We start from the raw sequence: 144,179 nt of genomic DNA, 5'->3' as shown, positions 1-144,179 counted from the left end.
TGAACAAACAAAACACGGAACCGCCTTTTTAAAGAGAGGGAAAGCGACGCAGACGATGGAATATAACCGTTATTATTTTCATAATCAAACAGTCCTTCCAAGATCGGTTATAACAATGCGTGTTTGTACTGAAGTAAGGGGCAATCTCATGATTTCTCTTTGCTTCCCCCCCCCCACACCCCATATGAATGGAAGAGGGGGAGGAGGCTGAATGTATGGCAATGCTGACAAATTAAATAAAATTCCGCTATAGTGCGTACGTGAAGAATTCCTGCATTAATCAATCGCGTTGGGTTGCTGTGTGTTTTGTTTGTTTTTAAAAGAAGCTGGATTTTTAAGACACCTTTTAGGACTACAACCGTTTATTTTATGTTTATTTTATTAGGTCGTTTTTTGCGCTTTGCTTTCCGCTTGGGTTGGTGCACGCAAGCTGAATTCGCAAGCAACCCGGGAGGAGCCACGCAAAGAAAGGGGGAGGGCGAAAGAGTGTGTGGGGTGGGGTGGCGTAGGGTGGGGAATGAACTCGAGGCGGATTCTAGTCACGTCTTTGCTAACTGACAACGAGGAGACTGGCCAGAAAGAAAGAGAGCGAGAGAGACCCAATTTCTTTTTGAATCTTGGTAATTGGGTACTTTTACACGCAGATCACGCTGTTGGGGGAACTTAAAAAAAAAACAAGCTAGATAGATGAGCGTCTTGAATCTAAGGTGCATATTTCTGCCTCTTCGCTTATTCTTTGGTTTCATTTTTCCACCCACCAGAAGTTATCTAACATGATTGTATGTGTATTGCTTGATAAACACAGATATTATATATATATATATATATATATATATATATATATATATATATGTGGCAATTAAACTGCTGAGTGTGACTATTTGGTTCCCCTCTTTCCAGCAGCCCTTCAACTTCTTCTTGATTCACTTCTGTACACCCTATTTTATGAGAAGATAGACAGAGTCTGAAGATGTAGGAAAGAGCTCCCTCTCTGTTAGGAATCATTCTGTGAGGGGAATTATTTAAACATGAAGCATTTACAGGAAGGACAATGAAGCAGGCAAATGTCTCTTGGTTTAATACATATTTGAAAAAACAGAAAGGCAAAATAAAACCATTGCAATTCCACTGTTGTCTTGCATATAAATCCTATATTTCCCTATATACTTCCAGTCCCAGAAGCAGCTTTCCCCCCCAAAAAAATTGGCTTTCCTTAGACATGATTAACCAAATGGCAGAAAATAATAGTAAACAATGCAGTAGAACCAGGAAGACATCATTTTTAATTGAAAGTTTTATTACCAAACTAGTTTGTATAAAAATGGTTATACATGACTTTTGTAAGTTTGTAATAAAACAGCATGAAAAGGCAGTGGTAAAAACTTTTTCTCTTTTTCTTCAAAAGGCAGCAGCTTATAAAATAAATAGCTACCATTTTGCGTTTGGACAATAGCTGCATAAACTTTGTTCACTTTGAACATTGTTTAATAACATTATTAATACATTAGCAAAGTTTTCTATAAAAAAGTAAGACACGTTGGTGCTAAAGTAGATCTGGAGGCATTTCCAAGTCCTTTACAAAACCACATAACAAAAACATGGCAGTTGTAAGGTTATGTTGACTACGCATCTAGATATGAAGAGGTAATAAGCATTACATATTTTTAAAAAAGTTATCAAGATATACACATTTTAAACCATTTGTACAAAAAGTCTATAAATTTCTGTCTCTTATATACAAAAATAGCTTAATATATTCCCACAATTGGTTAGGATTGATACAAATAGATTTTTTATATATATATTTATTTATATATATAATAAAAAGTTCACATGAAAAAACAAATTGGAAGCATTTTATGATAGGAAAGTGGACAAAGTGGGAGAGGGAGACACTTCAGAGGATTCTTTGAATACAGCATAGTTTTGATTTTCAAAATCTCCACAAGTATTAGGCAACCAGAGCTGCAATCCTTTTCACACTTACTTAAAAGTAAGTCCCACTAAATTCAGTAAGTGTGCATAGGATCATTCTGTGTATGGAACCCTAAAATCACTTATAGGGAATAAGTTGGTGCTGAACACAGTGGGACTTACTTCTGAGTAAACCTGCTTGGGATTGTGCTGCAATTTGGGACCATAAAGCAGTGAACAAACCAGACTTTCAAAAGGGGGAATACTGTATTTATTTCAAGAAGAAGGGAAGCTCATTGCTCAGTTGAAGATTTATATAGAATAGGCAGTGTTGCTTTAACTTCGAGGGTAGAGAACAGGCCTACAGAAGCTCCATCACATCATGGATCCCCTCTTGCTTCTATGGTGCAGCAGCCTGATCTCATATGCATTTACTCGGAAGTAAGTCCCACTGTGTTCAATGAGGCTTGCTCCCATATAAGTGTGCACAGGGTTGAAACCATAGGCTGTGAACCTATGCACACTTATTTGGGAATTGTAAATCCCACTAAACTCAACGGGCTTTATTTTCATCCATAGGACTGGGCTGCATGACTCTTTGAACCGCCTGGAGTGCAAAGGCAGAATCTGGGAGTGCTTCACTGTTTTCTTGGAGAGGATGTCCGACTCCTTCTGTGCTTCACTGTCTTTACTTTCTTTCCTTTCCATAATGGGAAGGAAAAGGAGCAATAAGATGCAACCATTTTTTTCAACAAGTCCTGTACAACCAGAGAGAGAGAGAGAGAGAGAGAGAGAGGTCAGTGTCAAGGCTTAATTCAAGTGAAAGGGGGCAACATCCAGGGACAGCTATTCAGCACTATTCCCTTAACTGCTCATTGCTCAGTGAAGCAAACCCAGTTGTACAGCCAGGCCCACAATTCAGTTAAGACTGCAATCTATGCACACTTACTTGGAATTAGCCCCACTGAACTCAAGGGGGAGGGCTGCTTTTGAGCAGATATGGCAGGATTGTCCTGTAGCCTGAATTATTTGGATTTAGGATATTTTCAAGTGAATTGTTCAGGACTGTGATGTAACTCCCAGTGATTTCAATGGAAACTGTTCACAGTAAGCTTCTATCATAAGCATATACAGCCCAATTGTGTGCATGTTTTCTCAGAAAAAAAGTTCCACTATATTCAATGGGTCTGATTCCTGGGAAAGTGTGCACAAAACTACAGCCATAGGCTGCAATCCTAAACACACTTACCAGGGAGTAAACCTCACTAAACATGGAGGGACTTTTGCATAAACATGCATTTCCCTGCTTTGCATGTCTTGCAGAATTTATTATGTTTATGCCTTTCTTCTGTGGTACACCTCAAGAAGATTCCCAGGTAATCTCTCTTCTAGAAACTGACCAGACCCAGGATGCAAGTGACCTCACACAGCCGGTGTGTTTATGAATACTGTTAATAAACACCTGTTAATTTTAGAATTGGCTTCTAGGATACTAAGCACAGTTGGAAATAAGTCCCAGATTTGAATTTTGTTTGATAAGGCTGTGAGTCCTCTCAACTGGAAGTTCTGTCAAAATCAGTGGAATTTCATTCCAGGTATATGAACTGGCTTATGTGGTTGTGCTGGCATATGGTTCATAACATTAGTCATAGCTTTTTAGTGTTCTGCTTTTGGTAGTGTTGCTGGTTTAGATATCTAAGTGTGGGTGGGTGTAAATGGGAAATAACTAAAATACATAAAATACTTTTCAGAGCAATGTGGAGCTGGCTACCACATTGATTCCAGTCTACAAGCTACCTACTCCAGACTAGTTTCACTGAGGTCCCCATTGAAAGCTATAAACCATTCTATACCCACCCCCAGGCCTACTGCATATTATGTGTTTTGTTGACTGCAAAAGGCCCAACCTTGTCAGTCAGGTTGTACAACACACAAACTACTTAGGCCAGTGCTGGCTTATTGATGCATCCACTAAAGTTGCTCAGGATACTCCAGAAGGACTTCTGGGGTCCTTGATGGTTTGCAGCAGCTCCACAATCAAGGCTAGTAGTTGCACTTTCCCCAACTGTCACACAGAAACCAAAGCAATCCACGCTTAGAGCAAGAGAGCTAATTTTCACAAGGTCCCTGGATTGCAACCCAGGAGTTCAGTCCATATCCATACCAATCAAAGTGGAGATGGGCCATTGATTTCATTCAGAGTTTTCAACTGACCTCATCCTGTAAGTACCTGCAACTGTATTTGCACATGTTCCCCACCCACCCCACCAATTTTTGATGGTCAACTCCTCTGGACAGGGATTTTTCTTTCTTTGTATTAGAAATGCCACTCTTCAGAACACCACGTACAACTCGCGGCGCTATCTAGGTAAGGAAATTACATGCGCTGCCCCTCTTCCTCTCCATCTCCAAAATGTTCGCCAACGGAGCCCCCACGATCCCACCTCCACCCACCCACCCACCCACCCCGTGCCCAGCATCCCCACCCAAGAAGCTCAGCCAAACCCACCTGCTGCCAAGCCAAAGCCAAGAGGGGCCACCCAGGCCGCCCCCCTCTCAGAACCAGTTGGTGAAGTCCAGCAGCTCCTGCTCTTCGGGGCTGAGGGGATCGTAGGACCCTTCGTCCGAGGAATAGGAAGAGACAGGCGAGCCTGCCATGGAGTTCATGTCGTTGGGGTAATTGGGGGAGATGGTGGGCGAGAGGACGCCGGCCTGGAAGGCGGCGCTGACGGCGTCGTGTTCGTCCAGCAGCTGCTGCAGGGCTCGGATGTACTCGACGGCCGAGCGCAGCGTCTCCACCTTGCTCATCTTCTTGTTGGCGGCGCCGTTGGGGACGTGTTCGCGCAGCGTGGCGAAGCCCAGGTTCACGAGCTTGACGCGGTTCCTCTCGCGCTCGTTCCGCCGCGCCACCGCCGCCGGCTGCTGCTGAGGGAGGCTGTAGCCGAAGCCGCTGAAGTTGAGGCGCCTCTTGCAGCGCATCAACTCCGGCGACGACGAGCGCTGCCGCTTGACTTGGTGCTGGTGGTGGTGGTGATGCTGCTGCTGCTGCTGCTGGTGGTGCTTCGGCGCAGCCGCAACAGGCGCTTTGGCGGCCCCTGGAGAGGACTGGCTCTGTTGGCTGCCCGCCGCCGCCGCCGCCGGGCTCAGTTGCTGCGGCGGCTGCTGCTGCTGCGCGCTCTGGGAGGCGGCCACTGCTGCCGCTGCCGCCGCCGCCGCCGCGAAGAAGCAGGCGGGCTGCAGGAACGGCGGGGGAGGCGGCGGCTGGCTGGCGCTGCTGTCCATCTTAGCGGGGCTGCCGCTGGCCATTGGGCAGCCGCACGGAGGAGGAAAAAGGCGCGCGGCGGGGCTCGCGGACTTTGCTGGCCTTCGGCGTGGGGAGGGGAAGAGGGAAGGAAGACAGAAGAAGGAGGAAAAGAAGGAGAGGGGGAAGAAGGGAAAGGGGAGGGGAAGCTTGCGGAGGTAGAGCGCGAGAGAGCTCAGATGGCACCGCTTGCTTTTCCCTCCTCCCCTTTCTTTGGAATCAAGGGAGGCTCGTGGCGCTCGCGTGTGCGCAGCCTGCTTCGCCAAACCCCTTTTGCCAAAAACGCTCCAGAGATTGTGTCTCTTATAAGGGACGGCCGGAGCTCCGCTTGCTGCCCCCACCTCTTTTCACACACTCCCCCCCCCCTCTCGCCCACACGCGCGCCCTCGCGCCGCCGCCTTCCACCACCGCCGCGTCTCCTCACACACTCTGCACCTTGCGCCTTCCACACTCCCCGGCTTTGCAGTGAGTGGCCGCGAGCCGAGGAGTGCTGCCGCCTTTTCATGACGGGGGGCGGGGTGGGGATGGATGGAGAAGAGGAAAGCACAACACACATGCAAGCAGGCGCGCGCACATCAAACCCCCCCCCCGACCGGGAGAACCCCCGCACAACACGCGCTAGACCGGGCTCCGCCTCTGCTTCCCCACTGCCCGCTCCCCTCCTTAGGTTTGTTGTTGCAAGCGCGTGCGCCCGGCGCGTGCCGTTGGCCCAGCCACTGAATAAACAATTGGGCTGGGCCACCGCATGGGGATAAGGAAGGAGGGGGCCCAGACAGGACAGCGAGCGCTGATTGGCTGAGTTCAGGAGTAGGCGGTTACGGTTGTGGCGCGGGAGGGGGGGAGGGGGCGTTGTGAAAGGGTGAAGGGAAAAGATACGGAATCATCCCCAGACACCAAAGAGGAGAACGAGGGGGACGAAGGAGTCGAGCCCAAAGGGAGGGAGTTTGCGCAGAGCCTATTGCGTTGCTTCCCCTCAGGGAAGGAGCTGCACTTTCTGTGTGGCCGCAAACTGGGCGGAGGGAAATGGCGGGACATGAGGGCGAGCGGGCGAGAGAGGACCACGGCGTGATTTGGCGGGGAAGCCAAAGCGCAGAGGCAGAGCACGCGAAATGGAGGGTGGGTTGGTGGACGGAGCGGCCGTCTGGAGAGCTGCAAAGTTCCAAGGGAGGGGACGCCCCCGCGAAAACAAACAAACAAACACCGGAGTCCCTCGTGAAGAGAAGACCGTTTACACACGCGAGACTGCTCCATATACTTCGGAGTTGATGTTGTGGTCATTTATGGTTGTTTCTTTGCTTCTTTTCTTTTTGACGGTCTACAGTTCGACCATAAAAGCAGCACTGGCAAAGGAGAATGATTCAAACGGCCCTCTTCTGCTGCTTTACAACTTTCGAGCGACGCCTCGCTCCCCACTGAGAGGAAGAAAAGAGCCACAAACCGAGCTTTCGTGCAGTGTAATCCTTTGCATGGTTTACTCGGAAGTAATCCCACTGTGTTCAGGAGGATTGCTCCAGTGGAGGCTAGTGGCTCAGATATCAGCGGGGTGCTGAATCCACTCCGGGTTTCAGTCAAAACCAGGCAGAACGCTTAAGAAGCTGTCCCTACCTTGGATAGCTCCTTTAGAATTCTTCCTGGTTTGACTGAAACCCGGAGTGGATTCAGCACCCCGCTGATATCGGAGCGACCTGCGTCTAGTGGATAGCTCCCAGTTCAATATGTATAGGATTGCAGCCCTTAGCATCACATGACACGCTATTTGGAAGTTTACATGCACTAATGCAAGACTCGGTTGCGAACGAACTCAGGATGACATTTGTAGCTGAAAAGTATTTTCACAAACACCAAAGGGAAACGTTAATCCTATTCCCCACCATCACTCATTCTACAGATAATGCTTCTCCATCATTTACTTTCTTTCTCCTTGCCTCATCACACACCCCAACAATAAAGTGGTTTGGGGCAGGGGGTAATCTTATTTTAAGTGGACACAAACATTTTTCTTTTCCTGAATAACCTTGATTGCTGATTGGCTGAATTATCTTGGGGAACATTTAGATGAACATAAGAAGAGCCATACTGGATCAGACCAAGGGTCCATCTAGTCCAGCATTCTGTTCACAGTGGACAACCAGCTGCCTGGTAGGACATAAGTGCACTACCACTCTCCCACTCATGTTCAAACTGCCTCTTATACCAGAGGTAGCATATAGCCATCAGGATTAGTAGCCATTGATAGCCAGGAATTTGTCTAACCCCTATTAAAGCAATCCCAGTTGATGGTCGTCATTCCATCTTGTGGCAACAAATTCCATACATTAACTATGTGCTATGTGAAGAAGTACTTCCTTTTCTCTCTCCTGAACCTCCCACCAGTCAGCTTCATGGGATGAACCCGGGTTCTAGTACTATTATGAGAGAGGGAGGAAAACGTCTCCCTATCTACTTTCTCCACACCATAATTTTGCACACCTCTCGCATGTCTCCCCTCCCCTCCCACAGTGCCAACCAGCTGTCAACCAGGGACCTACAAGCAGGACATAGAGCAACAGCACCCTCCCACCCATGTTCCCCAGCAACTGGTTTATATAGGCTTATTGTCTCTGATACTGGAGGTAGCATCAGGACGAGTAGCCATTGATAACCTTCTCCTGGAATTTTTTGAACCCTTTTTAAAGCCATCCAAATTGGTGGCCTTCACTACATCTTGTGGTAGTGAATTCCATAATTTAACTATACACTGTGTAAAGAAGTCCTTCCTTTTATCTGTCCTGAATCTCCCACCAATCAGCTTCATGGGATGACCCTCCAGTTCTAATGATATGGGAGAGGGAGAAAAACGTGTCCCTTTCCCATTACGAGAGGGTACATGACAGTATTTAAGGTACATGCCAGGCCACTTTAACCATTTCACATTATACATTAAAGCTGTGGCTAGATCCATAGCTTGGACGTGTGAAAGGCCCAGTACAAATCAAGATCTCGAGGTGGCACTTCCTTACCATGTCAGTGCAGTAATTGTCTGTGCTGATGAGCTTACTTAGCCCATAAGAACTGCCTTGCTGGATCAGTCAGAGTGCCCATATAGCCCAGTATTCTGCATCGAAGGGTGAGCAGCCAGATGTCCCTGGGACGCTCATAAGTAGAACATGAAGCTAATGACCTTCCCTGATGCTTTGTCCTCAGCATCTGATACTCAGAGCCTTCAAATGTGGATGTTCCGTTTAGCTATATTGGCTCCATTAATTTTTCTAATCCTATATAACAATAGCAAACTCATTCTCCGAGCATAGATTCTTATGTGGTCAAAATGGCACTATCCACACACAAGTGGGAGGAATCCATAGGATTGGAGGAACCTCAAGGTTTGAAGAAGCACAAAGACAACTTTAGGGTGGGGGAGTCCTAAGGAGAATGGGACTCCAAAACAGCCCAATGAGGACTGAGCATGCTTATTGGTTATGGAATGCTAGCTGACATGATGGTGGGGCATGGAAAATGAGAGGGGAGGAGAATGGAACAGCATTTCCTAGAAGAGGGGCTGGTTGGAACCCCGAACAGGATGACTCCACACTGCAACATTTTGTTGCAGGTTCCTTGTGTCCTTTTTAAAAGCCATCTAAGGTTACCCACACCACCACATCACTCCTAGAAGTGAATTCCATAAGTCAGTTATACATTCTGTGAAGAAGTCGTCCTTGTTTCACTAAACCTGTTGGCAATGAATCTGACTACATGCTAATATATGCAACAAATCCTGCCCTGGCACCTCCTTCTTCTCTCCCCCCACCCCCGAAAAAGAAGCCCACCACTTCTCTGCTCCAAATCACACATGCACCTGCTGCTCTGTGCCTTCAAGGTTCTAACTCCCAGGAGTTCACTTCAGAGTGAACAGGGGTGGGGGTGGAATTAATGGGTGACAAGACAGTTATCTCAGCAGTGGGCCCTGCCACAACTTTGGGAACCTAGCAGTTGCCCAAAATGCCAAGAGCTGATGCCCTGCTCCATTGCTTTTGACAAGTTTTGTTACCTGAGAGTTTCGTGTACCTTTAATTGTTTGATTGATGAGTATAATGTTTTAACGTCTACAGACTTCAAAGTGGCCTACATAAACACAAACCATAACCACATGAAATATATAAAGAAATATGCAGAATATATTGTATCTACATATCCATAAGATGGAAGGCTGAACTACACAGAGAAGGCTTGCATAAACAGATGTGTCTTCAACAAAATAAAAAAAATAAAAAAATGGTGCAGATTGAAATTTGGGATTGAATGGCTCTATAGGAGAGAAGGTAACCAAGGCCTAAACTACACCAAGCAGGATATTGCACTATGAACGTAGTATATAAAAGGTGGGAGCCACACCAAGCAGTGTATAGCATCATAAAAGCAGTATATTTATTTATTTATTTCTTTATTTATTATTTTATTACATTTATATACCGCCCCCCAGCCGAAGCTCTCTGGGCGGTTTACAACAATTAAAAATGGTATATGGTATGTGTCAATGGGCCCCAACAGTTGTCATGCCACTATAAAGCAGTAGTGTGGCTCCTGCCTTTTATATACCACTTTCATACCGCTTTCAGAGAGCAATATCCGGATTGGTGTAGATTAGGCCCAGGTCTCAAGTTGTTAAGGGTTTTATATACTAGCAGCAAAACCTTAAATCTGGCCCTGTAGCAAATAGGCATCCAGTGCAATTCCTTTAACATAGGTAGCTGCAGATAGCTCTGCAACTTAGCCAAAGCATTCTATACCATCTGCAGCTTTAATTGTTTGTAGTATTTTTATCCCTTACCTCAGCCCCCACCCCCAAAAGGCTCCTGGAGCAGCTTAGAATCATAGAACCATAGAATCATAGAATAGCAGAGTTAGAAGGGGCCTATAAGGCCATCGAGTCCAACCCCCTGCTCAATGCAGGAATCCACCCTAAAGCAGCCCTGACAGATGGTTGTGCAGCTGCCTCTTGAATGCCTCTAGTGTGGGAGAGCCCACAACCTCCCTAGGTAACTGGTTCCATTGTCGTACTTCTCTGACAGTCAGGAAGTTTTTCCTAATGTCCAGCCGTAATCTGGTTTCCTGTAACTTGAGCCCATTGTTCCGTGTCCTGCACTCTGGGATGATCGAGAAGATATTCTGGCCCTCCTCTGTGTGACCACCTTTTAAGTATTTGAAGAGTGCTATCATGTCTCCCCTCAATCTCCTCTTCTCCAGGCTAAACATGCCCAGTTGTTTCAGCCTCTCTTCATAGGGCTTTGTTTCGAGACCCCTGAGCATCCTGGTTGCCTTCCTCTGAACATGCTCCAGCTTGTCTGCATCCTTCTTGAAGTGTAGTGCTCAGAACTGGACACAATACTCAAGATGAGGCCTAACCAAGGCCGAATAGAGAGGAACTAGTACCTCACGTGATTTGGAAGCTATATTTCTATTAATGGAGCCCCAAATAGCATTTGCCTTTCTTGAAGCTTACAATCGATGAGCGAAGACGACAGTCCCTGCCCTCAAGCTTACAATTTAAAAAGACATGACACACAAGGAAAAGGGGATGGGGAAGGAAGAGGGGAGGAAATAAGAAGACTGGCAGCAGGGCTGGTGGGATGCCCCTGCCCCTCCCTCTCATCTCCCGAAGGAGGAGCAGACCAACTGGAGCTGGCCCTGATGTTCTCTCTGTCTGCTCCTGCCTGGCTCGCTCAAGCCCATATAAAGCTCAGTGCAATAATCCAACTTCGAAGTTACTAATACCTGACCTATCCTGATGCAGAAATGGCTGGTAAAAGGAACTATGAATCACTGAGGCTACTTGTCTAGTGACAAAGATGGTTCTGGAAGTACCCCCATTTTGAAACTGCTGAAAAACTCTCATGTTTGGGGGGCTGTACGTGGGAGCTGTACGTGGGGGCTGTACGTTGCATTTCTTGGCTGCTGTGAGTGAATAGTGATTTTGCAGGGTGTGGGGTACTGTACAGGGCTTGCATCCTTACTAGCTACCACTGCAGAGTAGTGAGCAAGGATGTGTGGGGAATGCCCTGTTTTATACTAGTGATGGGGCCAATCATGTCATTAATGGTGCAAGCCTACGACAAAAAAAAGTTCTATAACTCCCAGCATCCCCCAGCCAACATGCTGGGAGTTCTAGGGCTATTTTTTCTACTCTCTAAACATGCATAGGATTTTGCCTTAATTTGCACACCTGCACTGGTCAGTCATGGCTTTGCATGGACATAGCACAGCATCTGTGCTATGCAAACAGGATTCTCTAAGCTTCCTCTGCCACTGCTTGGGAGGTCCTGCATGAAAGTAGAAACCCCACATGAAGGCTGTGACCAACCAAACTCCCCACCCCACCCCATTTCTGGCACAGATAATTAAGTACATGCCAGGCCTGGCAAGGCTGTGGTAGACCCCCACATCTACATCTCTATATGACACTGCAACATTACCTCCCCTTCCTCTATGTCTCAACTTATGTTAATGAGGCACCCCCTACCTAGTGCCCCCCCATTGTGTTGGACTGCAACTTGTTGTGAGGATAAAATGGAGAGGAGGAGGGTATATGCTGTCTTGAGTTCCTTAAGGAGGAAAAAAGATGGGATCCTTGTGATATAGGGTGGGATACAAATGTTTTAATAAATAAATAAATGCTAGTAGCAACAACCATCCCACAAATGAAAGCAACAGTGCAATCCTATACTTCTACACACGATCACAAGTTATTTCCATTGAGTTCAATGGGGCTGAATCCCAGGTAAATGGGCATAGGGATAGCAGCCTCACTCTCTGAGGCTGCAATTCTATATACACCTACCTGGGAGTAAGTCTCATTGAACTTAGTGGGCCTTACTTCTGAGTAGACATGTATAGGACCATTAAAGTGGCAAGAAACTGGAACCAGTAGATCCATACCTCACCTTCAGATACATCTTTACAGAGGCAAACAAGTCCAGTTAGGAAGGTTTTGCACCAGAAGAAATTGAAAGATTTGTGAGAAGTTCCCACAACAACAGTCATCAGTTATGATGCATAAGGACATTTTTTAAAAACAAACAAAAATTAAAATCTTGCTCTGAACTAGTTTATTAGAGGGCTTTTTAGTCAAATTACCGATAGGAGTAAAGTAGCTATTGAAGTTAGAGATATAGATTAAAAGTGCTCTCTCTCTCTCAGACCTCTTTCATTAGTTCTGCACCTGCAGTTAAGAGTCCTTAATTTCCCATAATGATAAATATTTCTTTCTTGCTTCTCTTAAAAAGAACTCCCCCATCATTATTATACAGTCATTTTCTGGAAGAAGAATTGCAGCCACAGGCCTGGGCTTCTTAGACACCCCCTTCTCCTGTTTCATCTCCCCTCCAAAATTTTCTGGTCCCCCCCCCACTTAATTTTGTTTTAAAGTTTCCCCATCCTATGTGTGTTCTGAAGGGAAGCCCACCTTTTGGAGAAACCCAGTGAAAATGGATAGTCTGTATAGATCTTCAAAACATTCAATACATTCGGAACTTTTTGGGGGGTGGGAAAAGGTGATACGATTTGTTACACTCTGTTTTGTTACAGTAGGAAAGTTAGCTTGGGTCCTTCCACCTCTCTGCTACCATCTCTTAAGAACGAAAATATAAAGTAAAAGGTCTTTTATGGTAAACAAAAACTCCCCTCGCCGAAAAAAAATCCCAGCTTATTCTCTGCACAGAAGACATGAATAGCTGGGAGAAGCGAACAGAAGAGGAGGAGGAGAGAAGAAAACTTACAATACACCGGGCATTTTCTCTCTCTTTCTCCTTCTCTCTCTCTCTCTCTCTCTCTCTCTGCTGGGTATAGCATTCAAGATCAGGCGAGTATTCAAGAATCAGTCTATTTTTTGCTCAGCAAGAGAGGGTTTTTTTGGTGGGGGGAACCGTGAGGTCTATTCAGTGATCGTTCCCCCCTTCACAATTGTGGGCTTTTATGAAACCTATCTTCCATGCCTTGTCAGGGTATTTTCTGGAACCCAATTAGTGCTTTGTGGCAAAGGGTGCCCCCCTTTCTTCCTCTGTTTCTTTTTCGCTGAATCTTTGAGCAGGCAGAAAAGAAGGAGGACAAGAAAAGAGGCGCGAGAGGCGGGGGCGGGGAGGGAGGAGGAGAGAAAGAGGTCTCTCGAAGCGCCCCTCTTATTTTGACGATTTCAGTCATTACTCCGTGTAATAATTAATATGACAACTGGACGCTGAAGTTTGTATAGAAACACCTCGGCCACAGGAGAGAGCGTGCAGTGGGTGGTAACACACACACACACACACACACACACACACACACACACACACAGGGAGGGATGAATGCAAGGAAAAGAAAAGAGATGGAATAAAGATAAATAAATAGTTGGCACAACTCGTAGAAAGATAAAGCAGGCTGAAAAGAGGGGGCTTTGAAAAGGGCTGGAGAAGGAGAGGTGGAGGCACAGAGCAGATAACTTATTTTGAATCAGTTTTCTGACTAAAACGGGAATTAAGAAAAACAAAATTAAAGGGGGGGGGGAGAGGGGGGTCGTTATAGCCACTTTGTCCCAGATTTGTGTTTTGTAGTGTGGTTGCCGTGATGCATTTTATGTCATATTTAGTTTTTTGGAAGAGAACTGGCCGCAGCTTTACTCCTAGGCAAGGTATGCCTAAAGTTTGTTTGATTTTAACTTAAGAACCACCCCCCACCCAGTAATTCTAAACGGGATTTAATTTGCGTTTGTATACAGCATTTAGGGAGGGCTACCTGAATGGGATTAGCCCGTTTTAAAGCCTTCTTTCAGGTCCGAGTTCCCGGCTTTTGGGGGTGGGGTGGGGGGGAAGACGAGAGGAGACCCGTCAAAAGAGCCCGAGCGAGTTGGATTTCCCCTTGCCCAGCCAGGATTTCCCTCTGTCTTTTTGAAATGGCTCTTTCCAAACCGAGTGACAGTGACATTGACCTCAGTCCGTCAAAGATGGACAAGCAGTGGAGGCTGGCGGCTCCGATTTCAGTGGGGCTGTGAATCCGCTCTGAGTCTCAGTCAGAACCAGCCAGAACTCTAAGAGACCCAGCAACTTAGATAGCTTCTTTAGCGTTCTGACTGAAACCCAGAGCGGATTCACAGCCCCACTGAAATAGGAGCCTCCAGCCTCCACTGTGGACAATTTCTGCCCTCTCCTCTAAGCAACCATTGCTACTGCTGCTGTACTACATACCCTTCTTGGGGGGGGGGGCACATTTTTTTAATCTATAATATTTTTTTAAAGGAACATTTTTACGGTGTCCCTCCCCCTCCCCCCACGCCAGTAGAACATAATAAATAATTAGAAGGCTTTAAGCATATTAGCTACAGCTCATGCTAATGGGCGGCTTCGGGGGTCTCAAACTAACCCGAAGTGACAAGTTTGCATTTAAGGCAGGAGAGCGAGAAGGAGAGATCATCCAGGCGCCCTCTTCTTTCCTTGAGAGCAAATGAGATGCGTGGGATAAAAGTGCCACAGTCACCGCACCGCCACTCCTGGCAAAGTATATTTATTGATCGAACCCTATTCTGCGGTTGCTGAGCCCCCACCCTCACGCGGGCTGCCCCTCCCCCGACAGCCCACACACACACACCACTGACCTCAGCCAAGTCGGCAAAGTGCCCCCAACGTTGGGTTTCCTGGTTGATCGAATCTAAAAACAAAGAAGACCTTTCCGAGATTGCGATGCACACAGCAGGTGCCCTGATAGCAAGCAAGCAGGGAGGAGAAGGCGGGGGAGGGGTCAGATCGCCTCCCCAAACAGGCCCTTTCCCTCCCCGCCCCCCATTCCCAGATCCACTTTCCCCGCGCAAAGGACGTCGGGATAAGGTCGGGGGCAGTTTGCCGACTTGGCGGAGGTCAGGCGTGTGTCTCCATTGTGCGGCCACGTGTCCCGCGTCCATCTGCGGCGGAGCCCGGGCCTGGCTTCTTGCTGCGGGAAAACGGCGCCTTCTGCCAGGGGCGTCACTCTTCCTTGGGGATGCCCAGACAGGACTTGCTGTGACTGACTAACCCGCTTCCAAGCTGTTCTGACGTTCATTCTGAAATCCAAAGCTCCCACCCAGACCTTCTCTAGATGAGGCCTTCTAGGTGAGGGGTGGGGGGCGAGTCACGAGGGAGATGTGTAAAATTATGCACGGCGTGGAAAAAGTGGGTAAAAGTTTTTCTCTTTATTTATTTATTTATTTATGTACAACATTTATATACCAGTCCACACCTAGACAGGTCCCGGAGTGGTGAAGAAATTAATACTAGGACCTGGGGTCATCGAATGAAACCGTGGTGGGAGTTTCAGTTTCATACTTCTTCCAAGCGGTGGGCATCTCCTGCCAGCCCTAGCCACTATAGCCAGTGGCAAGGAATGATGGGTATTGTAAGCCAAAACGTCTGGAGGGTCACAAAGGAGAGAAGCACATTCTCAGGATGCGAAATGTTTATTCACAAGAAGCCCAATGTGCTTGGGGTTTTTTTTATGATTATGATTATTATTCTGAGGCCTTCTACATAGAATCATAGAATCATAGAATAATAGATTCTTCAGGGGGCTGTAACAATAATAGAATACAAATGAGACAATACATATGGCAAAACTTATTTTCAAAATAGTTTAAACAAACACAAAGACATAGTTTCTAAGACATCCACATGTGTCTTTTCATTGTGACCTGCTTTAGATGCTCACCTGTTTTTTTCAAAACATCTGGAGGGCATAGTCAAACTGCTACCACAACATATAGAAATGGCTGCCAACTTGGATGGCTTTAAGAGGGAATTAGACAAATTCATGGACAAGAAAAGGGAATTTCAGCAAGTGTCATTTGTATGCATGCAGCACCTGGTGAAATTCCCTTTTCATCACAACAGTTAAAGCTGAAGGAGCCCTGTCCTCTTGTATCTGGTCATTCTAGGCAGGGCTCTTGCAGTTGTAACTCTTGTGATGAAGAGGGAATTTCACTAGGTGCTGCATCTATACAAATGATACCTGCTGAAATTCCATTTTCAATACAACTGTTAAAGATACAGGAGCCCTGTCCTCCTTTCCATATGGTCACCCTATAGGAACTTCTCAAGGTGATTAGTCAATGTGCAGCCCACATACATGTTACTTTAAAAGATCTGCCTTCCAGATTACATTGATGGTGCTATATAAATAAATAATAATAATAAAATGTGTCTAGGATTGCAGCCTAACAGGCTTACCCTAGGCAGAGGTAGGGGAGGGGCCAACGCTCAGTATGATAGAGCCCCTGCTTTGCATGCAGAAGCTCCCAGGTTTGATTCCTGGATTCTCCAGGTAGGGCAAGGAAATAATCCTGCCTGAAACCCTGGGCTAGATGGTCTGACAATACTGTGCTTAGATGGATCAATGGTTTGACTAAGTAGAAGGCAGCTTCCTATGTAGGCATACATAAACACATTGATTTCCATAGACTCAGATATGCCTAAAGCTGCTATCCTATGCACAGTGATCTGAGGGTTGATAAACAATAATAATATCTACATATGATTGGATGGCTAGGCTTCAGTCCTATGCACACTTGGGAGTAGATCCCATTGAGTGAAGCAAGATTTGCTCCTTGCTAAACATTCAGTGGACTGGATTGCTCAGGGAATTCTGTTCTAACTTCTTTCTGACTGCACTGTCCATTATAAGGTGTTCAAACCCCACCCAAACATGTTACAAATCTTCCTGGAATTCTGTTAACCCCCCCCCCCCCCCTTGACATAACACTTGAGTAGAACCCTCTATATTTCTAATGAATTCCAGAACTCGGTATTGAGAAAGGAGGCTGATAGCCATGATGCTACCTCCGAGGTCAAAGGGAACAACCGTGCAAGAGGGCCACTGCCCTTTAGGTCCTGCTTGTGGGCTTGCCCAGACATCTGGTTGGCCACTGGGGGAAACAGGATGCCAGATTAGGTAGGCCATTGAGCTCTCCAGATGGGCTCTCCTTCTGCTCTTATAAATTATCATGAGGTAAAGGGTTACGTTGGGAAATAGCTTACCTACAAGTGACAAACTGTTCATGTCAACTTGGTCTTGCCAGGTGGCAAGAATGAAGAAACATTTGTATTCCCTTAGGCTGTAATCCTGTGCACGACTGCTTATCAGTGGGGTTTAAATGGGCTGTGTGCAGGATTGAGCTCCTTTTTACTAGCCAAAGTGAGACAAAGATGGAAAATGGGAAGTCCACTTAGGAAACCCACCTCTTCTCCATCACAGCAGATCATAATCTCCCTTTCCTTACTGAATGATTTAGCATAGATTGCACTTATGACATAGTTGTGTTAGAGTAAAAAATAAATAAAACTCGAGACCCTAAGTAGGGTTGACCACTTTTGATCTGTCCCTGTTTTTTGAACAGCAATTTGATCTCTGCAGCCATTTGCAGGTGATCATGTTTAGCTCCCTGCCATGAAAATCTTCAGCTACTGATTTCTCCATGTTTTTGTTGTGGTCACATGACAATCATAGCCAAGCTGTTCTTTGGTCCGTATAGCCCAGTATTGTTGATGCTGACTGGCAGTGGCTCTCCATGGTTTCAGGCATGGTTTTTTTCCTGCCTGGAGATGCCAGGGATTGAACATGAGACCTTCTGCATGCAAATTCTTCTCCCACTGAGCTGCAGCCATTCTCCTGTTCATGTAAAGGAAGGGGAGTTGGCTGCATTCAGGATCTTGTCCTGACAGAGCTGTGCTCAAACGGCCTCTCAAAATTCTCCACCCTATTTGTAGGCAGAGAAATTGGGGGAATAGTTTATTGAATTTCTCCATTGTCTGGGGTTGTAGCACAGCTTCCCCCCTTTTTTCTTAGTGTGTGCATGTTTGTGTAGACACCGGCAACAGGAGAAACTGTGTTGGTGGCATGCCCCCATTTTGCATCCTCCACAATTCAAGTGTGAGGGAGGCAGTGTTGTGTTTAGCTTCAGGCAAGAGGTGGAGCTAGTGCTATGTGATAATCTGCCCTCCAATTTCCTGAAAGTTTTCTTCCCCCTTGAAAGAGGCTTCCATTTTTCTACTTCATCCTCAGGGCATTTTATAATTCATTTTGAATTTATTTTGGTGGTGTTTTTGAGCTTCCTTAGTCACTGCAAGGTGGTTGAGGGGGCTGTGCGTGTTTTGCCTTCCTATTACACATCTCCCCACTGCTCTGCAGCCTCCCTGGCTGTCTGTGCTTACTGATCTGAAAATTTCTATTGGAGGAATTACCTCATGATGGGCTTTTCTAAATGAGCCATTTATTGCATGCTCATGATTGCCCACTAATGGAAGTTTTTAGTTCCATTACATGGTGTTGTCAACAACAAGGATGTCTCCCGCGGTATCCTCTGGAAATCCCGCTATGAAAAGAACCACTTTTCATAAAGTGGGATCTTCCACCAATAGAAGTGAGCATGTTTAAGGGACTTGAACTGTGTGCTGTTGTTGTTGCTGCTGCTGCTGCTGCTGTTCTTGTTCCTGCTTTTTAAAAAATCAGATTTTCTTGCAGGAGGAAATTGAGGCAAATGAACTTTTGGGCTTTGTGAAGAAAAAAAGAGAAAGAAGGGATTATTCAAGTGATGAAGTTCAAAGTATTCCCTAACTTCTCCTATATTTTAGCCTTTGCAGAATGGCCTGCAAGTTCTGGTTCAAAGGCAATGCTGTGATTCCTAGTTCAGTATCTGATGGATGGGAAATGGGGAGCTTTGCTATGGAAAGGGGGGCAGGTATGCTTCTCTCTCCATATTAAGGGCTGTGGTAAAGAGAATAGCTGTACTGTGGTGCTGTGCTCTCCTCCCCCCTCCCCAATTTGTGAAGCTGAAACCAGCTACTTCAAGAGTGTGGAGAAGCCCTCTTGTAGCAGAAGTTTAGCTGCCAGGACTGATATTGACACTTTGCCTAGATGCTGGTCAGTTTCAGCTCTGTACCGATTCCCTTCTTTGCAGAATGAACACTGGTGTTCAGGTGATCACAGGCAGCATAGTGTTTGTGTGTGTACGTGCGTGCACATGTGTGCATCTGAAGCAGGGTCTGTGACATCACTGCTGTTTGCAGCACCACTGCTGATCTGTAACAGAACTCACGTCATTCATCAACTCACGTCATGCATTGTTGCTCACCAACCCTGAGGGCACCCTACAGATGTTCATGACGTTCGCACAACCAGGCAGCACTTGTAATCATGATGGCCTTGTTAGTTGGGGGAAAGAATCTCATTTCCCCCCATCAAAATCTATTACCATTTGAGTGTTGGGAAAATATGACCCCCCCCCCCAAATAGAAATGTTTCTTCAAGGAAAAGCCATGCTGGAGTCCACAACATAAATGAGCAACAACTGCAGTTTTGTTGCACTTGGGAACCAATCTTCTGAAAAATTACAAGAGGCAGGAACCAATACAGAAGTGGAGATCTTGATATTATTATTATTATTATTATTATTATTATTATTATTATTATTATTATTATTATTATTTGTATACTGCCCCATAGCCATTTTAACATTTCATTCCCCCTATCTCCTTAACTTAAGTTTCAATCCTATGCATGTTTAGACAGAAAAAAAGTTCTACAACTCCCAGCATTCCCCAGTCAGCATGTAGGACATGTTGTAGGATTGTGCCCTTAACCGAATTAAAAGTTTTATTTTATTATTTAAAATAATAAAACAGTCATAAAACATATGCAGAAGAGCGTTTGTGGGGATTTTTCTACTTCAAGAAATTTCCCAATGTGTGTATGGATAGCAAAATGTCCTACAAAGATATACATCAGTGTCAGAGGAAGTGTGGTGTCCAAAGAAATGTGTTTCATAGTCCTCAAACACCCATAGCCAGAAATCACGTTTTCACGGGAGGTGGAATTTTCTTTTCAGTACACATTTGCCCATTTCCCCTGCATATAGAATAGTTAACACAATATATTATCCTTTTAATATATATATATATATATATATATATATATATATATATATAAATTAAAATACTAAAAACTATGTTTGAACTCAAAATATTAGGAAACTATAGCCCTATACAGGTGTTCATCTGCTTCTGTATAGGGCTAAAATAAGCAGTGGGATGCAGGTACACTCATAAGGCACACCTTCACTGTCCCCACATGCCTGGTACCCAGTTAGACTGTATTGCTCAAGAATGGCTCAACTGGAACAGGAAGCCCTCTTTATGCTCCTTCCTGTCCAGAAGAATCCAGTAGCAAGCCTGAATGGGCGGAGTTAGTCCAGGAATCTCTCCTAGCTGGGAGAGTGGGCATCCAAATGGCAGATGCGGTTCAATGTAAGCAAGAGTAAGGTGATGCATGATGTGGGGGGGGGGGGGACACACAACTTCAAGTATAACATGGTGGGATCTGAGCTGGCAGTGACTGAACAAGAAAGAGATCTCGGGGTTATGGTGGACAGCTCGATGAAAATGTCAACCCAGTGTGCAGCCACTATAAAGAAGGTAAACTCCATATTAGGGATTGTTCGAAAAGGAATTGAGAATAAAACTGCCAGTGTCATACTGCATTTATACAAATCTGTGGTGCAACCACACTTAGAATACTGTGTACAGTTCTGGTCATCACACCTAAAAAAGGATATTGTAGAGTTAGAAAAAGTGCAGAAAAGGGCAACTAAAATGATTAAGCGGCTGGAGCATCTCCGCTATAAGGGAAGGTTACAACAGCTGGGATTGCTCAGCTTGGAAAAAAGGAGGCTAAGGGGAGACATGATAGAGGTGTACAAAATGATGTATGATGTGGAGAATGTGGATAGGGAGACATTTTTCTCCCTCTCTCAAAATACTAGAACCCGGGGTCATCCCATGAAGCTGATTGGTTGGTGATTCAGGACAAATACTTCTTCACACAGCGCATAGTTAAATTATGGAATTCTCTACCACAAGATGTAGTGATGGCCACCAGTTTGGATGGCTTTAAAGGGGGATTGGATAAATCCTTGGAGGAAAAGGCTATCAATGGCTGTTAGCCATAATGGCTATGTGCTACCTCCAGTATCTGAGGCAGTAAGCCTGTGTGCACTAGTTGCTGGGGAAGCTGGGTGGGAGGGTGTCGTTGCACCGTGTCCTACTTTGTTGGTCCCTGGTCAATGGCTGGTTGGCCAGTGTGTGAACAAAGTTCTGTTCTAGATAGACCTTCAGTCTGATCCAGTATGTCACTTCTTATGTTTAGGGCCTGAAGATGCTTCACTGAGAAACTGCAACCTGCAGTTCAGTGGTTCACCACACAGGGGACCTGCACACAGATGTGGCAGTGCCTGATACTGGGGTGCTTCCAAGTAGAGCATCTAAGCATGGGCAGGTGTGCTCCAGATTTTTTGGACTACAATTCCCATAATAGCATGCCTTGGGGTTAATGAGCCTAGTATAATTCTGATGAATGTGATAGCTTATTCACTATTTTGTGACTGTTTCATTGGGCCTAGCAAAGGCATTGCCCTACTGAGATGGATCAACATGGCTTCCTACAAGATTTCATTGATTTACATAGTATTTAAGTACTTCCTAAGTCCTCTTGAGACCTGAGACTTCCCACACATGGAATCACAGCGTAAGTGAGGCTGTGCCAACAAGCCCCATCCCCTGGCAACCACCTTTACAGGAAGAGATCCTTCATGCATATAGCTGTGAAGGGGCCCTCCCTGCAAACGTTTGTGCTATATGTGCGGATGCCGGGTGGGGTGTGTGTGAGTCTGGTCGGCAAAGCCCTGATCATATGATGATTAAAGGTTATGGGAGTCAAGCCTTACTTTGGTTGAATTGTGGCAAGAGATTTTACCCCTTGGCGGTTGTTAGTTCTTCCTCTGTTCTCATACCAGGCTATTCAGAAGACATCTCTGTTATGGGCCGTGCATCTAGCAGCCTCTGGGCATCACAGGCATCACACCCTCCCTCATGCTTTGACATATTTTATTCCTGCAGAAATCATCAGCTCAAATGCAGGTTTGGTCGTAGCCTTTCTCCTGCAAGGACATAGCACCAGAGACATCCCACATAGCAGTACAGTCAAGCAGGGATGAGACGAGACACTTCAGGGATTTTTTCCCCTAAAAAATGTATGTTTTTGATTTTCAGGAATGCATACATTTTAAACTGTTTGGATGTTCTTATTTTTCTTATCTGTTTATTTTGCATGGGCATTGACCCAGAAGCAAAATAGTTATTGAAAATATATCCTCGATTATGCCACTTAACCACCTATTCAGATTCTGCTCTTAGCATCACATTAATGCTTCATCTCAGCAACCTTGTTTAAAATTAGCACTGTGCTGAATCTTCACACTCCAACATGTGGTCTTCTGAAGTCTGTGAACCAATACCTTTAGTTGGCTGCCATGGCTTTTTTCATACAGTTCCAGAGTCTAGTGTACAGCCATTTTGTCAGTATTTCTAGAGCTTCCTTTTACTTCACTGCAATGATCCAACCAATCAAGGATTGCAGAGCACCACACACCCAATCAGATTTGTCTGACTGACAACCTCAGCGAGGGCAAATGAAGTTATGGCATTGCCTTCACTCTTAAATGGAGGGAGGGGAGGAATGGAACACAGAGACTGATGTCCCCTGGTTTGCAGTGCTACCAGCCCTGCATCCAAGTCTTCCACCCCCCCCCCCGATCCAGCCTTAGCCATGCATAGTTTGGAGAGGGGGCATAGCTCAGTGGAAGAGCACACACTTTGCATGCAGCAGGTCCTAAGTTCAATCCCAGACATCTCCAGGTTGGGATTGGGAAAGACTCCTGTCCGAAACCCTTGAAAGAGGCTGCCAGCCAGTGAAGTCAATGCTGAGCCATATGAACCAATAGTCTGACTTACTGACCTTTCCTACATTAGGCATTTATGGTGTGCTCATCATTCCCTACTAATAGTTGTTTACAAATTCTTTAGATGACATTGTGACCCTCCAGTTTCCCAGAGTTTGTGTGCATTTGTATTTTAGAGTAGTGAAAATGGGGTATTATTTCTGAAGGTGGGGAAAAAAGCACTATTTCCTTTTGTGTATTTATGGTATTCTACTATAACACAGTGCCACCTAGAGGTTATGTGGTGGAAAATTTGAAAATCTGGTGTAGTGCTCAGATCACAATTCTGTGACAAAACTCAAAGTAGATGCAGCAGATTAACAACTTCATGTAGAAAAGCCCACTACATGGAAGCTCCCTATGTTCATATTTATCCATAACTCATTGTGGCCGAATGTTCATGAGGAAGCAGATCCAAAATGTGCATCTCATTGGAAGTGACGGAACATGGATTGAATGCCATCCACATTTGGATGCAGGTATCCTCTTCTCCCCATGATTTACATTTCTTACCCTTTTGACAAAGGAGGGCAAACAATTGCCGTAAGAGTTCATGTGCTGTCGCAGAAGTGAAAGAGTTTGCAAAAGGGGCTGCTCAGTTTTGGCTCAGCATTTTTTGTGGTGATTTTATCACTTGTGGGCGGGGCGGGGGGGAGGCCCTGCTCAGTGGTGAAGGAAGAATCATTTGGAAAAGCATCTGTCAGGGATGCTTTAGGGTGGATTCCTGCATTGAGCAGGGGGTTGGACTCAGGGGGTTGGACTCGATGGCCTTGTAGGCCCCTTCCAACTCTGCTATTCTATAATTCTATGATTTGTGCATTGACCAAAATACCTGCAGGGTGCCAGCATATGAACCAATCCTTATTGCTCCTTATTGACCTGTGGAGGCTGGTGGCTCCACTGTCAATGGGGTAGTGAATCCACTTCTGGTTTTAGTCAGAGCCAGTCAGACCTGTAAAGGAGAAATCCAAGGTGTAGAATGGTTCTAAATGAAACCTGGAGAGGATTCGCAGCCTACTGGCATTGGAGCCACCAGCCTCCACTGTTATCAGCTCAGTTAACAAGAATGAAGAGAGGAGCAGGTGCTGATCCAGGTGCAGAGGATATGGAGTTCCTTGAGGAAAAGGCCTGCATTAGGTTGCTTCTTTTGCACCCATCCAGTGTTAAGACTTAAGAGAAGCCAGAAGTCCACAATCTCATGTGAACAGAGCACCATCTACTGGCTAATGGTCATATTATGAAGAAGAGCAAACTGTTCTCCCATTCCAAGATTTAAGCCCACTGTCTGAAGAACAAACTGCATGTTACATGGGAGGTTTGCAATGAGAACCCTCAATGTTTGGATTTTCGCTTAGATGCAGCCCAAAGGAACTGTTGGTTTGATGCAGTAGTGCTGTAGGAGTGATTTGAAACTTCATTCCCCACTGTTTCCCCACAGTACGGGTCACCACCCTCTGAATAACCCAGAAAGTTCTTCTGGCCTTTTTGAGGGTTCCAATCAAACTCTCTGAGATCCTCATAGCGCATGTCCCCACTGAAAGAATCCCGTTCAGAGCAGAAGCTAGAGGTCTCAGAGACAAACAGCATCAAAGAACAGCAAGGGATGTATGGGTTTTGTGAAATCCATTCCATCAGCATTTTGCAGATTGTCAGGTGCCTTTCATTCCATCATCCACTCATTGACAGAATCAGATTCATTCCAATTTCCTGAATTTGTGCAAATTTGCATGTGTAAGAATTCACATTTGTGCAAATTCGCATTTGCGATGTGTGAAAATCGCCACCACTGTGCATTTTCATGTTCTAGCTCAAGGGGGGAATGCACATTTTCAGCCAGTGTTTTTTAAATATGTGACATAATTTTCTATGTCTAAATTTGCGTGAAATTCCAGAAAGTTTTGGGGGTTTTTAGGGGGGGGGGGGAAGTCTATGGAATCTACTGTGGAATCCATGGGTTGAATTCATAAAAATCTGCTCTGATTCCATTGTGGATTTCTCCAACATCCCTAACTGTTCAGCCTATGCCGGAAGACCAGGGGTTAATCTATGCCTACAGCCCTTTTGCAACGGAGGACGGATGATTGCAATTGTTCCCTACTCATGGGGCACACGCAAGGGAAGTTTCCTGCAAGTAAAGGAGAGCCGTTGCAGGAGAACGTGTGCCCCGTGACAGCAGTTCCAAATGTGTATCAGCCCAGAGTGGGTGGGACTAGGCAGATGGTATGGGGCACGGAATTTTTTTTAATAACTCCTGAGAGATGTGCACTAGCGCAAACACATATCATCACAAGGGGGCTAGGTACTGTATTGAAAATGCACAGCAGTGCAGAGATACAGTTTTTTTTTAACAAAACACACTTCGCGATGAAACACGCCCATGCCCATGCCCCTGACAGCAAGTTGGCTGTTTTTTGAGCCAGGAGCTCATGTCTAACAGCAACAGCTTCACGAAGGGGGACACACACAAGCCACAGACTTTGGGATTGTAGCAAAAGAGCCAAAAAATATATATGACAAAAGCAGTCAGCGATATTCCTGAATAACTGAGTGGTGGACTCAAAATCACAGTGGGATCAGCTGTGCATCATGTGGCCCAGTAGGGATAATTTCGATATTATCCTGGAATAAATGACTGGTGTAGACATGGCCCAGGAGGAGCCTGGGGGAGATGACCGTGGGTCCTTGGATAGCTCCTTTAGAGTTCTGACTGGTTTTTTGACTGGAACCCAGGGCAGATTCACCACCCCACTGATATCGGAGCCACCAGCCTCCCCTGCTAGGTTGCCTCCCTCTCCATTGGCTTTCCACCACCAGGCAAAGATGCTTTTATTCACGCAGGCCTTTGGCATATAAGCTGGTCTGCTGCTGGAGGGGTCTTTTTTAAGTGGTCTGGTGCTGCTTATTTCTTTGTTGTGTTCTAATTGTGTTTTTAAATTGTTCATTTTATGCTATGTTTTAATTAATATTTTATTTTAATTTAGTTTTTATGATTAGCTGCCTTAAGAGCCATTCTTTGGCAGAAAGATGGAATATAAAAGAAAAAAAGAAAGAAAGAAAGAAGAAATTTTTATCAAGAAACTGGTGCTGGGTCTGAATCAGAATGGAAATGTCCCAGATGGTGATGATGATGATTTGGGGGGTGGGGACAGTGACTGCTTTTTCTTCAAAATAGAAGTGGCCAGTTTAAGCACACTTTTCAAAGAAGTGTTTGTTGTAAGTTGTAGTTTGGTGCTGGGCCTGGGGTCTCTTTCTTTTACAGCTATCTCCGGCTTAGTCTATATAAAAACTGTCCAGTTTTCCTCTGTTTCTCTTTCTACCCAGCAAGGACACTTTGTGTTTCAACTAAAGATGGAGACAGGTCTGCGTAACAGCTGGATTTCATATTTTCTAAAGTTCGGAATCAGCCATTGTTTTACCATCTCAGCCGGCCTAGGGAGAGTCCTGGGTGCAACTTGAAACCATTGCTGCAACTGGTAGTACCTAGGCTGAATGTCTGCAACCCCTCCCATGTGCCGACTCTGTGGCGTCAATATCAGCCAGCCCTTTTAACTCATTTTGCTTTGTTTGCCATCACCCCTGATGAAGAGTTCTGGAGAACCTGAAAGCTTGCACAATATTTTGCAATCTTTGGTTTGGCTCAATTAAGGTTTTGCCATAATATGAATTTTAGAATATTTCTCATGGCCAAAACACCAATTTTTGTCTAAAGTTATTGCCTCTAATTCCAATGTTCTAAATAAGGTTTTATGTTTGTAGCTAATAACCTTTTTTTTTAAAAAAAAAAAATTAAAACAACAACCACCACCCAATAGCAAACAAAAGGCAGGACGTTTGGTGTTTGATATGCTAACAAATAGAAGGTTCATTTATACTGTTGGCACTGTCATTGAAAGCCAGGCCCCCTGAGTTTTCCAATCAGTGCAGTTCACAGATGTTCATGTGCCTATTGCATCAGGTTGCCTGACATGAGCCGGCAACTCATGCCATAACATTTCTGGAAAAAAGGAAGTGTGTGAACCAGTATGGTGGGCAGCTAAAGCAAGCCTTTGTTTGGTTTGATTTATATTAAACATTTGTTTTTTAAAAAATGGGCTAGAATCTAAAGAAATGAAATTTTATTTTTTTTAAAAAAATCCAGGAACATGTGCAAAACATGTTGTGTCCTGAGCAGCCTTCCCCAACCTGTTCCCTTCCAGATGTTCTGGATTACGACTCCCAGCATTCCTGCCCATTGACCATGAGAGTTGAAGTCCAGAACATCTGGAGGGCATCAGGTTGTGGAAGGCTGATTAGAGCAGACCCATTGAAATTGATGGGACTTAAGTTAGTTGATGGGGCCAACTTAAGTCCCATTAATTTCAATGGGTCAGCTCTAAGTATATTAAGTCTGGTTCTAACCCTCCCAAAATAGCTTGCAGTTGCTGTGCATGAATGGCCTTAGAGAGATGGTTGTCCTCCTTGCATCTGCAATCACAGGGCAATTGACCATTGTAGTTCATATCAGAAGGGATGGGAGAGCAGGGTCCCAGCTGTTGCTGTTCTCTGGCCAGTAGCAGAGGCAGGCTGATTTTGTCCTCTTTTGTGATCTTGATGGGAGGGAGGGGGATGATCTGCAGGGAGGCCTTCATTCGTGCTTGGTGGGGTTGGGGTCAGATAGTCCTTCTACATATCTGCAACTGCAGGGGCAGGGAACTGGATGGGGAAGTTCTGGATATGTGAATCCATGCTTTGAAGCAAAACCAGGGCTGTGCCTATCATTAGGCAGAGTGAGGCAGACACCTCAGGCAGCACATGCTGGATGACAGCAGAAAGTTGTGGGACTACAGGGCTGGGTGCACTGTGGCCTCTCTCTTGTGAATCAGCAAATCTTTAGCTCACTGAGGTTTTCTGAAGTCCACCTTAAAGCCCATAGCGACTTGAGCCCATATCAGATGGTGAGCTTTGTTGTTGTTTTCTTTTTCAGGAAAATCCATGTGTATTTCCACGTGTATTTTTCCAAACGTAACATCAATTGTCCACACCTTTGAAATGTATGCATTCTTCTCCCATTGATTAAAGTGCATATGTGCACAATTTTCGAAAGCAGTTTTTTAATGTGCGTTTTTGAAATTTATGCATGCTGTCAAATACAGTTTTTGTTTTGTTTTGTAACAGAAATCATGTTGCGCTCCCCCAAAATGTATGGGCTTCAGGCAGAATTCAATGGGGGCATTTATGCTATCACCGATGCCTTCCCGCCGCACTGATTCCCTTCCAGAAACAGTAGGTCCCACCAATTCCATTGTGTAAATCTCCCACTCCACAAGGGAGATTGAATGCTTCCTAGGGAGAGCCCTGATATGAGAAATAACACTAGATTCTGGAAGGAGGCAAGTCACCAGAGCTCCCTTATATGACCTGTGCTGACCTGCCTCCTTCCAGAAACAAGTGTTTCTGCTCATTTCAGGTTGCCTCAGAAGTGCTAATTGATGTTGCACATGCATTAGGGGCCACTTGTACAAGAGAATTGGCAGGGTGGAAGACAATTGGATTCAACCCATTGGATCTGCCCATTGAGTACAGATTGTGTGAACTGCCCTCTTTTAAACTGGTCAGTCTACTATAGCTCCTGCAGCTTTAACTGTTGTGATGAAGAGGGAATTTCACCAGGTTCTCCATATATACAAATGACACTTGATGAAATTCCCTTTTCAGTACAACTGTTAAAGATACAGGAGCTGTGTCTTCCTTTTCATATGGTCACCCTAGCCTTTTGTATTTGGTGTGCTTTACTGTTTGGGATTGTGGTTATACTTGTTTTGAATGTAAGCCACTTTGAGAATCCTATTGGATTCTTGCTGAAATTCCCTTTTCTATGCAACTGTTAAAGATACAGGAGCCCTGTCCTCCTTTCCAAAAGGCAGGGCAGGATAACAATGAAACCAGAGGGTAAAAGGACTCTCGGATGTCAGACCTGGTGCCAAGTGAACCTCCCAGGGATTCCAAAGCTTATACAACACTATCGACCAGTCCCTCCTTCTTGGGCAAATGCTAGGGACCCAGCAACATCGCACTGCTAATGATGCCTGGATGCTCCTTTAAATTGTTTTTTTCTTGGTTGATACTAGGTCAGGGGCATTGTGGGTAAATAAAATGGTGGCTCAACCCAACTGGCCAGTGGTGATTGGTGCATTCTTCAGCAGTGATCAAGGTGGCAGTTTATGGATCACCAAGAAAGAGGAAACACATCACCAAAAATGAGGAGAAGAGAGGATATTGATTTGCATAAAATGTGTGTGAATTTATACATAGAGATGCAAATGCAGAAAGTATTATTAAAATTTAAATAGAAATGTAGTAAATCTCACCATAATGTGGAGGACTATGACCAGGTGCCTGCCTGTTCAATCTGCTGCCCAGGTGCAAACTTTTGATGGGCAACAGATAAGGGTTCTTTATCTTTAAACTGGAGTTGTTCAGGACAACCCTTCAAACAGAGGATGGTCCTCTGGCAGCCTCTCAGACAGAGGACGGTCCTTTATAAAACAGGACATTAGCACAGCTGCCCACTGCAGTCAGGTAAGTCCACCAAAACCCACCAATGGAAGAATGGGACTAAGAGAGGACACTTTGCCAAAGTTCATCACTCTCCTGCCCTCTGAAGATGGGCATACCTGGAGTGGGCTCTGAAGCAGATCTTAAAAAATAGGTAGGTTCATCTAGGAAAAGGCAAAAGACCTTCAGGTGCTCTAGTCCCAAGTAGGATAAGCCATCTGAAGATTTGACTATGCATTTCATTTTTACGAAACAACTTGCCCTTAGTTGTTTTTATTTAAGAACATAAGAAGAGCTCTGCTGGGTCAGACCAAGGGTCTATCTAGTCCTGCACTCTGTTCACACAGTGGTCAATCAGCTGTCAACCAGGGAACCACAAGCAGGACATGGTGCAACAGCACCCTCTCACCCATGTTCCCCAGCAACTGGGGTATATAGGCTTACTGCCACTGATACTGGAGGTTGCACTTAGCCATCAGGACCAGTGGCCAATGATAGCCTTCTCCTTCAGGAATTTATCCAACTCCCTTTTAAAGCCATTCCAATTGGTGACCATCACTACATCTTGTGGTAGTTTAACTCTGTGCTTTGTGAAGAAGTCATTCCTTTTATCTGTCCTAAATCTCCCACCAACCAGGTTCATGGGATGACCCCGGGTTCTAGTATTATGGGAGAAGGAGAAAAATGTCCACACCATGCATAATTTTCCACATTCTCCACACTATGCATAATTTTGTACACCTCTATCATGTCTCCCCCTCAGCCTCTTTTCCCCCCAAGATGAACAATCCCAACTATTGTAACCTTCCCTCATAGGGGAGATGCTCCAGTCTCTTGATCATTTTAGTTGCCCTTTTCTGCACCTTTTCCAACTCTATAATGTCTTTTTTTAGGTGTGGTTACCAGAGCTGTACACAGTATTCTAAGTGTGGTTGCACCATATGTTTGTATAAAGGCAGTATGATACTGGCAGTTTCATTCTCAATTCCTTTTCTTATACTGCCTAACATGGAGTTTGCCTTCTTTACAGCTGCTGCACAACTGGGTGGACATTTTCATCGCGCTGTCCACCACAATCCCAAAATCTTTCTTGTTTGGTCACTGTCAGCTCAAATCCCATTAGGTTATACTTGAAATTGAGGGGGTTTGCCCCAATGTGCATCACCTGACACTTGCTTACATTGAACCACATCTGCCATTTGGATGCCCACTCTCCCAGCTTGGAGAGATCCTTTTGGAGCTCCTCACAATCCCTTTTTGTTTCAACCACCTTAAAGAATTTGGTGTCATCAGCAAACCTGGCCACTTCACTGCTGACTCCTAATTCCAGATCATTTATGGACAATAATAGGATATCACCTTTATTTATTTTTTGTTTAAAGCATAAGTATCTCTTGCTCTTTTCTGCCCCGATGAGCAACCTGTTCTTAAACTTTTTAAAAATGACACAGCCAACTGACACAAAATCCTGCCTTCACAAAACACATGGGCAAACTATCCACTGTAACTAAAATATTTTTTTAAAAAAAGCATGGAAGGGTGGCAATTTTATTTATTTTTCGCTGTAAAAAAGTTGTATTTCTGAGTAATATTTTTTTAAAATAAATAAATAAATAAATAGATTGGCTTGTTTACATGCACCAGCCTGGAATTTAAGCATAGATGGAAATTCTACAAAGTGGAAGGTGACATCCTATTATTGTTTACTCACATGGGTGAGAAAAGACCAGAATTTTCAAAGCACTGAAATTAAAATGCTGCAGAGTGCAAGCTACAAGGGAAGAAAATTAATTCCTGCTGCCCATCCAAACAGAAACCACATGTTGAAGCTAAGAGCTGCTCCCGTTTTGTGGCTTTCGTTGCATATGGGGAAGCAATTTCTGCCTCTTGAGCCTGAAGGGGGTGGTGTAACGGGGTGTGTCAAGAAAGCCCCACCTCCACCCAAACTCTGCCAAAGAAGAGGAGAGATCAAAGAAAGGGGCTGAGCCTATAGTTGTAAACTAAACTTTAAATATCTGTGCACATTGTACGCAAAAGTTCCTGCAAACACGGTAAGGTCACCAACCTCTCCTTCCTGTAAGAAAAGTCCGGATCATTATTGCTTTGGGAGGAAAATGGATAAAGGGGTTAGGAACATGAATGGAAACACTCTCCAGGTAAGTCCATTATACTAAGAGAACTTTCCTATTGGACAGCATATAAACATTGCAAATGAATAAATTGTAAGGCATGCAAAGAAGCATTTTACTACAGTAATGAGTTCTAGAATTGCCAACTTTTCAGCCAGCTCCTGCACCTGTGCTTTTAATGGTGGCTTCATCCATAGCAATTTTGTATGTGATAGCTGTTTTCTCCATCCTGTGAAAAGGTTTACCTCTAATTCCTGCATGTTAAGTTGCTGTTAAATGTACAGTTACGGGAGTTGATTGAAATGTTGCCAACTCATCACAGTTCTAATAACTTTATTAAGATCATAATCTTTGTAAACTGCCCAGAGAGCTTCAGGTATGAGGCAGAATAGAATTGTTGTTGCTGCTGCTGCTGCTGTTGATAACAACAACAACAACAACAACAACAACAACTGGGCCTACCCAAATACATCCACACCAACATCCATAAAGCAGTCATAATTAAAACATGCTCAATTGTCAGGAAATTCCTGAATCTGTTAAAGACAGCATGACTTGGCAATGCCCATCATGTCCGTCTAGAAAAACCTCCATAAGTGAGAAAGAGATGATAATAATAATATCACTCTGGAAGAAGGTGTATTACACATGAAAAAAGTGCTATGCCCATTAACTCTGCTCACCTTCCTCCAGATATTATTATTATTATTATTATTATTATTATTATTATTATTATTATTGGTTTGAATTGGTAGAGCAGATATACAAATTAGGACCACCGCAGTGAAATGCAGGTGTTATACTGGTGCTTTGGGCAACAGCCATGTCATGTTTGGATGTCATGCACAAGTGTACATGTATACATGAAACCTTCCTCAAGGAATGCTTATACACTAGTTTTTAAGGATGCATGTTCACTTGTGTGTGCCATCCACATGTTGCATATTTGCTGTGGGGAAATGCAGGTGCAATACCAATGTTTTCTGCTGCACTCTTAATGCATGGAACTCACCTTCGTCCATACCATACATCCATTCCTGTGATGCTGATGAAGTCTTTATTATGTGACTAAGGGTGGAGAAATTGGGGAAAACATTGCATGGAACTATCATTTATTTTCCCATCTAAGCGTCAGATTTTGCACAGTATCCCACCGATATAAACTAGGGTTGACAAATGCACTTGCCAGGTCATTAGTGAAGATGGTACCTTTTAATCTGGCACGTGTCTGTCCCCAGTGCAGGCTTAAAGACAGATAAGGAAGGGCTTCTCTTTTCTTAATGCCAGTTGGATGTATCTAAAAGCAGTGGGACTTCTAAAGTCCAGTACATCTGCAGGAATGAGTCCCCACCCTTCTCCTGTGCCTGGAACATGGGAAGAAAGTGAACGTCAAGCAGAGAACCCTCCCCACTTGCTTCTTCATGCCCCAGGAGTTCCACATGACACTGGGCACAACGCCTCTCCTTCCCCCAATTGGGAGAGGCAGGATTGGGGTCAGCAGTGATTATGGATTTTGGCTGGCTACCAAAGCCAGTCCAAATTTGCAAAAACCCCAGATATAAATTTGCAATGTTGCAATGTTGATTTGTCCTTCAGCATTTCTATCCTCTCTTCTTCAAACAGTGGGTGGGTTCGCATGTCATGCTAAGCCACCTTGAGAATAAGCCACCGTGGGTTGGTTATTCATTCAATAACCCAACAGACACTCTGGCACTGTTGCTTTCCATGGCTTGTTTCTCCCCTGGCTCTGGCTTCTATCCCTGGCACCTCTGTGGCAGAACTCATTTCATCAATCCCTATGTCAGCACCCTTTTCTGCCAGTGGTCCACTGGGGTTGCTGGCTCCCAAGAGAAACTCCACCCCTTCCATCAGATTGTCAAATGTAATGAATTTTCTGAGCCCTTATGAACATGGCAATATCTTCACAACCTTTTCATTTTTTCAAGGTCTCATGCTCTTGCAAGACCCTGAAAAAGTGCAAGAGTGCAAGATCACTTCTCCACTGTTTAGAAAATCATACTGACAACCCCTCTTGTCAATGTTCTTGTCAATTTCATCCTCCATTTCATCACTTCCCTTGCTAGTGAACACCTTTTTTTTCAAAGGATGCTCACATCCCACTGGAGTAAGAACACCTGCCCCTCAAGCTCCTTCTGACCTGCAGCCACCAGCTGTTTTTTACTCCCCTCCCCCACCACACACACACACACACTTCATGCTTGTCACTTTCCTCCACTGGTCTCCATTGCTGTCACATATACTTATGGGTTGCAGAGCAGTGAGCCAAATCACTAAATGTACACAGATGTCATGGCAAAGCAGTAAAATGGAGGCAGAAATTGTGTAGATCTCACAGAAGAGCAGTAAAACAGAGGGGGGAATTGCACAAATTCCAAGGCAGAGCAGTAAAACTGAGGGGAAATTATGCAAATATCCAAGAAGTGGTCATTCACTCCTGTGTGCCTGCACAGAACTGAAAAAAATGCAAATGCATTTAGGATGCTCTCTGGTGTCCTTTCTTCTCAATTTTAGGAGCACAGGGTACTAAGGGAGGATGGAGGCAGCACTAGCAAGATCATGAGGAGTGGTGGGTTGTCGTTGTTGTTGTTTGCCTCTCTAATCATTTCCAGCAACCCACAATGAAGTCACACTTCTGGGTTTGGATATCATGAGAAGCCACCATGGTTATGAATAACTCAAGCCATGGGTTCTCAGGGTAGGTTGCTTCAAGAAAAATTAGCCACCCTGCAGGAACCACACCAGGGTCACACAAACAACAACCCATCATGGCTAATCAGACATGGTGGGTTGTCATATCATGCGAACCTGGTCATTGCCAACGTTTGTTTCAGCTTCTGTGTGTTTCTGTCTTGTTTAGCCACAACCTGTTTTGTAGAGCAGCAGCATTTTCCTGTAGACTAAACTGATGTGTTGAAGTTAAAAGACTCCAGACTCCACAGCGGTATGAGTAATAGAGTCGTGGCTTTCATTGGGGGGAAATGAAATATATATATATATATATATATATATATATATATATATATATATATATATATTCAACTCCACATGCAGCTGAGATGGATTTCCAAGCAAACTTGTTCAAGCTTTCTTCCTCAGAAAATTGTACAAGCTCCCACCAGTCTTTGGGTGTTTCCGATGCCTTTGCCATTTATTCTCTTGCAAGACCATTTGTGGTGAATGGCTTTTATTAACTTCTTATGCCAAGACATTTCTCAATCCTCAACCTAAAATCTCTTGACCATGCAACAGACTTGCTAGACTGTTGAGTCTGTTTTGAGTTTGTCCCATTTTTCTTGTAACAAACATTTATGGGGAAAGAGTTTTAGCAAAGGTTTAGCATGGCTTTTGCTTAAATCCTCCTCACAATTTGGATTGTTATGGTCCAAAAGAATGGTTGAACTCTACAAATACCAGAACATAACTGGTACTTGCTAGAAACAATGTTGTCCATTGATTAAGAGTCTCTTTTTGTCTCTGTACTCAACACATACTATTCCATTCATTGTTGGACACAGAACAATCAGTAGTCAAGAATGTTGACTGTTTTTAATAGAATCAAAGGGATATCAGGTTTACTGTGTGTGTGAGTGTGTGCATGCGGGGGTGGGTGTATAGTAGGGTGATAGTCATCATTGCTGTATGTGCCACATTTTACAGATAGACTAACTCCATCAACAGCTTTATAACAAACTTCTCCCCTCCCCTCCCCCTCCCCCACAAATCTTTGCAGCTCAATTTTTGTGAAAGTTTGTTGTAGAGGTGGGAAAAGCTTTCAAGAACTCTGGTTTCTTTTAACAGTTTTGACACCTGTAGAAAGATCCATCATGATCAGCTTGTAGGAGAACTGGGTTATTGCAGCATGCTTTGTGAATCTGGGAAGGTTGGCTTCTATGAAATACTTGTTATATTAGCTGGTAACAACAATATCCTTGTCTGGGAAATCTATATCAGAAAAAATAAATGGTCTTGTATACAACTTCACCTAATGTGCAAATTTGTTTTGCGAGCGATTTTCCTGATTTTATACATTTTTGTGTGCACTTCACCCTATTATGCAGATTGTTGTATCCTCTAAAAAAAAATGAGGATGCCATTGTAAAATTTGGAGAAATGTGGATTTTGAAGGATCACTGAGTTTTGGTTCACATATTGGTTTGAAAGTACACAATTAGGTAAATATCTATTAAAATGCAAACCAAACCGCCACCACCCCATTCCAAAGCCAGATCTACTTCTATACTGAAATTTTAACCAACCCATATATACAAAAACTGTCATTGGCATATTTCTTTAGAAAAGGTTTCTATTAGTATAGGGCCTCTGGTACCCTATTTGAACTTTTGCTTTCAATGCTGTTGATTTCCAGGCATGGAAGATGCACAATTAACTGCATGTTTATTATACAGGAATCCAGATACATTGAAGAAAGCACTGCCCAGAATGATGCAATCTCCTTGATTTTTTCTCTCAAAGAAGAAGTTGGGGCTTTGGCTAAGGTCCTACGCATATTTGAGGTATTTGTTTTACTAAATTTACATAAAATCCTACAGAAATTTCAGAATTGGAGTCCAGCTGTCAAAAGGGTAATCCCTGACACATGAAGTTAGGGTGTTCACTATGTGCACATGGGCCATGTTCGGACAACTCGCTAAACCATGATGGTTAAGCATATTGAGCTAAACGTTATGGGTTAGCATGTCATGTGAACTATTTCTAACCGTGGTGGCTACATAATCACAGTTTAAACATGCTGACTAACCACTTGCTGCAAAAGGGTCAGCATCCTAACCATGGCTTAGCGTGTTGTCTGAACAAGACCATTAAAGTGTCTGGGAAAAGCTCTTCTGTTACGACATTATAACATTCTACCTTTCCCCATTCCTGGCCCATATCATTGGCTGCTAATGGTGAAGGAGGTGGGGAATGTGGAATGTCACAAGGTCTACTAGAAATGGCAGAGGCTGGAATTAGATGTGCTGTTTTCAGATCTAGATCACCAGATCCAGCTTGGAGTATGGTTCCAAACATATTTCTTTGGAAAGAAAGAATCTGCTCCCCTCTGAGGCCTCATTCCATGTACACTGGATCATGTACAAAACTCCACTAAGCAGAAGAGTCTGGTGGCTTCTATGTCAGTGGAACAGTGAATCCACTCTGGGTTTCAGTCAGAACCTTTAGAGTTCTGACTGAAAGCCAGAACAGATTCACTGCCCCACTGACATCAGAGACACCAGCCTCCACTGCCACTAAGCATCATTGATACTGTGTGTTAGGGGTGTGCACGGACCCCCCCGCTCCGCTTCTCTTCCAGATCCGCGATTTGAGGATCGGGCCGCTTTGCTCTGCCCCCACTCCGCCTATGTCCGCTCCGCTGCGGAGCTCCAGATCCGGATCGGAGCTCCATTTCCCCCCCCCATAGGCTTGCATTAAGCTAAAAAAGTATACAACTTTTTTTCTGTTAAAGTTAGAAACCTCATGTTTGGCACCATGACACCTCATGGAGGTATACACACGCACGCCAGGTCTCAAGGCAATCCCATCATCCCCTGATTTTTGTGGAATTTATGAAAATCATGCACCCCATTCACACCCCTTTCCATAGCTCCGTCAATTTGCATGTTAGAAACCTCAAACTCACCACCATGACAGCTTATCCAGGGATACACATGCATGCCAAGGCTCAAGGCAGTCCCATCATCCCCTGATTTTTGTGCAATTTATGAAAATCGGACACCGCATTTGCAGACATGGGCTGTTCTCCGACGGTTTGACAGTTAAAAAAAATTGAAGTGGGCACCCTCCCAGATGCCACCCTAATACTAATTATAATATTATGTATAAGAATATAATACTAATACTAATAATAATATGTATAAGAATATTACTAATACTGTATGTAGGGAAATGGGACAAGAAGTGTGTATGCTTTGTCCAAACAGGATTTGAAATGCTCAATCTGTGGCTGTTGCACTTCACAAACAGTGCACACAGCACACTCACACAATAACACAGTCACACACACAGTCCAAGTAACAGAGAGAAGAAATAGAGAATATATATTTGGTATTTTTTTGTATTTAGAAGAAAGAAGGAAGATGAAACACAGTCAGGCTTTAAGAGAGGGAAGGGGGGGAACCAAACAAACAAACAAACACTCCAAAATTTAAAAATAAAGTTTATATTAAATCAAAGTAAGGGAAAAACACAGAGCAAACTAAGCAAAAAGTCAGAAAGAAGCAAACAAACACACACACACGCCAAGCTAAATCTAATCTATCTCCAAACACAGCAGCAGCACCTAACTAACTCCTCTCCCCACGAACGCAAAACCCACAAGATGCTGAGAGCTCAAAGCTCTGAGGGTGCCTCTGCCTTAGTCCCCCCCTCCAACGCTGGGATTGGAGGATGCTTCATGAGGTGATCAATTCTCATCAGGATTGGGAGTTGAATGTGCCTGTCATCACTTCAAAAAAAACAAAAAACCTGCCGGTTTACCCGCTGTCCCTGTTTGTTTACCCGACTTTTCCAAAAATTCTAGTAAGCGAACCGCAGCACACAGAGAGCTGAGAGTAGGCTCAAAATGACCCCCATTCATGACTCTCTAAGCACAATAAGTTTCAGAAAGATAGCTTAAAAAACAACATAATTATCCCCTTTTCTTTTCCACAATGCAATCCTATGGGCGAAATTTTTCAAAATGGCGATCGGATCGCTCCGCGTAAAGAGAAGCGCTCCGCCAATGGCCGCTTCTCTTCGCCTTGCTTCTACGGGTCCCCGGTCCACTTCTACTCCGCCTCTGGGCAAGGCGGAGCAGGCCAATTCGCTTCTGATTCGCCGCTTCTAATTGGAGCGGAGCACATCCCTACTGTGTGTGTGTTTAAGAGCCACGAAGATGACAATACAATTACCCATGCCCGTGCTTGTCTTGCTGGAGACAACATGTCTCATTTTGAAATCCCAGGCTCTGTGGTTTTATTTGTTTCCCTTAGAACATCAAATCTGTTCTTAAAAGCAACACAATGGGGAGGAAAAGTTGTTAACAAAACAAAATGTGTAATAAACTGTGCCCTACATATTTTGTATTGAGGGAATTAAATTAGCTAACAAATCAAATATGGGGGTGTTGGGCATAGGAAAAAGTTGTGTGTCCCAAGACATCTTCTGTTTATTAACCCAGGGAAAAATTAATGATTAGCCAGAGGAATGAGAATGGTAAAGTCCCTTTCCAGCCAAACAAATGTGTGTGTGGCTGGAAGAACCCCAGAATTGAATTTTCAATTGATGCATCAAACTTCAAACTAATTCTGTGCATTAAGCATCACAATAGGCTGTATTTGAGTATGGGAGTTGTAACTTAACCTTGTAAAATACCTCTCTTGGAGTTCTCAGATGTCATTTTGATGGTCATCTACAATGCTTATTCACTATGGCAGAGAGAGTGGGGGCGGGGCTGGCACCACCTACGTTTGGCTGTGCCCACCATGGGCTTTGGTCCTGACCACATGTCATGCAGCCTCCGATAGCTTATGCCATGAGGAATGCAACCCTCGACACCAAAGAGAGTTTTCCCGCCACCCCCTCTTTTTATATGGCCTTGTAGGGCTCTTGACAAAGATTCAAAGAGGGCTTTTGACAAAGATTCCTCTGGTCCCCAAACCTCTTAAGTAAACTTCAAAGCACTCATTATCTCTTCAGTAATTTGGATGTGCTTCACCCAAGCAATGTTTGCTTTAGTCAGTGAAAGCATTTTAGTAGGTGGGAACATCTGGTAATTTCCAGACGGGCGTTGGGTGTTTGAGATTGATGCAAGGGGCATAATCATTTGCTGTTGGATGTCTGTTTGGACCAGTTAAAAATTAACCCTCCACTTATTTGATGTAGGGAACGCATATATCAGTGGAGGCTGGTGGCTCCGATTTTGGTGTGGATGTGAATCCACTCTGGGTTTCAGTCAAAACTAGCGAGAACTCTAAAGGAGCTATACAAGGCGCTGAACCTATTTGGGGGATAGGGTTCAGTATCTTGGATAGCTACTTTCCACATACACACAGGCATACGTTCACATTTTAAATGGTGATGTGGCATTTTAATCAGGGATATATATTTGGAGGGAGGCCATAGTGCTAAGGGCTCAACTACAGTTTTCAGAAGGGTATTTAAATTCAAGATGAGGTAAATGTTTTATTTTTTACACAGTGAAACTTCCTTCTGGACTTGCTCCAACCTTATAAAATCAGTCATGATAGTTTGATAGAAAAAGTGATTGAACTGTTGTGTCTCTGAGGGAAGGCCCATTTCTCAAAACTGTCAACCATGCCGCCACAGACAAGGGCCTACAGAACACATGTGCAGAACTGCAGGCCTGAGGCAAAATCCAGTGCTTCCAGGGTCCTCCGTGGTCTCCCAAATAGCCCACAATCGCTATGGAAATGTCATTAAGAATGTGGAGATGTAGATGCTCTGGTCGGTCCAATCGGTATTGCACTCAGTCGCTACTCCCTGAAAAAGCTATGAACTAGTATATCCAGATGTGGAAGAAGCCCTTTTAATAGCAAAGGCAATGCAAATAAGCTAACAGCCTCTTACATTTCAATAGCTGGAAATTCCTTATGAGAGAAACTAGGCAGCTGTAGACTCAAGAAACACAAACGTCCCACACGCCAAAGTATCTCAGAACCTGCAACAGTATTTGGTGTTAATGAAATGTGGTGAAAAAAATGTGCTTTGTTCGTTGACAAGTTATTGTACAAAAAAATGGAAGGAACAAATCCCAGCTCCAAGCTTGGAACTGTTAAACTAAGATTAATTTTATTTATTTATTTATTTATTTCACTTCTATGCCGTCCCCATAGCCAGAGCTCTCTGGGCGGTTTACAGAAATTCTAAAATTAAGAATGCAAGCCTATCATGTGTCTACTCAGAAGTAACTGCCATTGAGTTCAATGGGGCTTATGCCCAGGTAAGTAGGTGTAGGATCACAGCTTTAATGTTTTAAAATAGTATAGAATAGATCGAACTGAAGTCCCAGGGCAGCGGAAGCTGCCTTGAAGAGAGTCAGGCCATTAGTCTATCTAGCTGAGTCTTCAGAGAAAGGATTTTCTCAGCCCTATGCTGAAGGCATAGGAGAACAAACCTGGGGTCTTCTGCATGCAGAGAAACTGCTCTGCCCCTGAGCCACAGCACAGCCCCAAGCATTCAGAAGCTGTTTGTGTTGGTGTAAATCTGGGAGTTAGAGAATCACACACAGCCCTGTGTGGCTGCTAAGTTATATGTAGTACTTGTTCTAAGGTGGCCACTGATGCATTGCCAAAAATAGAGTAAATACACCACAAAAAAAGAGGGTTGCATAAAATCCGCATGTGCTTATTTTTATGTATAGATACACGTTTAGAAATAATTACTATAATTTGAATCAAAATTCAGTGCTCCTCACCATAAGGGAGAAAACTTTGAACAAGTGACCTGTGCGGGCACCCGACTGGGTCCAGGAATCCAACAGACTCCCCAGTGTCCACCACCACTCCCGGTACCCAGTCGGCTGCCTGTGGCATATTCATGAGCCTGCACTTGGGATGCCCACGTGGCCCTATGAGCACCCAGCAGCCATACGCCTTCATCCAGAGCCTCCATTGTGCACAGAATGGAGGCTTCAGAAATTATGTACTTTCCCTGTTGTGTAAAGGCTCCATTTACACAAGAGTGAAGGCGCGAACAGACCAGCGGCAGGTGGATGAGGCCGTGGTCTGCTGTCTGAGCAATGGAGTCACCTTGCTTAATGAGAGGGCTGGCCCTGCACCCTAACATGTACAAATGTAACTTACAATTGATTGTGTTGTTTCGTGTTTGTTTTGCTCTTGTGCTGTAACACAACTCTCTGATGCAAGTCTCTGTTATTCTCAATGTACAGTTCACATTTTACTGGTCTGTTGAACTGAGGGTGTGTTTACATTTCTTATTTGCATATATGTAAGTTCATTTGAAAGTTGCCAACACTGGAAAGAGAATAAACAAAAGCTAGGCAGACAGCAAATCTACTGGGGATAGTAAATGAGAAATTAGAGAGCTGTTGTTTCCTTGAGATTCTGCCTGGCTTTAACAACACTGTATTGATTGTATCAATTGAGAGATATTTTAATTTCTATTTGCAATTAGTTGCAATTTTAGCATTAAACACTAGGTGGAGGATGAGTACTGAAATGTAATTAGGATTTGGAAACTCCTTGATTTCATGCTATAAGTATTTTTGATTGATGCGCTTCATAGTAATAAAGAGATCACTTGGATACATTCTAACAACCCATATAAGCTGGAGATATAATGCAATTTTAGCTTAGAAGAAACCAATAAAGGAAAGAAGCCCCAAATAAATTTTACAGTGCAATCCTATGTGTGTCTACTTGGAATAAAATCCTGCTGTATTCACTAGGACTTACTTTGGCTATTTATATCTTTCCCAAAAGAGGAAATGCACCATCAAAAAAGAGGACCAAACAGGGCATAAAAGGAGAGGGCCAGGATCTCTTCTCGATCCTCCCAGAGTGCAGGACACGGAATAACGGGCTCAAGTTAAAGGAAGCCAGATTCCGGCTGGACATCAGGAAAAACTTCCTGACTGTTAGAGCAGTGCGACAATGGAATCAGCTACCTAGGGAGGTTGTGGGCTCTCCCGCACTAGAGGCATTCAAGAGGCAGCTGGACAACCATCTGTCAGGGATGCTTTAGGGTGGATTCCTGCATTGAGCAGGGGGTTGGACTCGATGGCCTTGTAGGCCCCTTCCAACTCTGCTATTCTATGATTCTATGATTCTATGATTTTCATAAAATTTCCATATACAAATTTCTGTGACTGGCCATGTCCACCATGGCAGCCATTTTATGAATGGGCAAGCCCTCCCTGTGTCAGCCATTTTGTGAGAGTACTGATTACACTCTCATAATCCAAAATCTTACCAGAAAGGTTGTGGACCCTCTGCTCTGTGTTCACAGCCATGGCAGCCATCTGATCCTTCCTGGGGTGCCCAAGCCATTGCTTCCCCACTGCTGTGCTCAGAAATGGGTCATGGAAAATTTCATACCCTCTCTTTACTGTGGCACCATTGGTGGAGGGTCTTGTTCTTTGCATCCAATCTAATCTTAATAGAAATAGAAGATTGATATAGAGATCGTAACTGGGCCGTACAAATTTCTGTGCAGTTCAACTGACCGACCAAAGGAGCATTTGAGATGGCTCTTGCAGTGAAGACAAATAAATCTCCTATATAAATTGGATGCCTCAACCCCAGTGGTGATGCCATGGAGGGCCCTTCCCTAAGAGCAGACTGTGACTTGCTGTCTCTGGTCTCCATCATAATAAATCTCGCTTGGAGTAATTTTTAACTTCTCCTAACTCTGGAGTCCTCCAGTGATATTTGTGGACCTAATTAAATATCACATACAAAGCATTGTCTGTGTGCGATGCAGACCTTTAGTGAACTAAAACAACTTGACCTTGGGGATCAGCCTAGTTAAATGCATTCTTTGCGAGGAGGCTGCCTCAATTAGGAGAACATCTTTCCTGAACCACAGGATTTGAATGCACTTCTGACCTTTTCAACTTACTGTGTTGGTATCTGGCCAAACAATTTAAGTTCATCCATAGTGCCCATGGTGAAGAACGTAGGAAAGTGCACATCCAGCAATGTCCATTGCTTATTGGCAGGGGGTCATCTCAGCTTTCTCTGTGTGTGATGGGTAGATTCTCAGTAACCTGCTCTTGAATATATTTGAGGTTCAGTGGCAAACCCCCCCCAAAAAAAACAGCATTTGTGGTGGCTCTTCTTAGAGGTAGGTGCTTTTCATCGTGACAGTGGAACACGTGCCTTTGGCATGCCACAAACAGTTGTAGGTAAGGAATGACAAGCACAAAATAAATGCCTCATGTAGAAAAGCACTGAGGTAAGATGAAGCCATCATGACCAGAAGTCATTGATCTCTAATGGAGGTGCAGGATGGAAGGAAAGGTGTGGTATCCAAGATGGCCACTGTATTGTCTCCACTGCCTTGCATATATGTCAGTTCTGCCCTTTGTAAAATGACACATGCTGGGCTACAGACTCTTTTAAATCCATCAACAATTTCATTTAAATGACTCTCACATCCTTAAATATAAAGGTGTTTGTATAAACCACAAGAATATTGATTTTCATAACCAAAGGTTCTTTTACTCAATCTTTGAATACGGAATGTATGCCATCAGCCAACAGATTTTCAGCTTTCTAGTCCACCACAAAAATAAATAAATAAATAAATAAATAAATAAATAAATAAATAAATAAATAAAGTCATATTTGCCATGTTACTCTCTTTCTTCTAGGAAAAGGGGATAAACTTGATCCACATTGAGTCCAGACCTTCCCGGCTGAACAAAGATGAGTATGAATTTTTCATCAACCTGGAAAGCAAGAACATTCCTGCTCTGGAAGAAATCATCAGGACCTTGAGAGATGATATTGGAGCAAACGTTCATGAGCTTTCCCGTGAAAAAAGGAAAGATGCTGGTAAGATATATATTGTTCAGAATAACAATATTCCTACCAAACACCCATAGGGATTTTGTGTTATGGTTACTGTATAGGCGAAACCACCTGTGCCAGGCAAGGTTGTGCAAGGATTTCATTTGGTCTGCATTTTTAAGTGAACCTGCCCAATTTGCAGTTCCCAGACTAATACATGGAATGCAGTCATCCTTCTGTTTTCACAGCTCTCTGTCCCTTGTGATACAGTTCCCTGCTCCAAAAATTTACCAAAAAATAATAATGCTTGTTTTAGCTTAAAATGCACATGCCAATGTGTATTTAAGGGTAAAAATGTCCAAAAATGCTTAATTTAGGGTAAAATCCACACAGAAATGTGTAGTTGTGAAAAAATGTGTTCAAAACTAGGCAAGGTGAACTCCCATCACCACCTTCTCTATCTGCTGATGCCTTTTAGAATGGGGAGGGAAGAACTGTACATAAACCAGGAAATCACAAAATGATTGGTGATGGAGAAAGGAGGTGGGACAAGAGGAAGTGTGTGTAGCCCTCTGGAGAATCACATCCCAGTGCACCAGATTGGGATGCCCAGATGGATGGATTTGGGCCCCAGGCCTGAAGCTCCCCCACACTTGGCTTAGAGGATATTGGAGTAATTTTCTAACTTGGCCGCATTTGTGGCAACAATTCCCCCCATCACTGTACCAAACAGTTTGAATATCATGCCATATTCAGCAGAACATAACATAAGGCCAGACCACCCAGCTTCCTGTTCCAAAGAGGGGCCACTCAGAAACTTCTGAGAAGGCCCTCAATCAGAGCATGACTATATCATGACATTGCTTCATGTTCAGAATTCATCGCTTATGAATTCCTTATACATGAAATAGAACAAATATGCAAACTCCACACAAAGGTCGGGCAATTTTCTAGGGCGTGCTTATCTCTTACCAATGCGATATTGCAGGAGTACCAACTTTTCACACTCCGCACACGCTCGTCTCCATTTCAGAAACAGATGTACTTCCACCCACGTCTTATGAATACCTTCATGGCTCTTTGGAGAGCAGATGTGATCCTAATAGGATTTCAGTTGAGGTTGGCTTTAAATGCTTTAGGTCTGCGGGCTCTTCTTCCTTCCTGGGAGCAACATGAAAGGGTAAAAATATCTTCCTGAAATGAATCCCGATAATCTCCTTACCCTCTCTTTTGTGTCCTGTGCATGACATTGCAAGGGGGGAAAGGGAAAGATTTGGAGGAATCGGACCCCTCCTCCTTTCAGGAATGGGGACATGTCAGGCTAAACGTGATGGCTTGGCAGGAAATCACAGTCACCTACAATTGAATGTTTTAATTGCTTCTTCAGTTAGGGCGATGTCTCGATCCCCTTTCTTAGTTATAATTTCACACATGCGCACACACACCACCACCATCAGAGAGAGAGACAGAGAGAGTTTCACTTCACAGTCACTTTTGAGCATCTTATGTGTGTTGGTTTGGCCATAAGGCCATTGAGATCAGTGGCTCTTATTTTCTAGGGGATGTGTTTAAGGCAAAGCTATTGGGGTAGAGGTGGGGTTGATTTCCACAGCCATTTAGTATGATGTAAAGTTCCTACAAACAGAGCCAACCTTGAGTTGGGTGACAGATTCCAGAAGGGATAACATTTTCCTGTCTCCACTCTCTGTGTGTACCATTGAAAACAACAACACTGTCCAACCCAGGGCATCATTTTAGTGATTTACTTTGAGCCCACCGGAACACAAATTTTCTGCTCATTTTGTTATAGGCTACAAGTCTGATCCAAGATATGACATTTATTAAAAATTGCCTGTATGCTTTGGTCCTAGGAGGAATGGGGATAGAGGAGGATGGACATATGGCAACATGCCCATATAGGCCACAATGTCTTCATGACAAATTAACAGTGATGGATGAGATATGTTGCTACTGTCTCTAAAAAGTCACAAACATTGGACTAGATAGGCCTTTGGTATGATTCAACATGACTCTTCTTGTGTCACGAAAACACAGTGTACTTCTTTCACAAGGCTTCTTTGAAAAATGTGGGCAGCAAGTTGAGAATGAGACCTCCTGGAGCCCCAAATAAAAGAATTAAATATGAATCTGCTTCAACAGGGAAATAGAGACAATTTATTGCCATTTGGAGACAAGCTGGAGGCAGAGGGTCTGTAGAAGCCCTTGTTTGCGAGGACCCCAGGGCGGACGAGAGCAGTTGGCCATGTTTAAAAAGGCACCAACCTGCGCCTCGAAATGACAATAAATTTTCAAGTCCTGTCTCTGACTTGAGAGTTCTGCAGAACTTTAGAAGCACTTTGGTTTTGTTGCCTCCTTGTATAAATAGCTGATTAGCATCCTATTAAGCATCTGACCCCGTTTTAAATTGGTCACCACTTGGGTGTCCCTAGCAGGGCCATAAAATGCCACTATTCCTCCTGCTGACAAATCAATATTTATTACTGATCAGCCCGCATGTGCCCTGCAGAGTTTCACAGAGGGTCAGTGTTGCGACAGCTTGCTCTGGCCATTCATTAATAGCAGCAGGAAGAGACAGCATGTCTGGCTAACAGGGGCAGAAGGAAGCACGTCGGAGGGCCCAAGTATCTCAGTGTTTTAAGGCAAGGGGTAATTAGATTAGAAATATATGTGTGTGTGTATTTCTAAAGGATTGCCTGGAGTGCTGTTGATGTTTGCTCTCGATGGCAGTGCCGCTGGATCTGGGGCAAGGGGGCAATGCAGTCCACTTCAGCCTTTGTAAGAATTTCCTTGCTGTATCAAGCCAAGGTCCATCTAGTCCAGCACGCTGTTTTTGACAGCAGCCATCTGGATGAACCTGGAATTTCACAAGGAAGGCATGAAGGTGTAATGAGCCCCCCTCCTGATTTGTTCCTAATATCTAGTATTTACCAGCAACTACTCCCTCTAAACATGGAGGTCTCATTGTTTAGACTGAAATTCTGGGAATAAGTACTGTTGAAAGCAGTGGGGCATACATCTGAAGAGATATACTGTATATAGAATTGTACATGCATTCATTGTGTGTGCATGTTTGTATAAATGTGTGTGTGCGCGCACACATAATTACCAGCCTTCCCCAGCCTGATGCCCTCCAGATGTTTTGGGCTTCAAGTCCCATCAGCCCCAGCTAGCTTGGCCAGTCATAAGGAATGCTGGGAGCTATGGTCAAAACATCTGGAGGTCACCAGGTTGGGGAAGGCTGATATAATACACACACACACACACACACACACACACACACACACCCTCCAGCAATATATGTTCAGGGCAGCTAATGATAAATTAAAACAATAAAACAACATATCACAATAATAAAGCCAACAAACATAAGGGCACTAGAAATATGAAAACACTGCAGCAGCAGTAGATTAAAACCACATGCAGACAGCATTTTTAAAAGCCTGTGGATATAAAAAAGAAAAGAATGTAGCTAACAGCCACTGGTGCTATCATAGAATTGTTGTCTATGAATGAATTTTCCCAAACCTTAAAACACACACCAACCCCTATGCTAGTGTCTTGGGCAGGATCTACACTACTGCTTTATAACAGCATTGAAGTGCACTGAGAACTGTTGGGCCCCCTGACACATTCCATATACTGTTTTCAAATGTTTTCCTAGTGTTATTTCCTGTTTGGTGTAGATCTGGCTCTGGCCACCATCAAGTCTTGTGGTGATGAATTCTACAGTGAATGATGCATTCAGTGATCAAGGGAAGTGCCATCGCTCAAGTGGGAGAGAACATGCTCTGTGCATAGACGTTCCCAGCTGGGTTCAATCCAGTGTCCACCAGCACTTTTAAAAGATCATCAAATGTTAGAGTCAGAAGGGGCCATTTAGGCCATCGAGTCCCAGCCCCCCTGCTCTGTGCAGGAACCCAGTTTAAAGCATCCCTGAGAGATGGCTTGAATACCTCCAGTGATGGGAAGCCCACCATTCCTTAAGCAGTTGGTCCCATGGTCTGAATAGGGGTAATGATATCAAGGAGCAGAGCTGGGAAAGCCCCCCCCCCATCTGAAGAGCTGAAGAAAGCTACAGTGACTATGAACAGGCAATACTGAGTAGGGTAACCATATAGAAAGGAGGACGGGGCCCTGTATCTTTATCAGTTGTACAGAAAAGGGGATTTCAGCAGGTGTCATTCCTACTCATGCAGAACCTGATGAAATTCCCTCTTCATCACAACAGTTAAAGCTGCAAGAGCCCTGCTCTCTTTTGTATCTGGTCAAGAGGACAGGGCTCCTGCAGCTTTAACTGTTGAAATGAAGAGGGGATTTCACCAGGTGCTACAGGCATACAAATGACACCTGCCAAAATTCCCTTTTCTATGCAACTGTTAAAGATACAGGAGCCCTGCCCTCCTTTTCATACAGTCACCCTAATACTGGGGAAGATGGAGCAGTGTTCTGACTGAGTATAAGATTGCTTGATGTGTTCACAGAATAATCGGGACAAGTTTTTTATTGAAATTGCAGAATTTGACTCTCTCTTCCATTTCTGTCCATTACAAGTCAATTTCCATAGGGTTGGTTTCTTTTCTAACCAATTTCGCTATGGACTCATTCAATTGGTCCATTCGATCACATGCATTGGTAACGCAACAGCATGGAGAATGTTCTGTGTGAACTGAGATGTACCCACAGAGAAGAAGCAGCCAGAAGACTTGGCTGCAATTTTCCCAACTGCTGCCCACCACTACCTCTTTCTGCAATTGTGTATTCATATGCACAAATGTACTGGCCCTGTGGGTGTAATTTAGAATCTTCATGGACATCTAATTCTCTTCTCACTCCAGTCTTACAATAAGAAATCTAGTCATCTGAGAACAGAACGAGGGAGGATATGTAGAGCCAGTAAAGTCTGGTGGTACCAATGTCAGTGTGGTGGTGAATCCTCTCCAGTTCAGTCAGAACTAGTCACAACTCTAAAGTTCTGACTGAAAACTGGTGCAGATTCACTGCCCACTGACGTTGGAGGCACCAGCCTCTATTACGTAGAGCTCTACAGATTCCTCAAAATGGATGGACTTGGATTCAAGACATACAAAAAGAAGTATTTATTTATTATTATTTATTTATTACATTTATATCCTGCCTTTTTCCCTCTAAGGAACCCAAGGTGACATACATAATCCTCTTCCACTCCATTTTATCCTCACAACAACAACCCTGTGAGGTAGGTTGGGCTGAGAGTCTGTGACTGGCCCAAAGTCACCCAGTGGGTTTCCATGGCCAAGTGGAGACTAGAACCCGGATCTCCCGACTCCCAGTCCAACACCTTAATGTAGCTCATGGGGCTACCATATGTGGCAGAGACTTTTCTGTGGTGACACGCCAGCTATGGAACTCCTTTCCCCAACACTGTTGTCATTTAGGTGCCAACATAAGATGGATTTATTTGTACAGGCTTTGGGGGTATAGGCAAGTAGTTTTAGTGGTTTTAGTTTTATTGTATTTTATCATATTTGCAATTTTAGGGTTATAATTTTAACGGTGTTTATTGTTTTACATGGGTTGTTAACTGTCCTGGGCTCCTTGTGAGGAAGGGCGGGGTATAAATCAAATAATAAATAGTACTTCGCCACACAGTTCATAGTTAAACTATGGAAATTGCCAATTGTTGTATTGGCCACATGTTGAGAAGGCTTTAAAAGGGTTGGAGGTGACCAAATTCATGGAGGGGTTTAAACCTGTCAGTGGCAATTAGTACTTATGGGTTTGTGCTACCATTAAGATCAGAAGCAGCATGCCTCTGAATACTAGTTGCTGGAGGACATGACCAGAAGAATATTATTGCATTTATGTCCTGTTGCAGGAAACAGAATGCTGAACTTAGATAGGCCTTTGTTCTGAGTCAGCAGTGCTCTTTCTGTGTTCTTATTTAGAGGGTCATGCAGGGAACTTCTGCATACACAGCTGGATTTGGGAGGTCCCTTCTTCTGAATACAGTCTCACTCTGGGAATTTGGGGAGCAGCATTTGATGTAATGTGTGAAGAAATTAAGAACATAAGAAGAGCCATGCTGGATCAGACCAAGGGGTCATCTAGCCTCATATTCCTTTCCTGCAGTGGCCAACCAGCTGTTGACCAGGAACCCAGAAGCAAAATACAAATTAAAGGAGAAGGAGGGGAGCTCTGTTGTACACAGAAGTTGTTGCAAATACCCACATACTCCTTTTGGAACCCAGCTTCTGTCTGCAACTTTGAAGTGTTGCCCTTCACTAACATACAATATGAAGGGAGTACATATACTCATTTTTGAAAAAAAGATACCAGGCAATTGCATTGTTAGTCCTAAAAAGGACAGCTTGCATCCAAAGGAGTCCAGATGACTCCTTGCATTGGGTAAAGAAAGTATCCATCTTTGAATTTCACAGGGGATTCCTGTTTGAAGAAGAGTTTTGTGTTGTACATAAGACTCCTGTTCTAACATTAACCCCATGCAAAGACTCATGGTATGTGTGGAGGAGAGAGATTATGATCACAGCCCCTGCCCTATCTGCTCATCAAACCTCCATGTGCTTGTTAGAATGTATGCAAAGTAGCTTACCTATGTGGACAAAAATATCACACGAGTACCTTGGAAAAATATGCATACTGGTCACATGACTCATGCCTATGCAAGTAGGGGCCTATTATTTAGTGCCTTTATATATAGTAGAATCATAGAATAGAAGAGTTAGAAGGGGCCTACAAGGCCATCGAGTCTAACCCCTGCTCAATGCAGAAATCCGCCCTAAAGCATACCTGACAGATGATTGTCCAGCTGCCTCTAGTGTGGGAGAGCCCACAACCTCCCTAGGTAACTGGTTCCATTGTCATACGGCTCTTCCTGTAACTTGAGCCCATTATTCTGAGTCCTGCACTCTGGGATGATCGAGAAGAGATCCTGACCCTCCTCTGTGTGACAACCTTTCATGTATTTGAAGAGTGCTATCAAGTCTCCCCTCAATCTCCTCTTCTCCAGGCTAAACATGCCCAGTTGTTTCAGTCTCTCTTCATAGGGCTTTGTTTCGAGACCCCTGATCATCCTGGTTGCCCTTCTCTGAACATGCTCCAGCTTGTCTGCATCCTTCTTGAAGTGTGGTGCCCAGAACTGGATGCAATACCCAACCTTCTTCTATCATGGAATTCTAGATGGCAGATGTCGGCTTCTCAAAAGAAGGGCCATGGCTTGGGGCTAGAGCCACATGCTAGGTCCCAAGTTCAATCTTCAGCATCTCCAAGCAGAGCTGGAAAAAATTCTACCTGGAACCCTTGATAGCTGATCCCAGTCAGTATCAACAATACTGGGCTAAATGGACCAGAAGTCTGAACTCAGTGTAAGACAGTTTCCTCTGTAGGTGGTCTCCCATTCAGGGATTGACCAGCCCCAGGCCTGCTTAGCTTTAGCAAGGTCACTGCATCATATTGCCCTCATACCATTTCCAAGCTGGCACTTTTCAGATGGGTTGGACGGCAATTTCCATCATTCCCAGACCCATGCTGGCTGGCAATGATGGGAGTTGTAGTGTAACACATCTGGAGGGGGTCAGGTTGGAGAATGATGGCAGCCTAACACCTCTGGAGGGCATGCTGGTTGGGAATGATGGGAGTTGCACTACAACACATCTGGAGGGCATGCTGACTGGGAATGATGGGAGTTGCAGTCCAATACATCTGGAGGGCATGCTGACTGGGAATGATGGGAGTTGCAGTCCAACACATCTGGAGGGCATGCTGACTGGGAATGATGGGAGTTGCAGTCCAACACACATCTGGAGGGGGCCAGGTTGGAAAAGGTTGCCCTAGCACCTAAGTGTGCAAGCCACTTTGCAGACATCCCTCCTTCTGCCTGGCCCATGGGAAGGGGAGGGCTAGCAGTGCTACTAGGTCCCCCTCCTCCCTGCCCATATATACAGAAGGACATCTGTACACCGCTCTTATTAAATTTGCTTTTTTTCAATAGCGCATTCATTTCCCAGGGCTCGCTCAAAATGACGGCTATCATTTTGAAGGCCCTTCACTCGCACCAAAAGGGGGTGTGTTTTGATTTGTCATTATTTTCATTGAAATGAAGAAGGATGTCTTGCAAGAACCCAAATGTACTTTATTGGAAAAGCCAAACAAAAGGCTCAAAAGGCAACCCGTACTATGTTTGGGGGTGGGGAGGGTGCAAGGAGGAGGGAAAATCAAAGATTAACGGTGCAATCCTGTGCATGAAGTGGAGTTATCCCAAGTAAATGTGCTGAAGAATCAGTAGAATAGGTCATCAAAACAAAGGTGTGTGTGTGGGTGTGAGGAGCATATTCATGAAAACACTTCTCCTTAAATGGCTGTGTCTATTTCACAAAATTGTGATTGAACTGCTATTTCTCTCCAAGGTGGACACATCCCTAAAAGAAAGCAGCGCTGTAAATGCACAAATATGGCCAGGGCTGTAATATTTTGCTGCTGCCAGTGCTGCCCTCTAGTGATAAGATTCAGGATATTTTGTAGATAGGGGGGAATTCATATATTCAGTACAATTTTTTTGTGGGGGGGAGTTCTTTTGGTCATATGAGCTGTCACTCTTTTATGGACAGAGGCACTTAACAGTTATGTAAGAGGCAGCAATTCAACATACCAAGGCAAAATAATATATGCAAAGTGTTTTGAATGGTTACTGAAATGTCTCCTAAGTCAAAGCTATGTTCCATTGGGTTAGCTTAGCTCAACCTTCCCCAACCTGGTGCCCTCCAGCTATCTTGGACCTCAACTCCCGCTATTTGCAGCTAGCATGTCTGTATTTCTGGGAGTGATGGGCATTGTAGTCCAACATATCAGTCAGGTTGGGGGAGACTGGCTGAACTAAGGAATGCTGGAGATTGTAGGACTTTTTTTCTGTTTAAACACGCATAGGATTTACAGCAGAAACAAAAACAAACCTTGTGACTTCACACACATCTTCAGGTGGAATCCTATGCATGTTTAGGCAGAAAAAAGTCCTACAATCTCCAGCATTCCCCAGCATTCCCCAGCCAGCTATGCTGGCTGGGGAATGCTGAGAGTTTTAGGACTTTTTCCCTGTCCAAACATGCATAGGATTGTGCCCTAAGACTCCTTTTTGTTATTGATATAAAATGCTCAGTATTATTATTCGTGGAGGTAAACAACTTGCACGTGGCCCATTCAGTGGACTGTTCTGATCGCGCTGCTTCTCCTGCACACAGCAGGAGATAGCAGCAACTTCCATTTAAAAATATATATCGGACTTTCTGAGTGGTTTTTTTGGTTTTGTTTTTTGTGGTGCAAGGAAGGCCAGAAGGGGCAGGAGGTGTGCAGGAGGCAGACGCCATGCTCTTTACTTTCTATGAAGTAACAAGAAACTAAACTTAGTTCATGTTTCTTTTGTGGCCTGCAGTACCATGGTTTCCAAGAACTATTCAAGATCTGGACAGATTTGCCAACCAGATTCTCAGCTATGGAGCAGAACTGGATGCTGATCACCCTGTAAGAAGAAGAAAAATTTAATCTCCCTCCTTCTTTCTCTCTCTCTCTTTCTCTTAACTCCACTTGTCTGCTTCCAAATGTTTAAATTAATGTTTGTGGTGTCACATATGCAGAGAAAAACTTGAAAATCCCTTGGACATCTAAGTTCAGAGTCATTAAGGAGATGGATCTAGACTCTGTATAATTTTCTAGTGGCTGACTAGACCACTGATTTAAGAAAAGGAGCCAATTACATCATTGGGAAATACAATAGTCTATCTCCACTAAGAAACAACTTTTTCTGATCTCAGATACACATAAATAAGCCTAGTATTGGACAAAAGGCAGGATGTAAATAAAAAATAAATAGCGAGAATTTGCTCTGCCTTGGTCTTCCTGAAAACATATAATCAGGCAGCCAAGATGCTCTCACTCAGACCATTCCCTTGCAAGGGACTCTGCATATGCTCTGAAACCCAAAATGCTACTCTAGTAAGCAACATATTACTAGATAAGTTAGATTGGCTTTATTGATTTTTATTTGAAATGCTGTATTATGTGATTGGGCCTATTCCTCCCTTCCTTTTTAATCCAATTTCCCAAATAAATTCTTTTTATATATACCATGACCTGTGGCTACACTGTTTTAAAACTAAGTAAAATCTACCCCAACTAAGAGATGGCATGGTCGCTAAGCTACCCTTGTGTTCCTCAGATATTTTGATAAATTCTGTATCTCTGGGCTTTGGGCAAGAAAAGCCAAAGTACCTTCTTTTATTTTTATTTTTTATTACTAGAGCTGGTCTGAAGGATGACTCCTTGATAATAGAATCTCCTTATATAGCTGGACAGCCTAGAGTATTTAGGCAAATATGAGTTTGTGGTGTCAGCCTAACAGTAATTCACTTGGAGGGGGGAACGCTTACTAAAAAGTGGTCCACCAGAAGCAAATGCCACCATCCCCTTCCATATCCATCAGTGGAGGCTGGTGGCTCCAATGTCAGTGGAGCAGTGAATCCACTCCAGGTTTCAGTCAGAACCATTCATAACTCTAAAGGAGCTCCTTTAGGATGCCACTGATTGGCAAGTAAAGTTTTTGTATGAATAAGCCCATCATCCTGTAACAGTCACAGGACAAGAAAACAATAGTACTTTATTTTAATGTCCGGAGATGCCATGTAGCCAGAAATTACTGCTATTAATTTAACTGAGCCTGAGTACTTGTAAGTAAATTACATGCAATGCAGCAAAATAAAATAAAATAAAGGCTGCTATTACACTAATTGAGGCAGAGTGATTAGCTTTTCACCAATTCACTAGTTTAATCTAAAATGAACTATGTATCCTGTGCAATTATTTGGTACACAATATTTGGCAGAGTCCTGGAAGAAAGCAGGATAAATGGAGACCCAATTGCTCTGAAAAACGAGCAAATCAAAGAGTCCCCTCAAAGCTTCTATCAGGATAAAAGAGCACAGTTGTTGAAAGCCAGACAAAACCATCAACAACACAAAACAAAACTTCAATACACTGAAATGAAAGATGCATGTACGCCAGATCCAACGGCTAGTCTTAATTAGATAATGGCCCTTTCCTTCTTCTGTGGGGAGCCAAAGTACAATTTGCCATAGCTTGTAATAAAATGTAGGATGTGAAGAAAGAAGTTCATTTGGAAACACCTCTCTGTTTTTGATAACTACAGCAGTGAAGGACTTTGTCTTGGGGACCAAAGCAGACCCCATTCATCTGTCTAATTGGGCAACTGAAACTTACCCAGTGCCTCTATTTGGCTTGGGTCTGCTAAGCTTGGATTGCCCAAGCTTCATATTAGACAAGTTGTCTGCCCATAGTTAAGTGACACTGTCGGGTCACTTAACTCTACCAGATACAGAAGAGGGCAGGGCTCCTGCAGCTTTAACTGCTGGGATGAACAGGGAATTCCACACCATTTGTTACATTCCCCATATATACAAATGACACCTGCTGAAATTCACTTTTCTCTACAACTGTTGAGGATGCAGAAACCCTGTCTTCCTTTTCATATGGTCACCCTAGAAGGCCTACATCCACCCAGAGAGCTTCGACTATTGGGTGGTATAGAAATGAAATGAAATAAATAACTACAACTCCCAGCATGCCCCAGCCAGCCATGCTAGCTAAGGAATGCTGGGAGTGGAAGGTCTTTTCTCACACATAGGATTGCCCCCTAAGTCAATTTGAAAGACTGCATTTTTCTTAAAACTGTATTTGTGTTTTGAAGCGCTTGCAGAGTAAAGTGGTGCTTTTCCTGACATTTCTCCAGGGTTTCAAAGATCCCGTTTACCGGGCCAGAAGAAAGGAATTTGCAGATATAGCATATAACTACAGACAGTAAGTATGCATAAGACAGTGTGGAATATAATGCATTCTAAAGAACTACTTTCTCCATCATGAAATTGGATGTGTATGTGTGAGGGGATGATGCAGATATTTGTCTAGGTGACATCAGGAAGCCAGCTGCGTCTACTTAACCAGTCATGTCAATGGGTCTCTACCTCAGCCATGTAGCAATCCCTAAGCAAGACCTGGGCAGGATCTACACTACTGCTTTATAATGGTTTGTAACAGTAGTGACAACTGTTTAGGTCCAGGGTACACTACATTTACAGTTTTCAAAACATTTTCAAAGTGTTATATCCTGCTTGGTGTAGATCTGGCCCTGGGCATGTAGAGGAGAAATCCCTTCTAGCATAAATAGCCATGGTTGATGAGTATGTTAGGTAGTTCTTAAGCCACTCCTAGTTATTTTTCTGTTACGTCTCCTGGGACCAGTAAAGAAGTTATATTGGGGCTGGGGTGGGCAGGCACCTGACATGGACCACAAGACAAGTTACAAGGCTGACACAAGATATGGACCTGGAGGAAGGGTAGAAGATGGAGAGGAACACCAAACATGGTTTGGTACTACATGGATGCTCCCTCCCTCCCCACAACCCTTTTCATTTTTAAGGCTTCTCATCTCACTTCCAGTTGAATAGCAAAGCATAGTTTGCCATTGATTTGGTGACTATGTATGTGGAGGCAGGGCCAGCCCTCCCTAAAGCAGGGTGATGACCCCGCCTCAGGCAGTGGATCAGGAAGGGCTGTAGATGCCCCCCACCAGGAGTCCCAATGCCACTGCAACTGCCCTGTGCCTCTCAAACAAGGCATAGGGCGGTAGGGCAGATGCTCTGGAGAGTCCTGTTGGCCAGTCTTCTGCTGTGGCAAATGCTGCAACCAGAAAGCAGCTGTTGCCACCCTCCGGAGCAGCTGCCGCCACTGCCGTCACCCACCCTGTGTCTCATTCTGAGTAAGGCATAGGCGGGTGGCCACTCTGCACAGCCAGGCCAGCTGCTCCCCTGTTGCCGGGAAGGCCACAGCAAGAAAGTGCCTGGTGTGCCTTCCTCAGAGCCTGCCCAGCCAAATGCCTCGCTCTGAGGGGTCCCTTTTCAGGATCAGACACTGGCAGGGAGATGACCTTGGAGACTGCCTGTCTCCAAGGACACAGGCAATTGGACACAAGCAATTTCCAGGCAATTGGACACAGGCAATTTCCAGGGCCACCTCCATGCCAATGGCTGAAAAAGGACCCCTCAGAGCAAAGTATTGAAGAGAAGGTAGAAGGCAAGAGGAGGCAGAGGAGGGTTGCACTCCCCCCACCCTTTGGCAGCAGTGAACAGTGCCAGGTCACACTCTGGATGGTTATTCAGCCTATGCTTGAAGACCTCTAGTGAGAGAGAGCCCTCCTCCCCACCCACCCCGTCTTGGTCATTGGTTCCGAAGGTTCAACTGAACTTACCATTGAGACATTTTCCTACTTTTTAATTGAAGCCTACCCCCTTGTCACTAAAGTCCACAAGATCTGTGGCTTGGAGTCCTTTAACTTTTCAGTAAGTGACATGTTTCATAATTATGAATAAGTGTGTTTCATTACTATATTATGCTGAGAGTTGTAGGCCTTTTCTCTGTCTAAACAAGCATAGGGGTGCAGCCTAAGTCAACTTGAAAAATGCCGCATCTTTCTTAACTATTAACTAACATTGTGTACACCGGGGGTCCCCAATACGGTGCCTGCAAAGCTCTCCACTCCCTGCTGCCTTTGAAAAGAAATGTTTTAAATTTTTTAAAAATGAAAAACGTTAGGGCACCAGGTTCTCCTTCCTGTTCCTGAACCTGTTGCTGATCAGCTGTTCAGCAGGCAGGACGAGAAAGCAAGGCAAAGGGGTAGAATGGAGAGAAAGTTCAAGGTTAGAGGTTAGGAGGGGAGTGAAATAGCATGGTGAAGATGTTGTGGGGGGAGAAATAGCAAGGCTTGGAGTAGAGAGAAACAGCAAGATAAAGAGTGGGGGAGAAAGAGCAAGGCTAAGGGCTAGTAACTAAGGGAGAGAAAGAGGGATAGGGAGTGAGGAAAGGGATTGGGGGAGAGAAATAGGAAGGCTATTGGCTGGGAGTGGAGAGAGCGAGAGAGTGCAAAGGGGAAAGGTCTGTGTGGATGGAAGAAGATTGGGTGAGCCAGGAAGCAACTTTTTCCATTTCCCCCTCCCTCCTAGCCTCACTGTTTCTCTCTCCACCCCCCTCCACCTCTTGACTAGCCAGACTCCAATGGGAGCCATTACAGGACTAGCCGCATCATCCAAGAGAGCCATTTTGCTGTGATCCCTACAGCATTTCTCAAATTCCCAAATGTAATCACCCCAGTCCAACAAGGTTGGGAGCCTTTGATGTATGCTTTGGTCTATCTTCACAAGAAGGATCATGATGGATAAGAGACCAGGTTTTATTTGCCGCATGCTCTCTGGTAGCTATCCTTGGGGCGGGTCTGGGGGGCTGGGGCTTTAGACAGAAAGGCAGCTAATACATTTTAAAAGATTTTGTGTGTGATAGAGAGAGAAAGAAAATAATGATTTACTGCAAAATTAGAAGCGAAAGGGCGAATCAGAGCATTGGAATGGGAGGAAGAACTGGAAGCTCATTCACATAGCACCAAATCTGAACCCGTGGACTGTGGGTAGGACTGGCCAGCACCCTTTTCATCCAACCAAGTCTTTGCCATAGTGTTTATTTTCCCTTGCTGGCTTTCTTTCTACTCTGTGCTTAAATCCTCCTTTGACTGCATTTATCCTAAAATTACAGCTTACCGGAAATAAATTACGTTGAGATGAAGACCACGCTCTGGCGCTGCAAAGCTTTGTTATTTAATTGCGCCGCAGTATAAGAGGCAACTACAAAGCCCCGAGCACTAAATAAAGTAGCGCCTCGTATGCTTCACATTAAACAGGGGAGAGGAGGGGTGGGGGGGGGTGAGTGTGCAATTTACATTAAAGTAAGAGCTGTAAACAAGGTTGAAATCATGCATCACTTAGGGCCTTGATCTAATACTCAGCATCTATCATTTCTGGCCCAGCTGCATTGTGACTTTTTGTGTGTGTAAAGTGGGTTGTTTTTCTACCCCTCCTGCCCCCCCTATTTTGCATGGGGAGGGGGGAATGGAGCGGATACATTAATTTAGAATTGATTTTATGGCCTAATCAGGGGGCTGTCTTGATGTTGTCTTTGCCCCAGGGTGGCTCTGAATCCGCCCTGCCTCAGTTACATGATACAGCCGCATATTCGAAGCCACCCTGGGGCAAAGAGGCGAAGATGCGTGGCTGAAAAGTCAGGGGCTTTTACAGCCAGAGTGAGGTCAGCCCAGCTCTTTTGCCAGTCTTTTGCTCAGAGCCACTCTAGGGGTGTTCCTGGGGAGAAGGAGATTTCCTATTGGTCAGCGGAAGCTGCGGGAGGGAGAGGGAGTGGGCTGGTCAAGACTAATGGCTGCTGGAAATCCCATGCTGCCTCGACTCATAAGGACAACTTGCCACCGTCCCCCACCAGCAATAGTGCAGGGTTTTGCAGTGGAGCAGCACCAAAACACTGCCGTGAAGGCAGCCCCCAGGACATGAAAGGTACTGTTAGTGAAACTCAGTTGACAAGTCACAAGAACTACAGACTAATCTACACATTTGCAGATTGTTCATTTCAAGTTTCATAATAGTTAAGGCTCACCTTAAGAACATAAGAAGAACTGTGCTGGATCAGACCAAGGTTCCATCTAGTCCAGCACACAGTGGCCAACCAGCTGCTCACAGGATACCCATAAGCAGGATAAGAAGGCAATAGCACCCTCACAGTCATATACCCAGCAACTGGTGTACATAGACATACTGCCTTGGATACTGGAGGTAGCACAGAGCCATCAGGACTAGAAGCCATTGATAGCCTTCTCCTCCAGTGATATCCACTCCCCTTTTCAAGCCATCCAAATTGGTGGCCATCACTACATCTTGTGGTAGCGATTTCCATAGTTTCACTATGCGCTGTTAACCTTCTTCAAGACTGGCTCTATCATTAGGCAGAGTGAGGCAGCCAACTCAAGCAGCAGATACTGGGGGGGGGGCAAGGGGGCAGTGAGGTGCAGGAGGACAGGGCTTTGTGTGCCAGGTGGCCTGCCTTCTGCCCTGGGAGCAGTAGAAGATGCTGTCCCATTGCACTGAAGAGAGATTCAACTGCCCACCTGGGCAGCTTCTGACTGTGAAAGTGGGAGGGTACACCACCTTGCCTTTTACCTCAGGCTGCAAAATATCTTGGGCCACTGCTGCTAGACCAGCTGTGTGTCCTCTTTAACGGAGGACAGTCCTCTATTTAAAGGGCTGACAGAGGCCATATTACCCTGGTAATCATGAGACACACAGGAGATCACCCAGTCACAGTTGTCCACAGTATAGTGAGATGGATTGTATCTCTATTTAAATAGCTATTTCTGAATGTGTATCTATACATATAAATGAGCATAGGCAAATTTTATGCAAATCTCTCTTCCCTCTTTTGCCCTCATTTTTGGTGATGCATTGTTTGTTTGTTTGTTGGTAATTCAGAAGTGATCCCTCAAAGCTCTGCTCAGTCTCAGACTCACTTGCAAGCCATAGTCCATGATTAAGTAGCCAACTCAATGGACTGCCCTGCCTTCTCTCTCCCTCTCTTCTTCCTTTTCCTTCCTATTGCCATTGCTGAGGCACATTTTTCCTGTCATTCAAAGCCTACAATTAGTATATATACATTTTAGGCAACCTTTTGACCACTTTTGGGTGATCCATTTCCCCTAAAGGAGAAATGGGTAAGTGGCCAACCTGGTGAAAGGATGTGTTAAAGTTCTCCTGTAATTTATCCCCTGCCTAAATAAATAAAGCCCTACTTAAGAGCTACCTGAGTGCTAAGTTTCATCTCTTTATCTTTAAAAATGAGATGTATGCATTTTTGCTAATTCCCATTGATGATAATAGCACGGTTCTCCAAAAATGGAGCAGTTTTCCGACAAGTAATCTGGTGGTGTGGAGAGATGGACCCCTCTGAAAATTGGAGCAGAGAACCCACTCAATGGAGCTCCGCCCCACTCTGCACACCCATAATAATCAGACAATCAATAAGAGTTTAGCACTTACTACCAGCGAAAGGCTTGTTTTTAAGAAGAATATTGTAGATATGTTTTCATTCCACCATGACCAACTTGAACCGCAAAGAGGCAGCAGCATAGAAAACAACAGTGTTAAAATAAATCAATGTATTATAGGAGTTTATGGCCTTCTCGAGGTCAATCCAAAGAAAAGGATGGAGAATTTCAGATGGCACTCTGTGAGCTCCACTTTTCGAAGCCCTCATCCATTCATCTTTATCTCCCCTGCCCCACTTGCACCCCCATTTTCCTCTCTCCTCTCTCACCTGCCACCCTGAGCACTGGTCTATTGATCTCGGCTGCTTTCAAATTGGTGTCTGACGGTGCCTTAAGCCTCTGCTCTTTTCTCCAGACCTACGAAGGTGGCCTAAGGATTAATTAGAAAAGGTCAATGCTATAGAAACCACAACCGTCCAACTTTTCCCCTCCCTCTAATTCAAAATCACATTTAAAGCTCCAGAGATCAAGGAGGAGCCGGCACCGAGACACAGAAAATTGCACAATTATTGGGGGGCTCAGGCGAAAATGAAGGGGGTGGGGAATGGTGGGGGTATCGCTCATATTTTCGACAAAGAGCATGCCGCTTTGGAAATCCCTCGTATTATCCCCAGCAGTGCCACGAACCCTATTAAATTGCTGGAAAAGACTCTTTGATTTGGGAAGGGTGGGGTGGGGTGGGGAGTTGCCTGTCCATTTTTTGAATTATTTTCTGAGGAAAACGGCCTCCCTCAGTTTTAATGTCAAGGCAACAAAGCGGAGCAGGTCAAAGGACTCCCTTCTGGTTTGAGGCAGAGGCAGGCTGACAATGCTGCAACTGTATTGAGGGCAAAGGCAGATTGCTATTCCTGCTGCGCCATTACCTTAGTGGACTTATGGGGCCACAGCAATTTAGGGCTGGGGGAGATCTAAGAGGTTATCTATCTAAGGCAACCCCTTTATCCTATGGTCAGGCTCTCTGTGGCTATATCGTATATATCAGATTAGTGCTGCTCGAGATGGCCAAAGCTGCAAAGCAAGAACAGGAGAAATTTAAAATATACCAGACTGTCGCTGCTTGTAGAGTGTATAATAATAAAAGCACATGTGTGTGTGTGTCTGCTCATTCATCCGTCAGTGCCATAGCACCAAAAACATGATGCCTAAGCACCTGAAACGTGGAGTGCATACTCAGGGGACTTCAGGGGTCTGCACCTCAGGGATATTTTTTTAAAAATAATAATAATGCTTTAATTTATTTTAATTTATTTAAATGTGTCTATGTGGTTGAAACCTGCAGTAACATCTTCAGCCAATAGGGGCAGACTTCCCTAACTAGCACATAGCTTAGCAGTCCATGCAGTTTGAAGCCAACTGGAAGATTGGTAGGACGATGGATGGAGGTATACACCTGGCCCTTCCCACCTGCTATGTGGCAGACACCCCTCCCCCTCAGGAGAATGGAGTGGACAGAGCCCTTTCTCAGGGGGCTGTATGAGTCCATCATGGCAGGGACCATGGGCATGGCTTCACTCATATTGTGCGTAGGGTGATCATATTAAAAGGATGGCAGGGCTCCTGCATCTTTAACAGTTGTATTGAATAGGGGATTTCAGCAGGTGTCATTCCTATGCATGCAGCACCTGGTGAAATTTCCTCTTCATCACAATAGTTAAAGCTGCAGGAGCCCTGCCCTTTTGACCAGATACAAAAGAGGGCAGGGCTCCTGCAGCTTTAACTGTTGAGATGAAGAAGGAATTTTACCAGGTGCTTCAGACACCTGCTGAAATTCCCTTTCCTACACAACTGTTAAAGATACAGGAGCCTTGTCCTCCTTTTCGTATAGTCACCCTACTTGGTGTGGGAACAATGTGTCCAATTCTGACCGCTGCATAGGTTTGCTTGAAGGCTTGCGATGCAGAGTCTGTTCACTAGTGAGATATGAGAATAGGGATATACGAGTTGTTGTTGCTTTAGAATTGAAATGGGATTGAAGGAGGGGTCAGTGCTCAAGTGCATACCAGCCCTCACTCCCATTATCCATACACACACTGAATGTTATGGACTTCAACTCCAATCCCCTCCAGGCAGCATGGCCAATGGTCAGGAATGATGGAGTTGTAGTCCTAAACATCTGGAGGCACCAGGATAGGGAAGGTTGTTTTAGAGCATTGCTACGTAACTCCATCACTGCATGTCAAAACAAACTGTGGCCATAGCTAGACCTAAGGTTTATCCCTGGATCGTCCAGGAGTCAAACCTGTTCATCTAGGTGACACACAGGGGATCCAGTGCTCAGGCAAGGGCGAACCCTGGATGGTTCCCAGGATAAACCTTAGGTCTAGCTGTGGCCTGAGTGAATTTGTTTTCGTGGTGATGGTATTGGCAGGGAGGGGAGAGGGAGGGTGCATTACTGTTTCACTCTAGCTTTAAACTGCCTTTTCCTTTCTAGCGGACAGCTTATCCCCAGGGTGACTTACACTGAGGAAGAGAAGCAAACGTGGGGAACAGTCTTCAGGGAGTTGAAGACGCTGTATCCCACCCATGCCTGCTATGAACACAACCATGTCTTCCCTCTCCTGGAGAAATACTGTGGCTATCAAGAAGACAACATTCCACAGCTGGAAGATGTCTCAAACTTCTTAAAAAGTAAGTAAAAGATGCAAAGGGAGGTCCTGGGTCTGACCTCATTGACACAATAGTAGAAATAGGACCCTGATATTTGAAATACTGAGTCCCTGGAAGTAAGTCCAGTGGGACTTACTTCTGAGTAGGGATGTTTGAAAAATTTGCAATAGATTCAAATTCGTTTGGATTTCTATGAACCTGTTCAGACGACACGCTAAACCACAGTGGTTAAGCATTTTAAGCTAAACCTTATGTCTTAGCATGTCAAGTGAACCACGACTTAGCATATTGTGGGAACCATGCCTAACAATGGTGGTTACATAACCACAATTTAAACATGCTCACTAAGCATTTGCTGCAGAAGGGTTAGCAGCCTAACCATGGCTTAGTACGTTGCCTGAATAGGCCCTATGAATCGAGCTTGTAGATTCCTCAGTGGACTAGCTTTTTCTAGGCTTGTGGATTCCACGGAGTTGTAGACCATTTTTTTTTTAAAAAAAACACCTTTTGGTAGGGTATTTGCGGAAATGCACACTTGCGTAAGTGCACATTAGCTAGGATGACCAGATACAAAATAGGGCAGGGCTCCTGCAGCTTTAACTGTTGTGATGAAGGAATTTCACCAGGTGCTGCATGCATACTAATGACACCTGCTGAAATTCCCTTTTCTGTACAACTATTAAAGATACAGGAGCCTTGTCCTCCTTTCCATATAGTCACCTTACATTAGTGCAAACACACATTAGCAAAACAGATCATTAGTATTAGTGCTTGTTTGCAAACAAACCAGATTCTTATACAAAAAAACAAAAAAAAAACTGATTTCATTAAGGAACAGATATAACAGAACAAAAGATGCTTGTCAATCTGTGAAACAGAATTAGAAGGAATGAAATCTATATGTCTCTGCTTCTGAGTGGACATGTGTATAATCACAGTGCATCAATGGCCCATATGGACCCATTCAGAAGACACCTTAAACCATGGCTCTAATCATGGTGGTTAAGCCAGAAAGCCAGGCTGCGTTCAGAAGACACCATAAACCACGGCTTTAACCATGGTGAATAAGGCTTGGTTAAAGCCATGGTTTAAGATGTCATAGAATCATAGAATAGCAGAGTTGGAAGGGGCCTACAAGGCCATCGAGTCCAACCCCCTGGTCAATGCAGGAATCCACCCTAAAGCATCCCCGACAGATGCTTGTCCAGCTACCTCTTGAAGGCCTCTAGTGTGGGAGAGCCCACAACCTCCCTAGGTAACTGATTCCATTGTCACACTGCTCTAACAGTCAGGAAGTTTTTCCTGATGTCCAGCTGGAATCTGGCTTCCTTTAACTTGAGTCCATTATTCCGTGTCCTGCACTCTGGGACAATCGAGAAGAGATCCTGGCCCTCCTCTGTGTGACAACCTTTTGAACACAGCCTGGCTTTCTGGCTTAACCACCATGGTTAAAGCCATTGTTTAAGGTGTCTTCTGAATAGGGCCAATATAAATCAGAACATGATTTCAGCCAGATTGTAACCCTGAGTTTTGCTTTCCTTAAAGGCTGCACAGGATTTCGCCTACGTCCTGTGGCTGGCCTCCTGTCATCTCGGGATTTTTTGGCTGGCTTGGCTTTCAGAGTATTTCACTCTACACAGTACATTCGCCACTCGTCAAGACCAATGTACACACCAGAACCGTAAGTATTTGTTCTTGGAAGCTGTGTAGATGTATTACTGCCAAAAGCACAGAGCATTTTATGTGATCAATAGCGAGAATGATAGAGGCATTTTGGTGCCTGAGGCATGTGCATCACACTTACAAAAATACCAGACAGTTCCTACCCAGAAAGCTGAAAACAATAATTTTACACCAGAGATAGTGGAGGCTGGTGCCTCTGATATCAGTGGGGCAACCTGGACATGCCGGGGATTGAACCTGGGACCTTCTGTATGCAAAGCAGGTGCTCTACCACTGAGCTACGGCCCCTCTCCTCATGCTGTGCTGCCATGAACACTGACAAAAACAGCGATTCTACTAGGCAGGTAGCACACACCTTGTTTCCCAGCAGAACCACTGGGATTCCATAGGGACATAGGAAGCTGAGGTCAGACCATAGCCCAGTATTGTCGACACTGACTGGCAGCAGCTTTCCAGGGTTTTAGGCAGGAGTTTTTCCAGCTCTACCTGGATATGCTGGGGATTGAACCTGGGATTAATTCAGATTGTGTGTTTTCTTTCAGTGATGTTTGCCATGAACTCCTAGGACATGTCCCTCTGTTTGCAGATCCCAGTTTTGCTCAGTTTTCCCAAGTAAGTAAAGGCTTTATTTGAATGATGACAGCTGACAGGCAGGATTGTCCAGGAACTCATGAAAGAGCACCAATTGCTAATCTTACAGGGTTTTCTTCAAGCCAAGTGCTTGAGCAAAATGGATAACATTCTACTTTGAGGCACAGCGCTCCTTACCGGGGTGGAGTGGAGGGTGGACTATGGTCATGGGGTTTGCATACAGAAGATTAACTAAGGATTTTAGGATGACTAAGGACACCTCTTTCCAAGCATGGGAATGACCTATTCATGTTCTGTGCCTTCATAAACATCCAAACAACATCCACAACTGTTTTTCATGGCTGGTATGCTCCTGAGTAGAGAAATGTTATCTTACTAAGGGCACATTCCTATGCATGTTTAGATAGAAAAAAGCCTGACAACCCCCAATTGTAGGACTTTATGCATAGGATTGTGCCCTAAGTTGGTATTAATTTACTAAATAAGTACTTAGCAGTAAGTACAAATTTCGCCTGGCTGTTTAAAAGCTATCCTCTTAAATCTGCCTTCCCGACCCTGGTGTCCTCCAGATGTGTTGGAATTATGGATGGGAATGATGGGAGTTGCAATCCAACACATCTGGAGGGCATCGGGTTGGATAAAGCAATCTTAAATAGTGTCACTTAAGAGCTAAAATAACATTTTTGGATGATTTAAAGAATCAACAACATTCTAGAATTTGTATTAGAATGTTTGCTTACTATTTGAAGCATCATTTTAAAAGCAATCATGTTGCTATCATTTTTGAAAACTGCGCTTTCCCACTTGGTTGGATTTTTATTTTTTTAAAGAAAATCCATGTTACTAATGTCATCCATAATCAAGCATGTTGGGAGGGGACAATCATTTCGAAAAATATAAAATAAATTTTTGCAACAATAACAAAGAGAATTCCCCCCAAATTTACTTCAGCTCTAGTTTAAAAAAAAAAGTGCATGTTTTTTTTAAAAAAAACCCCACAGAGAATAACTTTTCATTTTTACAGGAAATTGGATTGGCTTCCCTGGGAGCACCCGATGAGTTCATTGAGAAACTTGCTACGGTAACTCTAGAATTTTGGTGACAGTTTCAGTATGGTCCAGGACCAAATTCAGGTCTTGTTGGATTCAGAATACTTTTGACATTTCCCTGTGGAATAATAATTCCATGTTTACATGCAAAGATATGATGTATTATACTGTTAATGCAAATAATGTATTTAATTCCATTAACTATCATAGATCTACAGTAGTGGGGTTTTTTTTTATTGGTATTGAAGTGCAAAGATAGTGATTGGGGCACATTACACATTCTGTATACAGCTTTTCTAGTGTTACTTCCTACTTTTTATTCCGCATTATCCAAACCACTGTGACAAATGCCATGGCTGTGCTAAGAGCTATAAATGCCGCAAGAGGGATACACTGTCTCCATGATGGGATCATATCACTGTGACACAAGCTCAGTTGTCATAGCGTGAATTCAATTGAACCATTCACTATTTAGATCATGACCATTGGGGCAAAATGTATAGCAAACTGCAGCTAATGATGGTACTTGTAAATTTCATCCCATGCAAAGGAGGACAGGCCTACTGGAGCTTTAATAAATGTGTAGAATAAAGACTTTTAGAGGTTCACCTTTTTTGCACCAATTCTCTTCTCTGTTAAAGGTGCAGGGAACCTGTCCTCCTTTGCACATGACTGCCTGGCATTTATCAACTTGTCTGGTCACCACAGGCGACCAAGACTTCCATGCAGGTGAGTGAGAGGGGCTGTCGGAGAAGGTGCAGATTGCTCTCTCTCTCCTTTCTCCAACTGCCCACTTGGTTTCTATGCTACCTGTGGAGGATGGGAACACGGAGTGTCCTTCTTCCACTTAGTAGAAAGCATTTTTTTAAGTAGTCCACCAAGAGGCTAAAAAAGTACATCTAAATGCAAGTCAACGAGGAGAGGACTCTCCTCTGTTTCATGGCCAGCATAGATATGCAGGTCACTTGCCACATAGCAGGCGAGTTAAAAAGTAAAATAAAATCAGGCTAGCAATCCTTGTGGGCTTAGCACTTGTGTTATATGCAGCTAATGATGGTACTAGTAAGTTTAGCCACACACAAAAGAGGACAATAAAAGTGTCAAAGAAAGAATTTGTGGGCTTATTTACAAAACAGCCTAGAAAATAATAATAATAATAATAATAATAATAATAATAATAATAATAATAATAATTTAATATGATTATGACCTGCATTTCTTATGTTGTCAGAAAGTGAAGGTTTGGAAATCAAAACCTGGCCAAAAAAGAAGACGACACCACCTTCATCTATAAAATTGTAATGGTACTTGAGACCTAACACTGGGCATTCCTATACTGTGTCCTATCATCGTTCTCTTTTATTTGGTTTATTACCACGTTCATAGAATCATCTGGGACTTTGCTCACAACAGAGACAAATAATCTTTGTGTCTTACTTTGTGCCAGGTTTACTGGTTTACAGTGGAATTTGGGCTGTGTAAAGAAGGCAATGCGATTAAGGCTTATGGCGCTGGACTGTTATCATCATTCGGTGAACTGCAGGTATGGATAAAGGACTGTTGTTCCTACTTCTGGAAAACAAGTGATGTCTAAGAACACATTCCTATGCCTTTTTAGGCCCCCCCCAAAAAGCAAGTCCCGAAATCCCTTCTAGCTGGTAATATTTTAGAGCTGGGCAAATAACCCTGTGCATGCTCTGAAAATGAGTGGGACCCTTTGAGTGTTTTATTGGAATGCTCATTCCAGTGGAGACTGGTGGCTCCAATTTTAGTGGGGCTGTGAATCCATTATGGGTTTCAATCAGAACCATCCAGGACTCTAAATGAGCTATCCAAGGTGCTAAACCTATCTGGGATTATGGTTCAGCACCTTGGATAGCTCCTTTAGAGTTCTTGGTGTTTCTGACTAAAACCCAGAATAGATGCACAGCCCCACCAAAATTGGAGCCACCAGCCTCCACTGGCACATTCCCTCTGCTGCGTGTATCTGTGCCCCCAGAGGGGGTACAGACTCAGTGGCATTATCTGTTGATCAGAGGGATGGTATTTCAGCTCTCATGAATTGAAAATGCCACTGGCTGTATCTTCACTTTACATCCAGCCGGGAAGGATGAGGCAGCAGAGAGTAGGGTGTAAGCTGAATCAAGGCTATGTGGCCACCTTGATTCTGCTCAGAAGAATTTGAGCAGGTGTGTTTGCATGGTCAAGCAACTCTGTGCAGATTCTTGAGACACCTCTACAATATGCATGCATGGAAAGAGATCACCAGTGCCTTGCATACAGGTGAGAGCATGAGCAATGAGATGAACCATTCTGGAGGCCAGATCCATGCCACTACTCAGTCATTCCCTGTAATAGGGAGAAGATAATAGGGAGAATTATCTGTAATAGGGAGAAGATAAATAATACAAGATTGCAGTAATAATTATTGCAATAATGTGTGCGAGGAGCTGTGGGCAGAGTACTCGGTAGTGGTAGTCAGTGTCCCCTATTGGTTGGGTTGCACTTAAGCCTCAGAGATCAAGCTGGATTAACCATTATTCTAAATAAGGTCCTGCAAGCTACAATGGAGGTCTCTGTGAGTTTCCTCATGAGGAGAATCTGACCATCCCTAGCTGCACTTTGGGTCTCTCCCCAAGTCTCCATATTCCATGGGCTGTGTTCCCACCTGGAGAAAAATATATTGAGAGCCTACCTCATGAAGTTTGGAGCCAAGATGCAGTTAGGGCTGGAGCAAGGGAGGTGGCTGTATTCACGTCCTCGAAAACAACGTGATGGGTCAGAGTGCTGTGGTGTCTCGGAATATGCCTTGAAGGAATCCTAGGTGGGTTCAAATCACATCTCCACCTGTATTTATTTGAGTAACTTTGGACATACCACCATCTTTCCATTTCCTTTTCCTTAGATGGAAAAAGAAATGAGGTAAGGATATGTTGTCTGCCTGTGTACATTGTCACCTATCCCAGCAAGATTGATCTCTTTGTGAAGGAAGCAGACCTATGCAGGCATGGCCAATACTTATGTTCACTTGTATATGAATTTGCATCAATACCGTGGTTCTCTTCTGTACCCCATTGAATTGGATGGATACATCTTTTCATATACGACTTGCAGTGCAAGATTAGTTGGGATATAAATAAGATGGGGTATAAATTACACTCAAGGCAGCTTCTGTAAACCTTGGAGTTTCCCCAAGCATGCTGATATGCTCACATGCTCAGTGGTCCTGTTCTGGCTACAGTACTGCTGGCATTCACCACTCCCATTTGGTATTAGAAGGAACTATTAGAGTTAGATAAGTTTATCCTGTGGTATGGCAATATTTTTTTTTTTTAATGAATGGTACACATGATGAAAAATGATGATATTCCTATATATGTAATGTGTTTTTTTCTTTACATGATGTATTTTCTGTTCTGTTTTGTTGATATACACAATAAAAAGGGAGGAAAGAAATAATAATAATAATAATAATAATAATAATAATAATCTGTTTAAAATCAAAATGTTTCTGCCTTTCTCCTTCAGTATTGCTTATCCAGTAAACCTGTCATTGAACCTCTCAACTTGGAAAAGACAGCAGTTCAGAAATACACTGTGACTGAATTCCAGCCCATTTACTACATTGCTGAAAGTTTTAAAGAAGCAAAGCAAAACTTAAGGTAATAATTTGACCTCTATTTCAGTTTGGCTGAATGATTAGAGGTCCTTTGGTGTGTCCATAATGCAGTAAGGTCACAGAGAGCACTCCTGTTGTACCTGATACTCACCTGTCAACTGGCCCTGGAAGTATTCATTTGAAGGGTGAGGAGGTAATTTTATTAACAAATAAATATAGAAAATGGCATAATGCTGAAGTTTAAATAGGAGAAGGGGGAACAAAGGAGAAGGGGGAACATGCTGAGAGAAGGTTAAGAAAAAAAAACCCATGTCATCTCCCCCCCCCCCCAAATCAAGGGAAGGACATTGCCCCCTCCCTCCGCCCTCGAGATATGCATGCTACCAGCATCATTTATTGAACAAGGTCTTTGCTTTACTTGCCACCTGTAAAGGATGTTCATTCATCGAAAACACAAACATTGGGAAGCATTCATGTTTCTGTGTTTTCCTTCAGGAAATATGCCTCAACCATTTCCCGCCCGTTCTCAGTCCGTTACAACCCATACACTGAAAGGATTGAGGTTCTGGACAACATAAAACAGCTGAAGAATTTAGCGGATGCCATCAGCAGTAAGTAATTTTACTTGATATATATTAGATAAATAGTAGGGCTGTGCAAGGCTCCAGGTTCAAAATTCGAAGCACCGAGTCCATTTTATGTTAGATCTGTCATAAAATGCCGGATCTGCCATTTCCCTGCACAGACCTAGGCCCCCATACAGCCTACAACCCCAGCATGCGGTGCCTGGGCGGGGGGGGAGGGCTGTACTTACTGGGGCCTAGGAACACACAGGATACTAGAGTTACTGCCACCATCACTGGCTTCTCCCTGCAATCGGCCAGCTTCAATGGTGTCCCTGCATGATCGGCTAGTACCATGAGATTGGCTGTCATCCCTGCACAATCGGCCAGCCCCAGGGATGCTGGCCAATTGCGCTGAGTGGGATAAATAGATAGATAGATAGATAGATAGATAGATAGATAGATAGATAGATAGATCAGTGGAGGGCTGGTAGCTTCAATGATGGCGAGGCGGTAAATCCACTCCAGAGTTCAGTCAAAACTCTAAAGGAACTATCTGCAGAGTATCTTTAGAGTTCTTACTAGTTCTGACTGAAGCCTGGAGCAGATTCACCATCCCACTGAAATCGGAGCCACCCGCCTCCACTGAGATAGATAGATTTTATTACAATCATAAATCAGCACATAAAATGTTCAATATTCACGGCATACATAATTCTACAAAAACTCAAAATGAAAAACGTAACACCAGAGAGTTTGCTGTTTGGAATGGCACTATTTCACCACAGTCTATGGCAAGCCCTAGTGGCTGCACAGAACCTGGCCGCCTTCTCTGTAATCTGAGGGTCCTGATCAGAAAGAAGAACAGAAAGATAAAATTCATTTGATTTGCCTGGCTTCTTTTTGTAAAATGGGTGTAGTAAACTAAAAACACAGCAAATTTCTCAACAGAAAGATACATATACATTGATTTTTCCTTTCAAGTATCAAAATCCAGAGCACTGTATGTGTTTGCCTGAATGACTCCATCCATTTTAACAGCTCCATTCATCATCATCATCAACAACAACACTATTGTTTATATACAGTGTGAACTTTGGAAGGATTGCATCCAAGCACAGCATTCTTTCCACCTACCTACAAATTGTCCTCAGCAATGAATACATTGCTGGAATTTGGATTTCTATCCGTCCAACCCATGGGTTATGCAGCTGACTGGGTTTTTTTTCCTAGTCATGCAGGTTTCTGAACCATTTTTTATTTTACTGGGGGTGGGGGAGGTGTTTCCACAATTTATGTCATTTGCACAAGTGCACTTGTGGAAATCCACAAAACACAGACAAAATGGATTTAATAAAATCTGCACATGTGTGGCACAGAGACAGCCCACTCCAGTTCCCCTTCAAGCAGGCCTTCCAGATGTTGAAGAGCCACGACCCCATCACCCTTCATCATTTGCCAGGCTGGGTGGAGATGATGGGAACTGGAGTCCAACAACAGCTGGAAGGCCACAGAACCCCCAGCTGTGACCTAGGGAATCTACAGACAAGTAAGCTACAGTCATGGTATCCTTGATCTCCTTACTGATCTCTCCATCCTTTGAAGCCATGCAATGCTTCTCTTCCAATATTACTCCTATTGTCAACATTTCTTCTTTCAAGCCCTTGTAGGTGCCATGCATTCATCCCATGGCAATACGATGGCTGCCAATTAGTTTCCAGGCAAAGTATAAAGTTTTGGTTATTACCTTTAAAGCCCTACATGGTTTGGGTCCAGGTAACCTGCAGGATCACCTCCTCCTATACAATCTGCCCTGCATACTCAGGTCCTCTGAGAAGAATTTACTTCAGTCAGCCAAAACTAGGCTGACAACCATTACCCAGAGGACCTTCTCTGCTGCTGCTCCCAGACTGTGGAATGGCCTACCGGAAGAGATTCACCAACTCAACAGTCCTTCTGAATATAAAAAAGCTATAAAGACAGATCTCTTCCAGCAGGCCTACCCAGTTGAATTTTAAGATGTCAAAAGATTTTAAGGTTTTAATAATGTATTGGTTTTCTGTTTTTAATCAGTTTTCTGTATTTTGTATTCAATGTTGTTCCCCGCCTCGATCCAGAGGGAGAGGCGGGTAAGAAATTATTATTATTATTATTATTATTATTATTATTATTATTATTATTATTATTATTATTATCATATGACCCACTTCTGCTGGTTAGTGGTAAACTGGGACACAGTGCTAGACTTGGACAGGCGAGCCCTGATTTCAAATCTCTCCACAACCATCTCTGGGTCACCATCTCTAAGCCTAGCCTACGGGGAAGATTTTATGGGAATGACCTCATGTACATTGCTTTGCGCTCTTTGGAGGAAGGGTGGGGGTACAAATGGAATAAACAAGGAGCAAAGCAAGAGACTGAACTTCTTGCTTTCTTTGCAGATGAAATGGGACTTCTTTGCAACGCTCTGCAGAAGATAAAGTGAGGAAGATGTTCTTGGATTTCTATTGTTGGTTCCAAGAGCTGTGTGGCAAAAAAGATGCAATAAAACCAATATCAAAATGTTTTTAAAAATATGCCAATAATTAATATAATGCAGGAATGTAGCAGATATTTCAGATGCTTCTTATGGGTTGTATCCAATGCTGTCTTTCCACCCATGGAACGGACACCACTGGCAGATCCCTCTGGAGTAGATTTGGGGTGCATGGGGTGGGTGGCAATGAGGGGAGAGGGGAAGGGGAATTTCCATTGCATAATCTCCACTCACATAACGTTGAATTTAAGCCTATGTGTATTTTATTATAATTATATATAAATGTTTATTGTAAAGACAATAGTGAAACAAAGGTAAGAAATCTCATCCATGTCTTCTCCGTTGGTACTGCTGGTGGTATGGACACCGGGGCTGCTTCCAGATGAGACTTTTATTGTACAATCGTCATGCCTTATTGACAAGTGATTCAGACATAGGGCAGATCTACACCTTGGCCCTTTCTACATGTAAGGTTTATCCCAGGGAAATGGAGGGATCATCCCTGCCTGCTCCCGGGATCCCCTGTGTGGCATTTGGATGCACAGGAATGATCCTGGGATGATTCCGGGATATAGGGCTGGTGTAGACATGCCCTTCGTGTCAAATCATTGCAAATGTGGAATAAAAAGCTCTATGAAAGTGGGATATGGATTGGAATGAGTCATGGGCCCCAACCGGTGTCAGTGTACTTCAATACCACTATAAAGCAGTAGTGTAGATCTAGCTATAGTCTTCCACTTGTAACCCTTCCATGTTTTCAAACCACGTCTTCTGTCTTTTTTCCTTTCATTTTTTTAAAAAATCAGTTAAGGAGGAAAAGACAGAATATCTTCACAATGTATTATGACTGGTAGCACTAGGAGCCAGAAACTTCCTTCTAGCACATCCTAGGTCCTGGAAACAGGTTAGGGGAAGGGACATGGGGGTTAGCAGAGAGATGGATCTCAATCTTCTATAAGGAATTCTTCCCAAGAATGTTTTGTAGCAGGAAGATAGGGTGAAATTGAAGAACAACCAAATTTACAGGGAAATGATGATTGATTAGTTATCTTAGCTCCACCTTGTGTTTGTGGTGGTGGTGGTGGTGTGTATGTGTATCTCAGATATTCCAATTGTCATGTTTCTACACCGCTCATGACAAGAATGCAGCATTTGGCACCATTCTAATGCCATGGATTTATTATTTCCCACAGTTTATATTTTATGATAGGTCATAAATAAATTTCAGACCCAGGCAAAATCACAAAGAAAATGTATTAATCAAAGTTGTAAGTTAAAGTTAAAGGGATGCTGATAACTTTAATTAAAGTTCCATTAAAGTTAAAGGAACATTAAATGATTTTATGTAAATAAAATAAATAAAATACATTCATTGTCATAGTGTATGGAACATGTTTATTTTGTCAACCGCCCAGAGAGCTTCGGCTATTGGGCGGTATAGAAATGCAATAAATGCAATAAATGCAATAAATAAATAAATAAATTTTGGGTTTGCTTTTAATCTATGTTATGCTGAAACACAATCCGCACACCCCCGTTGATTTAAACTTAGAATTAATTTAAAATGAAATTCTGAAGGCTTGTTTTAAGATTATTTTTCCTCCTGTGAGGGATGGAATGAAGAAGATGGACTTCTTATGGTAAAGTCTATTTCTTACATGTATCCAGAGGCTGTTTTAAATGGTCACTTGAGTGTCAAAAACTGAGCTATGTATGTAGTATAATATGGCAATTCAACACCTGAGTGGGAGGCAATACTTTGAAGTGTAAATACCATCTTGATGTTGATATGGTTTTTCATTTGCATAATACACTTGAAATGAATACTCCTAATTATAGAGATGAGTCAAACAAAGATACCAGAGAATGACTCAAACTGTATTGGGTATGATCCAGCAAAAGTTAAGACCTTTAAAGAGATTTAGGATGCAATCCTATACCTATTTACCTGACAATAAGTCTTACAATGGCACTTACATCTGAATATTCCTGTTTAGGATTGCACTGTCAGTCTGCAATTTAATAATAATAATAATAATAATAATAATAATAATAATAATAATAATTTATTTTAAATTTTCAACATCAAAAAATTAAAAATAGAGGAAAGAGAAATTGTAGTTATATAAATGTAAGTATATCAGTTTCAATACATGCATATGGTATGTGTGTGTGTGTAGAGGCTGCAATCCTAAACCCACTTTCTAGTAAGTCCGCATAGAATTGCAGTACTAAATATGTGCTTCTGTCTCTTCCCTGAAATGTATTAGACATAGTAGTGCTGGATAATACCCGTGGTGTGCAAAGGTATAGAAAAAAGCAAGGGAAAGAATACATTAAGGGCACAATCTTATGCATGTTTAGATGAAGGAGAGGGGGAGGCTGGCTGGCCCACTCTGGGAGTTGTAGGACTTTTCTTCCATCCAAATGTGCGTAGGATTGCACCTTAACTGAGAGAGTTATCCTTAATAACATCATTTGTTTACAGTGAAAACTCAAGGATATCCAAAAAGGCCATATAGAACTGGGAAACATACTGCTCTAGTATTCAGCTAACTGGGAATGAGTGTAGTGATATGAATAAGAATTCAGATCAGTAGACAGATTGGGCCACTGAATAACTCACACTTTAGGAGGCTCAGCTGGAATTACTACTTAAATTTCCTGATGCAATTCTTGCCCCTTGTGAAACTGATCCCCTCCTGAAAAACCACTGCATTCCTAGTCAAGTCTGGTTCTTATTGTCATAGACCTTAAAACCTTGTGTTAGAACTGTACTGCTCCATGCTTTTGACCAATAAGATCCATGTCAGTTTCATTCTGGAGATCTTCCAGATTTTAGGGTTTTCTGGAACAACTTTTTGCAGTAAAATCTTCCTACCTATTCACATTTCTAAAATCTAAATGCAGTATTGTAAGCATTCGGAATAACTTCGTACACCCACACATGTTATTCATCTAATTTCCTTATGATGTGTGCATTCTACAGTTACTAGATTGCACTCAACTGAAATGATATTGGGAAAGATCTGGTAGATTTGTTTTATATATCTATGTAGATATATTTTACTTGAAACATTTAAGTGATATTCCACCTTTCTGTCAAGGAATCCCAAAGCAGCTAAAAATATAAACAAAAAATAAATAACTATTACAATGAGTAATAAAAAACAATACATGTTTAGTTTTGAACTCAGGACTCCTAGAAATAACATATCTATCTATCTATCTATCTATCTATCTATCTATCTATCTGTCCCCGTCCCCTCCACCAATCACACACCCAATCTGCTGATTTCTTTTATGATAGACTTTGGTTCCACTTAAAAAGGCAAAATGTCACTGATTTTCTCTGCAACTTTTAATACATTTTGTGCATTAAAATGAGCAGTAAAACTGTGTTTTATTTCTAAATTTATTTATTTATATTTATTTATTACATTTATATACCGCCCCACAGCCAAAGCTCTCTGGGCAGTTCACAAAAGTTAAAACAGTAAACATTAATAAGTATACAAAATTTTAAAACCATCAGAAACATAAAAACAACAGTATAACAACAACAGTATTCAATCTGGTTTTATTATTAATATTATCCATAGGTGTGAACTAACATATTGAAGTGTTTTTAACACAGGTTTGGATTTCTTTTATCTTCCAGCTAACAAGAAACTGGTCACTAACTCTGATGCATAATATTTAGCTGGGGTTTTTTCCCCAGCATAACAAACAACAAAAGTGTTTCAGTCTACGTGATGGATTGAAACCCTTTCCAGACATCCCCGGGAAAGTATTTTTAATTTCCCCACAATATATTTGTCCACTGCTAAGGCTAAAGATAGATGCCAATAATTTTAAAACAACAAATTGCAATTTAATAAAATTGCAATAAAAGTGTTTTTAAATGCCTTCAATTTGCTTAATCCTGGTGGATTAAGCCAAAGAGGAAAGACTAGCAGTGTCTTCAGAATGCACTTCTCAAGGAAACTCTCTGGCTGGCTGCTCTAAGAAGTTAGCCGGCCATCTGAAAGGACTGAAAAACCTCTTCCCCCACAAACCAGACCTAATGGGGGGAAACAATGCATGAGCATCACACTTGATTATACCAATTTGACCTGAATCTAGATCTTGGTTTAGGAGACAGAAACGATGTTGAAGTTTCAGCACCTCGGACAGAAACTGCCTATCTGAGTACTTGAATTAAAATTAAGTCCACCACTTGGAGTTGGATTTGAAGCATCCCTAATTATTATTTTTTTACCCTGGAGTTCTTGGTCTCTCTTTTCCTTTCGTTTTAGGCTGCAAACCTTATGTAGGAGTTCTAAGCTCCACTGAAACTAAGGCGACTTACTTCTGAGTAGACATGCATGACGTTGCACTGTTAATGATTTAATGGGAGCCGGTTTGAGCTCCTTTTTTGGAAGGAAGGGGGCGTGCAAATATCTTAGGCGTCAGTCTTCTACACACTTTTGTGAAACCTCAACGAGACTTACGTTTGAATAGACATACACAGAATTGCACTGATTGATTGATGCAGGAGTATACTAAAAAGCCCCCTCCCTCCCCCCGAAATCCCCCCCATATAATAACTGCTACATTAACTCTACCATTCTTCCCCAACCTGGTACCCTCCAGGTGTTTTGAACTGCAACACCATCAGATGCAGCCAGCATAGTTGGGGATCACGGGGACTGTAGTCCAAAACATCTGGATAGTGCCAGGTTCTTGGCTTCTAATTCATTCAGTCTTTACACACACACACACACACACACACACACACACACACACACACACACACACACACACACCCTTCCTGCTTTGCACCATATATTTCCACAGGACATATAGATGGAAGCAAAGTGACTTTCTATACCGATTTTTCTGGGAATAAGTCCCATCGAATTCATGCATACGATTGCACTGTGCACTGCCTTAAAAAGCAATGCAGGAAAGTAAGTCAATTAAAATTTGAATATGAATAACCTTGCTTTACCTTCTTTCTTCGGGATGCACTAACATTTTGCTGTCATCCCAACAATCACAAACGACTTTTGATGGATTCTACACTCCTGAGTCATATTGCTGAGTTATATCAGAAGAAACATGTTTAGACTTCCGGTGAAACAAGCGTCTTTCGGCACCGCATTGCTAATTTCTTCTCCGAAATCGTGAGCATTTGATTAACATGCCAGGAGTTTTGAAACCTCGCTTACAGATCCATCTGTATCCTTATCTCCCTCAGACACCCCGAAGTAGGAGATTCCAAAAAGGTCTCGGTTTTTTGTTTTGTTTTTAAAGAAACATTCATTATTTAGACGATCAGTTCCTTCTCCTGCCCAGTTCTCCCTTCCAAAAGTAAAATAAGAGCAGCAATAAATAACCCAGTGGGACAAAAATATAATCGGTTTCTGGGGGGACACGGATTGTGTGATGAATCTGCTGGAACTGTAAACGTACATTTTGAACAAGAGCAGGTGAGTACACTCTGCAAGGATAGTCGTCTATTGCCCGAAGGCATCATCTGAATTTATGGGGTTATTTGTTCGTTTGTTTGTTATGCAAACAAAACTTCTACTCAATAATTGTGATAAATTTGTGTTAAACGGTGTGGGGTCTCTTTCTTTATTTGGTTTGGGTTGTCTGTGTTTTAAACCCAATTGTCAGGAAAATTTCGAGAGTTAAGACATCTTTCATGTGGATATTTCCACTCCCGGGGAAATTGTTTAAAATCAGGAAGGCAGGAATAGTTTCGAATGACTTCAGAGGGCAAAAGCAGATGTCCGGAGATTAGCAAACGGCACAGACATATTTATAAGTAAGATTTTGATGCTACACCATTAACCATTTTTACACTTTAGTTTAATTAGATAGATGGATGGATGGATGGATGGATGGATGGATGGATAGGATTTTATTGTCCATTTCTTTATATTTTACACCTGCCTTGGGGACTGAAGTGAAAAATAGAAGAAGAAAGAAAGAAACGGTGTACATAGCTTTTAAATAAAATAAGTAAAAACTAAAAGCCCAGCCTGGTCTGCAAACGAAGTGCTACAGCTTTTTCAAATTGACCAAACCTATATTGAGTTAAACTCAAGTAATTTTTTTCAGACCATTTTGCCCTGCAAATCTTCCCTAGAGATTGACTTTCATGTAAGGCTGAAACCCTCTACCTGCTTACCAGGGAATAAGCCACATTGAACTCAATGGGACTTAGGCCAGATCTACATCAAGCAGGATATGACACTTTGAAAACAGTTTGAAAACTGTAGATGAAGGGTGTCTGGGCTCCAACAGTTGTCTCTACTGTTATAACGCGTTTTAAAGCAGTAGTGTAGATCCTGCCTTACTTCGGTTTAGAGATGCAAATAGAGTGGTGCTATAAATGTGTTTAAAATAAGGACTAAGTTTCCCGTGGACGTCAGCAAGCTCCCATCATTGGCTACTCTACCATGAATGCCCAACAGGGAAGGGGAAAAGGTTTTTTTATTATTATTCCCACCGGGTAATCCAGTAGGTAGGTGGGTGTGATGTCAGATTCCGTGCTAGGAGAACCCCCTGTCAAGTTCTCCCTCTCCCACGTTACCTGATATCCCCGTGAACAAGTTTTTCTCTGCCCATTACATGGGAATAATCTAACTCCCATGCTCGTTCAGGTATAATTACCTCCCATGCTGATCAACTCAATAAACCAGTGTCCAGATGTGTTGGACTACTATTCCATCATCCCCAACCAACATGGGCAATAGATGTGGTAAAACCTGTCACAAGTCAAAAGTGTGTGTGTGTGTATGTACGAGCATATCTTCAAGTCGTATTTCTTCCTCAAACGGTAATGCAACTTTGCAGTCTAAAGTCACATTCTCTCTCTCAGGGTGTGTGTGTGTGTGTGTGTGTGTGTGTGTGTGTGTGTGTTTCCCAAAGCAGAGAGAATGGAAAACGCTCTGTTTTCAAATATATTATATTATATTATTTATATTATATTATATTATATTATATTATATTATATTATATTATATTATACAAATGAGTAGCTGCATAACAAAAATGTTCTTAGAGTGATGAATAGTATACAAAATGTTAAGCACATATTTAAACACTAAAAATCCACAAGTATAACACACACACACACACACACACACACACACAGCGACACACACAGCACAATCGGTTACACCCGTTTGAGTCCCTTGAAGGCAGCAAATACGAGAGCAATTGCGAAACCAACAAGAGGACGGGGATATGCAGTGAAGGCTGGTGGCTGCCATTTCGGTGGGGCTGTGAATCCATTCTGAGCTTCAGTCAGAGCTCTAAAATAGGTCTCCAAGGTGCTGAACCCAATTTGAGGTTAGGGTCCAGCATATTGGATAGTTCCTTTAGAGCTCTAGCTAGCTTTGACTGAAACCCAGAATGGATTCACAGCCCCACCGAAAGTGCCAATTTTCACAGCCCCACTGGTGCCAATCCGGTTCCCCTTCATCTGTCACGGTGATGGAATCTATTGTGCAGCCTTTCCTCAACCTGGTACTTTCCGGATGTATTGGATTACACCTCCCATTATCCTCAGTCAGCGAGCCGGGGGTGATGAGAGCTGTAACCACCCCCACCCCCCGACGCTGACATTATTCCTCTCCCAAGTGCTTGGGACTCCCTGCCATCGGGCGGTTTTCCTCCAGCACCAGCCCTGCAAGAGCAGCCCTTTGATTCTACCCTAGGCGGACGCCGCTGCACAACCCGTCGCTGCCTTCCTTGAGGGCCGCGTGGATCTCGTCGTCAGTGGAATCCCCGCCCCCTTCGAGGGGGGATCCTGCCATGCCAGGACTTGACTGCGAAAGGTCGCCCCCGCCAGCCACATTTGCTTCCAGACCGTCGGGCAGGAAGGAGGAGGAACTGGCCAGCCGGGATGCAGCCGTCGAACAAACAAGACCACCATGATCCGGCCCAGGGAAGGGAGGCTGAAAGGGACATGCTGAGCCTGACCTTCGCCCTCCGCAACGGGAGGAAAGCTGGCATCGCCAGGACAGCCAAAGTCTTCGAGGTACGTCTGCTGGCCGCTCTGGCCGCCCGTGAGCCTGCCTACCTGCCTGCCTCATTGGGGCCGGTTACTTTGCGTCAGGGGAGGCTTCTGGCTCCAACGTCAATGGGTTGATGAATCCGCTCTGGGTTTCAGTCAGAAACAGTCAGAACTCTAAAGGAGCAAGCCAAGGTGCTGAATAATAACCCCAAAACTGGATTCAGCACCTTGGATAGCTCCTTTAGAATTCTGGCTGAAACCCAGAGCAGATTCTCCTCCCCCATGACATCAGAGCCACCAGCCTCCACTGCATTTCATGCTAGCAAATTGGGGGCTTGCTTGCCACATTGCTTGGCTACACTCAACAGGCAACTGCAAACTAGCTTCTTATTTGGTGGGGGCATGGTGGTGAGAGAGAAGTTTGCAGCTTCTTATTTGGGGCACGGGTGGGAGAGAAAAGAAAAGAAAGGAGAGGACTCATGAAGGTAAAGGCAACCTGGTGCCCTTCAGATGTTTTTGACTATAACTCCTTTATGTCCAAGTCAAGTCACATGGAGGAGTGGATGGAAAGAACTTCTTCCCTTTCCCTTAATACTGGAACTCCAGGCCATCCAACAACATTGATCGACAGCAGACTGAGGACAGATTTACACCCTCAAAGAAAGACCATCTTCACACAATATCTAAAGGATATTGTAAAGGATCACAAGATAGCTGTCTCCAACTTTGCATGTCCAGATGTTTTGGACTACGCCTCCCAGCATTCCTGACCAATGGGCCATGCTAGCTGGGAGTGATGGGTGCTGAAGTCCAAAATATCTCAAGGGCCCCAAGTTGGGGATGGCTGGGGATGGCCACTGGCTTAAACCAGGAGTGGGCAGAAGGTAGATCTCCAGATGTTTTGAACTTCAGCTCCCAGAAACCCCTGCCATCATGTTTCATGGGCATAAATGCTGGGTGTTCATGTCCGCAATATCTGGAGATCTACTTTCTGCTCACCCCTGGCAGACACAGTATTAAAAGGAGGGAGACAAATTTATGAGTTTCTATAAATGGTTATTAGCCATGGTAACTAAATCCCTGTGTGGGCCATTGGAAGCATCCTGCTGGGTGAAGCTTTCCCCACTATTTGTTTATTTGTTACATATTTATACTGCCCAACAGCCTAGGCTCTCTGGGCAGTTTACAGCTAAAACTATGATGTAACAACTTTAAAATCACATAAAACCAGAATAAGTTACAATCCAGGGAAGGATTGTCTAAAGAGATACAGTATGTTTTAGGAGGCATTTAAAAGATATTACATTTTCTGCCTCCTGAACCGCACAAGGGAGGGTTTTCCAGAAGGTGAGTGCATCTTCATTCAAGGCAAAGCTTTTCCTGTTGGATGTCTGTCACATACTCTTTAACCAAGAAATCAATGTCTGTTGACAACAACCTACTCACTCACCCCTGTTGTTGATATTTTCCATTGTCCTCCATTTTCATGGTTGGAAGTCTGGTCCTCTACTCCTATAACTGTAATAATGACCTACACATGGAATCCCAATTTACCACTTGTGCATTATTGCTGTCCCACTTAGAGTGAAGCAGTTCCCCTATTGAGAAAATGATGGTCTCAAGTCAAAATGGGAAATATTTATTTTGAAGATCCATCATTCTCTTAGAAAATGTAATATCTCTTGGCCACCTTCTTTGCCACACTTTTGATGCCCCTTGAAAACAAGTAAATCTAGTTATTTTCACTAAATGGATTTTTCAGCCTGTTTAGCAATATCAATTTGTAGAGGGAGGGAAGGAGGCTGGAGGGGGCTCAGGATGACTCATATCCTGGCCTCTCCAGTTTCCTCCCCACCTCACCCACCAGAACATCCCCTTTTCTGATCTCGGAGAGGCAGCAGACATGGTTCTTTCCATGCCAGCTGCAAGGGAACAGGGACGGGTGTCGAACCTCTGTCTTCCCCTTCTGAGGTCAAAGTGATGTCTCCAAACTTGGAAGGGGGTGTCTGAGCCATCTTATGGTCTCTGGGATGATTGCTCAGGGACCATACCATTTCTCTCTCATTCCTTCTATTTGTGATGTGCGGGCTGTGAGTGCCATTGCTTATGTAGCCCAAACTGCCCCATCCACAGACAACGTAAGAACATAAGAAGTGCCATGCTGGATCAGACCAAGGTTCCATCTAGTCCAGCACTCTGTTCACACAGTGGCCAACCAGCCATTGGCCAGGGATGAACAAGCAGGACATGGTGCAACAGCACACACACACACCGCCCATGTTCCCTAGCAAGCAGGCAATATTTGCAAGCTTGGGAGAATCACTAGGTTTGCAGAAGTAGAAAAGTCTTTAGGGGGGAAAGAACTGTAAGAAATTTAGGGGGTGGGGAAAGAACTACATAATGTGCTTATGTAGCCACCATGGTTAGGAAAAATGCCATCCACACAACTCACTAAGCCATCATGGTTAGCTCAAAATGCTTAATCATCTTGGCTTAGAGTTTTGTCTGAACAAGGCCAATATGGCCTCCCAGGATTCCCCAGAGGGCCATGGCTTTTTCTGCTGACAGCCAACGAGCCTGCTCAGAGGTCACATATCGCTGATTGACTATCGTGGAGAATGGAAGAACAGAACAGAGTGCCTGGAAGGGCTGCACTTAAACATTTTGGTGCAGGTCCCACTTGGGAAGGACTATATCACTACAGTGTAGGGCAGGGGTGGGGGAAAAGTAGATCTTCAGAAGTTTTTGGACTTCAGCTCCTAGCAGCCCTTGCAGGCATGGCCAATGGTCAACGTCCAAAACATCTGGAGGATTACTTTTTGCCCACCCCTGTGTAGGATTGTCAACGTTTCAGCTGGACACTGTGGTGGTGTCTGTTACAGAAATTTCATGCATAGATTTTCACAGGTGATAGTATTTATCTGCATCTGCATTTCTATATATTTAGTTGCTCCTCTTCCTCTTCATCTTTGCAACCTGCTTTTCAACCAGCCTCTTGCTCTGGCCCAGGCAACGGTGGTCCTGAGATGGAGGAACAGTAGATGCCATTGCCTACTTGCTCACTGGCTCTCTGCCTGTCAAGCATGCAAGTGGTGGTAATGATGAGAAAGAGGGATCAGCAGCTGGGCAGGGAGAAGGCAGGCTCTCTGAAGGGAAGGCCCAATGATGGTGTCTTGCCCAGGGGTCCTCAGAATCCTGGATCTGGCACTGATTAACAGCTCTGAGTATACAGCTAAGGCTGCAGTCCTAAGAAAGCTTAGATGGGAGTCCATGCCATTGAACACAGTGAGACTTACATCCAAATCAAAACATCCATAGCATTGCTCTGCACATTTCTTTGCTAAACAAAATCTGGCTCCAGATTTCTTGTTAGCTTGGGGATGAGAGGAATCTGTACTCCTGTTTTATTGTGTTTACTTTTGCTTGTTACTTTTGGGAACAGTCTTGGGCAACGCACTTGGAAAAATCATGTGTGTGTACCTCTGTATATATACACACAGACATGCACACATGATTGTCTTTTACAGATGTTTGAAGCCAAAATCCATCACCTTGAAACTAGACCTGCTAGAATATCGAAAAATGCTCCTGATGACCTTGATTTTTTTGTGAGATGTGAAGTTCTGAACTGTGAAATCAGCAGCCTTGTAAATTCCTTAAAGAGGGTGGCAGAGGATGTGAAAGCTCACAGAGAAGAAAAAGGTATGTAGCACGTGAAGATGCTGTCTCACTTCCCCACCTGGACACACACACAAAAGCCTTTAACCAGTAGTCAAATATTTATTGGGGTTATTGAATGGTGATGCACAAAATGATTTAGCCAGAGTGTCTGGTTTTAAGTTGGTTTAATGATCTGATTGGCTAGGTTCCAAAGGGGCAGGCTTTGCCTGCACAGGGGTTTCTTTATGACAGGTGTGGTGTGCCAAACCAAATCTGGTCCACCTGGGGTCTTCAGAGAACAGCAAGTGGTTAGTGAGCATGGTTAGACTGTGGTTATGTAGCCACTAGGGGTGTGCACTCCGCAACAAAAATCTGGGGGTGTGACAGACCTCTGACAGACCTCCAAAATTGGGTTAGGGTGGAGCTATCCAAGGTGCTGAACACTATACCCCAAACACCTCCAACACCTTTTCAAGAAGTGTATAGTCCTGTGTCCATCTATACAATAACACTGAGTAGCATCCACTCCTGCAATGCCCATTGAACATGTATGTGCCACTCACAATCTGCCATTTATACCCTCACTAACAGCCCCGTGGTTCCCAAAGAAAATACGGGACCTTGACAAATGCCATCACCTGATCACCAAGTATGACCCTGATTTGGATCATGACCACCCGGTGAGTTATGCATGCATCTCCCAAATTATTTAAGCCTAAAGGTAATTAAGCCCATGTAAAATACCAGATAATAGGAAACCATAATTAATGCTATTTTATCCTGTGATTTAGTGTTCCAGTTGAAGACAGTTGCTCATTCCATTTCTCCTTTTGTATAAAGCCTTTGTTTCACTGTTATCAACTTACCCACTGTTCAAAATGTCAACTGTAAGTTCCTTGGGGCAGAGACCTGTGCTTTCACCTCATGTTATGCTGTAATTGATGATGATGATGATGATGATGATGATGATGATGACAGCAGCATGACACTGAAACATATGCACTTGCTCAATGCTTTTGGCAGTACTAGCTGGCCCTATGAATAACACCACAGGAACTCTCCCCAGGTAGATCTCTTCTCACAAGAAATGCAGATGCTAAAAGGCCCAGGGGGGAGCTTGTAAGTTGTAGCTGCTGAAACAAGTTGAACAGAGAGATGATGGAAGTCTTGGTTTTGTTTTGTTTTTATTAATGATTTATTATTACATTTTTATTCTGCCTTTTTTTCTTTTTGCAAGGAACCCAAGGCAGCTTACATGGCCCTCCTCTTCTCCATTATATCCACACAACAATTGGCCCATTGACTGGTCATTGACTGGCCCAAAATCATCCCATGACATTGGTGCATGTTGTCTCCATTTTCAGTGGGGCTGCAAATCCGTTCTCGGTTTCCTTCAGAACCAGCCAGAACTCTCAAGGAGCTATGGAAGATGCTGAACAATAACCCCCAAATAGGTTCAGTACCATGGATTGCTCATTTAGAGTTCTGACTGTTTTGGGCTGAAACCCAGAATGGATTCACAACCCCACTGAAATCAGAACTACCTGCCAAAACTGCTCAGCGAGCTTCATGGCCAAGTAGCGGCTAGAACCTGGATCTCTGGAATCCCACACTGAAAATCTAGTTATGTCTCCACACTGATTCCTGTTGGAATCCCGGAAGGAATGTTCAGAGGGAGAGACAAGACAACAAGGCCTTCTCCATTGGCTACCTGCCATTTTGCCTTCTCCCATTCAAGAGCCAGGCTCATCTACAGTCATTCTTCCTGACTTCATCAGACGGAGAGATGTCAGCTAATCACTCCACAGTTTGTGTAATGTTTGGTTTGTAAGCAAGCTTCCTTGAGGGCTTTTAATCTTATAAAGTGGGGTAACAAAAATAACATAAATGCATAAATAAATAAATAAATAAATAAATACACACATGCACGCGCGCACACACACACACACACACACACACAAATAAGGGTGCAATCCTATGCATGTTTAGGCAGAAAAAAATGCCTACAACTCCCAGCATGCCCCAGCAGCTGGCTGGGGCATGCTGGGAGTTGTAGGCATTGTGTGTGTGTGTGTGTGTAAACATGCATAGGATTGTGCCTTAAATCATTTACCATGTCTCCATTATGCAACTCATTTTGCAAAGAGCATCATAACATCCATTTCCAAAACCATAAAATAATATCCCCTTTTTTAAATTAACATTCCACTGTGCAGTTTTCAATTTCAAAATTCACTCTTTGTTTTCATAACTAAATTCCAATATGCAGAATGTGAATTTGGGATTGTTTGTTTGGTTATATATTTGGCTTTGCCATATATGGAAGAAGCATTGCCTTCTTTCCTCTTGTAGGGATACACGGACCCAGAATACAGAAAGCGGAGGGCGTTCATTGCTGACCTGGCCTTTAACTTCAGACAGTAAGTGCAGAAAAAATCCTAGAGGTTTCACCTTTTTCACAGCCTTATTTTCTGTATTCACAAAGAGTTGTGAGATTGGTGGAAGTTAAATCCTTCATTGAAGCATCCATGTCATCCTTTGTGCGAAAATTGGGACAACCTACAAAGGATTTAAAAAAAAAAAGGTGCAGGGACCTGTGGTCCTCCAGATGGTGTTGCACTCCAACTCCCATCATGCCCATCCAGCATGGCCAGTGGTCAAGGGTGATGGGTGCTGTAGTCCAACAATATTAGGAGGGCCACAACATGTTCCCTACCCCTGTTTTAAAAGATCTTCAAAGCCTGCATGTAATTTGATGTGTGTTTTGCATTCATAAAGCTCTTTCATGTTAAATGTGTGACAAACAGGGCTGATATACATGAAACCTGATACATTTGCTTCATTTCTATCCCTGACAATAATAGTCCAAAGAATCTTTGGTATCCATCCAATTGGGGCATACAAATGAAATCTAATCAAATGTACTCTTCTTTTGACAGGGGTGACCCATTGCCAAGAGTTGAGTATACTGCCCAAGAAACAACTACATGGTAAGCACATGTTTTTGTTTTTGCATGGCATCATGATGGTCCACAACACAATGGGAATGTGAAATGTTTTCTTCCCTCCTTTTCATTCCCATGCTCAGATGATGTCTATGCCCAACAGTGCACATCTGATTGCACAATGGCATATCACACAGCATCCAATGTAAGGACAACTATTGGGTTTAAGAAAAGTCATTATACAACTAGTGTCCTCCAGATGTTTTGGAGTACAACTCCCATCATCTCTGGCCAAGCTGGTTGGGGCTGAGAAGAGTTGAATCTAGTACATCTGGGGGATACTAGATCTGGGGACTGTTGAAACAATTAGGAAGCCTGTCAAGACATGTGGACTACAAAAATGGGGCTTCTGTCCATGGGTATCATGTAGAGACATCATCATCCTTGTCTCATCCCACATTCCAGCTTCAATAACATGGGATTTATTTTGGAACGTCTCCATCTCTGTCCAGCTGAATGGTTCAACACACTGGGTGACTATTGTCTGGGTCTGTGTTCTAGGTATAGAAGCCAAAGCCACAAGTCACTTTATTTACACACACACACACACACACACACACACACGAAGCAACTATTGTGTGTGGAAAATATTGCTGTAGTTTGTATGAGTCACAAAAGAGGAAACCACAATGTTTCCTTACTTATTATTATTTATTTAGCAAGAGCTCAGCAAGTCTTTGGGGTTTTCCTGCCCCCTTTCTTCTGCCTCAGATGTCTTCCTTCCCACCGGAAGGAAGGCTTAATGCGGCCATGGGTCCTCTGTTTGAAGGGCTGTCAGAGACAGTCTTCTTTTTGAAGATACCTTTTAACTGAAGGGCTGCCTAGCCCAGTTCAACTTCAAAGAACCATAAGAAGAGAAAGGATTTCTTTTAAAGTCCATTCCATCTGTGTTTCTTGGATTTTCAGGTGTTGTTTTGTTCCATCATCCTCTCATTGACCAAAACTGATACCTCCAAATTTAGTTCTGCTTGTGCAAATGCGCTTTAACACTAATGTGCACTACCTAGTGTGAATTAGTGCTAATGCACAATTCTGCAAATGCGCTAATGTGCACTTGCACTAATGTGATTTAGCACAGATCTCCCCTAAAAGTGAAGAATTGGTGCGCAGGACATGGAAAATGTTGATTTGCTGCAGACTCTGCAGGTCAGATTTGTACAAATCCAAACTCATTTGAACCCATTGAGGATTCCTCCGAATCTGTATTCAGCAGGGGCCTCAAAGCTGCTCATCCGCAGGTATCCGCACTGGGAGAGCAGACTAAGTAGGCAGGCACAGAGGTCACCTGGGTATGGTGGGAAGGACCTATGTATTTAAATTAGAATAATCATTTTCAAATTTGCATCTATACATAAAAATTAGCATATGCAAATCTGTGCCTTCTCTCTTAGCAATCTGTTCCCTACTCTATGCATGCAGCAGAATGAGGTGCTAGAGTTCTGAGAGGGGTAATCACCTCTGTATCGTTTTAGTCTAAAGGGCAGTGAAGGCTGTCACACCAATTTCAGTGGGGCTGTGAATCCATTCTGCTTTTCAATCAGATCCAGCCAGAACTCTACAGGAGCTATCCAAGGTTCTGATTGAACCCTATTTTAGGGGTAGGGTTCAGCACCTTGGATAGCAAGGGAGGGGCCACATTTTTGCATTGTTATCAAGGGGGCAGTGTTACCCACCCACCCACACCCACACCCACACTCCACAGCTGTCACCCAGAAGGTTCCCCCAGATGCTGTTGTTTTCTGAACATAGCAACTGCCAAAAAAGCCAAGGGCAAAGAGGTAGAAAAAAAGGATGTTTAATATAAACAAGAGCTCTTTTGTATTAAACATCCTTTTTTCTGGAGCCCTTTTATATTAAACACTTTTTTTCCTAGCCGTTTGCCTTGGGTTTTTGGCAGCTCCTGTGGGGTTTTCTCTTTTTGTTGTCTCTGAACACAGCAGCCAGAGGCCATGAATGCTGAAAAGTTGTGAACTATACCAAAGGCAATGCCAAAAAGTCTAGATGAAGTGGAAGAAATTGTACTGAATTTTGCACCAAATATCTTGCACTCTTTTATATATTCCTTGCTGATTTCCCCAGCATTACATAGGCTGCGTCTTAGATTCCAGCATGAGCCTGACACCTTGTTATCCTCATCTTTTTCTGACTGCATCATGGAAGTGGCCCAAAGCCCATGTGGATTTTTACATGACTAATATCAGCCACTGTTGGATGCCGAAGTATTTGCTTCTCGTTCTTTAACCTTGTAAGCTATGCCCATGTGAATCCTCTTGATATTTATTGAAAAGATAGACAGCTATCATGGTATGTTGGCTATCAACTCACATAGAAACAATGGAGCAGCAAAAGAAAAGAAAAAAAAGAAATACAATCTCCAGACAGGAAAGGGCCATTTGCCTTAGTCAGCATTTCCAAGAATGATCTCAATTTTCATAAAACGATGTTTACAAGTGTGTTAGAACCCCAGAGCTGAATAGAAAAAGAGAAATAACCAGCCTATTTTTTTCCCCATATGGCTAGCTGCCAACACATGATTACTTGCTCCCTTTCCTACAGGTGTGTGTGTGTGTGTGTGTGTGTGTGTTTAAAGAGAGAATAACGTTCAAACAAAATAATGTTAAAATATAAACACACAGTGCATATGAACAACATTCACATTTTGTGATATTTAGCCTGCAATCCTGCTAATTCCCACCCACCCCAAAAAAATTAATTCTTCCATCCTTTCTGATTTTACACCACCACCTATCAGAAATTCTCACAGGCATCTCTCCCACTCCTCTTCTTCCTCCTTCTTGGCTTTTCAGATTTTCATACCCCCAAATTGAACCATCTATAAACGGAGTGCACCTGACTCTGTGCACTTTAAACACAGAGATACAGACATCACTAAAGCTGCTGGGAGTGGAGGGAGACTTCCCCCAATAAAAAGAACAGTCCGATTATTATAGATAGAAGAAGTCTTTGTAGAAGAAAGAACTCTGAATTGGAAAATGTCCAATAAATTTGTTTGTTTTTAAGGTGGGTACCACGAGACTCTTGGTTGCTTTTGCTGCAACTCAGCTGCCCCTCTGGAAATTAGAGAAAGATGCAACCAGCTAACAATTGTTATTTTCAGGAAAGAAATCTATCAGAAGCTGAACAGTCTGTACCCCACCCATGCCTGTAAGCAATACCTGGATGCCTTTCACCAGCTAGAAAAATACTGTGGATACCAAGCAGACCATATCCCTCAACTACGAGATGTGTCTGCATTTTTAACAGGTAAGATCATGTGGCACTGCATCAGCCTCTGGCATAGGATAACCAGTCTCCTACTTTACGGAGGATGGTGTTCTATTTGAAGGTGTCCTCTATTTGAAGGGTTGTCCAGTACACATTTCTTTTAAAGTTAGAGAACTTTAAGAAGGGAGAGCAGGAGTCTTGAAGCTACAATACATCACATATATTACATTTCTATGCCACCCAATAGCCAAAGCTCCCTGGGAGGTTCACAAAAATTAAGACTGTAAAAATAAAACATTTTAACATTCAAAAATATAAAACAATTTTAAACAATCAATGCCCTATCATATGCTCTCAAATGCCTAGAGTAGAGGAAAGTCTTAACTTGATGCCAAAATGCTGCCAATGTTAGTGCTGAGTGGATCTCACTGGGGAGAGGATTCCACAATTGGGGGGCCACCACAAAAGGGCCTCTCACTTCTTGCCATCCTCAAAACCTGCCTCAGAGAAGGACTATAGATAAGGGCCTCAGATATTGATTGTTGTGTAGAGATAGGCTCACCATCACCATCTTTAAAAACATTAAAACCAAATGCACACAATACCATAATCAGTAAACAAACTGATCAGAACAATCAGTCAGGGAAGGCTTGGGTAACGAGGTGGGTCTTTAATTGGCATGCCACAGGTGGTGCCTCCTGTGTGGAGGCAGCCACCACGAAGAAGGCCCACTGGCGGGTTGCCGTGGGGTGGATTTTATTTTTTTCATTTTGATGCTTTCCTTTGTTATTTTAATGTAGTGTGTTGTAAACTGTATTTCTTTGTACACCATCTTGGGATGTTTTATGAAAGGCGATAAAGAATTGTTTAGATAAATAAACATAGTAAAAGCACAGCTAATGGAAATATCCATGAACAACCATGAATAACATTGTCTGTTGCCAGTATTGCCAGCCTTCAATCAGCGATTGTGTACCTTGGGATGCCTCAGTGGAATCCAGAGAATTGTGAATGGAGATCACAGTTGAACATTTATTTATTTATTTATTCATTTATTTATTTATTTATTTATTTTTGCATTTATAGCCCACTTTTTTTCCTCCAAGGAACCCAAGGCAGTGTACATAATCCTCCTCCTCTCCATTTTGTCCTCACAACAACAACCCTGTGAAGTCATTTGGGCTGAGAGTCTGTGACTGGCCCAAAGTCACCCAGTGGGTTTCCATGGCCAAGTGGGGACTAGAACCCAGATCTCCCGACTCCCAGTCCTACACTTTGGCCACTATACCACACTGGCACAGTAGAATTTTCATGCCACTTCTTTCCCGCTGCAGTTCCTGGTGGCTCTTGAGAAGCCATCCTAGGGCTTGGAGAATCCTCAGCCTGTAGCTGAGTGGATTTGAAAGGAATAGGAGACAGTTCCCCAGTGGAGGCTGGTGGCCCAGATGTCAGTGGAGCAGCAAGTCCGCTCCAGATTTCAGTCAAAACTCTAAAGAATCTATCCAAGGTGCTTCTCAGATGCTGCCCTCAACCAACTTCTTACTTTAACTCTCACACTTGCTGTTTTGATTGTGGATATTCTTCTTACATTAGCCTTTTCCAACCTGGTGACTACCAGATGTTTTGGACTACAACTCCCAGCATTCCTGCCCAATGGCCATGCTGCCTGGGGCTCATGGGAGTTGAAATCCAAAACATCTGGAGAGCACCACATTGGAGGAGGCTCTCTTACACGCATTCACAAGAACAGCATCAAAGGGACCACCTGCTATAATCTTCTGTTATTATTGTCACTACAGCTATATTATTATTATTATTATTATAAATTTTAGCCTCTTCTCCCAGTCTGGTTCTTTATATGACCTTTTGTTCCCTGACATCTTGTTTTATTGCTGTGATTGTAATGGCCTTTGTGCCATAGACAAATAAAATGTATTCATTCTTGACTAGTGATCGTTTAAGGCTCTGGAATGGGCATGTTAGCATCATGTCTTCCCCCCCCCCCCCTCAATTTTTTACTACTCTGTTACTTGCTCTTGCAGAAAGGACAGGCTTCAAGTTGAGACCAGTCGCAGGGCTTCTGTCTGCCCGTGATTTCCTTGCTGGCCTGGCATTCCGCGTCTTTCACTGCACACAATACATAAGGCACCCATCATGCCCCATGCATTCCCCAGAACCGTGAGTAGGATGCTAATGCAATCGTTCTCTGTCTGTTTCCGGCAAAGTCAATCATGGCTCTCTGTGCTCAATTGGTGCTTCATATAATACAAGTACATCAGTTTTGCCAAGACTGGAGCGTGAAGAACATATTTCCCAGAAAGTAGCTTGGAGCAGGAAAAGGTTATACGAAGTCTTCAAGATTCTCACAAGTTTTGGCATCAGCTTAGTTTTGACTGTCAGCATCAATCTTTTATGATACGTTCACACGCAACACCCTTCTCTGGCCGCACAGTCATATCTCCGCTCCATCCCTTTTTCAGTCCATATTTTATTTCATTCTGCTTATTTTCAAAACTTGACATTAGGATCCAACATCAGCATTCCAACTGCCAAATTCCATCAAGAAAAAAAAAGTTGTATAAATTTGTATGAAGTTCAAACAGCACATGGCATCGATCACATGTAGTCCCCCAGCCCAGCCCACAACATCTATTTTCTGCTTCTTTTTTTCTCCACCCAGGACGTCATCACCCTTTCTTCCAGTGGAGGCTGGTGGCTCTGAATTTGGTGGGGCTATGAATCTATTCTGGGTTTCCATCAAAAGCACCCAGAAGTCAAAAGGAGCTACCCAAGCATTGAAGGATGATTTCAGGGAGGCTGTGAATAGGGATGTCAGAGATACCTGCAATGGAACCAAATAAGTTTGGATTTTTACAAATCCTACCCGCAAATTCTGCAGCACACTGGCTTTTCCCCCATCAGGTGGATTCCGCAGACTTGTGGAATAGAATGTTTGCACAAATTTCATCATAAACACACACACACACACACACACACACACACACCAGCCAAAAAGATATATTTCCCCATAAGCCAAAGCAGGAAAATGGGCATTTGGAAGGATTTTTTTTGCATGCATAAATTTACGCAAATTCACATTTTGCAAAATGCAAATATGCACAAATTTGGAAACAAAAATGCCGGATGATGGAACAAAAGACACCTGATAAACTGAACCACAGACAGAATGGATTTTACAAAATCTCTACATCACTAGCTGTGAATCCATTCTGGGTTTCAGTCAGAACCAGTCAGAACTCTAAAGGGGCTATCCAGGGTGCTGAACCTAATTTAGTGATAGAGTTTTGCAACTTGGATTGCTTCTTTGGAGTTCTGGCTGGCTCTGACTGAAACCCAGAACAGAATCACAGCCCCACAGAAATCAGAGCCACCAGCCTCCACTGCTTTCTCTTCTGCTAGTCCACTGCTGTTGCTTGCAGTGGAAGAAGCTGGGCCATCACCAATGTCAACTGTCAGTCTGGTTAGCTTCTGTACATGGGATGGGAGGGAGTCTCTTCTTGTCCTTTGTCTCAGGCAGCAAAATGATGTGGGCCGGCCCTGACCTTTGCCAATACTAGATGTCATTGTGATTGAATCTACTACCTACCAACTTTCTAACATTAGTCCTTTAGTCAAGAAGGGGAGCAGCAGATTTTTCAGAATTTTGCCTCCTCTCTGTCTGTGAAACAGTCTTTAAAAACACACATCCTGTGCTGCCTTTTACCACTGCTACCATCCACTAACACAGCTAAGCATTGCTCTTAAATGCATAACTTAAGTATAAGCTTTAGTGTTGAATGGTGGGACTTATTTCTTGTGCATTTAGGATCAGCATGCCAGATCTATAGTCCTCACTAGGGATGGGTGAAAAATTTGGTCCACTGAGTTTTTCACACAAATTTAGCAAATTCACACCTCTTGAGCAAAAATGCCAACTGAGAGAGCTGCTTCATGAAATCCACACATTTCTGAGCTTGGTGATGCAAGTTGTGCAGAAAATGCATATATTTGACAACAGTGCACACACAAGTGCAGTACAGCAATGAAAAGTAATTGAAAAATATACACAAAAATCTGTATTTGGGGGAAAACGCACCCAAAATAATCATCCTGTAAATTTTCATGTGGACTTTGCAGAAATGGGATGGAATCTTGGGATGGGATCCTTCATCCTGAAAATCTGATAATCTCTGAAAGACCAAAATTGTCAGATCCATTGGTGCCTTTTCCTGAGCATATTGAACAATAAATATGTTCAAAAGGGAGGATGTAAATACAATGAGAAATCTATATACTACCTGGAAAACAATCCACAGGGTATGCATTGAAATTCCTTACCTTACATTGCAATTTGGGACTTAAAAATTACAATGTGATTAATACCCAGATTTTAAATATAGGCCTAGCTTTTTATGTCCCTGTCGCTGGATTTGCTGGGTTCCTGAGCATCCCCTGATCTTTCTTAAATTAACCAAATTCCTTTAGTAGATTAGATTTTAAGACTTAAGTTGATTGCCTGCATTCAGGGGCTATGCTGTCAATTGGGGCAGTGTTTCTTTCTGAGCGGGAAGATAAGTATGGAATGGAGAAGTATTTGAAAGACAGCAAAGGACAAGACCCAAAGGAGTGAACAACAGGAGAGAGGTGAGAAGACTTGACACAGCAGGAGGTCATGTAGAAGGAAGAAATACTGAAGAACTCTAGCCAGATCCACAACTGATATCCAACTTTACATGGCTCAAGTGGATAACAGTAGTTTTGGACAACCTGGAGAACTAATCTGTAGGTTCTACATGTGTTTCAAATTAGGAGTGCATCTGTTCAGGGCAATCACTCTGCAAACCTTGGGAATGAGAAGGAAATCAGGATCCAGCTGGTTGTTATAAGTAGAGTCAGCCCAAGACATTTTGCTGCCTGAGATGAAGGACAAGATAGTGCCTCCTCCCCATTCCAGCTTCAGAAGCCAACTGGGCTGACAGTTGAATCTTACTTTGACACTGGTGATTGGACAGCATCCTCCGTCACACCCGAGTTAGTAGGCTAGCTTAGCAGATGCAGGGCAGGCAGCCTGGAACACACAGCTGCTGCAGCTGTCCCCTCCTCCCAGTCCATAATTTGCTGCCTCAGGTGACCACTTCAGTCTACCTCATAGTAGGGTCAGTCCTGGTTATTGGGTCATCAAGTTGCTACCTGGAGAATGAATATAGACCTTTAAAGTCCTCAACATAGCAGGAGACATGGCCACCGTGGTTTCTCCCAGTTGTTCCTTTCCTAGTTTTGCCATCCTCATCTTTCCATGGCATCATGACTTCAGGTGTGCCACGCAACATGGGATGGACAGGAGTAGATAAGAGGACCAGGAAAGGGATTATCACGAGGAGAAAGGGACAAGACGAGATGCATGTTCCAGAGGGTAGCCATTTTAGTCTAGGCAGCCACATTAGTCTATTGCAGCAAAAACAATAAAGTCTTGTGGCACCTTAAAGAATAATAAGTGTATTCTGGCATTTTTTAAAAAAATGTGCACAAATTGCAGGTGCGATTTGCAAAAATTCTGCAAATTTTGATCACCATTTGCATAACTTACACACATTTTGACAGCAAATTGCGTAATTTATGCATATTTCACCAGCAATTCATTCACATTTCTGTTAACATTTTTTAAATTTTTTTTTAAAGGAAATTCCATCAGCTGGCCCAACTCAACACAGAGCCAAAGTTTGGTGGGGGAGGGGGAAGCTGATGAATGTTCAGCAAGCTTCACCACCCCTGGATGGATTCTTCAAATATCCCTTATGGGGACTGAGCAGGGTTTGTTGCAGGGTCTGGTCTCTGTGTTAGAGTCCCTGTTGTGCGGCCTGCTGTTGTCCTGTGTAGTGACGTGGCAAGAGAGACATTTTATTTGTAACATGATTCTGTTTCCCACAGTGATTGCTGCCATGAACTGCTGGGCCACATCCCTATGCTAGCCGACAAGGAATTTGCACAGTTCTCTCAGGTAATGTTGCTGCCACTCTGATCAAGGGACGGGAACATAGCCTGGTGAGGGATCACAAGTTTTATATGCAGGAAGTCCCGGGCTAGATCTACACTACTGCTTTATAGCAGTATTGAAGTGCATTGATAGCTGTTTTCATAGCGTCATATCCTACTTTTTCATTTCATGTTCGTAATGATTTGACACAAGGTGTAGATCTGGCCCCAGTTTCATTCACTGGTGTCTCCAGTTAAAGGCATTATGAAACAAGAACAGCCCTCTGCCTGGAAATGTCAGAGAGCCAGTCAGAATAGGGAAGAATGACACCAGGGAAGGACAAATCTATTGATTGCAGTTTCTCGTTTTGTAATGGTGCAATCCTATGCATGTTTAGTCAGAAAAAGTCTTACAATTCCCAGCATGCCCCAGCGATTCAGGCATGCCTTTCGGTGACTGTGGAGGCAAAACATTAATTCCACTTGGCAGACGTCTGCAACAGGAAGTCCTTCCTGTCACATTCTTTCACTTTCCATCTGTCCTTCACAAACAGCAGAAGCTGAGAAGTGCTGTGCTGCTTTGTGATAGCTGTCAGTGGCAATGAAACATTGTGAGTCTTACAAATACTGTACAATGATGTACAAATGTTAAGTATAATAGTTAACATTTGTACAGCATTGTACAGCATCACCACCATCATCATCATTAGTGTTAAGCATAATGTTAAGTATATAACGTTAAGCATTATAATGGGCCTGTTCAGACAACATGCTAAGCCATGCTTAGGACCGCTAACACTTTTGCAGCAAGTGGTTAGTGAACATGGTTAAACCATGATTATGTAGCCATCATGGTTAGGAAAATGCTGTTCACACAACATGCTTTGCCATCATGGTTAGCTCAAACTGCTTAACTATCATGGTTTAGTGTGTTCTCTGAATGGGGGGCAATGTATTTTATTTAAAAAAATATTTGTATTGTATTTTATATTTTTAACTGTGGTATGGTATTCTAGTTTTTTTAACTGTTTGTAATCCATCCAGAGAACATTAGCTATTGGGAGGATTAGAAATGTAATAAATAAAATATTATTAATAATAGTTATTATTATTGATGATAATAATAATAATAATAATCGGGAGGTACAGTAAATCTACCTTGTAATAAATCAGTGGGGTTTCCAAGGAAATGTGTTCCCCATTGCTCCAATCTTTTTACATTCCTGATTTATCTGAGCAGAATCTATAGATGTGCTAACCAAATGGGCCCAGCCTTTGTGATGCAGCCGTGACCATGGCACAACTTCTCCAAGTTCCTTTGGCAGCCTGTGCCAGGAACACTGCCAGTGTTCCTGGCACAGGCTGCCAGGATGAATGGCACAGGCTGCTGGCATGAATGGCAGTGGCAGCTGATACATGCACAGACCTTCTCCTCCCCTCCCACAGCCCATTCTGAGCCACTGCCTGGGCCAAGTTGGTAGGTTTCATGGCAGGTGACCAACAGGGCAAGTGCTGTTCTTTGCTGGGCTGAGTGGAATCATTTTAAGGGTGATCAAGTTGCTTGTTTCCAAGTCCTGCATCGACATTGCCAGAAGTTTTTCAAATCACATGGGTGTGGACTAGGAAAGTGTAGCACATCTATTAGAAATGATGTGCTACACTACCATGCATCCCCTTTCCTTGGCAAAACAATAATCCAAATATGAAGTCTTGGCTCTGTATTGTTATTTCTATTATTAACTCATGATATAACACATTTAACTGGGGAGAAATTACATGCACACAAAACTCCACAGATGTTTATCCTTAAGCTGAGGACCTTACATTGTAAAATGATGCAAAGAGACCATATGTCCTCATAGACCAGCCTTCCTGAACCTGATGCCTGCCAGATGTTTTGGATATGAACTCCCAACACCCCAAGCCAGCATGACCAATGGTTAGGAAGGCTGGGAGTTGTGTCCAAAACATGTCGAAGGCATCATATTGGGGGAGGCTGCCAGGGGCCAATTCATGGAGGACAGGTTCATTGCCTACTATCAGGAAGGAAGCTTCTCCATGTTTTGCAGCAGTATGCTGTACCTATGAATGGCCCTGTTCAGAAGACACCTTAAACCACAGCTTCAACCACAGTGGTTAAGCCAGAAAGCCGGGCCGTGTTCAGAAGGCACCTTAAAACACGTATTTAAGCCATGTTTTAAGGTGTCTTCTGAACATGGCCCAGCTTTCTGGCTTAACCAGTGTGGTTAAAGCTGTGGTTTAAGGTGTCTTCTGAACGGGGCCAAAATCAGTTGTGTGGATGGGTCAGGGCCAATATCCTACTTGTGGTTTTCCCAGAACCATCTGGCTGAGCACTAAATGGACCCTTGCTCTAGTAGGGCTGTTCTTGTGTTCTTATCCACCTGCACTTGCCCAATCCCACATTTTCTGGCCCCTTCCTTACTAGCCAATCTTTCTCCCCTGAATTATTTGGGGGTGTTTTTACATTGTTGCTTGCACATTTTCTCTGCTGCTCAAATAATTTATGTGAAACTGTGTTGTTTTTATTTGTCTCTCTCCTTTTAATTTGCTTTTCTCCCCCTTTTACATCTTGTACAACACCTTGAATAGCTTTTTCAGGATGGAAAAGTGATTTATACATTTTAATAAAGTGGCTTATTAGTTTTAAGATAAACAAATGTCCTTGATTTAGAATATCGGACTGGCTTCCCTTGGAGCATTGGATGCAGATATAGAAAAACTGTCAACAGTGAGTATCAATCGGCTTTTCATGATGAATGCACAATACCAAAAGTTCCAAATAAAATTGTGGTTGTTTTATGAACAGAATGGTCCCCTGCAAACCACTCAATGTTTTCCAAACTGCCAGGACAATTTGGTGTTTGAGCTAGAAAATCCAGATGGCACCCTCCCCAAGGTAAATACACACACACACTGTCATGATCAAGCTTGTTCCCCTTAGTGTGGGGAAAAGAGTTTCAGGCTATCAATTGGAATCAGATTCTGAACCAGGAGAAAGAGGACTAGAAATGTACCAGCCTACACAGGAAGCAGGGAGGAGATTCTCCCAGGCTCGTCACCAGGCAGGGATGAATCTTCACCAGACTTTATCAGTGAAAATGTTAACAACTCAGAATCTGTGGGAACTCAACAATCATCAGCGGGGAAGGGACTTCAGAGTTAACTGATTCCAAGGGCGTTGCTAGACGAGGCCTTAGCGCGCCTTGAGAGCCGGTTTCCCTGCTGTGCTTCCACATGACGCACAAGGGAATCCGGCCCCAGGCCGCACTGAAGCCTCCTCTAACGCATCATAAGCGAAGTCGCTTATGGCGCGCCTTTTCCCCAGCCCCGGCCTGAGGCGGGGGCTGGGGAACGTCTAGTTACTTCCGTGCCTTTTTGCGGCTACTCGCTTACTCGTGAGTAGCCGCAAAAAGCCGCGGACTGGCCACAGTGCTGAGCACTGTGCCCATTGGCCGGGGGAGATCCCGGGAGGGAGAAGGAGGAGAGACGACACAGGACACACACACACACGGAGGGAGAAGGAGAGACGACACACAGGACACAGAGGGAGAGAAAGATCAGGAAGGGATCAGGAGCGGATGGGGGGGTTAACTAAAAAAAACGGCTTACCTTCTCCAGAGTCTTCGGGCCGCACGTGGCCCCTTTAAACTTTTTTAAAAATGGCGGACGCTGCAGGGATCCCGATGTCCCTGTGCGTCCCGCGTCTGGAAGCCCGGGCGGCGCGCGCTAACGTCAGTGCGCCGTCGCCCCGCCTTCCTGCCGGCTTATCCCGGCAGGTCTAGCAAGGCCCCAAGTCCATCTCAGTTTCAAATGGGCAGAGCTAAAAGAAGGCGAGAGGCTATCAGCTCAGCTAGCTTCTTGCCAAAGGATCTTCAGAGGAATCCTCCTTGAAGTTAAGGGACTCAGGGAAAAGACCTCCCCTTTGTTGAAAGGACAATTGTCTTGCTTAGTTAGCCAGGTTTTAGCCTAGAGGAAAGTTCCTAGTGTTTAAATTCTCTTCAGGTGTAAAGAGATGTTTGTTTCCTGAATAAAGTTTTGTGGATTACTTGGCAGACCTCTTATTGTCTCACACTGCAGCAGGAAACATCACACACACACAAACACACACACGCACACAATTTTTAAAGCATCAAACAGCATTTCAGACAAATTTCAATCCAGAAAGGATGCAGTTAATCAAACACAAAAATATTAATTAGAGTGAATAACAAATCAGAAATACTGAAATGTTTAAAGCAAAATGCTTCGACTTCATGCTGACCATGAATACTGGGATTGGGGGAGCGGGGACATTTTCTTCAGAGCAGTTTTCATAATCCAGTCCATTATGCTTTTGTGTGTTTTTCAGCTCTATTGGTTTACTGTTGAGTTTGGTCTCTGCAAACAAAATGGACATATCAAAGCCTATGGAGCGGGTCTCCTTTCCTCCTATGGGGAGCTGATGGTAAGTTTAAAAAGCATTCCTTTTTGTCTGATTTGTGGCTTCATCCAAAAGATCACCTGTTTGGCAGCGTGAGCATCATCTCACTTTAGTTAAGCTTATTTGCTGCGATCCCTAGAGGAGAGCATTGAGACTGATGTGCATGTGGTCCATTTTAAAAAGAAACTGCTCATCCTGTTTCTAATTAATGGTGAAGAGGTCACCTAGCCATCAGCAAAGCATCAAGAAATAATGGTGCCCATGCTCTTTGAAACCTTGATGGTTGCTTTTCATCCTGGATCTGTAAAATCCATATTCTCATTTGTTTTCACCAAAAAACAGCATTATCTCCAATTCTTAATATCAGCCTGCTATTTAAATAGAATGGGTTGAATACGTAACTTAGAGAGAAGTCCCCTTGAAATCAACGGGCCTTAAATCAGCCACGGCTAACTTACATCCCATTGATTTCAGGGTTTCCTCGAAGCGTGACTGAGTCTGAAAGCAACCCCCGCCTTAGCTAGACCGGGCAAAATCCCAGGGTGAACCCTGGGATCATCCCTGTGCATCCACATGATGCACAGAGGATCCTGGGATTAGGGAGGGATGATCCCTCCCTTGCCCCAGGATCTCACCCTCCCCTTTGGGCCTGCTTTTTCCGCGGTCCTGGGCTGAGCCTAAGGCCGCGGAACGTGTGGCTCGTTGCTGCGGTTTGACCTGGCTTCACACAGAGCCAGGAGCATTGTGCCCATCGGGGGGGGGGAAGCGGGGAAATTAAGTTATTTTTTTTAAAAAAAAAAAAACTACCTTTAGCACACAAGCATTCGTACACTCTGTCTTCTTTGAAAAAAAAATATGGCGGGCGTGACGCCTCTCTTCCTGAGGTTGTCGCACCTCATGTGTAAACAGAGGAGGTATCTCACGTTAATCACAATGCGAGATCTTCCCTCCTCCATCGTGGACTATGAGCTAAATCTATCTAAGGCCCCAATGTGGTTTTACAGAGAAGGGAACCCCTTGCAATACATGTGGGGGCTTTATTATGCATGCACCATGGAGTACTGTTGGATGCTGTGCCAACACTGGTCTAGTATCCCATCGCCTAGGCATAGACAGAGGTCCAGATTATTTAGCAAAGGCCAGCCAGAAGAAAAAGGTTTTGCCTGCCTCTGAAAGCACATCAAGGAGGGAGCCAGTCTAGCTTCCTTGAGAAGAGCACTGGAGCAGCCACCGAGAAGGCCCTCTCCCGTGTTCCCACCAGACACGCCTGTGATGGTGGTGGGACTGGGAGAAAGGCTTCCCCTGAAGATTGCAAAGCATAGGCAGGCTCATAAGGGAGAATATGCTCTTTCAGATGACCTGGACCCGAGCCATATAGGGCTTTATAGGTCATAACCAGCACTTTGAATTGTGCCTGGAAACAGAGTGAAAGCCAGTGAAGCGAAGCGAAGCAGGCAGAGAAGCCACCTAAACTAAGCCGGCACAGAAGTCAATCTTCCCCACTATAGTGAGCTGTATTTCTATTTAAATTATAACCACGATGGTGTAAATTACACATATAAATTAACATATGCAAAGCTATGACATTTTTTGTTTTGCTTTGCCCTCTTTCTAATGCAGCTCTTTTTCGGTGATGCGTCAGTGGCATCAGAATTCACCAGTTGCCAGATTCATTTTCACATACTTATTATCATCATGTCAGCATCTTGCCAAGCAGGGCTGCCTGTCAATATGGGACCCTCCACTGCCCCATCTGTCAGTCTCTTCCTTCTTATTTCTGTTGCACGAGGGGGCTGAACAGATGGGCTTGTCCAGGAGGAAGAGAGAGGCTGGACGTGGCTCTCTAACCTTGTGCAGTGTTTTGAGAGTGTCAGTGAACATGTGGACAGGGGTGATCAAGTAGACATTGTTAAAGTCTTTGATAAAGTCCTTCACCAGAGACTCTTGGGCGTTTTGAATTAACAGCTCTTGTTTTTTGATTTTGCAACTGTGTCCTTAAGGCAAAGTTCATCCCTCTCTTTCCTTTTTCCAACCACCATTTGGCCTAGGAACTTAACTTTGTCCTTCAAAATGGGGCATGAGGTCTACACCACAATATCTGAGCATCCATCACTAGCATGACCCTGCTGGCCAAACTTGTGTTTTCTGCACTGTAGGAATAATGCGCCCAAGACACTTGGTTTTGCACTGTAATTTTACTGAACTGTCAACTGCTCGGAAAACTGCAAAATGAATGTGATGTTAACATCCAGGCTGGAGTCTAGCCTACATGTAGTAAAATGTAATGGCCCATATTTCACAATTGGCAGACCTCACTCCTTTGCATGCTTCGTTTGCAGAAAAACAAGGCTCCCCTAGCTACTACAGGTTATATCAGGTCATCTGACAGTTTGAAGCATAACTTTCTACAGCAGAGAAATAAAGGATTCTGCATGAAAAGCCATGAGAATCGAAAACCTTTCAACTTGCACCCACAAGGCCTGAAATGTAATACAGCTGCATATTATTAGGAATGCATCTGGTTTAGATTTAAAGACTATTCTCAGAGGGATATCCTATGTTCGGAGCACTGCTAACCCAGGAGTTAGTATTCAGTCTGCTTAAATTTTATCTTTTTGTAGCATTTTAGCCAGAGAGAGAGAGAGAAGGCAGCTTTTTCTCCTAGAGTTCTTATATCACCTTTGAGAGAAATCACACCCTTAGAAATGCATAGGGTTGGATCCAGGTTTAGTCAGTTATAGATTAGACCCATTGAAATCAATGGAATCTACACTAGACTAACTCAAGTCCCACCAGTTTCATTGAGTATACTCTAAATATGACCAAATCTGGATTCAACCCATAATGATAAGAACAAATTAGGAACCAGGGGATTTGGGGAATACAGCCTCCCCAGTTTGAAATCCTTCACTCCAATGTGTGCTGAACCCAAATCAGGTCCAGCTTCTAGGGTAGGCATGGTTGGTCTCCTGCACCTCAGCATAGGGTGACTGTATGGAAAGGAGGACAGGGCTCCTGTATCTTTAACATAGAAAAGGGAATTTTAGCAGGTGGCATTTGTATGTATGCAGCACCTGGTGAAATTCCCTCTTCATCATGACATTTAAAGCTGCAAGTGCCCTGCCCTCTTTTATATCACCCAAGACCACACCTCAGCAGGGACCCGCAAACAAGAGCCCCCTGGACTTGTTCCTCCTCTTCACCATTTCAGCTTGCATGTTCACCTGCCTCTTGCTGTGGCCCAGACAAATGTGGTGGTGAGAAGGAAGAGCTGTTGAATCAGGTCTCATAGAATCATAGAAACATAGAATAGTAGAGTTGGAAGGGGCCTATAAGGCCATCGAGTCCAACCCCCTGCTCAATGCAGGAATCCAGCTTAAAGCATACCTGACAGATGGTTGTCCAGATGCCTCTTGAATGCCTCTAGCATGGGAGAGCCCATGACCTCCCTAGGTAATTGGTTCCATTGTCATACTACTCTAACCGTCAGGAATTTTTTCTGATGTCCAGCCAGTATCTGGCTTTCTGTAACTTGAGCCCATTATTAGGGTGACCATATGAAAAGGAGGACAGGGCTCCTGTATCTTTAACAGTTGTTTTGAAAAGGGAATTTCAGCAGGTGCCATTTGTATATAGAGAGAGAATCTGGTGAAATCTCCTCTTCATCACACCAGTTAAAGCTGCAGGTGCCCTACCCTATTTTAAATCCGGTCACTCAAGTATAGCTCCTGCAGCTTTAACTGTTGTGATGAAGAGGGAATTTCCCCAAGTTCTCTCTCTCTATATACAAATGACACCTGCTGAAATTCCCTTTTCTATGCAACTGTTAAAGATACAGGAGCCCTGTCCTCCTTTTCATATGGTCACCCTACCATTATTCCATGTCCTGTACTTTGGGAAGATTGAGAAGAGATCCTGGCCATCCTCTGTGTGACAACCTACCAAGTATTTGAAGAGTGCTATCGTGTTTCCCTCAGTCTTCTCTTCTCCAGGCTAAACATGCCCAGTTCTTTCATTCTCTCCCCATAGGGCTTTGTTTCCAGACCCCTGATCATCCTTGTTGCCCTCCTCTGAACACATTCCAGCTTGTCTGCATCCTTCTTGAAAGGTGGTTCCCAGAACTGAACACAATACTCAATATGAGGCCTAACCAGGGCCGAATAGAGGGGAAACAGTAACTCGCGTGTTTTGGAAGCTATACTTCTATTCATGGCAGAGAAAAAATCCGTAATCTTAGATTGATTTTGAGCTTTGATATAGGTTGTGATATCTTCCATCACTGGAATTAGCCCTAGCTGTCTGTACCCCACTTTGGTAAGAACCATCTCGCAACACTGAACTGCAAGCTGTCTTGCATTCAGGATCCAGGATCAGGCTATGGACATTTACGTTTCATTTATGCAGCTGGGAAAAGTTTGAGACCAATTTGCTTGTTGGGAAGAGAGCAGTAGTAAAGCCCCAGTAAAAATGTTATCCAAGCCCAATAACAGTATGTTGATGGAGCAAAAATAGCTCTGTTGATTAAATGTGTGTGAAATGTCCATCTGATGGCCAAGCTTTGACTATTGGGTGGTATAGAAATGCAATAAATAAATAAATGCAGGACATCTTTTGAAGGTCTCCACAGATTGTATTGGCAGAGATTTCCCTCTACCTTCCCATGTCCATTTGTTTCAGTATTTTGGGTACTACCAACTTGCTCTAGTACAAACCACCACTTAAGAATACATCTTTGACATCATTAGGGATTTGACATGGTTGGGGGGGTCTCAGCTCATTCAGTTTGTTCCTTATGTAGCCATTTACATGGGAGGAAAACACCTTCAGAACTGGAACTGATATACCGTTTTCTGCATTGAATTTTCAAGGGTGTCAGTGGAGGAGCTGTTGAAGGTCCTGGGGAAGTGCTCAGACTTGCAATCTTCACTATGCAGAAAACGTGTCTGGGCAAGCAGAACGGGTTGTTTCTATACCATCTGATACCCTTTGTAAAACTCCACTTATTGGTCAGTGGAGCAAAGGTGGGGCCTTACAGGGTCGCATGGGCCCTGCCAGGCCAATCAGGTATGGGGTTGGAAATACATCCCCTATTTCTGCCCCAGTATGGGTTATGGCTCTAAAACCCCTTCCTATTGGTCCAGGGTAAACTGGTGAGTTCCTAGAAGGGTCACATGACTCCTGTCAGGTGACCTCTCTTTCCAGGGCAGGCCTTCTGATAGTGGGACCTCCGGCTAGGGCAGGATATCCGTTCTCCAGCGGGGCGGGGCACCTGTCACGGGGCGTGGTTTAGAGTTTGATGAATTGTACTGATATCCCTACTGACATTTCTGTAGATCAATCTAAACAATGTTGCTGTTCTTTACCTAAAGTATGCTTTATCAACGAAGCCGGAATACAAACCTTTCAACCCAAATGTGATGGTGGTCCAGCCTTACCAGGATCAAACCTTTCAACCCATCTATTTCGTAGCAGACGATTTTGAGGATGCCAAGTCTCAGCTCCAGTAAGTATGATTAAAAGGTAACCATCCAAGCAGGTCTAACACATCCCCCAAACAAGGCCTTCAGTGAAATATATTACAAATAGCTGGGTGGAAACATGGAGAAATGTGCAGAACTCCCATTCCTCATAATTCCTTGGTGTGCCGGCTGTGTTCTTACTTTTGTACATGAATCAAGGGGAGGAGGGAAAATGTAGGGCAGAGCATGGTTGAGCTCTATGGAGATTCACAGATGCTGCAGCCACATTACAAAGTGTCACCCCAGCGGTGGAATTCAGGAGGCCAAGGTTTTTTTATTTATTGTATTCATATCTTGCCTTTTTTCCTCCAAGGATCCCAAGGCAGCAGACATAATCCTCCTCCTCCCCATTTTATCCTCACGACAACAACCCTGTGAGGTAGGTTGGACTGACAATCTGTGACTGGCCCAAGTTCTCCCAGTAGGGACTAGAACCTAGATCTCCTGACTCCCAGTCCAACACTCTAACCACTACACCACACTAGCTCACCACACTGGCTATTTAGATACTTAAAGACTTTGTCCAGATCACTTAATTCGTATTATCTTGAGATCTCATCAGTAAACCTTTTGCTTGTTGATAGAAAATGGTAGAAATATTAAGTTTCGGTTCATTTTTGATTCTACGTTAATAAAAAGATTTCACGCACCGATCAATAGACTATTTGATGTAATGTCTTAGGTTACCTTTCTAACCTGGCAGACAGTTGACTTGAATGAAGAGTAGGCAAGAAAGTTGTCTAGTGGCCCAAGTGAAAAAGGCAACAGTGGATAAATTGGAGTGGGTGAGTCTGTGACCCTTTAACTACTTCTAACGGAAGGGACAGATCTACACCAAGCAGGATATGACATTTTGAAAACAGTTTGAAAACTGTAGATGGACTGTGACCTGGGCCCCACAGTTGTCACTACTGTTTTAAACCATTTTAAAGCACCAGTGTAGATCCTGCCAAGATCTTGCAGCCTGTACGGTGGAAGAGTCTAGCATACAGGTAACAGTTTTGACTATATTGCTGCAGATTGAGAGTTCAGATTGGAGAGGCCATGGCTCAGTGGTAGATCACCTGCTTTGCATACAGAAGGTCCCTGGTCTCCAGGTAGACCTGGAAAAACAAACTCCTGCCTGAAACCCTGGAGAGCTGCTGCCGGTCAGTGTTGGCTAGATGGACCAATAATCTGACTCCATATAAGGCAGTTTCCTAAGTTCCTATGTTGTTTCATGGTGAAGGAAGAATGCTGTATCGTCTCATCTGTGGGAGCCCACCTTCTTCTTGAGTTAGAATTCTACCCCCGCCGGATTCTTTCACTCCCATAGCAAAATTTCATGTGGTAAATTGTTAAGGCCACTGTGAATCTGAAACAGTGCTGTGTTTTGCTTTTTCTGTTGTCACATTGGGAATGGGGGCGGCATCAAAAGTAGGCACAGTTGGACATCTGCTAAGGGCCCACACTAGAGGTGTGAAAGCCTGAAAAAAAACTGGAAAAAATGGGGGAAACCTGTTTTCCCCCATTTTTTCTGAAGCCTTTTTTTCTGAAAAATTGAGGAAATTGGGGGGAAATGAAGAAAAAAATTAATTATGGAATATTTTCTTTTAGCATGTTGAATAAAATGTTTAAGACAAGGTGTTCATATATTTATTTCTCCAAATTATTTCTAAAAACAATGTACAGTATCTGAGTAGTACAATTTCTGTGCATCAAGGACAAGAAAATTCTAGGTTGCAAAATGAGACTACAACTCTCAAATGCAAGAGCAAGATGCATTTCTGCCTCTAGGGGGCACTGCCATTGTGGTGTAGTGGCTGAAGTGTTGGGAGTCGGGAGATCCGGGTTCTAGTCCCCACTTAATCATGGAAGCTCACTGGGTGACTTTGGGCCAGTCACAGACTCTCAGCCCAACCTACCTCACAGGGTTGTTGTTATGAGGATAAAATTGAGTGGAGGAGGTGGATTATGTACACTGCCTTGGGTTCCTTGGAGGAAAAAAAGTGAGATATAAATGCAATAAATAAATAAATAAAAATTGAAGCAGAGACTGAAATTAATAGTGATAGCTATATCTCAGGAAATGAGTCAGATTAAATTTTATGCATATTCATTGAATCTTGGTTCCCCCTTTTTCTCAGTTCTTTTTATGGGATTGGGTGCTTTATGTCTGCATGACGCTGTGGAGGACTAGTGAAGACATAAATAATATTCTTTGTTACTAATGTTGATGGTTTCTTCTCTCTCTCTCTCTCTCTCTCTCTCTCTCTCTCTCTCTCTCTGTGTGTGTGTGTGTGTGTGTTTTAAATTGTTTTTGCCTGCGCCTCATCAACTGGCAAAACCAAAGAGGTTCTTTACAGTTCAGATGTCCCTTACAGTTCAGGAGCTTGTAGCTCCATTTCTTACCAACTTTTTTTTTAAAAAAATTAAAAAGTAAATCCAGTTTGTAATAATTGTTTGAATACACTGCACTCTTAACATACCAAATGTGATAATTTTATGCCAAACCAACTTGTCCATAACTACGTTTTACGTTCATAAAATAACAAAGTGACTTCCAATCTATAAAAAGTGCTAATATTGCACACACACACACACACACACACACACACACACACACACACACTGGAGATGGTCCTCCTCTTCACCATTGCACTGCTGGTGAGAAGGAGGAGCAGGAGATGCCCCCACCCACTTCCTCACTTCCTTCTCAAGCAAGGAAGTGGCAGCAATGGTGAGGAGGAGGAGGAGGAGGAGGAGGAGGAGGAGGAGGAAGAGCAGCCGCTGATAATGATTGTTTGCTTGTTCTCTTCCTCAACAGGAAATATGCTCTTATGATCAAGAAGCCTTTTACTCTTCATTACGATCCCTTCACCTGCAACATAGAGGTCCTTGATTCTCCAGGGAAAGTGAAAGAAATCATCACGCGCTTGAAAGACGACCTGAAAAACCTCTGCCATGCCTTTGAAAAACTCTCTTAAAATGCTCAGCCTAATCCAGCCTTCCCCCAACCTGGAGCCCTCCATCTTCCATCATCCCCATGATTAGGGATGGGGGAATGAGCAATGTTCAAGCACCGTAGGGTTCTCCAAAGATCATCTCATCGCTTGTGTTGCGCCCAATTCCTGCTCGCTCTGTGCAAACAGGAAACAGGGCAAATCGAGCAGCTTTTGATTTGCGCAAGGTTCTCCTAATTTGCCCAACCTTCCTCCATAATCTAAAGCAGGGCTGTTTCAGGCTACAGAGGAAATTTGCACAAATTAGGAAATTTGAGGAAATCAAACTGGGAATCAGGAACAAGAAGAATGTGAGCACATGTTTGAGAATTCATCAATGTTTTTGGTGTACAAATGCTCAAACCTCCACACGCATTTAGAACTTTGGGGCATGGCCGCATGTTTTTCAAGGAAAAATAAAATTCTTATACATACATCCCTAGCCATGATGCTAGCTTTCTGCTTGGCAGGATATACCTGTCCAGTCTGTTTCTCCTAAGCCATTGGCCATGCTGGTGGGACTTCTGGTTTGGCATCTAGAAAACACCAGGTTGTGGAAAGCTGCCCTAATCTAGCACAAGTATTAGATGATGATTAGAGAAATGTGGTAAATCTTGCATTTGTAGGTGTGGACAGTTCCTCAGTCCCAGGACAAAATGGATCAGCTTGTCTGTTCTTTGTAGTCAATCCATATTAGAAATGAAGATAGTTTGTGAAAGTGACAAACAACTGTGTGGGGAGGGGGGAAGTTCCCTAGTTTTTAAGAATGCCATCGCTCTGAGAGGGAAGGCATTGGAGATGCCTGGAGTTTGTTGAATCCTTTCCATGTGTATCATGGATCATCAGGCATCTTTCATTATGGCCCCATTCAGAAGACCCCTTAAACCATGGCTTTAGCCATGGTGGTTAAGCCAGAAAGCTGGGGTGTGTTCAGAAGACGCCTTAAACCATGGCTTTAACCACAGGCCACAGCTAGACCTAAGGTTTATCCTGGGATCATCCAGGGTTCGCCCCTGCCTGAGCACTGGATCCCCTGTGTGTCACCTAGATGAATAGGTTTGACCCCTGGACGATCCAGGGATAAACCTTAGGTCTAGCTATGGCCACAGTGGTTAAGCCAGAAAGCCTTATTCACCTTGGTTAACGCCATGGTTTGAGGTGTCTTCTGAACGGGGCCTCTGTCAACTTCTCATTGATGGAATCAGATATTCTTGTAGGAGAATGTCATTCTGCTCGCCCTAGTTTGCAAGTGCGCCCATGTGCTAATCGGCTTCGTCCATTTTCGTCTGCTGCCCCTTATGCCTGGAACGCTCTTCCAGAACATTTGAGAACTACAAGTTCAACCGCAGCTTTTAAAGCTCAACTAAAAACTTTTCTTTTTCCTAAAGCTTTTAAAACTTGATGTTGTGCAGACTTCTACTGTTACTTTCTACTGTTAGTTTTTCCCTACCCTGTGCCTGCTTACCCTTCCCTGTACCTGTTGGCATTCTCTTCCCCTCCTTATTGTTTTACTATGATTTTATTAGATTGTAAGCCTATGCGGCAGGGTCTTGCTATTTACTGTTTTACTCTGTACAGCACCATGTACATTGATGGTGCTATATAAATAAATAAATAAATAATAATAATAATAATAATAATAATAATAATAATAATAACTAATGCACATTAGTGCTAATCTGCCTTAGCTAATAAAACAATAAAAAAGCATTTAGCTTCCAATATAAAAATTCAGCAGAAAAAAAACTAGCTGCAGAAAGTAAAACAGAACAGGGGGAAAAAACACCGCATCACCAAAAGATATACAGCAAATCTAGAAAAAGAGAAAGAAAAGAAAATTAACACACACACCCTCAGTAGTTTCAAAGGTACACAATCTAAAAGACTATGAAAATGACCAGAAAGAAAGAAACCCTTCACCTGATGTTGAAAAGAGCAAGCTCACAAGTAGCACATGAGTACAATAGCACCATTCTACTCATGCTCTCCACCAACATATTGGAGGCAATATTTAGCCATCATGACTAGTGGTCATTGATAGCCTTATCCAAATGGATTTGTCTAACCTCCTTTTAAAGTAATCCAAGTTGGTGACCATCAGAACATCTTCTGTTAGCGAATTCCACCATTTGACTATTTATTTATTTATTGCATTTATATACTGCCCCATAGCCCTCTGGGCAGTTTACGCTATGTAGAGAAATGATTCCTTTTATCTGTTTCAAATCTCCCTCCATTCAGCTTCATGGGGTGACCCTGGGTTCTCATATTAGGGGAGAGGGAGAAAAATGTCTCCGTATCCATATTTGCCACACCAGGCCTAATTTTGTACACCTCTATCATGTCTCCCCTTTCTAATCTAAATGGTCCCTGACATTTTACCCTTTTCTTGTAGAAGAGTTCTTTTAGCCCCTTGATCATTTTGGTTGCCCTTTTCCGCACAACTGCAAAATGTGGTTCACAGCTGCCTTCCACAAATTGTGCTCTTGCTCCTCATATGTGCTGACTGCCTCTTTAGGTAAGCCCACTGGTTGGGCCCAATGATGCCAGGAAGACCATGATGTTGGAGCGGGCACATCAGATGGCCCCTTTGCAGCACCCTGCCCCTAAACCTGGAGATGGCTGCAGTGATGAAATACCTTTTATTGGAAAATTTTATTGAACTTCTGTTCTATAGATCCCAGATCACTCTGATCACAGCATTTTGGATTCACAACACAGCCCCTTAGTTAATGAATTCTGCAACTGTGTAGTTATATTTCAGTGTCACTGTGATAGTTCTGCTTTGTCCACAAGATGGCAGTGTAACATTAACATTAATCACTTCTATGGGCCCCCAAATAAAATGGAATAAAGATACTCTTTTTCCTTCTTCCTGATTTACCTTCCAGTTATGTATGTAGGAAAAGTTCTGTTTTGAAGGGGGACATTTGTTTGTTTTACTTTTCTGCATCATTCCAAGAATGAGAGCCAAAACAGTTCTCTCTAATTATTGTCTGTGAGTCTGGCCCGTTATCAACAATGCCTCTGTACCCTACCCATTGTGTGTATGCTGGAAAAGAGCCGTGTGGCCTGAAGTGATTTGAAACCAAAATGAATGTGCTTAGTTTCAGCAAGGGAAGATTGATTGATGGGATGGAGTCACAAATCATGGAGAATTTCATCATTGCATTTAACCTTCCCATGTTTTAAGAACATAAGAACATAAGAAGAGCCCTGCTGGATCAGACTGAGGGTCCATCTAGTCCAGCACTCTGTTCACACAGTGGCCAGCCAGCTGTCAGCCAGGGACCAACAAAGTAGGACATGGTGCAACAGCACCCTCCCGCCCATGTTCTCCAGCAACTGATGCACGCAGGCTTACTGCCTCGAATACTTGAGATAGCACACTACCATCAGGGCTAGTAGCCTTTGCCTATAAGAATTTGTCCAACCCCCCCCCCCTTTGTAAAGCCATCCAAATTGGTGGGCATCACTACATCTTGTGGTAGCAAATTCGATATTTTAACTATGAGCTGTGTAAAGAAGTACTTCCTTTTATTTGTCCTGAATATCCCACCAACCAGGTTCACGGGATGACCCCATTGTGTTTTAGTATTTTAAGAGAGGAAGAAAAATGTCTCCCTGTCGACATTCTCCACACCATGCATAATTTTGTACACTTCTATCATGTCTCCCCTTAGCCTCCTTTTTTTCCCAAGCTGAACAATCCCAGCTGTTGTAACCTTAATCATTTTAGCTGCCCTTTTCTGCCCCTTTTCCACTTTGCGGTCATCAGCTAACACCACTACCCCAAAATGGTGTACAATTTCTTCCACATTCAATTTGATAGAAAAAAAAATATTGTGGGTGTGAGGCGTAATTCAAGAAAGAAGAAAATTTCACCAAAAGATTTGCGGGTGATGAGCAGGATTCTTCTGCTTACTTTAGTTATGAGGTGGCCAAGGGGCCGGCGTGAGTGTCCAGCCTTTCACTATACAATCACCTCTCCAGTGTTCTGCAGCCCCCCTGGCTTCCCACTCTCCAGTTAAAGCCATGATGAGTTGAAGCCCTGAGGCTTTCCAAATCCAGAAGTGCAGGCAGATGGGGAAGCTGCCCGGCCATGTATAGATGTGTAGCAGAAAGAAAATAAAAATGAAAGCATAAAACAGAACCACAGCCTTGCAACAATACGGTCAGCTCAAGAACACCAATAAAGGAAGTGCTAAAATATCCTGACAATGAGGCAGAAAAATGGAAGCTTCTTTTGTGGGTTGAACAAACTTCCTGGAAAAGATTCTGGCCCCACACTCCCTTACCCATGGTTTCAAGGGGGGTTAATATGAGGGTTTTTCATTAAAATGGCAATGGGGTCAGTTAAATTCAGGTTAAAGTGAAAGGAAAATGAAACTCTACACACTTAGGTATCAGATAAGACCCCTCATGGTGAAAACTTTTCTATCACAACATCACTAAAAGGTATTAAGTATTCAGGCAATTTTGCACTGAAGGTGTGTGAGAGACCATCTATTGGGGTCTATTAAACTACATCAAAATTAATATTATTATCCTTTTATACTGGTAGCCCTGTACTATATAAATAATCCTTAAAAACAAAATGGAAACTATTGCCAACTACTTCTCATTTTTTCTTAATTATGTTTAACTTGGGTTCTTCTTCACCCCACTATCTGTTACAGACCTTTTTTTTCAAGTGCAGGAGGTTTTAAAACTAGTTGATCCATCTGCCTTTAAATCTATTACATTTTAATTAGATTTTTGAATATTCCTAAAGTCTCAATAGAGGTTTCGTTTAGAAATACCGGAAGAAGAGCAAACACTATTCCTTTCTCCCCTTCACTTACCTGTCAAGTGGCCTGGCTTCAAGGGGTTTTCCCCCAGCAGCTTGGCTTTATTGGGAGGAGAGGACAGGAGCTTTTTCAAGTCAGAGGAGATATGGCTTCTCAACAGGTTGGAGTTCCAACCATGCTTCTCTTTAAAGAAAAAAGAAAAAGAAAGAAAAAAGGATTGATAACTGGATATGCTGATCATTGTATGGATGTAAACTTCCACATAGCTTTGTTGTGGTTGCTGGCCAGCCATTCCTTCCTTAGACAGATTTCTGGGTAATCATAGGCATCAAAAGTAGGCAGGGCAGGGCACCGGCCAAGGGCCGACACTCCAGCAGAGGCCCACTGGCAAGAGCTCCCTGGGCTTGCTCCTCCTGTTCACCACTGCAATCTGCTTATTCACCTGCCTCATAGGCGGGATCTACACTAGTGCTTTAAAATGGTTTGTAATAGTAGTGACAACTGTTGGTGCCCAGGACACACTCCCTATGCCATTTTCAAACCGCTTTCAACGTGTCATATCCTGTTTGGTGGATATCTGGCCTCACTCTGGCCCAGACAATAGTTGTGGTGAGAAGGAGGGGCAGTAGACACCCCTTGCTCACTGACGGTCTGCCTGTCAAGCAAGTAAGTGGGAGCAATGGTGAGAACGCAGCTGATGGCCATGGTGGTGAGAAGGTGGACTCACTGATGGAGGGCAGCCTCAAACCTCCAGTGCTGTTGTCTTCTCGGTCCTCCCAGAGTGCAGGACACGGAATAACGGGTTCAAGTTAAAGGAAGCCAGATTCCAGATGGACATCAGGAAAAACTTCCTGACTGTTAGAGCAGTACGACAATGGAATCAGTTACCTAGGGAGGTTGTGGGCTCTCCCACACTAGAGGCATTCAAGAGGCAGCTGGACAAGCATCTGTCAGGGATGCTTTAGGGTGGATTCCTGCATTGAGCAGGGGGTTGGACTCAATGGCCTTGTAGGCCCCTTCCAACTCTGCTATTCTGTGATTCTATGATTCATCCATAGGAAACAAAATCTGGTAGCGTTGCCCCATTGGGCTTCTCTTTGCTTAGGGAAGGGATACTCATAGTAGCTTCAGAGTGCAATGCTATTATTAGATTTGGTAGTAAGTAAGGTGACCATATGACCAGATTTGCCCGGATTTGTCCGGGTTTTTGATGGCAAATTCGGGAGGGGGAGGGGAAATCCGGATTTTTTTCAAAGAGCAGCTCTAAAGGGAATTAACAAAAATGCTTATAACTCTGTCATTTTTAAAGATAAAGATATGAAACATGGCACAATGGTAGCTCTTAGGAAGGGCTTTAGTCATACCAAATTTGAAACAGATCCGTTCATCCATTGATTTTTTAGGAATTTTTTAATAATTAAGGGTTTAAAATTATTTTTAAATCGTCATTTTTAAAGATAAAGAGCTGAAAGTTGGCACCATGATAGCTTTTAGGTAGAGCTTTAGCCATACCAAATTTGAAACAGATCTGGGGACAGTAGCAAACCCTGTTATTTTTAAATCGTCATTTTTAAAGATAAAGAGATGAAACTTTGCACAATGAAAGGATTTTGGTAGTGCTTTAGTCACACCAAATTTGAAACAGTTCCACTCATCCATTGATTTTTTAGGAATTTTTTAAAAATTGAGGTTTTAAAATTATTATTTTTTAAACTGTCATTTTTAAAGATAAAGAGCTGAAAGTTGGCACCATGATAGCTTTTAGGTAGAGCTTTAGCCATACCAAATTTGAAACAGATCTGGGGACAGTAGCAAACCCTGTTAACAACAACAGCAGCTTGCAATGAGTGAAGATACAGTCAGAAAAGATATTTGAGGGAAGGGGAGAATGTAACACACGGAGTATAGCAAAAGCTTCAAAGTACAGCAAAACCTACAAAAGTAGGAGTGAGTGAAGTTAATTTCAGATACATTGAATCTCTCACTTGTTCTTTATTTCAGTGATTTTAACATTAAGATGTTATGTAGAACAGATTTGTCTTAAATGTGTGCTGTAAAATCAGACATGTGACCAAGGCTATATTCGGGTGGGCACGCCCCCTTGGTACTGGACACGCCCCCTTGAGGGCAACCATGTTGTCCTCCTTTTTGGTTTCCAAAATATGGTCACCCTAGTAGTAAGACAAAAGTCCTTTGCAGTTGAATCAGAACTGGGAACCATCAATGTGTGGGATTGCGGTAGGAGGTCCTCTATGCATTGATCAACCTGGTGCAGTGCACTTCTGCGCATAAGGAGCAATGCATGGTGGGGGAGGCTGTGGTAGGACTTGCCACCACGATCTTCTCTGCCCTCCAAGCATGGATTTTGGTTGGCGGCACAGCGCTACGGAAAGAAAATGGTGTCGCGGTTTGCGGTGAGGACACTGGATCCTGGGATGGCGCCAGTCGCCAGTGCCGGATACCCTTTTCACAGAATCCTGTCTAGGTTTATCAAGAACAGACTGGCAAAGGTTTGAGCAAACAGACAGCGCCTCCAAATGAACCATCTTGTTTACACTTTGGATGATGGCCTTGCTTATTAGTCAGAAAGTTGAACCTAAGGCATTGGTAGCAAAGGGGAATAGCTCCACAAAGATAATGCCTTTATCTGCCTTTGATTGAACTCAGGACATTGAACACATTTTCTCCCATTTGCTGAAATTCAGGAATAAGCAAGCCAACAAAGAACCAGGCATTGTGGGGTTTTAAAATGGCAGCTCTTGGCCCACTGAGGAATGCTGCTGCTGCCACCACTGCCACCTGTACGAAGGGACTCATCACTGGGCACCTTGTTCAGGGCCCCATCAAACCTGTAGCTGGCCCTATACAATTCCTCAAACTAAAGTCCTCAGGGAAAGGCCTGGATCAGGGTCTTCTTGAGCAGGGGCCACACTGAGCTTTTCCTCAATCAAGCCTTGCTTTTGCATGCTATTGCCAAACCCAGACTCTTTTTTTAAGAGCTGGGCCAAATCTACACCAAGTGGACTATAATACTTTGTAAACATTTTGAAAATGGTATATGGAATGTGTCCTACGCCTGAACAGTTGTCGAAACCATTAGAAACTTTTATAAAGCCATAGTGTAGATCCTGCCCTGGTTACAGAATTCACAATGAAAATGAAGAACTGCATATGCAGTTTGGACCAAAATATTACTAGAATTACTAGATTACTAGCATCAAAGTAATCTTAGTCGATTATGTTTTTATTATTTAATTTATGGATTCAAGAACCAGCTTTTCACCAAAAATAGTGGTCAGATTGGCTTAACATTAACAAAAGTTAAACAGATCAATTTAAAACACAACTCCTCCCATGAGGTTTTTTCCAGATCTGAAAGTGCAGGCAGCTGGAGCTGCAGAGTGATGTAGAAGTGTATAGCAGTAAACAAGGGAGGGAACACAACCCATTGAGTGGGATCTTTTTTAAAAACGACAAAAACACGTATCTTTTCAATGGAGTGCTTGTGCGCTCATTTTCGATTAAAAAAACCAAACCCAAAAGGCGGGTGCGATGTCTTCTTCCTCCCAGGACAACGCGCACCGTGTGCCAACTGAGGGAAAGGATCTCGCAATCACCATATCGTGAGATCCTCCCCCTCCCTAGGTCTAGACATGCCCACTGACTCCATACAATTACTTAAAGCAAAGTTCACAAGGAAAGAGCTGGATCAGTGTATTCTTGACCAGGGGCCACATTGAGCTCTGCTCTTGAGTGCAAACGTAGCCTCTTTTTCTGAGAACCTGCTACAAAATTCACAATGAAAATAAAGAACGTGGATACAGTTTTGAGCAAACTATGATTACTAAAACTAAAGAAATATTAGTTGATTAGTTTTGCATTATTTATTTTATTTATAAACCACCCAGGGAGCTTCAGCTATTGGGAGGTATAAAAATGCAATAAATAAATAAATAAATAAATATAACCCACCTTTCTCTCTGCCTGCCCACAGGGAGAGGCCCAATCTATTTTTTTTCTTGATTGATCAATTAAGGAATTGATGAAACGTGCATAGGTTTGCACATGTGTACACTTTCTCACTCTGAATCAAAAAAGAATACTTCATGTTTAGATGATCCCTGCACATGTTGCAGCACCATTGCAGAAGATGTCCTCTTGGTCAGTCCCTGACAGTGCCCTGATGCTGGTCCTGGAGGCAGGGATTTCATTTCATTTCATTTCATTTCATTTCATTGTAGAAGAGGCATTCCTTCTAATTGTAGAAGAGGCATTCCCTCTAATTGTAGAAGAGGCATTCCTTCTTTAAGTGCTCAAATTACAGGGAGAAAGATAGAGGCTTTTAATGACATCCTGAAATCCCACATGCTTTAACCAAATCCTGCTCCTGTAGCCTTCTAAAAAATAGGCACACTCACTCATGGGGAGGACTGGCACACGGAGAGCCCTCCCCATGTAAATCACATCCTCCAGATCCAAGGCAGCCAAACTTTTGGCTGGCTGGCTGGAGTCAGCATAATTTTCATGTGGATGATGATTCACAGAGGTGACCCTCTCTGCACACCATCCTCCCCATTTCAAGCCCATCGTTCAGCCTTTGAAGTTCAGCTGGAAGTAGGAAACAGTGGGGGAGGTTGCACTAATATTATTGGTGGCAGGGGGGAAATCAGCAGCAGCAGCAGGAGGAGGAATATTGGTGGTGGCTGGGGCAATGGCAGTCCACGTAGGAAGACCCCCGAGGGCTTCATGCAGTCCCCAGGCTGCTGGTTGCCCACACGTGCAATAAGTTTTGCCTGTTGTTTTGCCTATAGATTGAAAAAGGAAGCTAAAATGACCAAATGGCAGGAGGAACTCTCCTCTGAAGGGTGGTTACAACATCTGAGGTGGTTTAGCTTGAAGAAAAAATGAGTTAGGGGAGACATGACAGAGGTGCACAAAATTATGTGTGGTGTGGAGAATGAATTCTTCTCCCTCTCTTGTAGAACACTAGAACTCAGGGTCATCCAATGAAACTGATTGGTGGGATATTCAGAACAGATAAAAGGAAATGACTTCTTCACACAGCGCAGAACTTCTTCACGCACTATGAAATTCGCTACCACAAGACATGGTGATCTCCACTAGTTTGGATTCCTGGAGGAGAAGGCTATCAAACTCCTGATGGCTCTGTGCTACCTTTAGCATCAGAGGCAATATGCCTACATACATACACCATTTGCTGGGGAACATGGTTTGAGGGTGCGGTTGCACTCAGGTCCTATTAGTGGGTTTTTGATCTGCAGGTGGTTGGCCACTGTGTGAACAGAGAGCTGGACTAGATGGACCCTTGGTCTGATCCAGCAGGGCTCTTCTTACCCTCCAACATTTCAAAAATGAAAATAGGGACACCCTTGTGTACTTGAAACATGCATTTTCTCACACTAAAAGTCAGCCTCTGAGCCCCCTAACAGAGAAACGTCACTGAAAACGTTCCTCTGCCAACAGTACTCAGTTTACTCTGCAATATACTTTTCTGCAGTGATTTCCAAAGTACAGTATATTATAGGGATGTGCTCCGCTTCTCCTCGAACCGGAGAAGCAGGAGCGGAGCGGGGGGCTTCGCCTACCCTTAAGGTGGAGGCGAAGAGGATTGGGGGGCCGGCGGATCGAAGCGAAGAGGATCGCCTCAATCTGGAGCTTCGCCTGAAGGTAAGTGGGGGGGAGGGGGACTAATCTGGCGCTGCCGGCGCCGCCATCCATGCGGTGGCGACGGAGGCAGCACCAGGTAAGGGAGCAGGGAGGAGGGACGCTTACCTTCCTCCGTCGCCGGCTTCAATTGAGGCCCCGGTTGAAGCTGGAAGTGAAGGCCGAGGCCTCTTCCAGCTTCAACCGGGGCCTCAATTGAATCCCGCGATGGAGGAAGGTAAGGGGGCGGTGTGTGTGTGGTTTCTCTGGCACCGCCGCCGGAGCCGCCGTCGATATAGTGACGGTGGCGAAGCCGGATCTCGCTCCGCGGAGCGGAGCGGGAGACGGGCGGAGCGGCGCGAAGAGGATCGGGCCCGATCCAGATTTTCCGGATCGGGCCACGAAGCGGATTGGGGGGTCCATGCACACCCCTAGTATATTACTACCCTGACCATGACATTTCCCTTAAGAATATACACGTTTCATTTCACAATGGCTCTGATTTTTCTTATTATTGAACAACTGGAACTTTCAACAATTTGTTATGGTGCTGGAGTTTGGGATTCCAGAAACTCTATTCTTCCCTCCTGGTTTTCCATTCCATCCACCCCGAAGTCAGTTGGTGTTCCATGACACTGTGCACACTCAGTTCTCTCTGGACTGTGTTTGTTTGTTTGTTTTGCACGTCAAGCCTGCTGATAACTCCCTCTTGAGTGTGGATCACAACATTTTATCTATATATAGATTGTTTGTTTGTTTTACCTTGTAATTTTCACTGGAGCACGCGTTTATTTTTTAAAATGGCCGCCACGATGGGCGCAATGCCCGGGACGTCGCGCAGCCCATGTAGACTGAGGGGGAGGATCTCACGATTAGCATATCATGGGATCCTACCCCTCCCATCCCCTGGTGTAGACATGCCCTATGACTGCATCCATTCAGCTTCTAGAGCCCCAGTATACGGAGCTTCACCAGATCATGCCAATAATATGTTTTAAAAAGGCAGCCCCAAAAGGTAACAGAGTGAGCAAAGGGGGGGAGTGGTTTACCCAGGAGTGGGGAAAGTGGGGCATTGGAGTACATGCTTGCAATCTTCTTGCTGTTAAAGGGCTCTTCCTCTGCTTGAATCTTGCATCAGAATTACCCACATGGGGGAAGCAGAGGGTTACTTCTTGCCAGGTTGTATTACAAGACCAAGATCCAGTTCTTTTCTTTCAGCTTGGGAGAAAGTCTTGGAGGTGCTTAATGGTGTATGTGGGGGATCTGGGGCTATGCTGGGGATGGGGGCAAATGGTAGCCCTTGCAGGACTGGATTTGGCCCTAAGGCCACCAGTTACCTATCTTTACATTCCATGGCAAATGGCAATATACTGTTTCATGGTGTCACTGGAATTGGAGATTGACCATGTGAATTTATGCTTTAATTATTATTATTCAATTATTTGTTACATTTCTCTACCGCCCAACAGCCAAAGCTCACTGGACGGTTCACAGCAATTCAAGACTATAAAATGCAATATAAAATTTAAAAATGTAAAACAACAGTATAAATGTACAAAGAAAAAAAACTGGCAGCAATGCAGAGATTTAAAATAGAATAGCTATTTTAAAACAACAGGACTTAAGACTAAAATGCCTGGGAAAAGAAAAAGGGCTTCACTTGGTGCCAGAAAGAGTGCAATGTAGGCACCAGGTGAACCTCTCTGGGAAGCTCATTCTCTAACCAAGGTGCCACAGCAGAAAAGGCCCTCTTCTTGGTAGAAAGACCTCACTTTCTTTGGCAGCGGCTGCTGGAGAAGGACCACTGAAGCTGATTTTAGGGTCCAGGCAGGTACATATGGGAAAACACGATCCTTCACGTAACCTGGCCCCAAGCCGTATGATTGTCTCTTTACTGCTGTTAGATGCCTTGATTTATAGAACAAAGTAAGAGTTATTTTAAAGTGAAAGAAGACCTAACAACAAACAAGGATAAATTAATTCATCAGCATCAAGAGCCCAAGCTCAGCATGTTCATATTGATTCAGGGGAATTTACTCCCACAGTGCTTGTGTGATGTTTGGTTGATTGGTTGGTTGCAGCTGGACAGCCATCTGTCAGGGATGCTTTAAGGTGGGTTCCTGCACTGAGCAGGGGGTCAGACTTGATGGCCTTATAGGCTCCTTCCAACTCTACTATTCTATGATTCTATGACTCTACAATTCTATGCTTGCTTGCTTATTAAACTATTTCTAACCCACCTTTCTGTCCACACATGGGACTCCCAAGGTGGCTAAAAACTAGAAGTTAAAAAGGAGAAAATAAATCAAATTACATGGCAGAAAAAAATCAGCATAAGAGAAGCCATCCTAAAACATAGGGGACTTCCAGGTGAGGCTTTCAGTGTGCAATTGCCCTGCCCCATTCACAGAATTTTACAGGGGTCCTGTCCCAGTTCTGTTTCCATAACTTCCTCTGACTTCTTATTTTCCGCAAAATATCTGTTAAGGAAAAAGGGAAAAGAAACAGAGTAGCACCACAACGCCTTTTGATAGGTTGTGCTAGGAGCCCTCCATCTGGACGCACTCATAAAAAGCATGGAATCAATGCCAATGTCGAAAATGTGATGGGAGACGCACAGTTTTCACATGGCACTGGCAAAAGCCCTGGAGAAGAGAGGTCCATAGACTGGATGTCAGGAGAGAGAAGGTCCTGCCTCCTTTCCCTCACCCCTGCTCCTGCCGCCACACCTCTGATAGCAGTGGGGAATCATTTATTCATGGATGTCCTTGATTTACTGACCCTGGTAACATTTGAAACAATTAAAAGCAACAAAGGAATGGCACAGTTAAATACAAATTTAAGTAACAGAGAAAACTTCAATTTCCAGTGTTTACAACACACTGCAAACTCTTAAGAATTTCTGAGATAATGAAAAAAAAAAAGAAGTCTTCACTCAATAGCTAAAAGATCATTTAGGTATTTTCTGGATGAGGAAACCCATCATTTTACCAAGGATCATCTACACATGTTTTTTTCCTGAAGGGAGAGGGGGTTACCTCTCTCTCTCTCTCTCTCTCTCTCTCTCTCTCTCTCTCTCTCTCTCTCTCTCTCTCTCTCTCTCTGTTCGACTAGATGGTGCTGTGGTGTAGTGGAATTGTGCAACTACACTAGCATTTCATTCTGCCATTCCCCAAAATACGAAACACACATCAAAAAAATGCTTGGAAAGCAAGGGAGAGGTACTGGAAGATTACAATGTTGTCTAAAGCACCCATAAACTACCATGAGTGAGGAATCTTGAGTGCACTATAAATGCCTCATGTAGAAAAGCTCGTAGTGGTTGCCAGGTCTCAGGGGAGTGAGTGCCAATATCAGGGTTCCATTGTTGCCATCCACTCGATCTTTGGCAGTGGTGGCACCCTGAGTATGGACTCTGTGGAAGATCTTTATGTTCAGGCAGGGTTGAGAAGGGAACAGGCAGCCCTCAAGTTACCAACCATTGACCCCATTCAGAAGACACCTTAAACCATGGCTTTAACCATGGTGACTAAAGCAAAAAGCCTTATTCACCATGGCTAAAGCCATGGTTTAAGGTGTCTTCTGAACACAGCCTGGCTTTCTGGCTTAAGCACCATGGTTAAAGCCATGGTGAAAGGTGTCTTCTGAAGGGGCCCATAGAAGGGCTTTAAAGGTCAAACACAAGACTGTAAATTGGCCTTGGAAGGAAATGACTAACAAGCATTGATCTCTCAAAAGTGGTGATTTCCAGTGAGCTGTCCTAGTCAAAATCCTGGATACTGTATTTTGAACTAATTGCAGCTTCTGAATGGACTTCAAGTGCAGCCCCAAGTACAACGCATTCTAGTACTCTAAACAGAATGCTACCAGAGCATAGACCACCAATGCAAGACTATCCCTGTTCACGGGAGGTCACACCTGACAAACCAGTCTATGCTAGTAGAAAGCACATTGAGTGACAAACCTGGATTGAGGAGTGCTCTCAAGCTGGGAGCCTGACCTTTCAGAGGGAAAGCAAGTTCAATCCCATTTTGCTTGATTAGGGAAAGCCCTATCCACAGTGCTTCTGTTTACAGCTGGGCAAGTGACCTCCCACACCTCTATCATACCTTTCTTCTCAATGAAAGGGGGAGATAGGGGCATTTGGTAGGGGGTGACTTTCAAGTAGACCAACAGTAGCATATACACATTTAATTATGAGGTAGTGGGGGGTTGTTTGTTTGTTTTGGGTTGTTTTTGCACATCCTTTTTGACTTAAAAGGAAAACCACTTGATCATTCAAAGTGTAAGTACACACACACCCCAAAAAACACACCATAATCTAATCATCCATCAGGGCAATCCAGGTGGTTTCCATACCAAAACTGATGTTAAAACTGAATGGGCCTAAAAATATCCTAGAGTTGCCCAAGAAGGGGATATTTTTGACTGTCCAATAGTTGCTATAATCTTCAGGGCCCAGAGAGGTTTTCTTAAGAAGTGGTTGTATGAATGCCTCTTCTAAAGCAGCCGAGACCACCTCCACTACCAGGGGGGAGGGCGTTAATATTAATCACTTCTTGGATCCAGAATATAACATAAACTATGTTGGGAGAGGGTGCTTAGGAGTAATTGTATCAAATGTCTTAGTCATTTCTGCATTTCAAAGGGTGATTAAGGCTTTGCCAGGGGTGCAGGTCATGCTGACTGAAAACTCCTTGAGAGTTTTGAGAATTCACTGAGATTCCATCAGCCTCCAGGAGCATCCCATCTTGCTAGGTCCTCCACCCTGGCAGAGAGTAATAGCTGCACAAATCTAAACCTCCCCAAGAAATTGTGAACATGAAAACAAGAAGTCCGTCCTGCACCAAAGACCTTTGCAGGCATGTTGACATAATCTAACTGCCTTGTTTTGAGGGCAATTTGATTATATAGGGATAGGCATTGTAGCTTCTGCACACTCACCAAAACAAGATCGTGCTGCAGCCCTTAAGTGCCACTAGGGTGGCTTAATATGATTATGAGCAGGTCCAAAACCTGGCCCCAACTTGAAGTATAACAGAAACTCAGGAGCCTCTTCTGTATGTGCTGGCCACAACCTCTGCTTTCCCCGCCAACAAGCTTATGCTTTGGCATTTACAGACACATCGCAGCTGTCCAGCTGATAAACTGACGCACTCTGGGTGGCCCCATCCTCCTCCTGAGATTTCACAACTGCTGCTGCTGCCACTGAGAAGTAGAGCTAAAGGTTTCCCAACTGTTGTTTGGGAGGGGCAAGACCGCAGCACAAACCCGGAGCTGACTTCTCGGCCCAGCTAATGTTCTCTTCCATATGATGCCATTTCTTCTTTGGCTATGATGAAGCTTTGAGAGTGAGGTCATAGCTCAGAGATTAAGCCCAGGCTTTGTATGCAGAAGGTCTCAGGGTCAATCTGATGTCTAAACCAGGGATAAGCAATCGGGTGCCCTCCAGATGCTTTGAGCTACAACTCCCATATCCCTGACCATTGGCCATGCTGGCTGGGGACTATGGGAGCTGTAGTACAACATATCTGGAGAGCACCAGGTTGCCTACTCCGGTTGTAAAGGATTTCCAGAAAGGCCCTGGTGCCTAGCAGAGTAGGCAATACTGGGTTAGGTGGACCAAATGTCTGATTTAGTACAAGGGGCAGCCTTGTATGATCCTATGAATCCAAGGACTATCTTCTCTCATACATGCCCAACATATGAATACTTCCAGCAAGGCTTCTATTCTCAGATTCGCAGATTTCTGTACTGCTGACTACATCCCTTCTGTTTGATTTATTCCTTTTGAACAAGGGATGTCCCTCCAATCATGATGCTCATCCCAACAAATCCCTACCAAGGGACAAGAACAAGAACCGCAAGGGAAGATGCAAGGCAGTGGAGGTGGTGCCCAGTAATTTGCAGGGAAATGTAACAGGGTAATTGGGAAGGTGCAACAGTGCGATACGGCTGCAAGAAAGGCAAATACTATTTTGGGCTGCATTAATAGAAGTATAGCTTCCAAATCACGTGAGGTACTGGTTCCTCTCTATTCGGCCCTGGTTAGGCCTCATCTAGAGTATTGCGTCCAGTTCTGGGCTCCACAATTCAAGAAGGACGCAGACAAGCTGGAGCGTGTTCAGAGGAGGGCAACCAGGATGATCAGGGGTCTGGAAACAAAGCCCTATGAAGAGAGACTGAAAGAACTGGGCATGTTTAGCCTGGAGAAGAGAAGATGGAGGGGAGACATGATAGCACTCTTCAAATACTTAAAAGGTTGTCCCACAGAGGAGGGCCAGGATCTCTTCTCGATTCTCCCAGAGTGCAGGACACGGAATAATGGACTCAAGTTAAAGGAAGCCAGATTCCAGCTGGACATCAGGAAAAACTTCCTGACTGTTAGAGCAGTGCGACAATGGAATCAGTTACCTAGGGAGGCCTTCAAAAGGCAGCTGGACAAGCATCTGTCGGGGATGCTTTAGGGTGGATTCCTGCATTGAGCAGGGGGTTGGACTCAATGGCCTTGTAGGCCCCTTCCAACTCTGCTATTCTATGATTCTATGAACACCCAGGGCCTCTGGTGTCTATATACTAACCCATGGAGTAGGGGAAGCTAACAGGGTAAACTTGAGATCCTACTATAAAATGGTAAGTAAAATAATCTGATTGGTATGAATGAGACTTGGTAGGATGGAATATAACAATTGAGAGGTATGCCTTATTCAAAAGGAATCGATGAAATAAAAAAGGAAGGGGAGTTGTGTTATACATTAAAAAAAATGCAGACCCCTGTACAGAAAACCATGAATCTGAAAATAGGGGCCCTGTTGAAAATATCCAGGTAATAGTAGAAGGAGTGAGAAACAAAAGTGATATTGTGATGGCAGCATACAACAGACTACCCAGCTAAATGAAAGACACAGGTGATGCTTTCCTGAAATAGGTGACAACACCTTCACAGAGGTGAGCCATAGTAGTATTGGGGAATTTTACCTATCCTGAAATCAACTGGAAGTCTAACTCTGCTAAGTATGGCATGCCCATCACATTTTTTTTTACTTGCCTTGCTGACACCTTCATCACTCAGAAGATGGAAGAGAGAATAAGGGGATCTTCTGTCCTGAATTTAATCTTAACCAACAGGACAGAACTTGTTGATGAGGGGAAGGAGACAGGAACCTTGGGGAAAAGTAACCATAGCCTCTATGCTGTCAATTGCCTGCACACATAGGGGCTAAAACTGCGTAGGGCACCAGGGGCACATTCCCAAGCCTTGCTCCTGACATGCTTGGACATGCAGGCTCCTTGAACAGCCTTCCCATGTTAAGCAGCAAGGGCTGCAAAGAGTCCCCACTGTGATTAAAAGGCTCTGTGTGATCAGAAACCCTACCCTGTTTTACTGCTGGAATAGTGGAGTGCACCTCCTTCAAAGAAGCGTACACATAGAAAAGGAAGTGTTCTGAAATGGCAGGATGCTGTTGCAAGAGGAAGACGGTCCTTGCTTGATATCTAGGGTGGCTGTGTGTCTTCCTTTCTTTCTGTTGTGTACTCACTCTTTAAGAGGCAAGCCCAGAAGGTCAGCAGGCCATATGAGAGGAATAGAAGAAAATGCTTTCACTTTTGTGCAGAAATCACTAGGGCAGGATCTACACTACTGCTTTAAAATGGTTTATAAGAGTAGTGACAACTGTTGTGGCACAGGACACACACCTGTGTGAAGCAAAGAACTTTCCTTTGCTTCTAGCACAGAACTTTAAGGAGGCTCATGCAATCATACTCTGTTTTAATTTCATGTATTTTAAATATTTATTATGTGTTTTTATATGTTTTATTGGTCTGTTGACTGTAATAAAAGGAATTAAATTGAGTTTTCAAAAAGTTTTCAAAGTGTCATATCCTGCTTCGTGTAGATCTGGCCTAGTTTGGCCTAGATAATCTCCACAGAGGCCGGGAAATCCTGTGTCTATACAACTGAATGTGCTACCATCTTCAGTTGAGGTGTTTATGCTCCTGTAAGAGGATCCTGTAAGTTATAATAAATACTTGTTGAGTTTAAAGTCAACTGGTGTGTGTTGCTGTTTCCCAAATACAAAACTTTACTTAGGTAGGCATTTATTAATTTACAGCAAATCAGAAGGGTGAACATGTCATGACATAGGCCTTTGCTAGACCAGGCTTTATCATGGGGCAAACACCAAGATCATCCCTGTGCGTCCACATGACACACAGGGGATCCCGGGATCAGGGAGGGATCATCCCTCCCTTTCCACGGGATAGAGCCCTCCCCCTTGGGCCCGGTTTTTCCATGGTCTCAGGCTGAGCCCGAGACTGCGGAACATGTGGCCCGTTGCCCTGGTTTGCCCCAGCTCTGTGCGATTCCTCATGCGAAGCCAGGAGCCACGCACGGGGCGCAGCGCTGCCCATCAGGTAGGGTGAGGGGAACAGGGAAATTAAGTTAATTTTTTAAAAAAGAAAAAAGACCTACTTTAAGCGCACGAGCGTTCATCCACTGCTTCTCCTTTAAAAATAAAAATGGTGGGCACAACGCCTCTCCTCCTGAGGTCATCGCACCTCACATGTAAACAGAGGAGGGATTTCGCGTTAACCACAACTCGAGATCTTCCCTCCTCTGTTGCGGACTATGAGGTAAGTCTAGCAAAGGCCATAGTGATGCATGATACCATGTCTCAGAGCATGTAGCCATATTACAATTCTCAAGATGCACTTTGTTGAAATGTATTCACAACAATTCGGATATACACAACAAGAGCTTGAATAATGGAGAACATTCGCACAAGACTAGACAGAGGAATTCTTTCTTGACAAACAAATTATGATTTCTGTTTGGGCAGAAGATGGTTCTGCCCATAACTAGCTATCAGCAGCCAGATGACTGTAGGGGTTCTCTGAAAGCCTCTTCTTCTTAAACAAAGTTGTCAATTGGCTACGCACCTTCTAAGTTTCTTCCCCTTCCTGATATGTAGCATTACCCCATTGAAAAAGCTATGTAAGGGCTTTGGGGGTATAGGGGGTAAATGTTAAGTCTGATTATTATTATTATTATTATTATTATTATTATTAATAATAATAATAATAATAATAATAATAATAATAATAATAGCAAACCCCCTTCCCTACCCATCTGCTTACATTCCTAGAGTTCAGGGAGCAGAGAGAAGAAGGAAAGGATGTCTCTCTTGTTCTCCTCCTCCCGCTAATACTTGCATTAGCTCTTGGGAAAACTACCTTTCCCAGTTCATTTTGTACCTGGAATCCAGGTGCCAGAACGGAGAGGAGTGCCCTTTATTCCTTTCTCGCCCCCTTCTTGCCAACAACAGCCAGATAAGGGGGTGGAGTGAAGGTGGGGGAGGATTGGAAGATAACAGTGGGTGTCACAGCACATAGTTAAACTATGGAATTTGCTACCAGAAGATGTAGTGATGGCCACCAATTTGGATGGCTTTAAAAAGGAGTTAGATAAATTCTTGGAGAAGTCTAACAATGGCTACTAGTCCTGATGGCCATGTGCTATCTCCAGTATCAAAGGCAGTAAGCCTATGTACACCAGTTGCTGGGGAACATGGGTGGGAGGGTGCTGTTGCACTGTATCCTGCTGTGGGTCCCTGGTTGACAGCTGGTTGGCCACTGTGTGAATAGAGTGCTGGACTAGATGGACCCTTGGTCTGATCCAAGATGGCTTTTCTTTTCTTCTTATGTTCTTAAGTTTGTGGGGCTAGAAGAAGATGAATTCTTCTCTGACTCGTATGGAAAATGAGCTGTAGAATTATGGGGTCAAAATTGTGTTACAAGTGAGCATTATGAGCCCCCAAAATTTGTCTTTCTGATGCAGGGAATACAAATTTCTACTCCATAAATATCATGAAGAATGGATTTTACTCCCACAAGCTCGTAACCTCAGGGTTATACATTCACCTGCCATTTTCCCTTCATTTCTTACATCCCAAACTTGGCACTTTTTACTTTTTGACATCTCCAAAAGTCTGCTTTTTCCGGTCTAACTCTACTGCTGGCAACCTCTCACTTACAGACTACTGTAAAGTCTTCATTGCTGGCCTTCTGGCCCCCTGTATCTTCCCACTTGAGTCAATTCAGAAGAATCTGCTAAAATCATTGTATGTATTATTTGAAGCATCTCTGCTATTTTAAGATGGAAAGAGAATCCCAGAAGCTGTCTGCATCATTTAAACACACACACACTATATGATCTCCTATTCCTATATCCCTTGCCTTACTTATCTTGAAGTCAAGGTGTAAAGTGGCAAAAAGTCAACGCAGAGACATAAGGAAGAGGGATGATCCGATGGTGGAGAAAGATGACTTTAGCAGAGGCATTCCAGAGGACCTGCAATAGCAACTCATTATTAGTCCAAACACTGGCACAAGGCCATATAAACAGAGACTGCAGTAAGATATTGAAATGTACTTTATGTGCCGACATTTAAACTCCGGTCAAAAACCACACTGGTACATTTCAATACCCCCTTTTGTTATCAAAACTCCCCTGTGCATTAATGCCTGCGTCTAGCCTTTGCTTTGAATTTGATGTCATCCGGAGCTGTGCTAAATTCTGGTTTTGCCATGATTTCTAAACCTCAAGAATTTTGGTAGGTGTTTTGTTTTGTTTTTACAGTCTAAAAAGCTACAAGGAAAAGATTATATGCGTGAGAATTGCTCATAGCTCCATATTGCAGATTTAGTGGGCACTGTACTATCTGGCATTAATTGGAAGAGGAAAGAAGTAAGGGTGCAGGTGAGGCAGTGGAAACTGGTGAATATCAAATGGATTGAGAGACCATGGCAACCCAAGGCATGAGAAAGAAGATTAGACAGAACCACCTAGGAATGGACATTCAAACTGGTACCAAGGCCATATCAGCATGGAGACTGTGGCCTAATGTACACTGAGGGCTTTGCTAGATGGAGGTTTCAGCCCTGGCTGACCCCGGGCTCACCTCTGTGCGTCCAGATGATGAAACCTTCTGAAACCTCCTTTGGCCTGGGTTAACTGGAACCTCTTTTGGCCCAGTATTACCCGCGGCTTCGGTCTGAGTCCGAGATTGTGGGCGTCTAGCTCGTTCCACCGCTTTTCCCAGCTACCGTGCTTACTCGCAAGTAGCCGGGACAAGTGGCGGAGCCTGGGGGAAGTTCGGACCCCGGGGGAGGTGGGAGCAAAGATTGGAGCCCGGGGGAGGTGGGGGAGAAGATTGGAACCTGGGGGAGGTGGGGGGGGATCGGAGGAAGGGGGCTGGCGGGTGGGCGACGGAGCTGGCGGGGATGGGGGGAAATGAGGCCGGCGGGAGAGGGGGGGACTCATGGCCAGGGAGGGGGAGCAGGGAGGGTGGTTTTTTTGTTTTTTTTAAAGGGACCTTACCTAAACACAGGAGCGTTCCTGCATCCGGCCCCTTTAAAAAATAAAAAAATAGTGGACACGATGGGGTTTTGCTTTCCCCTGTCGCGTCCACGTCTAGCAAGGCAAGACAGCCTGTGCTATTTGTAGCACGGGCTCGCCGCTCCTCCTGCCCGGATTAGGCGGTAGGTCTAGCAAAGCCCTAAGTAGGATATTGCACTATGAAAGCAGTATGAAAGCGGTATATAAAAGGCAGGAGCCACACCAAGCAGGATATAGCAATATAAAAGTGGTATGAAAGCGGTATATGGTATGTGTCAATGGGCCCAACAGTTGTCAGTGCACTTCAATACTGCTATAAAGCAACAGTGTGGCTCCTGCCTTTTATATACCGCTTTCATACTGCTTTCATAGTGCAATATTCTACTTGGTGTAAATTAGGCCTAAACTGATTCCGGAGTGGTGAACATAAAAAATAAAATAGTAAAAAAGTTTAAAAGGCTAAAATAGCACATTAGAATTGTTCCTTTTAAAACAGAATACCAATAAAAAAACATGGCTGGCCAGTTAAGTAATGCTTCCATGAAAAGACCTGTTTTCAGGAGATTCTGAAAGCAGCACAATGTGGGTGCCTGTTTGACCTCTAGGGCCAGGGAATTCCAAAGAAAGGGGCCACCATACAAAAGGCTCTTCTCGTGGTGGACTCCATGCAGGCCATAAGTCCATAGGGAACCATCAGGAGCAAGCCCTCTAATGACCTCAGTGACTGGGCAGGTTGGTAAGGGAGAAGGTGGTCTCTCACATATCTCTCAGGTATGCTGAGCACACTTGCAAATTTGACTGTAGAGGGCAACCACATGGAAATTCTAAATTCTACACCTGCCTTTTTTCCAGGGATCATCCCGGGATCATTCCTGTGCATGCAAATGACACACAGGGGATCCCAGGAGCAGACAGGGATGATCCCTCCATTTTCCTGGGATAATCTTTAGATGTAGAAAGGGCCTTAGTTTGTCTTCTTGCTCTAGAAATGTAGCGATTTCAGGAATGGAACAAATTGAAGGAATCATACCCTCATCCCCACTTCTGAACCTGCAATATCAGCAATCTATGCACACAGAACAAAAACCTGAGCACCACTTTTTCATCGCTATTGCAGCAGCAGCAGCTGGTTAGTAAAGCATTCTCAAGATTATGCAGACTGAATCTTCTGCATATTTTTTAGTCTACAATGAATAGCTGCCAAATTCCACCCAGGTTTCAATTCCATTGCCAATTCCTTAAAAAAAAAATACAGAAAAAACCAGCTCCCCTCAAATATATTGTTCTTCCTCATATTATATACAATTCATTTTCAAGTTAGCGTCATCAGCCAGAGATGACCAGGGGGAAAGAAAAACATCCACCAGGACTAAATTATATACCTAACCCTTCCTGTAACAACACTTTGTGGCGAGCTGCCCAAAAGGCTAAGAAAATGAACCCATATTAAATGGCACACAAATCAGCCGCATGTGTATAGAGTTTTTAATGCTTCACATTCATTTCACTTTCAAACACAGTCCTTCTCGAAGGTGTTACCAGTTACAGCCTTCAGGCTAAAGTTCAAAGTCAGGACAAAACTAACTAGCAGTTGTTGTTTTTCTGTTTATTGCAGGGGCACTGCAGCATCGTTTACCGCAAACTGTGTAATTTGTTTTGTGCATCGTATACAGCAAATTGTGCTACTGCTGCATCTTGCGTTCTGCTCCTTCTGATGCTTCTGCCCTGTCAATGAATAGCTGCCCTGTCATGTCCTTCTTAATTAGTCTTCAGCAGAGCTGTCTTTTATTTATTTATTTCATTTATTTACAATATTTAAATACTGCTCCGCATTCAAAATTTCGGAGCGGTGTATTTATGATTATTTATTGCATTTGTATACCGCCTCATAGCCGAAGCTCTCTGGGCAGTTCACATGATAAAATAAAATAAAAACAGAATAAAACACTTTAAAATAGATTTTAAAAGATGCAAAATGTACAGTAAACCGTGGCTAGTCATTAAGGAAAGTTTTCCTGGAATAATGATGTTTTCAGGAGGTGCCGAAAGGAATACAAAGTTGGCGCCTGCCTGACCTCCAGAGGCAGGGAATGCCATGGGGGGGGGGGGGCTACCATGCTGAAGGCTCTTCCCCTGGTGGACACCAATAGGAGGATGGGTCTATGTGGAACCACCAGGAGCAGGCCCTCGGATGACCTCAGAGACCGGGCAGGTTGGTTGGGGAGAAGGCGCTCTCTCAGGTATCCTGGTCCCAAGTTGTTTAGGGCTTTGTACACAAGTACAAGAACCTTAAACCTGGCCCGGTAGTGAATAGGCAGCCAGAGCAGTTCCCTCAGCAGAGGAGTTACATGCTGGAAAGGGGCAGCTCCAGACAACAGCCGAGTTGCAGCATTCTGCACTTGCTCCAGCTTCTGGAGAAGCTTTAAGGGCAGCCCCACATAGAGCGCATTGCAGTAATCCAATCTTGAGGTTACCAATGCCTGTACCACCGTGGCCAAGCTATCCCTGTCCAGGAGAGGCCGTATGGGGAGAGTCCAAGTACTCTTTGCATCTGCAGTTGAAGGCTTCAAGGATTTCCTCGATGGTTTCCATGTGATCATGTTCTCCTGGTTTGGATTAATGACTTGGGCAAATTGTAATGTATGGCTGCATTATGAACTGAGCTCATACCCCCTCCTCTCTACCCGCCTGCACATACACATGTTCTTCTCCAGCCTTCATGCGTTTCAGCAGTGCCCAAGGCACAAGGAGCCCTGAAACATGCAGTTTCCACTGGGACTCACTCCATGCTAAGGACACAAGTGCGAGATTCCCTGGAGTCTGAGACATTGCTATTGCAGCATTCCAGTTTCCGGAGTGGACAGCTAAAAAATAAAAAAGGCCTCCATTGTTTGGGATCCTACTGTCACTGCCACCAGATATATGGAAAGAGAAGGCAGTGGGGGGGGGCAGGGTTTATGGGTGAATAATGGAGAAAGGCATCAAGGCCACACTGCACTCTTAGCAGTGTCTGAATTTGAGGCTCAGAAAAGAAAAAGAGCTCTATTCAGAAATGTATTTTAGAATTTATCTTAGCAGGTTGCAAGTTGTCCAGGCCTGTCCTAAATTGACCAGATGCATATGTATATACAACTCCTCTGCCTTTAAGAACTATACAGAAGATGGAAATTTTGAGAGGTGAAAGATGTCGTGCAGGAGTGAGGAAAAAGCTGTGTCTGCCAAGAATGCCTGTTCCACATACTTATTAAATTTTCATTTTGTAGAAGTACATTTTTTAATCCAACCAAAGGTCCAGACCTTGCACATTATGCAAATTCATATTCACCAAAAGAGAGACATGAAAGAAAGAAAAAGGAGAACTAGGAAGTTCCACCCACCCCTCCATGGATTCACTGTGTTGCTCTCCCAAGGGGGAAGAAGCGGTAGCACAGTGGTAGAGCACCTGCTTCGCATGCAGAAGGTTCAACCCCCAGCATTTCCCTAGGGGGGTCAGGGAAAAACTCCTGTCTGAAACCCTGGAGAGCTGCTGCCAGTCAGTGTCGTCAATAGTGGGCTAGATGGACCAATGGTTTGACTCAATATAAAACAGCTTCCTATATTCCAGTGTTCTCTGCATTTATTGTTCTTCTGCATAAAAAGTATGAGAGAGATGCGGGCAGCAGGGCCTCACATGATTAACAAGTGAAAGGGGCTTTAAAGTGATTTCATTTAACCAACAATTTCCTGCCCTTTCATGACATCCAAGATCAGGTACCTCACTATGTCTAATGGCAGGGCCGGCCCTGGCTCTTTGAGAGAAGAATAGACATCTAAACATAATGCAGGGAGGTCAGCAGCTCAAATTATGCATGTCTGCCTGTCCACCCTAAGCGAGCCAATATTTCTTGGTTTTCAACTATGAAGTGTTTTGAACACTGTACAAGCCCCTTATAACTACTAAGTATTATTAATGAAGGAATGGGTTAAATTAATAATATAACAGCAAAACTAGGACTGTACAAATCTTACAGGGAACAGGATACCACACATGGTCATTGTTCCCACCCATCTGTTCAGAAGAACATCTGTATAGTGCCTTAAGTGGATACAATTGTATGTGTGTGGGATTCCCTCTGTACAATCAGTGATCTTGATTATTGCTTTTTTTGTCCCCCTGGGTTCCTGGTCTGCACAGTCCTCTTGATTCTTCCACATCCTAAGATTTTCTGCTACGTCCAGTTAGTGGCCAGAGGTATCTTTCCTAATACACGTCTCTCCTCCCTTGCTTCCAGAAACGATACCAATCCAGTGATGTATTTCTATACCCAGGACTTATTATGGCCAATGTAATGTCAAAACAGTCGGCCAATAAGGAGCAGATTGTTTCCATTAAAGGCTACTAAATCTTTCTGCAGAAAGGAAAACATCCCATGGACGACACCAATTCAGCTTCGGGGCTGAAGTTTTTGCTAACAGTTCTGCTTCGGTAGAAAAAAGGAGGAATTCTGCATGAGCTGTTTTGACTGGGTCATGACCTGACAAGACGTTCACTTTTAAATGCCCTTTTGGGAAGAAGCAGCTTAAGCCATTTTGCATATACATAAACTGTCTTGCATCTTGCCTTGAGTTCCAGTCGAACGACCATACATAATCTTTATTATGTATGGTCGTTCGACTGAATGCCAGGTTCAGCTTTTTGGTAAATACCAACATTTGAAAACGTCTTTAAAACAAGTATCAAGGGTTTACATTCAATAAAAAGGAGAACTGGACGTCCTGAAACTGACCACATGGATAAAACTTAAAAGTTCAATTTTACTGGAAACTGCTGTGACTTTCTAGTAGCATTGCAGTGATTTTGAATAATGGTAAATTTCCAAACATTTTTCAAAATCCATTTGGAAATGATTAAGCTCATGTTACTTCCCTCTGTGCTATTATTTAAGAAAGTGTTTCTCTAGGCTGAGACATTTTCAGGCATTTTCAAATGGATCACTTGAGAAACAAAATGGCTTCTATCGATAAAGTAGTCTTGTTTCATTCTGTGGTAAAGTAGTCTTGTTCTGTATCATATGCCAACCTACACCAACCTGGTGGCCTTCAGAACTTTGCCTACAAGAGAGAGGGCCTTTTCAGTGGTGGTACCCCATCTATGGAATGCCCTCCCAAGAGATGCTTGCCTGGTAACTATGTTATTGTCTTTCCAGTGCCAGATGAAGATCTTTTTATTCTACTCAGCATTTTAATTAAGAACTACTATTTTACTGATTTTAGATTACTACACTTTTATTACTGCTGGTTTTACTCTTTGCTGCTGATTTTATCTTGGTTTTATTATGTGCCATTTTATTCATTCGTGTGTGTGTGTGTGTGCGTGTGTGTGTGATGTTTTTAATGTGCTGTACACCACCCAGAAAATAAAAGAATACAGGCTAATTAATAGATGATAGATATATCAAAAAGTATCAACCTTGGAAGCCAACATCAGAGACTATCATCAGAGATGGGAGAACAAGGATTGTTTGAGCGCCATGAAATTCTCCAAACTTCATTTCGAAGTTGCTCCCTTTTTCATTTGCAATCTGTTTGCTTTATTCACTCAAACAGGGAAAGTGCACATTTCTGAATGCATTTTTCCTCCATTGATTATAATGTGAAAATGAATGTTTTGTTTTGTTTTGTTTTGTTTTTAAAATGCCCATTTCAAAACCTGCATTTTTCAAATGCAATCACAAGTTCAGGAATGTGCGGGCATTTTTTAAAAAATAAATAAATAATTGCAAGCTGGGTAAATTCAGATAATTTGTGAACTGAACTGAAATTCTTGTACATCCCTAGCTAACACATCCAGACTAGAGTTAGTATAGCTGATATTGCCAGATGCAGGGATGAGACAGGAGGGGAGTGCTGTCACATCCACTTTCTACTTGAGAGCTTTACCAAAACATTGAGTTGACCATTGTTGGAAATAGAAGGCTGCTTGAAATGGGCCTTAGCCATAATCCAGCATCAGTTGCCCTTGGTATGTTCTTACTGAGGCCTTAGCTAGACCTAAGGTTTATCCCTGGATCGTCCCGGGGTCATCCCTGTGCATCTAAATGACACACAGGGGATCCCAGGAGCAGGCAGGGATGACCACAGGACAATCCCAGGATAAACCTTAGGTCTAGCTAAAACCTAAGCTAACCAATGGTTTCTGCCACTTTTTTCTCCCAGAAGCAGGAAGGGTTCTCCTCATCCATTCTCTGGACCAAGATTTTCTAGCTCCAAAAAATATCAAGGCTCATTAGGACAAGTTTGATAAGCCTTCTTCCAATTATGCCACTGGTTCAATTTTTGAACAGCACAGGAGGGTAAGGGTTTACCAGTAAGGGGATTATGTGATGGGATCCTGAGCAGAAAAGAACACAGCTGGAGACTGCAACGGGGAATATAGCATCTAAGGTCCTCCTCCGGGTGCCTACTCGAAGGGAAACTTGGAGGATGGCAACAAGGGATAGGACCTTATGGAATGATCACCCCAATGAGGCTCGCCTGGTGCCAACATTGTTATGGCAACCAGGATGATCGGGGGTCTGGAAACAAAGCCCTATTTTTTCCCATCAGGAAAAACTTCTTGACTGTTAGAGCAGTACGACAATGGAATCAGTTACCTAGGGAGGTTGTGGGCTCTCCCACACTAGAGGCATTCAAGAGGCAGCTGGACAAGCATCTGTCAGGGATGCTTTAGGGTGGATTCCTGCATTGAGCAGGGGGTTGGACTCGATGGCCTAGTAGGCCCCTTCCAACTCTGCTATTCTATGATTCTATGATTCTAAGAGAGACTGAAAGAACTGGGCATGTTTAGCCTGGAGAAGAGAAGATTGAGGGGAGACATGATAGCACTCTTCAAATACTTAAAAGGTTGTCACACAGAAGAGGGCCAGGATCTCTTCTCGATCATCCCAGAGTGCAGGACACGGAATAACAGGCTCAAGTTAAAGGAAGCCAGATTCCAGCTGGACATCAGGAAAAACTTCTTGACTGTTAGAGCAGTACGACAATGGAATCAGTTACTTAGGGAGGTTGTGGGCTCTCCCACACTAGAGGCATTCAAGAGGCAGCTGGACAAGCATCTGTCAGGGATGCTTTAGGGTGCATCCCTGACATTGAGCAGGGGGTTGGACTCGATGGCCTTGTAGGCCCCTTCCAACTCTGCTATTCTATGATTCTATGATTCTATGATGTTTTCAATGCCAGGTTAAGACTTTTCTTTTCTCCCAGGCAGTTAACAACATATGTTGAGTTTTTTAAATGACCCCAGAATAGCTGTTTTAAATGGATATTGATGTTTTTATGCTTTTAAATGTTTGAAAATTTGTTTTTAATATTGTTTTTAATTTTTGTAAACCACCCAGAGAGCTTCGGCTATAGGGCGGTATATAAATGTAATGTATAGCTATGGAGTCTGTATTTATCCTGAGCTCTCTCAAAAGCTAAACTTATGGGCAGCGTTAGGTTTCCCCTAATTGGGTGAATAGCTGCTTAATGGAGGGGAATTCCATGGGGGGGGGGACTGCTGGAGAAAAGTGTTAACCCCCCCCAGTGATCATCCCTACAACACCATAACTAAAGAGTAGGGATAGCTGAGAAATCTTCTCTGTTGTGTTTTTCTTTACAGCCCTGCTCAAGTTGTACCTCCCAGAAGTGAAAATAGAGCCAAATGCAATTTGGCATTAGAAATCTGTGCATTTCTGAGCTTGTCATGTGTTCTGTGAAATAATAATAATAAAAAAAGTTCCATCATTTCAGTGGAGGCTGGTGACTCCGATGCCAGTGGGGTGGTGAATCCACTCTGAGTTTCAGTCAGAGTTCTAAAGGAGCTATCACCAAGACAGCTCCTTTAGAGTTCTGACTGGTTCTGACTGAAACCCAGAGTGGATTTACTGCCCCACGAACATCGAAGCCACCAGCCTCCACTGCATTCTTTGAAAAATATGCAAAGGAAATTGTGTACATTTATAAAATACACACCAACATGCTTTGTCAATAGGTTCATGCCTTTGTCAATAAGTTGTGGCACCCCGACTGTGGAATGCCCTCCCCTTGGAGGCCCGATTGGCGGGATATAAATGTTTTCAATAATAATAAATAATAATGCACATAAAAATGCATACATTCAAAACATGGGCACAAACATGCATGCAAATTTCTGTGGGTGGGTGGGGAATATGGAACCAAGGAGGAACAAGCCTCACGGTGGAAAAATGAGGAACTTGAGAAGATGGAGCTTCACAGTTCCACCCATCCCGACTAAAGAGAGCTCTCCAATCCTGATCTTTTGTGGTGGGGATCAAATCAGGCTGTGCTTTTCAATACTCAGCAATTGCCTCAGACAATACCAATTGAATGCTGTTAATCCCCTTTTGTCATTGTTTTTCCTGCTCACACAGGCTGCTGGCCCATTTCCCTGCAGCACAACTGGAGAGTTGTACCAAATGATATAAGTACAAAAAGCATGACCAAAAACAGGGGCATGTCTACATGATTCATTTATCCCAGGTCCGTCTCTAGGTCATCCCTGTGCGTCCAGATGATGCACAGAGGACAATGGAACCAGTTACCTAGGGAGGTTGTGGGCTCTCCCACACTTGAGGCATTCAAGAGGCAGCTGGACAGCCATCTGTCAGGGATGCTTTAGGGTGGATTCCTGTATTGAGCAGGGGGTTGGACTTGATGACCTTATAGGCCTCTTCCAAGTTTACTATTCTATGATTATATAAATTAGCATATGCAAATGTCATGCAAATCTGCCTCCACTTTTATCTCCTCTTTTAGCATTGAATTTCTCTTTTTGGGTGATGTGTTTGTGGCCACCCTGTACAGAGGGCTGGGGGGTAGAGTGTTGAAGGTAGGGGCTGCACGAGAAAGGGGGAATTGGCTAAAATTGCTTCCCTCCTACTTCCATTCATGAAAGTTTCCCCTGCAGCAAACAGCATATCTCTTTGCTCTTTCAGCATCTGTCTCAATACATTTTACAAACATCCACTGAAAAGTCATGGGGAAGAGAAAATAAAATCTCACAAGGTCACCAAGGTTTGCTCTACCTGTGAACAGTTCAAGACATCTTTCAATCATGGGCTATTACAAGACAGATCTATGGGGCTCTCCGCAATCAAATTAACTGAGAAAGGAAGGACTAGCCTTGTGAAGGGGGCATAGCTCGGGGTGGGTGGGCATAGCTTTGTATGCAGAAGGTACCAGGTTCAATCCCTGGCATCGCGGGGTAAAACTGGAAAGATTCCTGCCTGACACCCTGGATTGCCTCTGGTAATCTCTGTTGACAATACTGGGCTTAGATGAACCAATGGTCTTACTCCATATAAGGCAGCTTCCTATGTCCCTATGTTCCATACTGTGTACAAAAGGACACAATTGGATACAAACCAATATAACAATGCAAACCAATAATAAAGAGCCAGGCATGAAAAAATAAGTCAAGGTCAAAGGCCTGGTGGAATACAAAGTCTTTACAGCTTGGTACAAGAACTGTAATGGAGAGAGAGAGCCTTGAAGGAGTTCCACAATTTGGATGCTGCTACTAAAAAGGCCTTGTCCTAAGTCACTGAAAAGGCCTTGTACCTCCAATAGTAGTAGGATATAAAGCAAGGCCTCTGTTGATGGTCCTTAGATTCATATGGGAGAAGGAAGTCTATACCTTCTCCAAGTCATTTCCCAGGGCTTTTTCAAAATGGCAGCGAATTTAGTTGCTTCAATTCATTGATTTTTTTCAGCAAACTGAATAAAAATAAATAAAGATACTTCATTTGAAAGCAGGCCCAACGGTATCCCATGACATCTCTTTATGGGGGAGGGAAGAAGGGAAAATCAAACTGCAATCCGATGAATGTCTAATCAGACATAAGTGCCATTGAGTTTAATGGCACATATTTCCAAATAAATGTGCTGAAAAATCAGTGAAAGAAAGTTAGGGGAACGCCATTCCACAAAACCATTTGTCCTTGAGTTACTGGATCTGTTTTCATGATTTATTTATTTATCAATCACCATTTCTCACCAGCTCTTATCCTGAGCCAAAGGTACCTCAAGTGGCAGTGATAAGGTTAACAGGCAGGCAGATTCATATGGGATAAGGTACTCCTTAAGATACCCTGGGCCTAGGCATTATAGGGCTTTGGAGGTAACAAATTAAGCTTTATTATTTCCTATATATTAACTGTTGCTAACATACCATAATCAAATAATGTGTCTCATCTTCATCAAGCAAATGACCTTGATTTATGAATCCCACTACTGAACCTCATGCATCATAAAAACTGGACAATAAATTCAACCATAAAGAAAACACAGCTCTAATCTTACAGTTCATTGACTAAATTCATTCAGTACATATATGATAATCATTAAAACCATCCCTATTGTATTGATTATTTCATGCTTGCAATTTTGTCTATGGGGTTTTAATAAACCTTGCATTGTGGCTCTGAATATATATATATATATATATATATATATATATATATATGTGTGTGTGTGTGTGTGTGTGTGTGTGTGTGTGTGTGTGTGTGTGTATGAACCCGAAGGATGCTTTCTTTTTCCCAGTGTGTATATGAGAAACAAAGAACCTGCCCTTCTTTTTTGGTACTGGAAATTGGATCCTGTTGGATTGATCAGGAAAGCTGCATACTTCAATAGATATCACAGCAGTAGGCCCATGACTTCAGAGAAGATCAGTGCCAAACAGTTTTGTAATGGTAAATTTTGAAGTGCAGATGTTCATCATAACAGTCCCCATAGCCACATCACCAAGGAGAATCAAAAATTGCAGGCAGTTGTGTAGATCCACATTATCTCAAAGTCAAAAAAACAGTCCTAGTAAAACAAATTATCTCCACTAGGAGATAATAGGTCTTCGTTGCCCATTTAAGACCAAACCATCCCAAAATACTGTGCATTACAGCAGGGATAGCTTGCAACAATATACTGTTGCTAGGAAAACTCATTCTGTCCCCTCTCCACTACTGTGGCAAGTGACATCCTCCCTGCAACTAAAAAAGTCCTGATGGTTTGATACTGTGAGCCTTGGCTGCACTGCATCACAGTTGTCATAACCATTATAAACCGTTATAAGCAGTAGTGTAGATCCTGCCTAACACTCAGTTTGCAGAGTTTTACGTCACATGGAACTCCATCAAGTAAAAAAAAACACAACCACCTAGATTTCCCAACAATAGACACCCCTAAGCTGCAGAGAGAGTGAGGGGACATTGTCATCCCTTTCTGTAAAAGGGCATCCATCCTGCCATTACCAGATGACAACACTGCAAACATGCATCATGACATCACATTGCTACATACAAGAGCTTATGATATTGACAGAAACAGAAATCACTACGGAAGTAGTGGCACTGGGACAGCAGAACTAAATGCCACGCATGATTTGCTGCCAACCAAGCATGGGAACCGGAGTTTTCACTACAAGCATTAAAGCATGGAAAATGGCACCCAACCAGCTCCATCAGCTTTTCAGATTTTGGAAAATCGGATGAGGATTCCACCAAAAGTATGTATATACTTTTTTTAAAAAAAAAAATAGATATCTTTTTTTTGACCTTGAAAAGAATCCAAGTACATTTTTGTATATAGTGATTCATGTTCAGCTTGCTTGTTTGGTACAGCTTGTTTGA

At 43.6% G+C, this 144,179-nt stretch overlaps 3 protein-coding genes across 3 annotated transcripts; 2 read left to right on the top strand and 1 right to left on the bottom strand.

Moving 5' to 3' along the window:
* Positions 1-1,263: 1,263 nt before the first annotated feature.
* Positions 1,264-5,196, bottom strand: ASCL1 (achaete-scute family bHLH transcription factor 1). Its single transcript, XM_063134562.1, has 2 exons — positions 4,424-5,196; positions 1,264-2,672 (listed from the first exon to the last, which is right to left on the bottom strand). Exon 1 carries the CDS (start codon positions 5,194-5,196, stop codon positions 4,471-4,473), a length of 726 nt encoding a protein of 241 aa, XP_062990632.1. The 3' UTR covers positions 1,264-2,672; positions 4,424-4,470.
* A 26,367-nt stretch (positions 5,197-31,563) lies between these two features.
* PAH (phenylalanine hydroxylase) lies at positions 31,564-75,186 on the top strand. Its single transcript, XM_063133380.1, has 13 exons — positions 31,564-31,702; positions 36,103-36,210; positions 44,049-44,232; positions 53,630-53,718; positions 56,000-56,067; positions 63,630-63,826; positions 65,351-65,486; positions 66,031-66,100; positions 67,104-67,160; positions 68,576-68,671; positions 70,657-70,790; positions 71,243-71,358; positions 73,752-75,186. Exons 1-13 carry the CDS (start codon positions 31,661-31,663, stop codon positions 73,793-73,795), a joined length of 1,341 nt encoding a protein of 446 aa, XP_062989450.1. The 5' UTR covers positions 31,564-31,660; the 3' UTR covers positions 73,796-75,186.
* A 6,563-nt stretch (positions 75,187-81,749) lies between these two features.
* On the top strand, positions 81,750-110,649 carry LOC134403989 (tyrosine 3-monooxygenase-like). The gene is made up of 12 exons (XM_063134539.1): positions 81,750-81,884; positions 85,388-85,562; positions 86,112-86,200; positions 87,873-87,940; positions 88,460-88,510; positions 91,644-91,789; positions 93,793-93,928; positions 97,679-97,748; positions 100,416-100,472; positions 102,093-102,188; positions 107,534-107,667; positions 110,490-110,649. The coding sequence occupies exons 1-12, from the start codon at positions 81,750-81,752 to the stop codon at positions 110,647-110,649; spliced, it is 1,317 nt and encodes a 438-aa protein (XP_062990609.1).
* Positions 110,650-144,179: the final 33,530 nt, after the last annotated feature.

This window comes from Elgaria multicarinata, chromosome 9, assembly GCF_023053635.1.
Source record: "Elgaria multicarinata webbii isolate HBS135686 ecotype San Diego chromosome 9, rElgMul1.1.pri, whole genome shotgun sequence".
NCBI classification, from domain to species: Eukaryota; Metazoa; Chordata; class Lepidosauria; order Squamata; family Anguidae; genus Elgaria; species Elgaria multicarinata.
This window is presented reverse-complemented; position numbering and strand designations above follow the sequence as displayed.

Coding starts and splice junctions, on each gene's coding strand:
- ASCL1 (XM_063134562.1), bottom strand. CDS start 5,196: ATGGACAGCAGCGCCAGCCAGCCGCCGCCTCCCCCGCCGTTCCTGCAG.
- PAH (XM_063133380.1), top strand. CDS start 31,661: ATGGATAAAGGGGTTAGGAACATGAATGGAAACACTCTCCAG. Junction 53,719..55,999: donor AACTGGATGCTGATCACCCT/GTAAGAAGAAGA, acceptor ACATTTCTCCAG/GGTTTCAAAGATCCCGTTTA. Junction 56,068..63,629: donor ATAGCATATAACTACAGACA/GTAAGTATGCAT, acceptor TTTCCTTTCTAG/CGGACAGCTTATCCCCAGGG.
- LOC134403989 (XM_063134539.1), top strand. CDS start 81,750: ATGCAGCCGTCGAACAAACAAGACCACCATGATCCGGCCCAGGGAAGG. Junction 91,790..93,792: donor TGTGTCTGCATTTTTAACAG/GTAAGATCATGT, acceptor TTGCTCTTGCAG/AAAGGACAGGCTTCAAGTTG. Junction 97,749..100,415: donor AATTTGCACAGTTCTCTCAG/GTAATGTTGCTG, acceptor TCCTTGATTTAG/AATATCGGACTGGCTTCCCT.